The 144,179-nt window shown below is 45.8% G+C and overlaps 2 protein-coding genes across 2 annotated transcripts; both read left to right on the top strand.

Annotated features, from left to right (window-relative positions):
• The first annotated feature begins 54,315 nt into the window (after window positions 1-54,315).
• On the top strand, window positions 54,316-89,378 carry ISY1 (ISY1 splicing factor homolog). The gene is made up of 11 exons (XM_040407503.1): window positions 54,316-54,392; window positions 57,211-57,233; window positions 60,975-61,026; window positions 62,692-62,757; window positions 64,801-64,843; window positions 66,106-66,218; window positions 69,354-69,471; window positions 82,494-82,616; window positions 84,139-84,257; window positions 86,991-87,077; window positions 89,160-89,378. The coding sequence occupies exons 1-11, from the start codon at window positions 54,390-54,392 to the stop codon at window positions 89,265-89,267; spliced, it is 855 nt and encodes a 284-aa protein (XP_040263437.1). The 5' UTR covers window positions 54,316-54,389; the 3' UTR covers window positions 89,268-89,378.
• Window positions 89,379-101,842: 12,464 nt separating this feature from the next.
• Window positions 101,843-139,834, top strand: LOC120979005 (haloacid dehalogenase-like hydrolase domain-containing 5). Its single transcript, XM_040407495.1, has 8 exons — window positions 101,843-102,123; window positions 117,848-118,057; window positions 120,474-120,586; window positions 123,427-123,520; window positions 124,275-124,308; window positions 131,799-131,973; window positions 138,224-138,412; window positions 138,964-139,834. Exons 1-8 carry the CDS (start codon window positions 102,016-102,018, stop codon window positions 139,367-139,369), a joined length of 1,329 nt encoding a protein of 442 aa, XP_040263429.1. The 5' UTR covers window positions 101,843-102,015; the 3' UTR covers window positions 139,370-139,834.
• The last annotated feature ends 4,345 nt before the right edge of the window (window positions 139,835-144,179 follow it).

Genomic DNA, 144,179 nt, shown 5'->3' with positions numbered 1-144,179 from the left:
GCACATCTATGGCTAACTTAGTATGGAAGTAAAAGAAATGTAAAAAAAAGTAACCTCAGATGGCTAATATACAAATTATTGATGGCTACTGCGCAGCACATACATTTGCGAGAATGCAAAGCATGAGCAGCAGGTGAACGTCTATTATGTATATGTGCAGAATCTAAGTGAAGACCCACAACTTGTCTGGTTTTCAACCCATAAAATATATTTATTATATTTTCCTTGTCAAACAATTCCTAGGAAGCATACTATGAACCAAGGATGTACCTTATATGCAGAGGTGTAAATATAATTTCCTTCAGAAAAGAAGCAGTTAATGGTTGCTGTATTACGCTGTGCACGTCTCAGTTTCACAGCTTAGAAAGTGTAACCCCATCTGTTACATGAGAGGGTCCGTTGTCCAGCATCTCTACAGCAGAAGCCAAAGCCTCAGTAACAGGTTCTTATACAGCAGAAGCAGAGCATCCAACGTCAGGTAAGTCTCATTATAGTTTAGGAGTAAGTACTGTGGGATGTAATCCAGTGAGACTTTAGTAATAGTAACTGTCTGTTCAATGGGTTCTACAGTCCGTGGTCCACAGGACGTTTTCGATCTTTTTGCAGAATGGACATCCGGATGCAGAAAGCACACGTATCATCTCTGTGCTTTCTGCATCCGGATGCCTTTACCAGAAAACAATAGACTATGGGGCACATTTATTAAGATCAGAGTTTTAGACGCCGATCTTAATAAGCCCCTGCGCTGGCAGTGGATCGCCAACGTTATGTAGAGGCACCGACCTCTGCATAACTTTGGAATATCCACCGCCGATTCTAAATGCAGGACAGCTTTCTTGCTGTCTTACATTTAGACCATTTTCTACCCCTAAACCAGGTGTAGAAAATGATGAAAGAGACGGGTCTGCCGGCCCACGCCATGTCCAGTTTTTTAGACCTGGCGTGAACGGGGAAGAAGTTGCAGATTCTGCTGCAACATGGTGTGCAACAGAATCTGCGCCAGATATACTCCACTAAAGTGGCGTATATCTGTTGGTAAATGACCCCCTATGTCTACAAAATGCAGACAAAGGATCCATTGAAAACAATGGGTGCTAAAAAAAAAATGTGGACCGCATCTGTATTTTGCGGATCTCTTTTTTTTGTACTGCAAAACGGATACGGTCTTGTGCCTGAGGCCTTATCCATTGACTGTGCAAATGTATATAAAATAAATAAATTCTTTATATTTTTCTGAAACCAGTCTGAAGTAAAAGGGAACATTATTCTACATACTCAACTATCTGGGATGTTCGTATCCCAGATAGTGGAGTGCCCTCCACCCTGATTTAGCTTTGCCATACCAATTATATTCTGCGACATCGGGGCGAGTTGCAAGGAGTGAGCACCACACCATTGTTCTCCTAGCAGGTGCAGCCACTTTTCCCTACACATTTTGTATTATTCTGCATACTGTCTATCATGAGTGAAATTTTCCTATCGTTTTATATTATACGATTTATAAAACAACCAGTTTGCACCCTTCCCCAATTCTTAAAGGTGGATATTAATCTCTAAGGGCATGCTCTGGCATTGTTTTTAACTGCATTCATTTATTTTTTGCTCACAGCAGCCAGATGGTACATGGCTGTGAACTCATCCACACTATGCAACATAAAACTGCATGATTTATAGGGCATGTTGCTGTTTTATTCAGATTACATTGTCTCTAATCCTGGAGTTCATATGGGTAAAGTGCAGTCAGGGACAACCAAATGTAAAAAGCTCAGCCAGTATCTGGAGACAATGGTAATGAAGCTCAAATGCCCCTATAATAAACAGAGATAGTGTATTTGAAAATGGGCTGAATTTTTGGTTCTGGTTAGCTTGTTTCAAAAAAAATATAAAAAAATATTTTTACTTATTATTACTTTGGAAGTCTCAACTTTTATTTCCATTCGGTTGTGTGAACATTTAGGCTACATGCACACGACAGTGAAAAACGGACATGTGATGTACATTTTTTTTAACGCCCATTACACGTCTGTTTTAAGACCAATGGTAGTCTACGGAGTTATTTACACAGCAGTTTTTTTGACTGTCAGTTAAAAAACGGACGTAAAAAATTTGAACATGTTCTATCTTGTCTGTTTTTCACTAACAGACTGCCCCATACAATTGAATGGGTCCATTTTTAACGTCCGTCTCTCAGAAAGGCATCAGTGAAATAAATGTCCGTTAAAAATGTCAGTTTCACTGTCGTGTGCATGTAGCCTTAATATCCCACTGTCTGGGGCGGACATGGGCACAGCATCTCTCACCCTCCTCCTGCTGCTGCCGCTGGGGTCCCGAGGCTCTGGACCGGCCATTCCAATGTGTCTTCTTTCTGCAGGCCGCAGCCTGCTCCTGCCGGCAGAGTCCCTTCCTATTCTGTCCTTAGTTTGTGTGTGCTTTTGCCAGCGTGCACATGCCCTGATTTGTTCTAACCTGGCAGAATTTGATGCGAATCCATGAAGCAATCCAAAGGTCATGGCTAGCGGCACAGGATCGGTACGATGAACAGGCACAGGTCAGGCATCAGGCAGACAAATGGATAATAGCTCTAATACAGACTCTCGTAAACTAGAGAGATGTAACAAGACCTTTAAAGACCAATTGCCATGCAAGGACTGAAGGAAATGGCCAGAGATATATAGAAGCAGCTGATTAGCCATTGGATTCAGCCATTCAGCAGCTCGCAGAGCAGGAGATTAACCCTAGCAGTGCTGTAGAGATGGGTACAATGAATGCAAGCCCTAATTTGCACAAAGCCAGCACCTGTGCGTACAGGTCCGCAGCGGCCATGAGCCGCCTTTGTAACACCAAGTTTACATATTGTGGCCCCAGTGCGTTTTTTGCCCTGGTTTGTGGAAAAGCACAGCATTTTACTTCTACTATGGAATATACAGGGAGTGCAGAATTATTAGGCAAGTTGTATTTTTGAGGATTAATTTTATTATTGAACAACAACCATGTTCTCAATGAACCCAAAAAACTCATTAATATCAAAGCTGAATATTTTTGGAAGTAGTTTTTAGTTTTAGCTATTTTAGGGGGATATCTGTGTGTGCAGGTGACTATTACTGTGCATAATTATTAGGCAACTTAACAAAAAACAAATATATACCCATTTCAATTATTTATTTTTACCAGTGAAACCAATATAACATCTCAACATTCACAAATATACATTTCTGACATTCAAAAACAAAACAAAAACAAATCAGTGACCAATATAGCCACCTTTCTTTGCAAGGACACTCAAAAGCCTGCCATCCATGGATTCTGTCAGTGTTTTGATCTGTTCACCATCAACATTGCGTGCAGCAGCAACCACAGCCTCCCAGACACTGTTCAGAGAGGTGTACTGTTTTCCCTCCTTGTAAATCTCACATTTGATGATGGACCACAGGTTCTCAATGGGGTTCAGATCAGGTGAACAAGGAGGCCATGTCATTAGATTTTCTTCTTTTATACCCTTTCTTGCCAGCCACGCTGTGGAGTACTTGGACGTGTGTGATGGAGCATTGTCCTGCATGAAAATCATGTTTTTCTTGAAGGATGCAGACTTCTTCCTGTACCACTGCTTGAAGAAGGTGTCTTCCAGAAACTGGCAGTAGGACTGGGAGTTGAGCTTGACTCCATCCTCAACCCGAAAAGGCCCCACAAGCTCATCTTTGATGATACCAGCCCAAACCAGTACTCCACCTCCACCTTGCTGGCGTCTGAGTCGGACTGGAGCTCTCTGCCCTTTACCAATCCAGCCACGGGCCCATCCATCTGGCCCATCAAGACTCACTCTCATTTCATCAGTCCATAAAACCTTAGAAAAATCTGTCTTGAGATATTTCTTGGCCCAGTCTTGACGTTTCAGCTTGTGTGTCTTGTTCAGTGGTGGTCGTCTTTCAGCCTTTCTTACCTTGGCCATGTCTCTGAGTATTGCACACCTTGTGCTTTTTGGCACTCCAGTGATGTTGCAGCTCTGAAATATGGCCAAACTGGTGGCAAGTGGCATCTTGGCAGCTGCACGCTTGACTTTTCTCAGTTCATGGGCAGTTATTTTGCGCCTTGGTTTTTCCACACGCTTCTTGCGACCCTGTTGACTATTTTGAATGAAACGCTTGATTGTTCGATGATCACGCTTCAGAAGCTTTGCAATTTTAAGAGTGCTGCATCCCTCTGCAAGATATCTCACTATTTTTGACTTTTCTGAGCCTGTCAAGTCCTTCTTTTACCCATTTTGCCAAAGGAAAGGAAGTTGCCTAATAATTATGCACACCTAATATAGGGTGTTGATGTCATTAGACCACACCCCTTCTCATTACAGAGATGCACATCACCTAATATGCTTAATTGGTAGTAGGCTTTTGAGCCTATACAGCTTGGAGTAAGACAACATGCATAAAGAGGATGATGTGGTCAAAATACTCATTTGCCTAATAATTCTGCACTCCCTGTAATAAACATGATATACAGCTAAACATGTCACATACACAGGTATTGTGGAATTATCTTCTATATAAAATTAATCTTCATATAAAAGAGAAGATCTTGAGGGCGCATGCGCGAGGCTCGCATGGCGGACGTGTTCCCCTGAGCTCCACTCCTCGTGCCGAACTTTCCCCGCATTTAGCGCTGATTACTCGGCTTCACGGGCTCGAACCTTCATGCAAGGGACTCCTATGATGACCCGCAACAAAGAGAGGACAAAATCGATGGGGACACCCGTGCCTTCACAGACCCTGCTGGAGCTCTTCAGGAATTCGGGCCGAAGCAATATGGCGGACCCGGCCCTTGCATCCCGGAGCCCAGCGTCCTCGGAAGCCAGCAACACCTCGCTGCCTCCGGACATCCAAGACCCAGGTCAGGCTGAACTTTATAAAAATATCGCCTCCCTATTCCGCTCTGAGCTGTCCCAAGCAGTGGACGAGTTTTCCCGCCAGATCCATGACCTGGGCACCCGGGTCTCTGACTTGGAGATGCGTACTGATGACCTATCGGACGCCTTACACTCAGACAAGGCGGACATTCTATCCCAAGCTGCCCAGATCGCAGCAATGGAACTCAAACTAGAGGACCTGGAGAATAGAACCAGGAGGGGTAACCTCCGGATCAAGGGTCTGCCCGAAATCTTTACAGACCTTTCGACCACTCTGTCTGCGTTGTTCCAGGCCCTGCTGCCGCAGGCAGATCCAGCAAAACTCCTGATGGATAGGGTCCACAGAGCCCTAGGGAGACCTCGCTCAGATGCCTTGCCTAGGGACGTTATTCTCAATTTCATCACTCGGGCACACGGGATCAAATTCTGGCTGCCGCCCGCAACCTCACTGAACTTCCCGGTCTCCCCCCTTCAGTACATCTCTATGCCGACTTGGCTCCTTCCACCCTCCGCAGACGCAGGGACATGAGGCCGGTAACCTCGGCACTGCAAAACACCCAGATGCGGTACAAATGGGGATTCCCTTTTTCCCTATCTTTCCGACTTAACTCTCGGGAACATGTGATCCACTCACCCAGAGAGGGAATCGAGATCCTACGGAAGGCAGGAGTTCCATGTGACCAAGACCCAGCTCCAGAAGCCGCTCCAGAAGCCGCTCCAGAACCGCAACGGCCAGCTAGGATCTGGACAACGGTACCCTCAACTTCGCGGAGACCGACTTCATCACCACCTGCTTAAGATCGGGACTTCTGCTCGTGTTCCCCTGGCCTGCCATGGCATCAGGATTATTGTTATTCTATCCTACGGTTCCACTCCATACCCCTTTTCTCACTTTCTTGTATTACAAGACACTAGCTCTCACTTTGTAGTCCCTTCACTAGTAGCTGCTATTTTCCCGATGCTCAACATCTACTGGGGACTCGGCGTGAAGGACTGTCATGTTTGCCCCCATGTTTGGGCTCTTTAGGCTGGGTTGGGAGACTTCGTTTGAGTCCACACCCCACCCTATTGCACCCACCTATTTTTCTCAGGCCTACTTAGGCTTAGTTCTATACTGTTTTGTATGTTCTCAACTTATTGTTTTTTTTCCTTTTTTTGTCTTTGTCTATGTCAGGGGAATTGCTCATATTGCTTTGTTGTATAGGTGGCGGCTTGAGGTGGCGCTCCTGAGGCGGATCGCATGGGCTCACTCCGCCCTTCCTACATACTCCTTGTCATCCTACCATGTGTAAGTTACTATCACACAACGTAAGGGGACTTAACTCCCCCAGAAAGCGTAAGTCTGCTTTTTCTACGTAAATCAAACATACACCCGATGTGATCTGCCTACAGGAGTCCCACTTCACGCCCACTTCTCACCCTAAATACTTCCATCCACAATACACACGTTTCTATTCCTCTACTTATGTTTCTAAAAGCAGGGGGGCTATCATCCTACTGCGTAACTCCTTCCCTTTTACACTCCTACGCTCCATAATAGACCCTAACAGGAGATATGTAATTCTCCTGGGCACTTACAGGGAAGAAACCCTATGTATTGTAAACGTGTACGCACCCACTGAGGATCCTATTGCCTTTTTTGTTTCTATGCATTCCATTATTGCACCCCTCACCTACCACAAACTACTGTGGTGTGGTGACTTTAATTTTGTACCCAACCCAGTGCTTGATCGTTCCACCCCCCGGCTCAAACGCGCCCATCGTCCCACAACGTCAAAGTTAAACAAGTGATGGAATCCCTGTCCTTGGCGGATACCTGGAGGGAGCACAATGGCCCCCAGAGGGAATATACTTACTATTCCCCTTCCCATCAACTATACACCCGAATTGATCTAATCTTAGCTTCCTCCTCTTGCCTTCCCTCCCTAGCCTACTCCAGACATGTTGTGTCCTCTTTATCGGACCATGACATGGTCATAGCTGATTTCGTACTAGTCAGTAGCTCTAATGTCCCTTTTACTTGGCGCCTGAACGAATCATTGCTGACCCGACCGGTTGTGTTTAATACGCTACTAGACGAACTTAAACATTTTTTTTTGTTGAATAACACTCCGGACACTGATCCTATGAGCCTGTGGTTGACTCACAAGGCTTTCATGCGGGGCAAACTCATCCAGGTGGCCTCAAGATTCAAAAAAGATAGATCTTTAGCTCAGGTTACACTAGAGTCTAAATTGGCTAAATTGGTGAGAGCCCATCAGCAAACCCTGACCCTATACTTATTGAAGGAAATAAAAGACACCAAAACTCAATTGAATGCCCTACTCTCAAACAATACAGAAAAAGCCCTCCGCTGGATGTCCTCTTACTATTACAAATACGCCAATAAACCAGATAAGATGTTGGCTCGCCAACTCAAGGCCACACAGAGACTTAATCAAGTCTATCAAATCCGTACATGATCCGGTAGAACCACCACTCACCCAGACACCATATACACCACCTTCCAATCCTTCTACAAACATCTATACTCGGTACAAAATGGCGACCCCAGCATTAAGGCAGATGACTTCCTATCCTCTGCTTCCCTCCCAGGGGTCTCATCTGCAGCACTAGAAGAAACTCAACAGTCCTATCACGGCAGAAGAGGTGACTTACTCAATCAAAGCCCTGAAACTAGGAAAGGCCCCAGGCCTGGATGGCTATACAGCACTTTACTTTAAGAAATTTGCCGGCCAGCTAACCCCTTCATTACCCAATACTGTAATCATTTGCTACAAGGCTCCACACCCCCACCCGAGTTTTTAGCGGCCAAAATCACAGTGATCCCCAAACCACATAAAGACCCTATCCTGCCCTCCAACTATAGACCCATCTCACTCCTGAACCTAGATAATAAGTTATTCACCTCCATCCTGGCGCGTAGACTTAATAGAATTCTCCCTGACCTGATACACAAAGATCAGGTTGGCTTTATACCCAGCAGGGAAGCCCCGGATAACATACGGAAGGTCTTGGGCCTAGTTCATGAGGCGAACAGGACTGCAACTCCAGTAGCTTTATTAGCGCTGGATATAGAGAAGGCCTTCGACACAGTCTCCTGGGCCTATCTCTGGCGGACTCTCTCTCATTTCAACATTAGAGGCCCTTTCCTCTCCACTATTCAAGCTCTGTACTCTTCGCCTCAAGCTAGCCTCAAATTACCTTCCTCGCATCCTTCGTCTCTACCAATTTTTAGAGGAACACGCCAAAGTTGCCCTCTCTCCCCAGCCCTTTTTGCTTTAGCTATGGAACCATTAGCGATAAAGATTAGATCCCATCCAGATATAACAGGATTCTCGGCTGGGGGTGTGGAGTATAAATTGAGCCTTTTTGCTGATGACCTTTTGCTAACACTCACCAACCCTATCATTTCATTCCCCTCCCTTTTGTCCCTTCTCAAGTCTTTCTCAGCTGCGTCAGGCCTACAAGTTAACCAATCCAAATCTGAGCTTTTGTTGAGTAATGTCACTTCTCGGATCTGTGAGACCCTTTGGGACGGGTTCCCATTTCAACACAACGCGCACTTCTTACCATACTTGGGTATATCGCTAACCAAGACACTCAACACCCTGTATAAATATAATTATCCCCCCATGTTCACTCAGATACGGAAAGACCTGCAGGCATGGGAATCTCTCCCGGTGTCCTGGGTGGGTAAGATATACATAGTGAGGATGGTGGTTCTTCTGCGGCTACTATACCTATTTCGCACCCTACCGATCCCAGTCCCAGCATCTGACCTAAGGGCTCTCCAGGCTGACATCCTTAAATTTATTTGGGCTCATAAACTATCTCGCATTTCTAAACTTGTTATGTGTCGCCACAAGGCTCATGGAGGCCTTTCAGTGCCGGACTTAGCACATTTATTACAGGGCAGCCAGATTGGCCCAACTGTTTCTGACGCATCTCTCTGCACGAGCTCAACCTATATGGGTTACCCTTGAGCAATCATTGTTAAAACCGTACTCCTGGAGAGCCCTTATTTGGACCACCTCCTCGTTACCCTCTTCACTCCGTACCAAATCCCTGCTCTCCTATTACGCTTTGCTCCTATGGAGATCCATTAGGTTCAAGCGCTCTCTCCAATCTAAACCGTCCCCCTTAGAATACCTTCTGGGTAATCCGGCTTTCTCCCCTGGACTTCAGTCTGGGGCCTTTTCGTGGTGGGTTTAAAAAAAATTGTGCTCCCTCCGGGCTTTCCTAGTGCGGGGTAAAATCCTAACTAAGCCAGATTTTATTGAGAAATTCACTCCACCAGTTCGTGAGCAGTTTAATGTCCGGAGAGTTTTCTCCTTTCTCCACTCCCTAAAGAATGGTTCCCATAAAATTGACTATACCCCTTTTAAAAGGCTAATGTCTTTCTCTCTATATAAGCAGGGTCTACTGTCCCGGATTTATTCTACACTCTATGTCCGCTATAAACATTTTACCCAAACTAAACTCAGCATGAACTCATCTCGGCCTATTTCAATCCTACAGAAAGATTTTAGACTCTGGTTCAGTCTGACTTTACACTTAAAGAGGACCTTTCACTACAATAAAAAATCTAAACCAGGTATACAGACATGGAGAGCGGCGCCCACAGGGCTCCAGATGGCGACCAAAATGGTCGCCAATGCGACTTAGAATTTACAAATGGCGACAAGACTTTTTAGTCTTGTCGCCATTTGCGACTAGACCCGCCGCCGCAGCTCTGCTCCATACAGCGGCGGGGCACAGGAGCTGATCGTTCTCAGCAGCGCAGGAGGAGTCTCTCCCTCCCCCCTGTGCTGCTGCTGTCCCCGCCGCTGCCAATAAGAAGAGGCAGGAGGAGGAGGGGAGGGGCTGTGGCCACTGCGCCACCAATGAAGAAAACTGACCTGTAATACAAATACAGGAGGCGGGTGCCGGAATCAAATAGCCGGCACCCGACCTCTGTGACAGGGAGCTGCGATCAGCTGCAGTTGAGTTAACCCTTCAGGTGCGGTACCTGAGGGGTTAATTGTAGCTGATCGCAGCCCCCTGTCACAAAGGTCGGGTGCCGGCTATTTGATTCCGGCACCCGCCTCCTGTATTTGTATAGGAAACGTTGGTGGCACAGTGCGCGCCCCCCCCCCCCCCCCCCCAGTATAATAAACATTGGTGGCTCAGTGGGAAGTGCCAATGAGGGTTAAAAATAATAAAAGAAAATTAACTCACCTCCTCCAGTTGATCGCATAGCTGCCGGTCTCCTGTACTTACTTCTTTCTTCAGGACCTGTGGTGACGTCACTGAGCTCATCACCATGGTAATGGATCATGTGATGAGCACAGTGACGTCACCACAGGTCCTGAAGAAAGAAGTAAGTACAGGAGACCGGCAGCTATGCGATCAACTGGAGGAGGTGAGTTAATTTTCTTTTATTATTTTTAACCCTCATTGGCACTTCCCACTGAGCCACCAATGTTTATTATACTTGGGGGGGGGGGGGGGGCGCGCACTGTGCCACCAACGTTTCTTATACAAATACAGGAGGCGGGTTAGGGTTGAGTAAATTATTTTTTTATTTTTTAACCCTCATTGGCACTGCCCACTGCGCCACCGATGTTTATTATTTTGAGGGGGGGCACACTGCGCCACCAATGTTTATTATACTGGGGTGATGGGGAGCGCACTGCGCCACCAATGTTTATTATACTGGGGTGATGGGGGGCGCACTGCGCCACCAATGTTTATTGTATTGGGGTGATGGGGGGGCGCACTGCGCCACCAATGTTTATTATACTGGGGTGATGGGGAGCGCACTGCGCCACCAATGTTTATTATACTGGGGTGATGGGGGGCGCACTGCGCCACCAATGTTTATTGTATTGGGCTGATGGGGGGGCGCACTGCGCCACCAATGTTTATTATACTGGGGTGATGGGGGGCGCACTGCGCCACCAATGTTTATTATATTGGGGTGATGGGGGGGCGCACTGCGCCACCAATGTTTATTGTATTGGGGTGATGGGGGGGCGCACTGCGCCACCAATGTTTATTATACTGGGGTGATGGGGGGCGCACTGCGCCACCAATGTTTATTGTATTGGGGTGATGGGGGGGCGCACTGCGCCACCAATGTTTATTATACTGGGGTGATGGGGGGCGCACTGCGCCACCAATGTTTATTATATTGGGGTGATGGGGGGGCGCACTGCGCCACCAATGTTTATTATATTGGGGTGATGGGGGGGCACACTGCGCCACCAATGTTTATTATACTGGGGTGATGGGGGGCTCACTGCGCCACCAATGTTTATTATATTGACCTTCTACTATGTATTCTGTATTCAGAATGCTATTATTTTCCCTTATAACCATGTTATAAAGGGAAAATAATACAGTGAATAGACTTTCATCCTAGGAACCATGCGTGAAAATCGCGCCGCATCCGCACTTGCTTGCGATTTTCACGCAGCCCCATTAACTTCTATGGGGCCTGCGTTGCGTGAAAAACGCACAACAGAGCATGCTGCAATTTTCACGCAACGCACAAGTGATGTGTGAAAATCACCGCTCGTGTGCACAGCCCCATAGAAGTGAATGGGTCCGGATTTAGTGCGGGTGCATTCCGGTATTTTGAATGCCGGATCTGGCACTAATACATTTCTATGGGGAAAAATGCTGGATCCGGCATTCAGGCAAATCTTCATTTTTTTTTCGCCGGAGATAAAACGGTAGCATGCTGCGGTTTTCTCTTTTGCCTGATCAGTCAAAATGACTGAACTGAAGACATCCTGATGCATCCTGAACAGATTACTCTCCATTCAGAATGCATGGGGATAAAACTGATCAGTTCTTTTCCGGTATAGAGCCCCTAGGACGGAACTCTATGCCGGAAAAGAATAACGCTAGTGTGAAAGTACCCTAAAATATTAAGTTTAAATCCCCCCTTTCCCAATTTTACATATAAAATATATAAACAATAAATAAATAAACATATTACCTAGCGCTGTCCAAACTATTAAATTATTCAAAAATATCTCCTATGCGGTGAGCATTCGCCATTTTTTTGTCAACTTGTCACCCCAAAAAATAGGATAGGACGGTTCTATTATGGGCCGATTGTTTCATAAAATGCGAAATGCACGCGGCTTTTTTTTGTTTTTGTTTTTTTTGCGCGGTATTGAGTATCGCAATACTTTTTTATGGTGACGAAAGCGAATCAAAATTTTGGTTTCAAAACAACCCTACGCCGATCTGATCGGCATAGCGTTGTCACGATACCAAAATTTTGATTCAGTTTCGATTTGGCGACTAAAAATTTGATTTGGCTCCTAAATTTTTCAGTTCAGGAGCCAATGGCTACTAGGTATTTTTTTTAGGCTGGAGCACTGGCCCAGGGATCTCCCTGCACTTACTATTATCCCTGGGCGCCGCTCCGTTCTCCTGGTATAGGCTCCGGTATCTTCAGATTTTCGGCTCAACTGGGAGGAGCCTGCCGGCGTCTCCTTCTCCCAGGCTGTAGCGCTGGCCAATTGCAGCGCTCAGCTCATAAAAAGACAAAGTATAAAGCAATGGATGATAAATACTGGCGCTCCCACTGGCAGTTTTGAAAATAACAGAAGTAATGAGGGAGCTTAAAATATAACTTTTACTAACATAAAAAAAATTGTGCTCCCTCCGGGCTTTCCTAGTGCGGGGTAAAATCCTAACTATGCCAGATTTCATTGAGAAATTCACTCCACCAGTTCGTGAGCAGTTTAATGTCCGGAGAGTTTTCTCCTTTCTCCACTCCCTAAAGAATGGTTCCCATAAAATTGACTATACTCCTTTTGAAAGGCTAATGTCTTTCTCTCTATATAAGCAGGGTCTACTGTCCAGGATTTATTCTACCCTCACTCCACCCCCAGAGGACTCTAAGCTTCGTTATATGTTGGAGTGGGAAGCTGATCTATTAGAGGAATCCAGTGTATCTAGATGGCACCAACGCTCCCAGACACTCTCCAGGGGGTCGTGGCAAACCACACTGGCGGAAACCTCAATTAAGATCCTTCACCGGACATATCTGGTGCCGGCCAAACTACATCACTTCTACCCAGAGGTCCCTTCTACTTGTTTCCGGGGTTGTGGAGAGGAGGGCACGATGTTTTATACCTGGTGGACATGTCCCATAGCCTCTAGGTTGTGGGGTCGCATTGGCGATCTGCTCTCATCCTTGTTGGGGCACACCCTCCCCCCTACACCCTCGGTCTTTCTTCTTGGTGACAAGCCATCAAAATTAACAAACGCTAAATTTCAATTGGCCCAATTTATCTTGTTTGCTGCTAGGATCCATATTGCTTCCAAGTGGCGTTCCCTATCACTGAACTACCAAGCGGTGATTGATAGGATCAACAAGATTTACCAATCTGAACGGTTGTCAGCTATCCGTTCGGATACATTTACCTTATTTGAAGGAGTCTGGGAGTCTTGGTCGTCCTCCCCCCATTCTGCCAATCTTTCTCTCTACCCTGAACTTTGATAGGATACGGTATATTTTATACGCAACTAGGAGATGGATGAGATTGTGGGTCTTCACTTCATTGTTCGCCACCTGAGATTAAGCCCAATAGATGCAGAACTGCATGATTGCTACCCCTGACTTTATGCTATTCTTTTTATTTTTGTATAATTTGTTTTCTGTATTTATGTCTTTATTTTATTTGTCTGGATTGCCTATTTGACTGGACAATTTGTCCTTTATTTTATGCACAATGTGATCTGTATCTTATTATTGTGTAAAACTTTAATAAATACCTTTGAAACATAAAAGAGAAGATCTTAGAAAAATAAAATATAAAAATGATCGGATCCTCTAGGCTGACATATCACCTCTAAGTTCTTTGATAAGAAATCTTAATTCGTTTTGTGCAATCAGTGAAACAAGGGACAGATATTTATGTAAAAATATATGTAATAATTTATTTATAAAAGAGTATAATCCAATACAAAACAGACATAAGATAAATGGATAGACAAATTGACGCAGTACCAACAAACCACCACTAGATGGTGGTGTAACCCACTATTGCTTTCTCACCAGCATAAAATTGTCCGAAGACCAATGAAATATATATCATACAAAATTGAATTTAAAAAGGATAAACATGGATTAATACTGAAAGCATAACTGATCTACTGTCTCCTTATGACCAATCAAAAATATATATATGATATTAATATGATATTATACCCCACTCGGCAATCATACTATGGAAATATAATTTCCCAAGGGTTTTTCCTCTACTCAGATAATGTCCAATCTCCCATTAGCAATATGCATCTTTGCTAAGAGGACAACTAGCATTAGGGAGGTGTTTAGCACTATATGTTCCCTCAGTCAGGGACTCCTGACTATATGCCGAAAGGAATATCTTATTATTACCACAATCGGTGGGTACAAATATACGTTACTGGGTCAAGGATGAACAGGGTTTCGGGTGTGATCAGTTCTCAAAAACTCTTCCAGTAGACAAAAATTAATCCAAGTTTCTTTGTGATGAATCCTTCTTATGGGCAATTTTCTCTGTGCCAATGTTTCTTTGTAGCAAGATTTTCTTGGGTTGTAGTTGTATTTTAGTTGTTGAAGTAAGTTGTTAGTTGAAGTTCTGTCAGTTGAAAAGTCCTGTCTAACCTTTTACATGCATACTTTATACCCCATGTTATCTAAGACATGTTGGAGTCACTATCCTCTATTGTCTTTTTAAATTCATGATATTGGACAACGGGACAATGGGCCTTCTTATTTGGCATCCGGGTTCATATATTTAACTTGTCCACATGGATGACTAATAACATTCAGCTCTCCTCATGAAATCCAATTAGTAGGAAAACAACCTCAATACTTTCTAGACCTTCTAAGGCTATATTCAGTCAGTGAGATACACACGGCATAAAATATATATTCTAAATGATACATACATGGTACAATATAGATATATATGTATATATATATATATATCGACCCACTGTTATACATAAATGTCACATTATATAAATCATTGGTTAAGATATGTTGCAAATCTAAATATACCACACAGAAATATATAGAATATAATTATGAATACATGAATGGGACATTCACACACCAAATGTTTTCCATAAGGCATGACTTCCTTAATGACCTTGTAATGAAGTAAAATAATACATTGCTATTTAAATGGTTATCTCTCACAGACACATGTCTGTAGGACGCATTATAGTATTAACAGATACACCACATCTGCTCACAATAATTTTTAAGAGACAATACACTCTATGTCCGCTATAAACATTTTACCCAAACTAAACTCAGCATGAACTCATCTCGGCCTATTTCAATCCTACAGAAAGATTTTAGACTCTGGTTCAGTCTGACTTTACACTTAAAGAGGACCTTTCACTACAATAAAAAATCTAAACGAAGTATACAGACATGGAGAGCGGCGCCCAGGGATCTCCCTGCACTTACTATTATCCCTGGGCGCCGCTCCGTTCTCCCGGTATAGGCTCCGGTATCTTCAGATTTTCGGCTCAACTGGCGTCTCCTTCTCCCAGGCTGCAGCACTGGCCAATTGCTCAGCTCATAAAAAGACAAAGTATATAGCAATGGATGATAAATACTGGCGCTCCCACTGGCAGTTTTGAAAATAACAGAAGTAATGAGGGAGCTTAAAATATAACTTTTACTAATATAGTTAAAACATAGCGCCACACACAAATGGTGATAATGATAAATATGGCTTAAGAGATAAGGAACAGTCTTACCGTTCGGATGCAACCCTGGTTAGGATCAACCGAGCGTGGTAAAGAGGATGCACCACGTCCAGGCTGTTATTTAGGTATGGTCGTTGGTAATTGTTAGGTGTAGACAGTGCGGGGAACCGATGTCCCTAGAAATCCCTGGTTGGGGATGAGGCCATTGCTGATGCAGCCCTGCCTGTCTATACAAAGTTCCTACCCCGCAAAGGGGCGGCCCTGTCTGGATACCTTACCCTAAGATAGGGAGGTGTCCCTAGTAAGCCCTATTAAATAGTTCCCGACGTGTCACGTTTCAAGTGGTCTATCATCAGGGGAATTGATCCGGAATAGGTGCAAAAAGATAGTCCTACAAAGAGAATATAATCAACATAAGACTATAGACAACATAAAAGATGGTTCACAGAAAAAGAGAACTATATGAAGACTAAACTGGGACATACCTTGGATCAGTGGATCATTAGGATGTTAGAACAGAACAACAATGGTCCCTTGTAAACTGGTAGACCCCACAAGTTGCTGGAGGGCACCACTGGGGCAGCTGAAATAATTCCTTCAGCTGCACGCCAATTACCATGCGAAGCGCCATGTTTATAGGTTCAATGCACGGCCTGTAACTCCCAGCCCCGCCTCCCGGAATCACGTGGTCTGCTCACCTGACCATGACGTCATGCTCCACTATCAGGCGCGCTCGCGGGTGAAGCGCAGCTAGCCGGCCGGTGGAACACAGTGCCCGGTCACGTGGGGCAGGTGAGAGACAGGCAAGAACTATGCGTGCGTTGCTAGGCAGCAAAAATACGCCGGTGAGTGCACTGAGGTCTGATGCATGCTGCGACAGAGCGGACAAAATAGTCAAGGCTTGTACAACAAATTGGAAAGCATTTCATGCAGGAATTCAGGCAACTTGGCATATATGCTCGTATATAAGCAAAAACAGAGAGCAATATACTATTGAACAAAAGAGAAAGATGGGAAAATAATGAAAGAGAATGGCTAAAAAGTGGGGAAGAACTAGGGGAAGAGGGACTATACAACAGTAAGTCCCTCAATAGGGGACAGTAGGTGTCATAGTTCTGAAATACCCAGGACAAGTTATGATAAATAGGGGGGAGGAAGGGGGGCATGGAATGGCACGAAATGTCCCCTTGTTAGTTGTGGATGGACTAACCTCTCCCTGGCATGCTAGTTAATAAGGTGATGGGTCAATAGAGTAGATGCGCTGGCCGCCAAGTGGTTGCCCATACATGATTATAGGAAGCAACCAAAGTTTATTGCTCATTGAGGCCTGAGGGGGCCATGGTCTTAAGGTCATAGATCCATTTGGCCTCCCTCTGCAATATCATCTTGTCCCAATCACCACCCCTGATTGGTGGGTGTACTTTGTCAATGGCCATGAACGAAAGACGTGCACAGCCATTATGGAAATTGTGGACGTGTTTTGCCACAGGAGTGTCCTTGTGTTTGGCAATATCATTGAGGTGTTCACCTACTCTCCTGCGAAATTCCCGGATTGTCTTGCCAATGTACTCTTTTCCACACTGGCAGACAAGCCGGTAAATAACCTCTCGACTGCGGCAATTGATGTAGTCACGGATGGTGAATTCCCTGCCTGTGACATTACTTTTAAAAGATTTGCCAGTCTTAATATGCTGGCACACGATGCATCCGCTGCACCTAAAATAGCCCCGGTTCGGGTTATGGAGCCAGGCGCATCCCAGCGACGGTTTAGGAGTGTATTGGCTTTGTACCAATCTGTCGCGTAGGCTCCTACCTCGTCTGTAGGTTATATGGGGAAAATCTCCCAACACCTCCCTCAGGTCTGGGTCCATCAATAGAACCGATAAACAAGAACACACATGTAAATAAATAGCTAAATGTTTTATTAATTAGTCACATGAAGGACAATAAATAAAATAACAGCAGTAATGTGGCAACACTGCGGATCAGCGCCCCACCAAGGTATCACAACAATCAATATATCCCCTGAGTGCACCTCTCGTGATGGCCTGTGTGAGCTAAGTAGCTAGAACGAGATGGGCTCTCACCCACAGGCCAGAAGAAGATGTGAACTCAAATAATAATGCAGGTACTTGCAAGCCAGCTGAACCATAAGAATCAATTAATAATCAATAAATTATCCACAGCACCAGACATACTATGATGTCACATGCATCCAGCACATAAAAAGTAACAACTGGCATATACAACACATATATATAAAGGGGAACCGACCTTGGGACCTTGGTGTGCGCACCCCTGACGCGCGTTTCGCTCAGCTTCTTCAAAAGGGTCCATCAGCAGAATGTGCCAGTTCTTATTAATTATACCTCTGATAGACTTGGCTTCGCCATCGTAGGAAGTTATTAGGCGAATGTTTTTTTTTTTGTTGATACCGATTTGTGTCTAGGAGTGAGTAGAGTGTTCCTCTGTCAAGGCTGATCTAGAAGCTGATTTAAGAACGCGATCAGGGTATCCCCTTGCCAAGAACCTCTGGCGAAGGTCAGCAGCTTGGTGTAGAAACTCTTTCTTTGTGGAACAGTTTCATCTTAGGCGTAAATACTGGCCCTTAGGGATCCCACGCTTTAAGGGGAGCGGATGTTCGCTTTCCCAACGAAGTAGTGAGTTAGTCGAGTTGGGTTTTCTATACACCGAAGTGTCTAGCTCACCCTTCTGGCTCTTGGCAATCAGGACATCCAAGAAGGGGAGGGCCCGTTCATCTGATTCACAGGTGAATCGAAGCTCTACCTCATTCTTATTATGGTCATTGACGAAGGACTCAAAGGACATCTTAGTGTCGTGCCATAAGACAAAGATGTCATCAATGTACCATGCCCACAGTCCTATGGGCTCGGTATGTAGGGCGTTGTCTTCGGTGAATACCAAGGTTGCTTCCCACCAGCCCAGGTTGGCATACGATGGGGCACACGGGCTCTCCATCGCAGTGCCCCTGAGCTGGTAGTATATCCGCCCATTGAATGAAAAAACGTTTCTGGTCAAGGTGAATTCAAGTAACTGAAGGATCAGGTGACTGTGGGCACGGTACTGACAACCTCTAGTTTGAAGGAAATATTGTACTGCTTTAAGACCCAATTCATGCCTGAGAGGAAAAAAAACTCTCAGGCTATGAGCTGAGCGCTGCGATTGTCCAGCGCTACAGCCTGGGAGAAGGAGACGCCGGCAGGCTCCTCCCAGTTGAGCCGAAAATCTGAAGATACCTTTGCCTATACCGGGAGAATGGAGCGGCGCCCAGGGATAATAGTAAGTGCAGGGAGATCCCTGGGCGCCGCTCTCCATGTCTGTATGCTTAGTTTAGATTTTTTATTGTAGTGAAAGGTCCTCTTTAAAGGCAATGAGCATTGATATTTAGACTATAATATCTTCAGATAAGACTGTACACTTATGAAAATGCATGACAGTATGCATACATATTTCTATAACATAAGCTTTCACTGTTTTCTGCCCCACATATTTCCAGGCTGTACAAAGTGACAAGACATGGAAAGCTCATTTGCACCATGGAAAACAGATATCCTTTTCGATACTGAACCTATTACTACACCTATAAATGATGACACAGTAATTGATCAAGAAGCTGAGTGTCCCACATCCCTGACTGAGGACACAAGACAACTTTCTGAAAATTCACTGGAAATAAAGATGAGGGACATGATGAATCTGGACACAACTGGCCAAGACTTTGTGATTCTTCAACATTCTTGCATGGAAGCAGACGGGAGAGAAGAGGAGCTTAAATATTTAGAGGAAGAACCCAAAATGTGCAATGAAAAAACGGCCACATACTGGACTGGTGGCGGAGCTGAGAAACTAAATGAGGAAGATTTTCCAACATTTGTAGATGACTCAAAGTACGATGTTGACGAGACAGATCCCCACCTCACGGTAGAAATGGAACCAATGCAAAACAATGCTAAAATCTACCTTCCACTTAAGAAAACACTGAGAAACCTTAGACTCCTTGACCTGAAGCTGAAATACAATAGTCAACAGTTAGCACATCCAGAACATCCCATATCAGAATGCAATAATGACTCCTCTTCAAGCTCAGACGAAAGTGATTCAAAGTTTCCAGAGCCGAGAGAACAAGATGAAAATCCTCAGGAAAGTGATGGAGAAGCAGAGAACTCATATTTAATTGATCTACTTTCCCAGTGTCACTTCAAACTAGAACAAATGGAGGAGTTAAAACATTACTGCAGGAAAGTCATGTGTACTGTAAGTTTGATTTAAAAAAATAAAAACCACAACCCCTCCTATGGTCATATATCATTATAGTAGCTACTTATTTCTTAAAACGCATCTGTCAGCAACTTTGTACCTATGACTGACTGACCTGTTACATGTGCGCTTGGCAGCTGAAGGCATCTGTGTTGGTCCCATGTTCATATGTGTCCGCATTAATGAGAAAAATGATGTTTTAATATATGCAAAGGAGCCTCTAGGAGCAACAGGGGCGTTGCTGTTACACCTAGAGGCTCTGCTCTCTCCGTAACTGCCTCTCTCTCTGCACTTTGATAGGATCAGGCAGTGAAAACATCACACCTGGTCCTGTCAATCAAAGTGCAGAGAGAGCTGAGCCTCTAAGAGTAATGGCAACGCCCCCGTTGCTCCTAGAGGCTCATTTGCATACATTAAAACATCATTTTTCTCAGCAATGCAGGCACATGTGGGACCAACATAGATGCCAGACACACATGCTACAGGTCAGTCAGTTTCATGTATACAAATCTAACAGATGCCCTTTAAGATAAATAAGATACTGCTCAACCTCCTCAGCTCAGCTGAGTGTGCAAGGTTATTTCAATGGGGAGAATGAAATGAGCCATGGCATGATACCTCTGTCAACAGCTTACCTCTTGTAGGAAGAAAGGATATGACATGCTGAAATCCAACCCTCCTAAACCTTCTCCCCCCCGCCCCCCCCCCCCAACATCTAAAATTGAGGGACTGTTGGGCCTTCATGCACATTACATTGTTGGCCAGTCCTACAGTATGTGTACAGTACAACCAGCTTATTACTTTAGATTTCTTTACAGCACTATATGTAATTTGAAAATAGTCAAAAAGGCTCACCAGAAGGAGATATTATTGAGAATATCAGAAAAATTATTGTACATCTGAAGGTTTCGATGCCCTTGTGGCTGGCCAACAGCATTGTTATAAAAAGTAAAATATCGCTATAGTTGCTAGATCATTTTCGTCTTTTCCTCGCTGCCTCTCAAGAGCCAAGAACTTCTTCTGTTTACAGTCATATGATGACTTGTTTTTTTGTTGGACAAGTTGCACTAATGGCCCCAACATGGGCGGACTGGGAACTTAAAATGGAAAAAACTTAGGTGGACTGGGAACTGAAAAAAACTAAAAGTGGCCCAATGTTGTAGGCAGGTCCAAATTGACAGAAGGAGGGCCAAAACAAGTAGGCAGAGACAACAGAAGTAGGCAGGGCCTGCGATACTGTAGTGCAGCACAAAATGCCACCCCAGTAGAAACAAATACCACAGTGCAGCACAAAATACTGCCGCTCTAGTCACAGTATTCAACTGTATCACTGTACTGAGGATGGTGATACAGTTGAGTCCAGAGGGGTACTTGCAAACGTTGGCCAGGTGCATAAGTGCCTGATGGTCCTAGCATTAATTGGTTCTAGCATTAGAGCATCAGATCATTATGTTCCTGGCTGGCGGTGGTGAAGAGGGCTCTGGCATCAGCCTATCAGGAAATTTCCCTGTAGGGTCTATGGCCAATCCGCCCCTGGGCATCAGTCAATATTCCATACAATGTATTGGAAAGCTGGGAAAAAAATAAAACACTCAATCCACAATTTTTACAGGTTTCTCATTTATAACATTCCCTGGGCGATAAAGATGACATGTTACCTTTATTATGAAGGTCAGTACAATTTTAGCAATACCAAATTCATATAGTATCTGTTATGTTTTAATATTCTTAAAACTGACACCCATAACTTTTTTAGGCCTAATGCACACTTTAATGGGGCTGCAAAAGATGCGGACAGCACTCCGTGTGCTGTCCGCATCCGTTGCTCCGTTCCATGGCCCCGCAAAAAAAAACAAAAAACCTGTCCTATTCTTGTCCGCGCTTTGCGGACAAGAATAGGCAGTTATTTTAAAGGCTGTCCATGCCGTTCCGCAAATTGCGGAACGCACAAGGACGCCATCCATGATTTGCGGACCGCAAAACACACAACGGTCGTGTGCATGTAGCCTTATATTTATGTCTATGGAGCTCTATGAATGCTCTGTATTTGGGGTTTATTTTTTGGGGGGGAAAGCTGTTCACCAGATGAAATAAATACTTTTCGATTTTCAGATGCAGTGATGCCAATTATGTTTATATATTTTATTATTTTTATTTGTAAAAGATAAATGGGGTGATTTTACTTTTTATTTTTTTGTTTATTTTTGTATTTAGATTATTTTTTTTTTACTTTAATTTAGGTCTTCAAAGGGGACTTGAATGCACTATTGCAGTCTATGGTAAAATTACTGTTTTCCTATTAAACCATGCCACAGGGAGGGCATAATAGGTATATTGCTGTGTCAGGCCTGGGAGCCTTTAGAAGACACTTGGCTGCTATAGCAACCAGGCCGCTCATATAATCTTGTCAGAGCAGGCTCTTAAAAATATAACCCCTCAGATGCTGTGGCATCTGAGGGATTAAATGTCCATGACCAAAGTTATCTCTGATTTCTGACACTCTGCTTTCTGCTGTATAATAGAGTCTGCTGAGTGGGCGCCATTTTTAAAGACCCGACTTCCACCGTACATGTACAGTGGATGCCATGAACGGGTTAAACCCTAGATAACAGAAACCTCTAGGATTATACCAAGTACTGCAGTGGTAAATTCCCCAGCATCAGGAAAATTTGAATTTGTGATTCCAAAATCCTATAGCATTTGTGGTGGTGGACCAAGTGTTTGTCATCCAGCTTCCCCACAAACATTTATAAGGAAGAATTACCAGAACAGAATTTTAACAATTTAGCAGAAAATAAAAACTTAAAGGTTTATTTTACTGATTATTTGTTATACTTTCGTACTGCAAATTATTATTTTAGAATGCAAAATGTATGTACTTTGACTATTTTTGTTGATTTAAAGCAAAGCTTTATCAGATGAAATTAGGATTAGAAAATTACATATTTACCAGCTATATACCTCTTAATTGGTAACTGTCAAGTATCACGGTAGATTCCTATATTGGGCGTGCGTACCGCCCTAAAAAAAAACACAAGCATAAGGGTGGTTTACAGGCCTGATTCAAGGACATAACGAGCACAGTTTAATGATAAAACAAGGCAATCAGTACCCTAAGTGTCGGACTGGGATGCCTAGGACACACCAGTAACATTTAATTTGGGGGCCCACCGTTACAGTACATTCATATGTTACCTGCTCACACAACAGCAAGATGCTACCAAATGATTGATTATGGGGGTCCCTGCAGCTACTTTGAGAAGGTGAGTTCCTAGGAAAAGAGGATACTTGCTGTCCTGCCTCTGTACCTATAAGTCATCCCAACCACCTCATTGACTATATAAGAATAAACTGGGTAGTTTCTTAAATAATCTACGCAGTTTTTTATTTGATTATAGGCTGGTTGAGGTGCTCAACATTGCCTATTTCTATGTAGTGCAGTACGTCTACTGTGTTATGTGCCATTTGTGCAAGCGGTGGGAGACTAGGGGCCCACCGGGTGATTCACATGTACCCCTGTGGGCAAGTCTGAGCCTGAGTGCTAATTTAAAGATCCTGCACACCAGCCAATGGAAACTGGATGGGAGACGATCGATTGTTACTGAGATTGTTCATCCCCCATACACTGTACATTGCTCCAGTGGCACTTCCTGTTTACATGGGGAGAAGGGCTGTTGATAAGTGAGTATTTGGGCCGGTACTATTGTCACGGACGCTCCCGTGACAGGTGGCAGGAGATCGGTAAGACTGGCAACACGTTGTTTGATCTGACATGTTTTCTGTTTGGATCAAATGATGTCTGTGTTGTTTCTGGTGCTTGCCACCCCCTTCTTTCCCCAGGTGTGGCTATTATGGTCTTTTAACCTTCTCTATTTATGGTTGTTTCTGCCACTATGCTATGCGGTTTATAGCTTCTGTTTGAGTTGTGGATCTCGGCTGAGTTCCTGGTTGTCATGGTCTTACCTTCTTGCTGTTCTCCTTCGTTTGACATGTGCTGGCGGCCATCTTGGTTTCTGGGTTTCTTGTAGCCTCCCACCCTGCGGCTCCTCCTTCCCACTGGGAGGAGCTGGATGCCCAGCTCATATATATAGGAGGTCTGTGGCTTCAGTTCCTTGCTTGGTCCTCCTGTGTTCACATGCTTCTAGACTGCTGCTGCTTCTGGTTCCTGATCCTGGTTTCGTCCGACTACCCTGCTGGTTCCTGATCCTGGCTTCGTCTGACTACCCTGCTGGTTCCTGATCCTGGCTTCGTCTGACTACCCTGCTGGTTCCTGATCCTGGCTTCGTCTGACTACCCTTCTGGTTCCTGACCTCTGGCTTCGCAAAGACTCTGCTTCGGTTTCGCCATCTGTTTGGACTTTTGCTTTACAGCTTTATTTTCAATAAAGCCTTCTTATTTTCACTTATCCCTTGTTGTACGTCTGGTTCATGGTTCCGTGACATTAGGACCAAGCCATGAATTCTGACGGTACAGGGCCATCCTCGCTACCCACGCTGGTTGCCAGACTTGATCAGCAGGATCACGTGTTGGGTCGGTTCGCTGTGGCGTTGTAAACCCTGCTTGAACGCACGGCTCATTTCGCTCCCGTTGCCGATGGGTCGGTTGTCGCTCCTACTGCCGCTCCGGTTGTTGCGCCAGAGTCTACCCCGACACCTGTTGTTGCACCTGCGGTGTTTCGGGGTATGACCGGTTCTGCCCCTCTTCCACAGCGCTTTGGGGGAGAGCCAACTCAGTGCCGAGGTTTCCTTAACCAGGTGGGCATTTATTTCGAGTTGCTGCCACATGCCTTTCCCACTGAGAGATCAAAGGTGGGCTTCTTGATCTCGCTGCTCTCGGACAAGGCCTTGGCCTGGGCCAGCCCTTTATGGGAGAACAACAATCCGGTGGTTGCCGAGTTTTCCGGTTTTGTTGCTTCTCTTTGGAAGGTATTCGATGTGCCGGCTCGTGCTGCCTCTGCTGCGAAGCTCCTTATGTCCATCAGACAGGGTTCACGATCCGTAGCTGAATACGCCATTGAGTTTCGTACCCTGGCAGCAGAGGTGGGCTGGAATAATGAGGCTCTGGTCGCTGCTTTCTCTCATGGTCTCTCGGATGCCTTGAAGGATGAGGTTGCAGCTAAGGACCTACCAGTGGAGCTCGAGTCTCTTATTTCTTTCCTGATTTTGATTGACACCAGACTCAGGGAGAGACCTTCCTTTAAGGAGAGCCTGCGGAGGTTTTCTAACAGATTGGCGCCTACGTTTGCTGTCCCACCCGTGCCTCCCTCTCCTCCCACGCCTCCTGGGGATGACTTGTCTGGGGGTGAACCCATGCAGCTGGGGTTTGCTCGCCTGTCCGAGGGGGAGAGGGTACTCCGGAGACGCGAGGGCCGATGCATGTACTGTGGTCTCGGTGGGCATTTTCGGTTGGCATGTCCGAACCGTCCGGGAAACGCTCGCACCTGAGATCCTGTCGGGGGCAGATCTTGGGTGGAGTCTCCTCGTCCCCGGTTTCCCGTGTTGACAAACCACTGATCACTGTTGTCCTCTCCTGGGTCGGGGGCTCGGTGACGACCCAGGCGTTGGTGGACTCTGGTGCTGGTGGTTTGTTCATTGATAATGTGTTCGCTGCCGCCAATTCCATTCCTCTGCAGGCTCGAGGTTCCCCACTGGCTCTTGAGGCGATAGACGGCAGACCCCTTCTGCCGCCACACGTGACTCATGAGACCCTTCCAGTGGGGATAGCCATTGGTGCCGTTCACAGAGAGTCGGTCTGCCTCCAGGTTATTTCGTCTTCACACTACTCGGTGGTCTTGGGGTACCCCTGGCTACGGAAGCATAATCCGACTTTCGATTGGAGATCGGCCGAGATCCTCTCGTGGTCACCGCAGTGTGGGGCTAGTTGCATCCATGGGTCTGTCAAGTTGCTGTGTACTTCCTCGGACTCTCTGTTGCCTCCTGAATACGAGGAGTACCGGGATGTATTCGATAAGGTGCGCGCGGTTGCCCTACCTCCGCACCGCCCATACGATTGTGCCATAGAGTTACAATCTGGTGCCGTTCCTCCTCGTGGCAAAGTCTATCCACTGTCGGTAGCGGAGAATGAGGCCATGGAGGAGTACGTGAGGGAGGCGCTTTCACGCGGACACATTCGCAAATCCTCGTCCCCGGCAGGGGCTGGATTTTTCTTTGTGAAAAAGAAGGGCGGTGAGTTGAGGCCTTGCATCGATTACAGGGGTCTCAATCGCATCACGATCAAGAACGCTTACCCGATACCCTTGATTTCCGAGCTGTTCGATCGCCTTAAAGGGGCCACGGTCTTTACCAAACTCGACCTGAGGGCGGCATATGGAAGACCGCGTTTAACACCAGGACCGGTCATTATGAATCCTTGGTTATGCCCTTTGGGTTGTGCAATGCGCCCGCAGTCTTTCAGGAATTCATCAACGATGTTTTCCGTGACCTGTTGCAGCAGTGTGTGGTGGTCTATTTGGATGACATCTTGGTATATTCTGAATCCATGGAGGCCCACATTCTGGATGTCAGACGAGTGTTGCAACGGTTACGAGAGAACAAGCTGTTCGGTAAGCTTGAGAAATGCGAATTTCACCGATCCCAGGTAACCTTCTTAGGTTACATCATTTCCGCTGAGGGGTTCTCCATGGATCCTGGGAAGGTTTCGGATGTCTTACAGTGGCCCCAGCCCAGTGGTCTTCGTTCCCTGCAGCGCTTTTTGGGCTTCGCCAATTATTATCGGAAGTTCATCAGGGACTTTTCCATGCTAGCCAAGCCTCTCACGGATCTGACCAGGAAGGGCAGTAATTCCCAGGTCTGGCCGCTCGAGGCCATCCGAGCTTTTGAGGCTCTAAAGTCCGCCTTTGTGTCGGCTCCGATTCTGTCGCATCCCAACCCTGGGTTGCCCTTTGTCCTCGAGGTGGACGCGTCTGAGACGGGAGTAGGCGCCCTTCTGTCTCAGCGTAGAACACCAAAGGGTCCTCTGCTTCCTTGTGGGTTTTACTCCCGGAAACTGTCTTCCGCGGAGTGCAACTATCAGATTGGTGACAGGGAGTTATTGGCCATCGTGCAGGCCCTTAAAGAATGGAGGCACTTGCTCGAGGGTTCGGTGGTTCTGGTCCTCATCCTGACGGACCACAAGAATCTGACCTACCTTTCTGAGGCCAAGAGATTGACACCACGTCAGGCCAGATGGGCTCTGTTCTTGTCACGTTTTAATTACGTGGTCTCCTACCTACCCGGTTCCAAGAACATCAGGGCGGATGCCTTATCACGGCAGTACTCCAAGCTGTCCAGGGAGGAGTCGATTCCGACTTCGGTCATACCTCCGAATCAGATCTTGGCCGCCATTCGCACCAGCCTGACCTCTCCCCTGGGTGAGCAGATTTTGGCGGCTCAATCTGGTGCTCCCTCTGGGAGACCCAACGGCAGATGTTTTGTGCCTGAGGAGTTGCGCACTCGGTTGTTGCGAACCTACCATAACTCCAAGACCGCGGGGCATCCTGGAAAGAATCAGCTGTCTTAGGCTGTTTCACGTCTGTTCTGGTGGCCTTCCCTACGTTCCGACATCGCCGCATATGTAGCGGCATGCTCCGTTTGTGCCCAGAGTAAGTCCCCTCGGCACCTTCCGTTGGGCCTTCTGCAACCCATAGCCACCGGGGAGCGCCCATGGTCACACCTGGGGATGGATTTCATTGTGGACCTCCCTGCATCCCGAGGCCATACGGTCATTCTCATGATTGTGGATCGGTTTTCCAAAATGTGCCACTGTGTTCCTCTCAAGAAGTTACCCTCTGCACAAGAGTTGGCCACGATTTTTGCCAGGGAGGTCTTCCGGTTGCACGGTTTGCCCAAGGAGATTGTGTCGGATCGGGGGAGTCAGTTTGTGTCCAGGTTCTGGCGCGCCTTTTTCTCCCAGTTGGGGATTCATCTCTCCTTCTCCTCGGCCTACCACCCTCAGTCCAATGGGGCCGCAGAACGATCCAATCAGGCCTTGGAGCAATTCCTTCGTTGCTATGTCTCCGATCACCAAGACAATTGGGTTGACCTCCTGCCTTGGGCTGAGTTTGCCAGAAACACGGCGGTGAACTCTTCCTCTGGGACGTCTCCCTTCATGGCCAATTATGGGTTCCAACCTGCCGTGTTACCGGAGGTATTCTCTCCCCAGGATATTCCGGCTGTGGAGGATCACCTTTCCGTCCTACGTGCTTCTTGGGTACTGATCCAGAAGTCCCTTGAGGTCTCTGCGCAGCGCCAGAGACTCCAGGCTGATCGCAGACGAGCGCCTGCTCCTTCCTACCAGGTCGGAGACCGTGTATGGTTGTCCACCCGCAACCTCAACCTTCGAGTGCCCACTCCCAAGCTGGCGCCTCGCTTTGTTGTGTCCCTTCCGAGTGCTTCGCAGGGTAAACCCGGTAGCCTATGCCCTTGCGCTTCCTCCTGGCATGCGGATCTCCAACGTGTTTCATGTCTCCCTGTTGAAGCCACTGGTGTGTAATCGTTTCACTTCCTCGGTTCCTCGGCCTCGTCCGGTCCAAGTGGGTAATCGTGAGGAGTATGAGGTAAGCAATATCCTGGACTCACGCCTGGTCCGCGGTCGGGTGCAGTTTTTGGTCCATTGGCGTGGTTATGGTCCAGAGGAGCGTTCCTGGGTTCCCTCCGCAGATATCCATGCTCCTGCCTTGCTCCGAGCCTTCCACGCACGCTTCCCTCAGAAACCGTTCTTTACTCCGCGGAGGAGGGGCCCTTGAGGGGGAGGTACTGTCATGGTCTTACCTTCTTGCTGTTCTCCTTCGTTTGACATGTGCTGGCGGCCATCTTGGTTTCTGGGTTTCTTGTAGCCTCCCACCCTGCGGCTCCTCCTTCCCACTGGGAGGAGCTGGATGCCCAGCTCATATATATAGGAGGTCTGTGGCTTCAGTTCCTTGCTTGGTCCTCCTGTGTTCACATGCTTCTAGACTGCTGCTGCTTCTGGTTCCTGATCCTGGTTTCGTCCAACTACCCTGCTGGTTCCTGATCCTGGCTTCGTCTGACTACCCTGCTGGTTCCTGATCCTGGCTTCGTCTGACTACCCTGCTGGTTCCTGATCCTGGCTTCGTCTGACTACCCTTCTGGTTCCTGACCTCTGGCTTCGCAAAGACTCTGCTTCGGTTTCGCCATCTGTTTGGACTTTTGCTTTACAGCTTTATTTTCAATAAAGCCTTCTTATTTTCACTTATCCCTTGTTGTACGTCTGGTTCATGGTTCCGTGACATTAGGACCAAGCCATGAATTCTGACGGTACAGGGCCATCCTCGCTACCCACGCTGGTTGCCAGACTTGATCAGCAGGATCACGTGTTGGGTCGGTTCGCTGTGGCGTTGTAAACCCTGCTTGAACGCACGGCTCATTTCGCTCCCGTTGCCGATGGGTCGGTTGTCGCTCCTACTGCCGCTCCGGTTGTTGCGCCAGAGTCTACCCCGACACCTGTTGTTGCACCTGCGGTGTTTCGGGGTATGACCGGTTCTGCCCCTCTTCCACAGCGCTTTGGGGGAGAGCCAACTCAGTGCCGAGGTTTCCTTAACCAGGTGGGCATTTATTTCGAGTTGCTGCCACATGCCTTTCCCACTGAGAGATCAAAGGTGGGCTTCTTGATCTCGCTGCTCTCGGACAAGGCCTTGGCCTGGGCCAGCCCTTTATGGGAGAACAACAATCCGGTGGTTGCCGAGTTTTCCGGTTTTGTTGCTTCTCTTTGGAAGGTATTCGATGTGCCGGCTCGTGCTGCCTCTGCTGCGAAGCTCCTTATGTCCATCAGACAGGGTTCACGATCCGTAGCTGAATACGCCATTGAGTTTCGTACCCTGGCAGCAGAGGTGGGCTGGAATAATGAGGCTCTGGTCGCTGCTTTCTCTCATGGTCTCTCGGATGCCTTGAAGGATGAGGTTGCAGCTAAGGACCTACCAGTGGAGCTCGAGTCTCTTATTTCTTTCCTGATTTTGATTGACACCAGACTCAGGGAGAGACCTTCCTTTAAGGAGAGCCTGCGGAGGTTTTCTAACAGATTGGCGCCTACGTTTGCTGTCCCACCCGTGCCTCCCTCTCCTCCCACGCCTCCTGGGGATGACTTGTCTGGGGGTGAACCCATGCAGCTGGGGTTTGCTCGCCTGTCCGAGGGGGAGAGGGTACTCCGGAGACGCGAGGGCCGATGCATGTACTGTGGTCTCGGTGGGCATTTTCGGTTGGCATGTCCGAACCGTCCGGGAAACGCTCGCACCTGAGATCCTGTCGGGGGCAGATCTTGGGTGGAGTCTCCTCGTCCCCGGTTTCCCGTGTTGACAAACCACTGATCACTGTTGTCCTCTCCTGGGTCGGGGGCTCGGTGACGACCCAGGCGTTGGTGGACTCTGGTGCTGGTGGTTTGTTCATTGATAATGTGTTCGCTGCCGCCAATTCCATTCCTCTGCAGGCTCGAGGTTCCCCACTGGCTCTTGAGGCGATAGACGGCAGACCCCTTCTGCCGCCACACGTGACTCATGAGACCCTTCCAGTGGGGATAGCCATTGGTGCCGTTCACAGAGAGTCGGTCTGCCTCCAGGTTATTTCGTCTTCACACTACTCGGTGGTCTTGGGGTACCCCTGGCTACGGAAGCATAATCCGACTTTCGATTGGAGATCGGCCGAGATCCTCTCGTGGTCACCGCAGTGTGGGGCTAGTTGCATCCATGGGTCTGTCAAGTTGCTGTGTACTTCCTCGGACTCTCTGTTGCCTCCTGAATACGAGGAGTACCGGGATGTATTCGATAAGGTGCGCGCGGTTGCCCTACCTCCGCACCGCCCATACGATTGTGCCATAGAGTTACAATCTGGTGCCGTTCCTCCTCGTGGCAAAGTCTATCCACTGTCGGTAGCGGAGAATGAGGCCATGGAGGAGTACGTGAGGGAGGCGCTTTCACGCGGACACATTCGCAAATCCTCGTCCCCGGCAGGGGCTGGATTTTTCTTTGTGAAAAAGAAGGGCGGTGAGTTGAGGCCTTGCATCGATTACAGGGGTCTCAATCGCATCACGATCAAGAACGCTTACCCGATACCCTTGATTTCCGAGCTGTTCGATCGCCTTAAAGGGGCCACGGTCTTTACCAAACTCGACCTGAGGGCGGCATATGGAAGACCGCGTTTAACACCAGGACCGGTCATTATGAATCCTTGGTTATGCCCTTTGGGTTGTGCAATGCGCCCGCAGTCTTTCAGGAATTCATCAACGATGTTTTCCGTGACCTGTTGCAGCAGTGTGTGGTGGTCTATTTGGATGACATCTTGGTATATTCTGAATCCATGGAGGCCCACATTCTGGATGTCAGACGAGTGTTGCAACGGTTACGAGAGAACAAGCTGTTCGGTAAGCTTGAGAAATGCGAATTTCACCGATCCCAGGTAACCTTCTTAGGTTACATCATTTCCGCTGAGGGGTTCTCCATGGATCCTGGGAAGGTTTCGGATGTCTTACAGTGGCCCCAGCCCAGTGGTCTTCGTTCCCTGCAGCGCTTTTTGGGCTTCGCCAATTATTATCGGAAGTTCATCAGGGACTTTTCCATGCTAGCCAAGCCTCTCACGGATCTGACCAGGAAGGGCAGTAATTCCCAGGTCTGGCCGCTCGAGGCCATCCGAGCTTTTGAGGCTCTAAAGTCCGCCTTTGTGTCGGCTCCGATTCTGTCGCATCCCAACCCTGGGTTGCCCTTTGTCCTCGAGGTGGACGCGTCTGAGACGGGAGTAGGCGCCCTTCTGTCTCAGCGTAGAACACCAAAGGGTCCTCTGCTTCCTTGTGGGTTTTACTCCCGGAAACTGTCTTCCGCGGAGTGCAACTATCAGATTGGTGACAGGGAGTTATTGGCCATCGTGCAGGCCCTTAAAGAATGGAGGCACTTGCTCGAGGGTTCGGTGGTTCCGGTCCTCATCCTGACGGACCACAAGAATCTGACCTACCTTTCTGAGGCCAAGAGATTGACACCACGTCAGGCCAGATGGGCTCTGTTCTTGTCACGTTTTAATTACGTGGTCTCCTACCTACCCGGTTCCAAGAACATCAGGGCGGATGCCTTATCACGGCAGTACTCCAAGCTGTCCAGGGAGGAGTCGATTCCGACTTCGGTCATACCTCCGAATCAGATCTTGGCCGCCATTCGCACCAGCCTGACCTCTCCCCTGGGTGAGCAGATTTTGGCGGCTCAATCTGGTGCTCCCTCTGGGAGACCCAACGGCAGATGTTTTGTGCCTGAGGAGTTGCGCACTCGGTTGTTGCGAACCTACCATAACTCCAAGACCGCGGGGCATCCTGGAAAGAATCAGCTGTCTTAGGCTGTTTCACGTCTGTTCTGGTGGCCTTCCCTACGTTCCGACATCGCCGCATATGTAGCGGCATGCTCCGTTTGTGCCCAGAGTAAGTCCCCTCGGCACCTTCCGTTGGGCCTTCTGCAACCCATAGCCACCGGGGAGCGCCCATGGTCACACCTGGGGATGGATTTCATTGTGGACCTCCCTGCATCCCGAGGCCATACGGTCATTCTCATGATTGTGGATCGGTTTTCCAAAATGTGCCACTGTGTTCCTCTCAAGAAGTTACCCTCTGCACAAGAGTTGGCCACGATTTTTGCCAGGGAGGTCTTCCGGTTGCACGGTTTGCCCAAGGAGATTGTGTCGGATCGGGGGAGTCAGTTTGTGTCCAGGTTCTGGCGCGCCTTTTTCTCCCAGTTGGGGATTCATCTCTCCTTCTCCTCGGCCTACCACCCTCAGTCCAATGGGGCCGCAGAACGATCCAATCAGGCCTTGGAGCAATTCCTTCGTTGCTATGTCTCCGATCACCAAGACAATTGGGTTGACCTCCTGCCTTGGGCTGAGTTTGCCAGGAACACGGCGGTGAACTCTTCCTCTGGGACGTCTCCCTTCATGGCCAATTATGGGTTCCAACCTGCCGTGTTACCGGAGGTATTCTCTCCCCAGGATATTCCGGCTGTGGAGGATCACCTTTCCGTCCTACGTGCTTCTTGGGTACTGATCCAGAAGTCCCTTGAGGTCTCTGCGCAGCGCCAGAGACTCCAGGCTGATCGCAGACGAGCGCCTGCTCCTTCCTACCAGGTCGGAGACCGTGTATGGTTGTCCACCCGCAACCTCAACCTTCGAGTGCCCACTCCCAAGCTGGCGCCTCGCTTTGTTGTGTCCCTTCCGAGTGCTTCGCAGGGTAAACCCGGTAGCCTATGCCCTTGCGCTTCCTCCTGGCATGCGGATCTCCAACGTGTTTCATGTCTCCCTGTTGAAGCCACTGGTGTGTAATCGTTTCACTTCCTCGGTTCCTCGGCCTCGTCCGGTCCAAGTGGGTAATCGTGAGGAGTATGAGGTAAGCAATATCCTGGACTCACGCCTGGTCCGCGGTCGGGTGCAGTTTTTGGTCCATTGGCGTGGTTATGGTCCAGAGGAGCGTTCCTGGGTTCCCTCCGCAGATATCCATGCTCCTGCCTTGCTCCGAGCCTTCCACGCACGCTTCCCTCAGAAACCGTTCTTTACTCCGCGGAGGAGGGGCCCTTGAGGGGGAGGTACTGTCATGGTCTTACCTTCTTGCTGTTCTCCTTCGTTTGACATGTGCTGGCGGCCATCTTGGTTTCTGGGTTTCTTGTAGCCTCCCACCCTGCGGCTCCTCCTTCCCACTGGGAGGAGCTGGATGCCCAGCTCATATATATAGGAGGTCTGTGGCTTCAGTTCCTTGCTTGGTCCTCCTGTGTTCACATGCTTCTAGACTGCTGCTGCTTCTGGTTCCTGATCCTGGTTTCGTCCAACTACCCTGCTGGTTCCTGATCCTGGCTTCGTCTGACTACCCTGCTGGTTCCTGATCCTGGCTTCGTCTGACTACCCTGCTGGTTCCTGATCCTGGCTTCGTCTGACTACCCTTCTGGTTCCTGACCTCTGGCTTCGCAAAGACTCTGCTTCGGTTTCGCCATCTGTTTGGACTTTTGCTTTACAGCTTTATTTTCAATAAAGCCTTCTTATTTTCACTTATCCCTTGTTGTACGTCTGGTTCATGGTTCCGTGACACTGGTGCTGCCATAGCCACTTGAAGTTAAGTGTTTTCTTTCCCTTTTGTATTTTGTTTGGGTTATTTTGTGTGTTACCTTTCCCTGTCATTTGTATTAAGGCCTGAGGGAGACTTCTGTTCGCCCTTCCTTTTGGATGAACAGGTTGTCTCAGTCCTGACATTAGTACCAGGATCCTATAGGGTGAGTTAGGACACTAGATATTCCTGTGTATGAACTCACCTACCTCTGGGGTCTCTGTTTATACTGGTAGTTAGTCAGGACTTTGATTAGGGTTTTACTTGGAGGTGCCCATCTCCTTTCCCTAGTTTCCAGGCCTTATTCCCTCACCCTTTTCCCTCCTATTTTCGGTATGGTGTTTCCCTCCCACACTCGAACGTGACAACTATATCTCCTTGGGGAGAGAGCGCCTTAATCAACGTGACGAAACATTTAGGCCACACATGCTCCTTTGGAATTCTGGGAAGAAAGGCCAGTACTCTCTGCTCTGCACTGATGAGGGGCAATCACCCCGAAGCAGATGTCTGCAGATGAGGTGCAGCTTATTTATTATCAGAGTCATGTCTTAAACATTGACTTATAGGATAGCGACCTTACATCTTGTGGCATCAGAGGCAGAGCTTGTTAAAAGCTGATTTACATCCGTTTCTAAGCAAGTATTTGCACAATTGTAAGCTGATCACTACCCTGTTTCTACAGGGTAAGGGTCTTGTTGGCAACCATGTTGAACCTATTGGAAAAATGTTGTAACAAAAAGTGCCAGTGTTCATTTTTCCTGACCAGGTACGGTTGTGTTTATGGGTGCATTAACACGACAGTGTCCTATCTTTTACCGCAGCCTGTGAAACTTAGACCCATTGAAGTCAATAGGTCCACAATCCCCATCACGATGTGGGATGCACATGGCTGGTGTCCTTGTTTTGTACCTTATCAGTGAGGCCCCTTCTACATTAGCAGAATACAGACCATAGTAAATTTTAGTCTGTATTCTGACAACAGATAACAGCAACACATTATAAGGAAGCCATTCCAATGTTAGATATAAGAGAGATTTTATGTACAGGGAATAGGTCACCATGAAATGCAGTTCAGTCTGCTGGCAGCATGTTATAGAGCGGGAGGAGCTGAGCAGATGGATATATACAGTTTTATAAGAAAAGGTTTCTGTGTAACTTACATTTAAACCTCAGGCCTCTATACTGAGGAGTCATGTGGGTGCTCCTTCTTACTGACTGACAGCTCTGTAGGCTTAGCCATGCATAGTTAGCTGTCAGTCTCTGAGTAGGATTGCCCACATGACTCCTAAGCACACAGTGAGCAGAGGTACCAAATACTGAATCCATTCAAATCTGCTCTGCTCCTCCCGCTCTATAACATGATGCCGGTAGATCGCACTGCATTTTCATGCTGACAGTTTCCCTTTAATTCCTACCACATCAGATTACATATGGTTTAGTTGTCTGTTTTTTTTTATTGCAGCTATGGGAATCTCAGCAAACCATTGAGTATTTAAAAGAAAAAGTAGCTGAGCTTCACAGAGAAAATGTACGAAAAGAAGAGGACATCTTCCTGCTGACAGAAGAAGTTATAAAATGCCGCAGCCTTTTATGCCTGAAATCTGAGAAAACCACAGATGTGAAAACAAAGATCACTCAGACTGGTGCCCATGGGGAGACCCGACAGACGCTACAGGAGTTTGCCTCTATCTGCAGTATGAATGACCAGTTAGCAGAAAAGACTGAACCTACAGAACAAAACACTTCTAAGCTCTGTGTTATTTTGTAAATTATTAGTCAGAAATGATAAAAAATGCAGTCCAGTCTGCAGGCAGTGTCGGACTGGGGTACCTAGGGCCCACCAGTAAAATTTATTTAGGGGGCCCACCGTACGGATACATTCAAATATAATAAATAATTTAACAAGTTTTTTTATATGAACATAGGCTGGTTGAGGTGCTGTACATTCAATATATGTATGTAGTGCAGTAAGTCTACTGTGTTATGTGCCACTTGTTCAGGGGGTGGGAGACTAGGGGCCCACCTTGCTCAGGGGCCCACCGGGGGATTCCCCTGTACCCCTGTGGGCCAGTCCGAGCCTGTCTGCAGGCACCATGTTATAGAGCAGGAGGAGCTGAGCGGATTGATCTATAGTTTTGTGCGAAAAGATTCAGTAACACCTGTAATTTATACATTTATATCTTTGCTTTTTCCACCTCCTGTGAACAGCTATCGGTACAGGAGGGAGGTGTTACCAGTGACTGACCGCTATGTCTTATGTACACTTATACACACAATGCTGTCAGTCACTGATAACGCCTCCCTCCTGTACCGATAGCTGTTCACAGGAGTCGGAAAAGGCAAAAATAAAAATTTAGAAATTACAGGTTTTACAGAATCTTTTTTCCACAAAATATATATCTGCTCAGCTCCTCCTGCTGTATAACATGCTGTTATCATATTACATAGGATTTTTTGGTGACAGGTCCTCTTTAAGGCTACTTTCACACTCGCGTTTTGGGCAGATCCGTCATGGATCTGCAGAAAACGGATCCGTTACAATAATACAACCGCATGCATCCGTCATGAACGGATCCGTTTGTTTTATCTGTAACATTGCCAAGACGGATCCGTCATGAACTCCATTGAAAGTCAATGGGAGACGGATCCGTTTTCTATTGTGTCAGAGAAAACGGATCCGTCCCCATTGACTTACATTGTGTGCCAGGACGGATCCGTTTGGCTCAGTTTCGTCAAGCGGACAGCAAAACGCTGCAAGCAGTGTTTCGGTGTCCGCCTCCAGAGCAGAATGGAGACTGATCGGAGGCAAACTGATGCATTCTGAGCGGATCCTTATCCATTCAGAATGCACGAGGGCAAAACTGATCCGTTTTGGACCGCTTGTGAGAGCCCATGACAGATCTCAGAAACGGAAAGCCAAAACGCCAGTGTGAAAGTAGCCTAAGATTAATACATTGATTTTTATCAATTTATTTAGTGGCTAGAGTGAAGACCAATAACTTAAATGGCTACATTCACACGATAGTGAACATTTTCCTATTTCCACAATGATTTTAATGGCCTTTTCTCAGAAAGGCATCAGTGGGAAAAAAAACGCTGTTGAAACAGACCGCTTTGCCGGTTTTAATAGCCATTTTTTTCACTGTCATGTGAATGTAGCCTATAGGAGTCCTGAATATAACTGAGCACGCTTACACAGCTATTTTTTTTGGAACTTCAATAGAAGTGAATGGAGAGAGCCATGCATGCCTTTCTTGAGATAGCTATGGGTTCTGGAGGTGGATACGCCTTTGGATAGGCTAGAAATGTGTAAATTTACAGGGGTTGTGCCATCTTTAAAAGTTATCCTCTGTCCACAGGATAGGGGATAACTATTCAACTAGTCTGACTGCTGGGACCCCCACTGATTCTGAGAATGGGGATCCAGTTGGGGACAGCCAAGCACATAGGATATGGGATAAGTTTTAAAGATGGTACCAAGTATTTAATGTATCCCCTATTCTGTGAACATAACATCTGGTGGAATCCGACAACTGTGACTGATCACAATAATGGAGGCCGTTACCAAAATCAATGGAGAGGCAGGTTGCTGCTACATTCCTTCATGCCGGAAGTAGCTGAGTGCAGCGCTCGGTTATCTCCTGCAGAAACCCACCCAAACATTGGGAGAACATACAAACTCTACGCAGACATGGAAAATCAAACCCAGTACTAACCACTGAGCCACACTGGTGCGTCATTGTTATGTAAGCATTACAAGTTTTGAAAAATAAAGCAAAAAAATTTCTCTTTTTAACATTTATTTCTCTTTTTTTATTTTAACATTACAATGTGGAAATAAAAAAAAATATATTTTTAAAGTTGTCCCCCCTTCCCATTAGTGTAATTGTAAACTTTGCATACTCTTCAACATTCTGGAGGAAAAATGTGGAAAATATATATTGAATTATTCCATAAATATAAAAAAATATGTATTAAATTATTACATAAATAGACAGTTGCAAGAAAAAGTATGTGGAATGATATGGATTTCTGCACAAATTGGTAATAAAATGTGATCTGATCTTCATCTAAGCCACAACAATAGACAATCAGTCTGCCTAAACTAATAGCACACAAAGAATTAAATGTTACCATGTTTTTATTGAACACACCATGTAAACATTCACAGTGCAGGTGGAAAAAGTATGTGAACCCCTAGACTAATGACATCTCCAAGAGCTAATTGGAGTGAGGTGTCAGCCAACTGGAGTCCAATCAATGAGATGAGATTGGAGGTGTTGGTTACAGCTGCCCTGCCCTATAAAAAAACACACACCAGTTCTGGGTTTGCTTTTCACAAGAAGCATTTCCTGATGTGAATGATGCCTCGCACAAAAGAGCTCTCAGAAGACCTATGATTAAGAATTGTTGACTTGCATGAAGTTGGAAAGAGTTATAAAAGTATCTCCAAAAGCCTTGCTGTTCATCAGTCCATGGTAAGACAAATTGTCTATAAATGGAGAAAGTTCAGCACTGCAGCTACTCTCCCTAGGAGTGGCCGTCCTGTAAAGATGACTGCAAGAGCACAGCGCAGACTGCTCAATGAGGTGAAGAAGAATCCTAGAGTGTCAGCTAAAGACTTACAAAAGTCTCTGGCATATGCTAACATCCCTGTTAGCGAATCTACGATACTTAAAACACTAAACAAGAATGGATTTCATGGGAGGATACCACAGAGGAAGCCACTGCTGTCCAAAAAAAACATTGCTGCACATTTACAGTTTGCACAAGAGCACCTGGATGTTCCACAGCAGTACTGGCAAAATATTCTGTGGACAGATGACACACAACACTATGTGTGGAGAAAAAGAGACACAGCACACCAACATCAAAACCTCATCCCAACTGTGAAGTATGGTGGTGGGGGCATCATGGTTTGGGGCTGCTTTGCTGCGTCAGGGCCTGGACGGATTGCTATCATCGAAGGAAAAGTGAATTCCCAAGTTTATAAAGACATTTTGCAAGAGAACTTAAGGCCATCTGTCCACCAGCTGAAGCTCAACAGAAGATGGGTGCTGCAACAGGACAACGACCCAAAGCATAGAAATAAATCAACAACAGAATGGCTTAAACAGAAGAAAATACGCCTTCTGGAGTGGCCCAGTCAGAGTCCTGACCTCAACCCGATTGAGATGCTGTGGCATGACCTCAAGAAAGCGATTCACACCAGACATCCCAAGAATATTGCTGAACTGAAACAGTTCTGTAAAGAGCAATGGTCAAGAAATACTCCCGACCGTTGTGCACGTCTGATCTGCAACTACAGGAAACGTTTAGTTGAAGTTATTGCTGCCAAAGGAGGTTCAACCAGTTATTAAATCCAAGGGTTCACATACTTTTTCCACCTGCACTGTGAATGTTTACATGGTGTGTTCAATAAAAACATGGTAACATTTAATTCTTTGTGTGTTATTAGTTTAAGCAGACTGTGATTGTCTATTGTTGTGACTTAGATGAAGATCAGATCACATTTTATTACCAATTTGTGCAGAAATCCATATCATTCCAAATTGTTCACATACTTTTTCTTGCAACTGTAGCTGTGTGAATGCACCACTATTCACTGCCCCACAGTAAGACCCCTTTCACATGGGCGGGTTTTCCACGCGGGTGCAATGTGTGAGTTGAACGCATTGCACCCGCACTGAATCAGGACCCATTGATTTCTATGGGGCTGTTCACATGAGCGGTGATTTTCACGCATCACTTGTGCCCTGCGTGAAAATCGCAGCAAGCTCTATTTTGTGCGTTTTTCACGCAACACAGGCCCCATAGATGTGAATGGGGCTGCGTGAAAATCGCAAGCATCCGCAAAAAAAAGGGCGGATGCGGTGCGATTTTCACGCACGGTTGCTAGGAGACGATCGGGATGGGGACCCGATCTTTATTATTTTCCCTTAAAACATGGTTATAAGGGAAAATAATAGCATTCTGAATACAGAATGCATAGTACAATAGGGCTGGAGGGGTTAAAAAAAATAAAAAAAGATTTAACTCACCTTAATCCACTTGTTCGTGCAGCCGACATCTCTTCTGTCTTGTTCTGTGAGGAATAGGACCTTTGATGACGTCACTACGTTCATCACATGGTCCGTCACATGATCTTTTACCATGGTGATGGATCATGTGACGGACCATGTGATGAGCGTAGTGACGTCATCAAAGGTCCTATTCCTCACAGAACAAGACAGATTGCCTCTGCATCCAGCGCCCAGGAATACCTCTACCCATTATACAGATAACATGACCGCTGATGAAGGTCCACCGTGACCGAAACGTCCGGTCAGAAATAGTCTGTCATTTCTAAATATACCACGGGCAAATGGATGATACAGAAAAATGAAATAAAAATATATTTGAATTGCAAGACTTCCTGACTGAGTGCCTCAATATTTTATTACTTGGATACGGCCTAACAGCCCTTGATCGGCACCGGTGATACTCCTTGAACAGAGTGCGGTTCCTCACTTTTCTACATAATACATTGTATAGTGGCTTTGACTGATCTGTGCCTAGGCCATGTGACCAATGAGGGCTGCAGCCTCTTCAAACAGCTGTTTGAAGTGGATGTGGCAGGAGTCAAATCCCCACAGATCAGATATTAATGACCTATCCTCAGGATAGGCCATCGATATTAAAATCTCAGACAACCCCTTTATTCTTTTTTGTTTTAACAAGATTTTATTGAGTGTCTTTTTCCCCATTTTTTCCCTTTATTCTTTGAAAGCGTCACTGGAAAAAATGTCATGTCATAGCGATATTTCAAAGGTTTTGATCGGTGGGGGTCTGAATGATGAGACCTCCACCAACTGCTAGAACGAGGAGAGAGAAGCACTCACATTTGAGTAAATATCTTGCAGCTAGAAAAGAGAGCGTGATTGGTGGAGGTCCAACCGTTGGGGCCCCACCGATCATGGGGATCCTATGTCTCGCCAAATGAATGGAGTGGAGGGGCTAAACATGCACTTTGCTGCACCATTTATCTCTATGGGACTCCATAGAAGAGAAGCCAAGTACATAAGTATAATACTATCATTTCCCTTGATGTCTCTAGTCTGCTTTTATTTCCTTAGACTGCCTTCTAGTCAGTGTTTGATCAATGATTTTCATCTGTGACCTTTAGTTAAAACCATGAGTACTGGGACTTTGACCTTGTCGGTCATGAAAGATGGCTGCGTGAAGCGAGAGCTTCCAGCGAACCTCCAGCCACAGCGGGACTGAACACCCCATAGCCACTCGTCCAACATACACAGACAGAGACCAAACAGGCCCGATGATGACCAGAGGCAAAAGGTCAGCTAAGAGGCAAGGGAAGCTAGACTTTTATCTTGAAAAGTGTCATGGACAAAATGGCGCCGCTTCCCCATCCCTACCTCAAATATCAGGACCGGGGTGCCCGGAATGATCGGATGGAGACCTCTCTGAGATTGCCGCTGAGTCAGCCGCTGCACGAGACGCCCCGATCCCTCGTCACCGCAAAGCACGCTCGGGGGGGATCTAGCCCCCCCGACAACGAGCTCAGAGCAGCGCACCTCCGTACCCGCGCCATCTTTTTCATCGAACACGGAGCGGCAGGCGGCTGTAATCACAAACGAGGTGAGCAATCATACTATACTCACCCATTCAGGCGATCCCCATAAATGACCAGCCGGCGTCTGGCAATCTGCTGAAGGATATGCTAGTCATCTTCAGTCAATCTATTCAGAAGGACTTAACCTCCCTGGTTCTCCCACTCCAATCTGCAGTGGAGGCCACAGACAGCAGAGTCAGCCATGTAGAGTCTAAAATGGGGAACTTTGCCGCCTCACATAATCAGCTCATAGACGCGCATAATGAGCTATCAGAGGAGCTGGACCTTCTCAGAGCCAAAGTGGTGGACCTTGAAGATAGGTCCCACCGAAACAACCTCAAATTTTGAGGTATCTCTGAGGACATTGTCTCTAAAGACCTGGCTTCTTATCTTCAAGGCCTCATGAAAACCCTGATCCTAGCTCTTTCCACTCATGATTTAACCCTAGATAGAGCACACAGAGTAATGAGACCAAAGCATCCCTCAGACTCCTCTCCAAGAGACGTGCTGGTGAGGGTACACTTCTTCCATATTAAAGAAGCATTAATGGCGACAGCAAGGAAATTGGGAACTTTACCTGCTCCATACCACCAAATTAAAATGTTTGCAGACCTGTCGGCGGTCACCCTCCAGCAACGGCGGTCACTAAGCGCCTTCACCGCTGCACTGAGGAAAAACAAGATCCCATATAGATAGGGATTCCCGACAAAGGTTTTGATTCATCACCAGGGGACTCTACACATGATAAGCTCACTGGAGTCCGGAAAAAAACTCCTGGACTCTTGGAACATCTCAATGGAGGACCCTAACCTAGGATCAAGCTCACCCACTCACCTAACTTCTGAGTGGCAACTAGTATCCCAGAAAAGAAGGCCTAATCGCTGATCTGGGGACATGCGGCCTTACTATCGCAGTTAGGGTGGCGCTGTGTGGCCTCTTCCCGGCCATGAGCCGAGAGTTTTCGCCCAATAGGCTGATCATCGACATATTATGTCGATCTGTTAAGCCAGGGCTTGACAAATTTCCTTGGAATCTAGGAGCCAGCTAAAAAAGTTAGGAGCCAGGCAGAGCCGCGTCATAAAGCCCCTAGTAGGTGCCCCCATAGTGCCCCCCCCCCCACTTCTCCATAGAGCCCCCCCAATAATGCTGTATACCATGTTACATATACCGCCGCTCCGTCCCCGGACCCTATTGACTATAATGGGGACGGAGGCGGAGCTCCGGCGCAGCATGGCAGTTCGCGGTGAGAGGCCGCCGGACTAAAAAGTTGGACATGCAGGACTTTTAGTCCAGCGGCCTTTCACCATGCACTGCCGTGCTGCGCCAGAGCTCTGCCCCCATTATAGTCAATGGGGACGGAGCGGTGGTCCGGCGAAACAGCGGAAGGACGGATCCGACAGGGTGAACAGCCTGCCGGATCCATCCTGCCGCAAGTGTGAAAGTAGCCTTAGTTATATAGCTACTGAATGAGACAGAAGAATGGATGCCTTTAACATATAGATCTCCTTGAGAAGCCAATTTGATCCTAAAGGGTTAATTCAAACTGTAATCTAAAGTTTCTGTCCTGTCACTTCTCTTATCTCTCTGCTCCTGTCCCTTAATCTTATCACTGCTGCAAAAGCATCAGCGACAGCCTCAGTGTAACCTGTTCTAGTGACTGACTGTTCTTTTAACTCAAAGAATCGAATGAGTCTCTAACTAAGTCGGATCTTTAGATTCTTTTAACCTGAGACTCATTCGATTCTTTCTTAGGCCTCTTTCACACTTGCGTTGTCCGGATCCGGCGTGTACTCCACTTGCCGGAATTACACGCCGGATCCGGAAAAACTCAAGTGTACTGAAAGCATTTGAAGACGGAACCGTCTTCCAAATGCGTTCAGTGTTACTATGGCACCCAGGACGCTATTAAAGTCCTGGTTGCCATAGTAGGAGCGGGGAGCGGGGGAGCAGTATACTTACAGTCCGTGCGGCTCCCGGGGCGCTCCAGAGTGACGTCAGAGCGCCCCATGCGCATGGATGACGTGATCCATGTGATCACATGATCCATGCGCTTGGGGCGCCCTGACGTCACTCTGAAGCGCCCCGGGAGCAGCACAGACGGTAAGTACACTGCTCCCCCGCTCCCCACTAGACTTTACCATGGCTGCCAGGACTTTAGCGTCCCGGCAGCCATGGTAACCACTCTGAAAAAGCTAAATGTCGGCTCCGGCAATGCGCCGAAACGACGTTTAGCTTAAGGCCGGATCCGGATCAATGCCTTTCAATGGGCATTAATTCCGGATCCGGCATTGCGGCAAGTGTTCCGGATTTTTGGCCGGAGCAAAAAGCGCAGCATGCTGCGGTATTTTCTCCGGCCAAAAAACGTTCCGTTCCGGAACTGAAGACATCCTGATGCATCCTGAACGGATTTCTCTCCATTCAGAATGCATTAGGATAATCCTGATCAGGATTCTTCCGGCATAGAGCCCCGACGACGGAACTCTATGCCGGAAGACAAGAACGCAAGTGTGAAAGAGCCCTTACTTAGACTCCCTGTACTTGTGTCAGTGACTCGGACTCAGAGCTGCTAGTGCTTGCCTTGCCTCAGCTCTGATTGGTTGGTGGGCGGGGAGGGGAGGGGCTGGCAGAAGCAGCTTCCACTCTAGGATCAGATTACACTCCTCCCGAGCCCCTCCCCTCCCTGCTGCCAGCGTCTCTGCTATTGTGTGCTGTGACGGAGCTGTTTCACACGGTGCTGCCTCCAGACAGAACGGCAGCTCCGCACCCATCGCCCGGGCACCTTTGAAAACGGGCTGACAAATACCCAATCGCCAGGACTAAATTCCTGGTCGCCATGGCGACCTGGCGCCTGGGATTTGTCGAGCCCTGTGTTAAGCCTTCTTTATACAGTTTTGTTGTATTGTTTAACTCCTTTATTTTTATTCCCCATGATGTACATCTGAGCGATGAATGTATCACAAGTAATTACCCTAACACATCCCCAATCATACTCCTGGGCTTGCCGCTCACTAGTATATCTCCATATGGTATTCCCATACACCTGTGGTTCTGCTTTTACAGCATGTGCCAGTTCATAAATGGTTCTCAAAGTAGTTGCCCTTAACACTAAGGGCTTAAACAGCCCATTTAAAAGATCCATGCTGTGGAAGGAGGCGAGAACCCTGGGGTGTGATATTCTGTGTGCCACCGAAACGCACTTAGAAAAAAGAAGACGCCCATAGATTGAAGAATATACATTTCCCCCATATTTTCCATTCCCATTACTCTAAGAAACAGAGGGGGGTAGTGGTAGCAGTAAAAGATTCTGTAGCTTTTCTGCTGAGTAAGTTCGTTATAGATCAGAATGGCAGGTATATTATCCTGGTGGCCTCCATAAATAATGTGACATACACCCTGGTTTTTCTATATGCTCCAAATAAGCATCAGACATCCTTTTTTAGGAGATTAATGACCAAGGTGAATGCAATAAAACAGGGCCTGGTTCTGTGGGGAGGGGATTTCAATGTTGTGCTGGATCCTCTCTTAGATTCTACAACTCAACATAGAGGTTATTCCCCTGATATGAATTCCCAACTATTGAGAGAAGACCTATATGATGTCTGGAGGATCCACCATGACAGAGAAAGAGACTACTCGTTTTTCTCAAATGCCCACAATTCATACTCCAGAATAGATTTCTTCCTAACTGACAGATCCCTCCTACGTAACGTAACCCACTCCTCTGTTGAATTGATAACATGGTCCGACCACGCGCCAGTCACTCTAACCATAAGTGAAAACAATATCAGACCTCCTTACTCTCCGTGGCGAAATAACACCTATCTAATGGAACATCCTAAGTATAAGGGCTCACTCTTGGATAAACTAAAGGAATTCCTTAAAATAAATGTAGGTTCTGTAACAAACCCCTTTTCCTTATGGAATGCCCACAAAGCATTCATGCGAGGAATATTCATTAAAATTGGCTTCACAGCCAAGAAAGAAAGAGGGGAACGCACCTCCAAATTATTGAGCCAGATCCAGTCCCTAGAGTCACAAAATAAGGCCAAACCCTCAACCCATACTGCAAACCAACTGCAAGATCTAAGACTTCAACTAAAAGACTGCCTGCTATATAGACATGGAAAAAGGATGAAAACCCTAAACGCTTCTTATTATTCCCAAGATAATAAGTCGGGGAAACTCCTAGCCCACAGATTAAAAGAAAGGGCCTTTAAAGCTAAAATCCTATTTCTTACATCACCGAATTCAGGATGGAAAATCGCAGAACCCTATGGAATAGCAAACTCCTTTAAAGGATTCTATAATGCTTTATATAACATCTCACCATTAACAGATTCCTCCCCCCGGATAAAAGAGGCTATTGACAAATTCCTGCTTTCTCTAAACCTTCCCTGTCTTACTAGCACCCAGCTGGAAGATCTTAACTCCCCTGTCTTGGAGGAAGAAATTTTGGGTATTATTAAAAAACTACCCCACAACAAGGCGCCCGGCCCAGATGGGTTCTCAAACACGTATTATAAAACGTTCCAGAAAGAACTCTCCCCTCACTTGCGACAGATATTTCAACAAACTATGGACACCGGGGCCCTCCCAAAAGAAATGTTAGAAGCAATTATAGTCACCATCCCTAAAACAGATCCCCCCTCGGATGATACAAAAAAAAACGATCTCGCTCCTCAATACTGACACAAAAATGTATGCAAAAATACTGGCGAACCGCCTAGCCCCTATAGTCCCCAATCTTATCTATGTGGACCAAGTCGGTTTTGTAAAGAGCAGGCAAATTCAAGAAAATTCGAAAACGCATCCTGAATATAGTGGATTATGCTCAGAAATCCAAAACCCTGACGTTACTAGTCACACTTGATGCGGAAAAGGCGTTTGACCATATGAATTGGTCGTTCACTTTTGCAGTCCTGTCAAGGCTGGGCTACTCGGGGGCAATCCTGTCGGCTATCACTGCACTTTACACCCAGCCTAGTGCTAAGGTCTGGGTCAATTGTGCTCTCTCAGACCCCTTTGACATCACTAATGGTACCCGACAGGGTTGCCCCTTATCGCCTCTGATGTTTATACTTTCAATAGAGCCACTAGCCCAAGCAATTAGACAGAACTCAGGAATCACAGGAGTGGAGATAGGTTCTAGGGAACATACCATTAGCTTGTATGCTGATGACATTATCCTATCTTTGACAAACCCAGAAACATCCCTCCAATCTGCTATGGATATCATATCCCATTTCAGAGACTTGTCGTTCTATAAACTTAATGCCACTAAGTCACAAGCTTTACCCCTTCACATGTCCCCCAAACTGGTAAGCATGTTAAAGGAGTCCTTCATATTGGACTGGCAAAAAGACCAGATAGTATACTTAGGGATAAAACTAACACCTTCTCTTTCTCATCTCTATAAGGCGAATCATCTCCCATTCCTGGCCACTATGGAAAAGGAATTACTTAACCGAATGAGATATGAAATATCATGGGTAGGCCGAATAGCGTCTTTCCAGATGTTTACTCTCCCTAAGCTATTATACCTATTCAAGACGTTACCTATTACTCCACCTAAATCCTTTTTCAATAAATGCACCAAACATTTGAATGCCTTTGTATGGAATCGAAACAAACCCAGAATAGCCACAAAAATTATACAAAAAGTCAAATCAGGAGGGGGCCTAGGCCTCCCTAACATTTTTGATTACTTCCTAGCCTCACAAATAACCCAATTGAGAGATTGGTGGCTAGAAGACTACTCCAAAAACTGGGTCCAAATTAAAGCCGCCCTATCCCCATCGCATAACCTCAAATCCCTCTTGTTGGCGTCACTCCATCCTTCATTTACCCGCCCACCTATCCATGGCACTAACAAACTGGTCTCATTTTCACAAATTAAGCCAGAGCTCGTCTGGCCCCCTGACCCTTTCCGTCCCTATCACGGTGCTCAACTACCTCATCCCTAACTTGTCAGTGTCCTCTTGGGAGACCCGAGAATTAGATTCAGTGTCAGAACTATATGAAACAGATAGCCTCCACACATTTGAATGCCTACACCATACTTATCAGATACCAAACGCTGACTTCTATAAGTACCTATGTATAAGGCACTTTCTTAAATCCAACTCCCCTCTATTGATGGATATAAATTCAGAACTTCTCAGGATTTGGAAGCTTCCACCCCCACTCAGCACCTGTCACGGCCATGGCTATGACCGTGACTCCTGAACCGCATGCGGTTGTCAGCGGTTTTCATTGGTGTTCAATCACAGGTGAGGGCTGTGGTATTGGCCTCACCTGTGGTTGCCGCTGGCAACAGTATGTATGTGGCAGCGTAGCAGGCTGAGCTGTGCCATGCAGCTCGCTACCCTGCGCATGCGGTTTTGTGTGTGATGTGTGGATGTGTGCACTGTGTTTTATGTTATTGTGTGCACGTTCCCTTTAAGTGGTGTTTTCCCTTCCCTGGTGTTGGAAGGGTTAATCCCCTTCCTAGTGTGTGTGATCACTGGGTGTGTCCGACTGTGGGGTGTGGCTTCTTGGCCTATAAAGCCTCACTGCTTTTGCAGGCCTTCAGGTTGCTTCAGCCATGCTTTGCTGAGAGCAGCCTCATGTATTTATTACCTGCCAGTAAGAGCCACCCCTGTGGTCATAAACCTTAATGTCATAACCATATTGTGCTTTAGTTATTTCCAGTTATGTGTGATGTCCGTGTGATGTTTTATATGTGATTTTGTGCAGCTGTGGATCTGGGTCCCTGTGTAGGGATGCGCTTGTGATCTGCACCCTGCTAACACAGGGATCCAGTCAGCAAGGCTGTGGCAGGTAGGTGGAACTCCTTGTTCACCTGCCATATCCATAGAGCTGTTTATGTCTCCCCTTTTCCTGCAGCTTGGCCGTTGAGACTCCTGCTCCTCCGTGTCTAGGAGGAGTGGGCTTGTCTTACTTAGCTCCTAGGTGAGGGTCATCTTGAGGGCTAGCAGGGACTTTTAGGTTCCGGAGCATGGGCCCTCCTACCATCAAGGTTGGCCCATGCAGCTAGGAGCTAGGGTCAGGTTAGGGATGCCTTAGGAGGTGACCTGCTCCCTAATCCTGTCTTCATGGCCAAGCAGCCGTAACATCACCGGGCTCCACACGGCTGAGGATTTCCCCCATCCTCAGCCGTGACAGTATGACCACAGTCGCTTCTTACGTGGCGCTCCCTCGAAAGAGGGTAAAGCATGCACTGCTGTCTACGGATGGGGTGCATGCGCGTTCTCCGGAGGGAGAGCGTTATGGGGCTTTCACCATTTACGGCGCGGTGAGTGGCATTCCCAGCTCACCGTTGTCCGTGTCCCCTTGTTTGTCTTTCCCCTCCCCCCCTCCCATTGTTTCTTATGCCTCACCAACTTTCCCCTTTTGTTGTTGGGAGGGGCTTTGAGGGGTGGGAGTATGCATCCCTCGAAAGAGGGTGAAGCATGTACCGCCGTCTGCGGAAGGGGTACATGCGCGCTCTTCGGAGGGAGAGCGTTCTGGGGGTTTCGCCTCTGATGGCGCGGTGAGTGGCGTTTCCCCGCCATCCCTTCACCGTTGCCTCGTTTGGCGTTCCCCCTGATTTTAGTTACACGTGGTGTGTGTCTGGTATGCGGTATGCATACCTTCGAAAGAGGGTGCAGCATGCAGTGCCATATCCTTGTGGCCTGCATGCGCGTTCTCCGGAGGGAGAGCGTTCCTGGGGGTTCTCTGTTAACGGCACGGTTGGTGGCTTATTCCCCGCCACCTTACCTTCCGTGTCCGTGTTGGGGATCCCTCGTCCCTCTCCATGTTCCCATCTCTGGTCGTTTGCTGGCAGCACTCCGTAGGTGGTCCGGCTGCTTGCTGGTTAGGAGTGTCTGCTGGCAGCGACTGGAGTGGGGACGTGAGTGGAGAGTCCCCTCGTCCATCTCTCAGTGGTTCTTTTCTCTTTGTTGCTGATGCGGGCTGCAGTCCTCGTCGGACTGGCTAGTGTGAGCCGGGAGAGGATGCAGCTGACAGCGACCCCTTTTTAGAACCGGCACTGAGAGTGGACGTCCCCTTCTCCTATCCCCTTGTCCGAGTCCCTCACGTGTCTTTTTTTGGTGGGGGGGCTTTGAGGGGTGGGAGTGTCACGGCCATGGCTATGACCGTGACTCCTGAACCGCATGCGGTTGTCAGCGGTTTTCATTGGTGTTCAATCACAGGTGAGGGCTGTGGTATTGGCCTCACCTGTGGTTGCCGCTGGCAACAGTATGTATGTGGCAGCGTAGCAGGCTGAGCTGTGCCATGCAGCTCGCTACCCTGCGCATGCGGTTTTGTGTGTGATGTGTGGATGTGTGCACTGTGTTTTATGTTATTGTGTGCACGTTCCCTTTAAGTGGTGTTTTCCCTTCCCTGGTGTTGGAAGGGTTAATCCCCTTCCTAGTGTGTGTGATCACTGGGTGTGTCCGACTGTGGGGTGTGGCTTCTTGGCCTATAAAGCCTCACTGCTTTTGCAGGCCTTCAGGTTGCTTCAGCCATGCTTTGCTGAGAGCAGCCTCATGTATTTATTACCTGCCAGTAAGAGCCACCCCTGTGGTCATAAACCTTAATGTCATAACCATATTGTGCTTTAGTTATTTCCAGTTATGTGTGATGTCCGTGTGATGTTTTATATGTGATTTTGTGCAGCTGTGGATCTGGGTCCCTGTGTAGGGATGCGCTTGTGATCTGCACCCTGCTAACACAGGGATCCAGTCAGCAAGGCTGTGGCAGGTAGGTGGAACTCCTTGTTCACCTGCCATATCCATAGAGCTGTTTATGTCTCCCCTTTTCCTGCAGCTTGGCCGTTGAGACTCCTGCTCCTCCGTGTCTAGGAGGAGTGGGCTTGTCTTACTTAGCTCCTAGGTGAGGGTCATCTTGAGGGCTAGCAGGGACTTTTAGGTTCCGGAGCATGGGCCCTCCTACCATCAAGGTTGGCCCATGCAGCTAGGAGCTAGGGTCAGGTTAGGGATGCCTTAGGAGGTGACCTGCTCCCTAATCCTGTCTTCATGGCCAAGCAGCCGTAACATCACCGGGCTCCACACGGCTGAGGATTTCCCCCATCCTCAGCCGTGACAGCACCCGTCTTCGTCCCATATACATCTTGTTGAGGGATAAGGAGTTATTTACGAAGACAGCTCCATTATGCTCCTGGGAAAGTGAGCTAGGCTCAACCTTCACAGATAAACAATGGAAATCAGCCTTAACCTTCATTTCGAAGAGTTTCAAATGTGCATTACATTATGAATCCCTTATGAAAACCGTACTGAGGTGGTACTACACACCAGATCGCCTGGGCTATATTTTCCCAGGAGCATCACACCTATGTTGGAGGGGCTGCGGTCAAAGGGGCACATTGTACCACATACTTTGGTCATGCCCTCTTTTAGAGCACATATGGAGAGAGACCTTTTCTCTGGCCTCTGATCTGCTAGGGTGCCAGATGACCCCTTCACCTTCATTGGCTTTACTAATGATTGATATGGACGATATCCCCCTAAATTTCTGTGTGGTTTTGGGAAACCTCTTCTTGTCAACCAAATTGGCGATCACCCAGAAATGGAAATCGCCAGACACCCCACACCTAGCGGAAATTCTTCATAAATTAAACTCCACCTATATACATGAAAAAACTTTAGCGAAAGCTGGGCATTCCTTCTCTAAGTTCGCAGGGGCGTGGAGTTCCTGGAGTAAATCTAAGTATGTAACTCATTCCTTAGACTAAACTTTTTCAGGTACAGGAGTGAATTATTATTGTATGGAAAAAGATAACCCTACCTTCAGAATGTACACCCCCCCCTTTACCTGTTATGTTCTGTACGTAGGTTTGTTGTACATGTCTAATAACCATATGCTACGAACCAATGTCGGTGCTGCCAATGTGGCTCTGTGAACGCACTGATAAGTTTTTAAAACGTATGCTTTTAATCGAAATACAAATAAAAACTATTGATTTAAAATTAAAACCATGAGTACTGCCTCCACAGAGAAAAGGTATAATGGAAAGATCTGCACCTGCTCTGTGTTATTGACCCGCACCTGGTTTTGGCTTACAATTACAGTCTATAAAAATAGGCAACTTTTTTTTCTGTATCCGTGAAAAAAATAATAATAATAGATGTTTCCGTGATATTTTAGAGGCTGGTGGTAGTTGACTAGATTATTTTGGTGGTAATTATCACCATTTTACAGCTCACAGTAAATGCTGGTAATGAGATTTTACCAGTATATTGAGCTATAGACATGGATTACTTATATTCTTTATCTTAATTTTTTGCTTGGCACCCGGGGCGGGTCTTTTCTCTGGCAAAGATACTTGACCACATACCTCTTACATCCAGGGACATCTCCTGTCATGTAGACCTTCTGTTTCCTCTTCATCTCCGTTAGACCGCCATGACAAATTCTTTCGTCTCTACAGAGTTTGTAACACAGACATGTTAGATTTCTCAATTTTTCCACCAACCTCCCCATCCTGGTGTCCCTACAGTGTCATCCTGCTGCCACCCCCAATACTGTGCCTGTTGTGCCCCCCAATGCCCCAGGTACTATCCTGCTGAAAAATAATGACATAATTGGGGTCATTTATCAAACTGGTGTAACGTAGAACTGGATTTCCAAAAGAGCTGTCAAATATGAAAGGTGAGATCTGATTGGCTGCTATGGGCAACTAAGCCAGTCCTACTTTACACCAGTTTATTAAATTACCCCAAATGTCCCTATAGTGTCTACAGCAATTATAATGTCCCCTAGAGTGCCCCCAGTAATAATAATAACACCCTATATTGTGCTCCAGGCAATAATCCCTCTATAGTGTCCCCAGAAATAATAGAATTACCCCTACAGTGCCTCCCCAATAACAACGCCCCCACGCTGCCCCCATATAGTAATTTGCCCCCCATATTAATTTGCCCCCCCCACATTGCCCCATAAAGTAATTTGCCCCCCACATAGTAATCCCTCCCATAATTATTTGCCCCCACATAGTAATCCCTCCCATAATTATTTTCCCCCACATAGTAATCCCTCCCATAATTATTTTCCCCCCACATAGTAATCCCTCCCATAATTGTTTTCCCCCACATAGTAATCCCTCCCATAATAATTTCCCCCCCCCACAGTATCCCACCATAATATTTTTCCCCCACATGTCCTCCTGTGTGCCCCCAATGTCGTCCCCCAAAGTTGGCACATAAAATAAAATAAAAGCTTGCAGAAGAGAGGAAGGTGCGCACACTTCACTGTGCTGCTGCGTCCCGGCAAAGGTGCGCGCGATGATGTCATCACGCACACCTGCGCCAGGATTTCACTACTGCATAGGCTTCAGGCCTACTAGGGAACTATACGCTCCTGTGCTCCGCCGCAGTATGTGGGCGTCAGCGTTCCAGCAATAAGCGCTTCCATCTGTATTGATGGAAGCGCTCATTGCTTCTGGCACCCCCCTGAGAGTCGGCATCCGGGGCAGACCGCACACCTTTCATTATGGTTTTCCAATTTGTCCATAAATAATGTTGGATGTCTGTGATTTTGGGATAAGTTGTCCAGAAAAAAGAAAAATTCTGGTTGGCAACCCTGACCCCGAATGAAAACACCCACTTATAGGCGGGGTTTGTGTTAGCCCCCTCCATTTTTTGTCCCATTTGCTGACACTATCTCTGAAAATCAGGGACAGTCCTGGCAAACTTGGGACAGTTGGTGGCTGTGTGAAAGTGGCCTCAAAGGGGTTGTTCCATCACAACATTTATGACATATCGCCAGGGGTCAAGACCTGGGAAAAAAAGTGTGGGAACTCACCCAAGATCCACAGCAACCCCCCCCCCCCAAAAAAAAATATATATGTCGCTGAAAATTCAGTGCAACATTTATTGGCCCCCCAGTGCCTCTCATCAGCCCCCCAGTGCCTCTCATCAGCCCCCCAGTGCCTCTCATCAGCCCCCCAGTGCCTCTCATCAGCCCTCCAGTGACTCTCATCAGCCCCCCAGTGCCTCTCATCAGCCACCCAGTGCCTCTCATCAGCCACCCAGTGCCTCTCATCAGCCCCCCAGTGCCTCTCATCAGCCCCCCAGTGCCTCTCATCAGCCCCCCAGTCCTCTATATCAGCCCCCAGAGTCTCTCCATTAGCCGCCCAGTGCCACTTACCAGCCCCCAGGGCCCCATTCACTAGCGCCCAGTGCTGCCCCATCCACCAGCCCCGAGTTCCCCCTCCACCAGCCCCGAGTGCCCCCTCCACCAGCCCCGAGTGCCCCCTCCACCAGCCTCCAGTCAGTGCCTTTCCATTCAGTCTATACGCCTTTAGTATAAAATAAAATAAAAAAAATAAACTTACCTCTCCTGCTCCTGGACGCAGACGCTCCTCTTCTACTGCTGTAGGCTGCGCACGGAGTGACGATATGATATCGCTAGGATATGCCACAAATGTCAGACACGTTCCACCTCTAGGACCCACTCCTATCTCTGTGACTGGACCCACAAAGTGAAGAGATAGCACTCTTGCACATAGCAACCCTTGCATGCATGGCCACCCTCCATTCTACTATGGGAGTTCTGAAAATAATAGAGCAGGCCCCCTCTGCTATTTTAGGAATAGACGCAGCTCATGTGCAATTTAGTATAAAAAGTATAATAATCATTTACATGGCTGTAATATGACTTCCTGACAGCAGGTGGCGCTGAGCTCAAGATTAGAACGGAGATGCAGCGCAGAGAACGGTATTACGTTTAGTATATGCGCCGCTTTGGTGTCGTCATTTCCGGTGCGCCGGTTGTGTGCAGTGAGCCTCACGCAGTGGTGCTGTCAGTGTTCCGACAATGGTGAGATGTGATTTATTGTATGACGGAGCAGTTGTGTGTGTGACCTGCGGCTCTGCTTCTGTCGCGGGACTATAATTCTCAGCAACGCAGGTTGTCCTAGCTTGCTGGGGGTTGTAGTTCCACAATAGCTTGAACGACATGCATTGCTGCCCCATCTCCGTTCTCAACCTGCAGTCTCTGCGCTTCTGTGTGTGGAGAGATGCGTTTCTCCAGTCAGTCCGTGTAGTCTAGCTGATAAATGGGGGGCAGAGCATGTGGCTGCAGGGTCCCCCTAGTGGTGGGCCATTGTGTCTGTGTATAGCGCCATCTAATGTCTCAGTGCTGCACTCCTCCCTGGTGTATTGCACTTTATGGTGTTGTGTGTCAGCAATCTCAGGCACTCCAGAGGTTGTAAAACTACAACTCCCAGCATGCACACTAGCTCAGGTGTTCTTGAAACGAACAGCAGTGAATGGAGCATGCCGAGAGTTATGATTTCACAACAGTTGTAGTGCCAAAGACTGCCTGCCCCTGTTAGGCCTCTTTCACACGGGCGAGATTTCTGCGCGGGTGCAATGCGTGAGGTGAACGCATTGCACCCGCACTGAATCCGGACCTGTTCGCTTCTATGGGGCTGTGCACACGAGCGGTGATTTTTCACGCATTACTTGTGCGTTGAGTGAAAATCGCAGTATGCTCTACTTTGTGCGTTTTTCACGCAACGCCGGCCCCATAGAAGTGAATGGTGCTGCGTGAAAATCGCAAGCAAGTGCGATTTTCACGCATGGTTGCTAGGAGATGATCGGGATGGGGACCCGTATTATTTTCTCTTATAACATATTTATAAGGGATAATAATAGCATTCTTAATACAGAATGCATAGTACAATGGGGCTGGAGGGGTTAAAAAATAATAATTTAACTCACCTTAATCCATTTGTTCGCGCAGCCCGGCTTCTCTTCTGTCATCATCTGTGAGGAAAAGGACCTGTGGTGACGTCACTGCGCTCATCACATGGTCCATCACATGATCCTTCACCATGGTGATGGAATGGATCATGTGATGAGCGCAGTGACGTCACCACAGGTCTTTTTCCTCACAGATGATGACAGAAGAGAAGGACCTGTGGTGACGTCACTGCGCTCATTACATGGTCCATCACATGATCCTTCACCATGGTGATGGAATGGATCATGTGATGAGCGCAGTGACGTCACCACAGGTCCTTTACCCAGTTGCGCGAACAAGTGGAATTATTTTTTTATTTTTTTAACCCCTCCAGCCCTATTGTACTATGCATTCTGTTTTAAGAATGCTATTATTTTCCCTTATAACTATTTTATAAGGGAAAATAATACAATCTACACTACAACTAACCCAAACCCGAACTACTTCAATAAAGTTCGGGTCTGGTTACCACATTCAGTTTTTTTCTCACGCGCGTGCAAAACGCATTGCACTCGCGCGGAAAAAACTGAACCACTCAACGCAATCTCAGTCAAAACTGACTGCAATTGTGTGCTCACTTGCACGATTTCCCCGCCACGCACCCTATCCGGCCCCAATCCGTAACGCCCGTGTGAAAGAGACCTTAGGGAAGCTTCTCTGTGGGGGCTGCTGTTGCTCAAATAAATTTTTATTTTTTTTGCTAGTACAGAGTTAGGGACTAGTTGTTTTTTTAATAGTAAAAATATAATGAAAAAAATAAATATAGTAATTTTAGTAGTAATTTTGTAAAAGAAAAGTCCTTTTTCTTTTTTTGACCGGCTGTGCAACAAATTTAGATGCACGGCCGGTATGCACGCACTGTTGAGCAGGATGGGGGCGCAAGCCTCTTTATAAATGAGCCGAATCTTATGGCAGTGTAGGGAAGAATCTCAGACCGGTGTAAAAAGCCAATCTTAGTAAATAACCCCACCACCACCCACCCCAGTGTCTCTTACCACTAGCATTTTCTTCATGGCTGTTTCTCCAATTGAGAAGATGGAAAACCAACAAAAGCCGCTGCATCTTTGTAAAGACAAAAAAACACCACTTAATAAACAAATTTTAGAAGCAAAGATACTCTTGTGTGTCCTACGTTTCCTATTTCCCATAGTCCAGGAGGCGGTCCTATCGGTGATTGACAGCTATCTGTGCATGTACAGTCATGGAGGGAAGGCTGTCAATCACCGATAGGACCGCCTCCTCTGCTTCAAAGCCCAGAATGTGCAGTATGTTAAATGTATAAATTACAACTTTTACTGAATCTTTTCCCATAAAGCTATATCAATCTACTTGGCTCCTCCTGCTCTATAATATGCTGCCTGCAGAAAAATTAGCATTTTCATGATGACCGGTTCCCTTTAAATAGGGCAAGGCTACTTTCAGATATAGTTTTTTTTTTCTGTCGTTTGACACCAGTGTTTTTCACAGCATTGTTTCCTACAAAAACACGAACGCCAGACACCATGTCCAACGTGACGGGTTGCTTTTAAATGAATGATGGTCCTTGTAATAGAGGATGCGGGGGTCCACCCTCTATTACATCCTTTTATGTCATGTGGACTGAGGTTGTCTTCATAGCAAGCCGTCCCTAAGTACCAATCCAGTGGGTGGATTGGGGAGCAGCGTTTGTACTTCTGTTTTCAGGCACGTGAGATTGTTGCCCTTGGATGAATTTGTAAACCAGAACTTATCACGAGGCCCACAGTGAGGAATCGGGGCTCAGGGAACAAATGGTGTCATGCAGAGTTCCATCACCGAGGAGCATGTGTAATTAGATGAATATTTATGTCATAACTGAAATTATGGCTGATTTTCTGTTAATATTCTAATATTTTCTATTTCTCAATCACAGGCTCGTAATGCAGAGAAAGCCATGTAAGTATCTCTTTACTTTCTACACGCATCTTTAGCTATTTAGATATCGGCCTTTATTCTGAGGTCCAGTCCTCCATAACCAGTTGACAATATCAATGTTGTATTTTTCGTAAGATTTCATACATTAGGAAATGCTGATGCCGCTTTAAAAAGTCAGTAGGTAAAGTTGCACAGTTGCTATGCTGGAAACGGAAGCAGGACCTCCGTGTTGGCGACATTACCATGAACAGTGGCGCAGACACAAGGTTGGCACGGCCAGGCGAGAAGTCTGGCCCTGTCAGTCATGGCAGAGGGAGCTTGTTCAGCAACAGGAATGGCATGTCATAGGTGAAGAACGTTTGTTGATGAGACAAATCGATTTGCTCATGTCTAGTAAATACCACACAAAACAAAATGAGCACCTAAATGGTCATTAACTTTTAAACAAACTTTACCTACATCAGTAGTACAGGTGAATATAAGAAGCTTTGTAATATATCTTATCAGAGGAAAATGTCTATTTCATCTCTCTCCCCTCCTTCTAAACTAACATTCCCTGCTAAATCCATTTTGAGAGATGTGATGGACTGTCAGCTGACTTAAAGGGAACCTGTCACCTCTACTATGCTACCCTCACTGAGCGTTTCTAAATGTTCATATGTATCAAATCGTTTTTTTTTACACAATAAAAGCACACAGAGCTATGGGAACTGGGTATTGCGGATGTTCTAGCGGCCATCTAGCAACCCATACAGACAGACAGACATTCTGCCCATAGAAGTCAATGGAGAGGGAAGTAGAAGGGAGGAAGTGCAGAAGGCACACATAGATATGCTGCCCAGAAGTCTATGGAGAAGGGAGGGGTGAGCTGCTAAAGGGGGAAAGAGCTGTTTGTCTCTGATAAAATATATTAGAAAAGTTTCTAATATTCACTTGTACTATTGATTGAAGTTTGATATTCTAAATCTGATGACCTGCTCCCGGTTTAACTTTCTTGATCATTTTCCGCACGTAACTAATGTCTATGGTAACCCTGGCGTTCACAGCAAGCGTTCAGCCTTTCAGTTCTTGTGCTCCGTTATAGGAGTAGAAGAATGGATTCTAATTTCAAATGACCCACTAACCCAGGAGTTCAAATAGAATATTTCAATAGTCAGATGACTATAATTCCTGTTTCTGGTATTGTGATTAAAATATCCCTTTTATTTCTATTTTTAATAAACAATATACCACAAAAAACATAAATGTGTTATTAAAAATACATATAGAGGGCTGGTCTTTGAGAGGCAGTTCTTCTGATTAGGGAAAAAGGAAACTATGTTTCACTAGAAGCCAGGTGCAGGCTATTTGTATCCATCTATATTGATAGACTTGTGTCTACCCTGTGTTAATACACCTTTAGTCCCTAGTGTCAGCCGACACTGGACCTTATTCGTCTAAGCCGCACCTTTGTTGGCTAATCGTTTTCCTAGAAATTCCCTAAATAATATATATATATCTTTGGTAGTGATCTCTCTATCTTGGTCCTACCAGTACTCTCCTATTTAACTAACACTCAGTGGGTTCGGCGCCTGCAGGTCACCTGTCCCTAGACCTTTTTAGCCCTTCCATATTTGTTAAAAAGAAGATGTTAGAAACACAGCTCCCCCAACATGTTTCACCGCTACGCGGCTTCTTCAGGGGAATGGAGCTACTGTCAACACAACTGAGCCGAACGGAGCACGACTTTTGTCTCCACTTAAAAAATCTTCTTCTGAGCGGAAACCTAACGACCCCATTATAGTCTACTGGGTTCGTAGGCTCCGTTGGGCTCAGTTATGTGCCAATCCGTCCTTTCTGTTCTTTTGCTCCTATAACGGAGCAGAAGAACAGAAAGGCTGAACACTGCGGTGAACTCACCCTTATAAAGAAAAAAATAATAATAATATATATATATATATATATATATATATATAATTACACTGCTCAAAAAAATAAAGGGAACACAAAAATAACACATCCTAAATCTGAATTATTTAAATATTCTTCTGAAATACTTTGTTCTTTACATAGTTGAATGTGCTGACAACAAAATCTCACAAAAATTTTAAAATGGAAATCAAATTTTTTAACCCATGGAGGTCTGGATTTGGAGTCACACTCAAAATTAAAGTGGAAAAACACACTACAGGCTGATCCAACTTTGATGTAATGTCCATAAAACAAGTCAAAATGAGGCTCAGTAGTGTGTGTGGCCTCCACGTGCCTGTATGACCTCCCTACAACCCCTGTGCATGCTCCTGATGAGGTGGCGGACGGTCTCCTGAGGGATCTCCTCCCAGACCTGGACTAAAGCATCTGCCAACTCCTGGACAGTCTGTGGTGCAACGTGACGTTGGTGGATAGAGCGAGACATGATGTCCCAGATGTGCTCAATTGGATTCAGGTCTGGGGAACGGGCGGGCCAGTCCATAGCATCAATGCCTTCGTCTTGCAGGAACTGCTGACACACTCCAGCCACATGAGGTCTAGCATTGTCTTGCATTAGGAGGAACCCAGGGCCAACCGCACCAGCATATGGTCTCACAAGGGGTCCGAGGATCTCATCTCGGTACCTAATGGCAGTCAGGCTACCTCTGGCGAGCACATGGAGGGCTGTGCGGCCCTCCAAAGAAATGCCACCCCACACCATTACTGACCCAATGCCAAACCGGTCATGCTGGAGGATGTTGCAGGCAGCAGAACGTTCTCCACGCGTCTCCAGACTCTGTCACGTCTGTTACATGTGCTCAGTGTGAACCTGCTTTCATCTGTGAAGAGCACAGGGCGCCAGTGGAGAATTTGCCAATCTTGGTGTTCTCTGGCAAATGCCAAACGTCCTGCACGGTGTTGGGCTGTAAGCACAACCCCCACCTGTGGACGTCGGGCCCTCATATCACCCTCATGGAGTCTGTTTCTGACCGTTTGAGCAGACACATGCACATTTGTGGCCTGCTGGAGGTCATTTTGCAGGGCTATGGCAGTGCTCCTCCTGTTCCTCCTTGCACAAAGGCGGAGGTAGCGGTCCTGCTGCTGGGTTGTTGCCCTCCTACAGCCTCCTCCACGTCTCCTGATGTACTGGCCTGTCTCCTGGTAGCGCCTCCATGCTCTGGACACTACGCTGACAGACACAGCAAACCTTCTTGCCACAGCTCGCATTGATGTGCCATCCTGGATAAGCTGCACTACCTGAGCCACTTGTGTGGGTTGTAGACTCCGTCTCATGCTACCACTAGAGTGAAAGCACCACCAGCATTCAAAAGTGACCAAAACATCAGCCAGGAAGCATAGGAACTGAGAAGTGGTCTGTGGTCACCACCTGCAGAACCACTCCTTTATTGGGGGTGTCTTGCTAATTGCCTATAATTTCCACCTGTTGTCTATCCCATTTGCACAACAGCATGTAAAATTGATTGTCACTCAGTGTTGCTTCCTAAGCGGACAGTTTGATTTCACAGAAGTGTGATTGACTTGGAGTTACATTGTGTTGTTTAAGTGTTCCCTTCATTTTTTTAAACGGTGTGTGTGTGTATATGTATATATATATATATATATATATATATATATATATATATATATATATATATATATATATATATAAATAATTTTACACACAATCTATCATATTTGAGTGATTTATTAAAACACGGATGCAACAACATTTCTGGTTCAGAATGAAAGCTTTGTTTATTTATTTGTAATTCTGATATTATTGGTATAATAATTAAATGTTCTTTTTTCTAGGACGGCTTTGGCGAGGTTTCGCCAAGCACAACTTGAAGAAGGGAAAGTTAAGGTAATATGTGAAAAGGATCTGTAGCTATTATTAGACAAGACACATTTACACTGTACCAATGAGCAGAAAATGGCTCGTTAGTGGAGGTGAAGCACTGCATTTACATGCAGCAATCACCTCCACTGTTTCAGGATGCCTACCGCCGTTGCTCGTCCACATACACATTCATTGCTTCTGGGCAGCAGAGTGCTTTTCCCACAGCACAATCTGCTGCACAGAAATGGTGATTGAGGTGGCCGCACCAAAGATCATTTCAACAGATGAGCGAGCGTTTTGCCTGTTCATTAGGTGATTTAAGGCATCTTTACACAGTCAGATCGTTCGTTCCTAATAATCTGCCCAACAATTGGTCAGTGCTGCCATTGCACAGTCTGACAATGGTAGCACTGATTGGATAGAGTGAGTCTCTGTACCCTTACTGCGGACTGCTAGCAATTCATTCATAACTTCTAGCAGGAGTAATAAAAGAATGGCACAACATAGAGCCATAAGATTAGATGTTCCAGAATTGTTATTACATGGGCAATGCATGAAGCTATTAAACCAGGCATATGAGAAGTGATGACAGGTCCTCTTCAAAGAGGACCCATCACCACTACTAACATGACTGTTTTAGTAAATAATTTTACTCCACATAAAATGACAATTCTGGAGCATACGTTCTTGTGACTGTTTTCCATTCTTCTGCTATTCTTGCTAGAAGTTTATGGATAAAGGTACAGATGGGAGTTACTAGCTGAGGGGGTGTCCCTGCACAGTGCGACACTCTCCAGTCAATGCTGCCAGTAACAGACTATGCAGGGACACACCTCCAGCTAGTACCACCCATCAGTACCTTTTATCCATAAACTTCAAGTAGCAGTAGGAGATGAAGGGCATAGCATAGAATCATAAGAAATGATTCCCAGAATTTACTGCATGGGTAACATAAGCAGCTACTAACAGACATGCCAGGAGCGGTGAAACCTCCTCTTTAAAGGGTTTGTATTAATGGCTTATCCTCAGGATGGACCATCCGTATCAGATCGGCGGGGGTCTTACACTCTGCACTCTCCCCCTTGCCAATCAGCTGTTATCTTGTGACTCTGGTGCCAGAAATATACACTGGAACTACACAGCGCTGTCCATTGTATTGTCCATTGATGTCATGTCAGACCCCCACCTATCTGATATGGATGCCCGACCTAAGGCTAGACCGTCAATATGAAAATCCTGGACTGCATAAAAAGTCATAATTTTATTACGGATGTGGTGATGTCAATTATGTGCGTTTTATAAGAAAACATTTTTTTCTATGTAAATATATCTTTTTCCAAACTCGCTTTTTTTTTTTTTTTTTCTTCTGTATATCACTAGGGGACTTGAGCATGTGATCCATTGATTTTTATTTTTCGTTTATTTTTTTTCATATAATACTCTGCAATAACTGTGTGTTGAATAGGCATCTGTACAAGGCAGGCCAAGGTGCCATTATTGGGCCCCTGGCTGCCATAGGAATCCCTCTTCACCCCAAGTGGGACCCACACCTGTCTGACATTGATGGCATATCCTAGCAATGGCCCCCATTGCAGATTGCGTCAGAATGCTGGACACCATAATGGAAACCTCAAGGAGACGTTGGTTAAAACTAGTTATACGGTAATTATTTTAATTTTCTCCAAACAGGAACGGCGGCCATTTCTTGCCTCTGAATGTAATGAGTTGCCAAAAGCGGAGAAATGGAGAAGACAGGTATGTGATCTGTCTTGTTTGATGGTTAAAAATCCCAGAATGAGGCTACTTTCACACTAGCGTTCGGAGCGGGTCCGTCTGATGTTTCATCAGACGGATCCGCTCCTATAATGCAGACGTTTGTATCCGTTCAGAACGGATCCGTCCAGACTTTACATTGAAAGTCAATGGGGGACGGATCCGTTTGAAGATTGAGCCATACTGTGTCATCTTCAAACGGATCCGTCCCTATTGACTTACATTGTAAGTCTGGACGGATCCGCTTGCCTCCGCACGGCCAGGCGGACACCCGAACGCTGCAAGCAGCGTTCAGGTGTCCGCCTGCTGAGCGGAGCGGAGGCTGAACGCTGCCAGACTGATGCATTCTCAGCGGATCCGCATCCACTGAGAATGCATTAGGGCTGAACGGTTGCGTTCGGGGCCGCTTGTGAGTCCCTTCAAACGGAGCTCACGAGCGGACACCCGAACGCAGGTGTGAAAGTAGCCTGAGTCTTTGAAGGGAGGAACTTCTAAATTTCAGTCTCAAAAGGATATTAAGTGTGTTATGATGGGAAGACATTAAAGAGGACCTGTCGCCACTCAGATATGTCTTTAAAAATAAAAAAAAAAGAGATAATTGCATTCCACATGAAGCTACAATTCTGGAGCATTTATTCTTATAACTGTGTTTTGCCATTCCGCTGTTGTTCCTATTAGAAGTTTATGAATGTATTTACAACTGAGTGTTAACAGCTGGAGGTGTGTTCCTTCACTATCTGACTCTGCCCAATCACTGCTGACAATTGGGCTTGAGTGAATCGAGCTTTGGATCATAGATCCGAAGTAGATTCGTTCAAAACCTTTTGTTTTTAATGTTGGAAACAGCATTAAAAACGAAGGTTTTGAACGAATCGACTTCGGATCTATGATCCGAAACGCGATTTGCTCAAGCCTACTGACAATATTAGACTTATCCTTTGGGAATGGTAACACCCTGTTGCCAATTTGTTTGTATATTTATATTATGAATAATAGAGGAATGGCACAATATACATTTATGATAATTACATGTGGAATGCAAGTATTTACTAAAAGAGATATTTCAGGAGAGGAGACGTGTCCGCTTTATTGAGAACATCTTGCAGGGTCTTTAGTTTATTTCTCAGCCATGAATGTGGGTTAAATGCCCAAAACCAGATCTTGTCAGCAACAGTATTTTAAGCCAGGCATGGCAGATCATTTAACAGTGGATGGCCGGGATGGCGCCATGCAGGTAACAATAGTGAACGGGCCACAATGCTGGATCATCTCTGTGGCCCCTTCATCTTCAGGATTGGTGAGGGCCCCGGAGGGCAGTGTGCCAGAACTGTGTTTGGTGGGAATACCCCTTTAAATTCCCCCTTGACCCACCTTAAAGGGGTTGTCCACCCTTATGGCTGTTTTTTTTTTTTTTTTGTGGCTACAGCCGATTGTTGTACCTAGTGAAGAAGTCATGTGTGTTGCTGCAGCCAATGACTGGCCTCAGCCGTGATGTGTCCCCAAGCAGCACCAATGCTGAGGCCAGTCATTGGCTGCAGCGATGCACGTGACGCCGTCTGGAATTTACTGGTTGCGAGCCAGAAGATGGCAAAATGGAGTCAAGGCACTAGAATGGAGCTGTTACTTAGGAACAACCATACAGCTGGACAGCCCCTTTAAGCTACAGTCCAGTTTACCGAACACCACAATGTTAAGTAAGGTTAATCTTGATGACGTAGGGGTAGCGGCTGCGCAGCTTTACACAGCCGCCCATGAAACTTTTCCTATAGAAGATTGGACTTGTAGGCGAGCTGTACACATTTCTTAATCCCTTATGTCAGTCCACATCCCAGTGCAGCGTGGCATGTAAATTCTAAATAAATTACACTCTGTGGCCTGTTTCTCAGCAGTTTATGGGACGTGGGAGGAAGAGGTTCCTGCTGGACAGTTATATATTCTGTCTGTTATCCACCTCGGTCCTATTCAGTGTCAGATGTTGCGTTTTCTCTCCTAGTTTGACTAATTCATTTATTTGTCTTTTAATAGATCATTGGTGAAATCTCAAAGAAAGTGGCACAGATTCAAAATGGTAAGACAGTATGTAACATGGGCCTTAAAAAGAACCAGTCACCTCTCTTGACCTCTATTTTAGTAACTACTTGCATTCTACATGTAATAATTCTGCAGCTTGTCTTATGACTGTATGATTTGCCATTCCTCTATTATTTCTACTAGAAGTTTATGAATGAATTGCCAGCACTCTGCACTAAAGGTACAGCTGGATGTTACTATTTGGGGGGGGCTGTACCTGCACAGTCTGACACAGGCAGTACTCATCAGTCTGACTCTGCAAGGACTCCCTCCCCCCCTCATCTGAACCTTCTTTGCAAACTGCTAGGATTAACTTCTAGTAGAAATCATGAAGATAAAGGAGAGTCGTAAGAATAGAATAGATGCTCCAGAATGGGGAATGCAAGTAGTTACTAAGGCAGACATATCATGACAGTTGACAGGTCCTCTATAACCACATAACTGTTTTGCCCGAGCCCAGCTTGGGCTCTGTAAAAGTACTTAAAGGGGTTGTGGCACTTCAGCAAGTGGCATTTATCATGTAGAGAAAGTTACAACAAGCCACTTTCTAATGTATTGTTATCCATATTGCCTCCTTTGCTGGCTGGATTCATTTTTCTATCACATTATACACCGCTCGTTTCCATGGTTACGACCACCCTGTAATCCAGCAGCGGTGGCCGTGCTTGCACACTATAGTAAAAAGTGCCAGCCTCTCCAGCTGGCACTTTTTCCTATAGTGTGCAAGAACGACCATCGATGAAGGATTGCATGGTGGTCGTAATTTACAGCTACATTTAATATAAGTTCTGGTGGGTTCTTCCTCTCTTTAAAGGGGTTGTCTCATCTCAGACAATGGGGGGCATATCACTATGGGGCCGCCGAAAATAGCCGAGCGCTATTTCCGTTGCGCCCATAGAAGTGAATGGGAGCAGTGGCCGGTCATGCGCGGTGCACTCCCATTCACTTCTTTGGGGAGAGTTCTTGGTGGTGGCCAGACCTGAGTCCTCCAGTCGCCACCATCTGGGGCTCGGTTCCCGATATAGGTGCGGTCCCAGCGGGATCTGCACCTATCATACAATGGGGGCATATCCTAGCAATATGCCCCCATTGTCTGAGATGAGACAACCCCTTTAACTAAATCTTTGCCAACAATCCTGTTATATTCCTTCCATGAAATCTGTCCTGTATGTGGCTTCCAGGGTTTGACGATGGAGATTACACAGTAGTGAAGGTCATGCGTTCTGCGTTCATATTAAAAATCTGTCACTTTCTGTTCAGCTGGTCTTGGCGAATTCAGGATCCGTGACTTAAATGATGAAATTAACAAGCTAATCCGAGAAAAGGGGCACTGGGAATACCGAATTAAAGAGCTGGGTGGTCCTGATTATGGGGTAAGTAAGACTATGAAACACAAGAAGATTTTCTCCAAAGAACAGAGGAGACTAAGAGCAAATGGTTGTCTGCACAGTGTGACACTATCCAATCAGTGCTGCTAGTATCAGACTGTGGAAGGAAACACCCCAACTGGTAACACCCAGCTTGACCTTTATTTCAGACTGCTAGCAATTCATTTATAAACTTCCAATAGGAATGATAAAAGAACAGCACAGTCATAAGAATAGATGCTCCTGAATTTTTATATTACGAGGGGGGATTCAAGTTAAACAGACATGTCAGGAGAGGCGAGAGGTCTTCTTTAATACAGCCCTGATCAAAAGTTTAAGGCTGAGTTCACACGGGCGAGAATCTGGACCCATTCATTTCTATGGAACTGTGCACATGAGCTGTGATTTTCACGCATCACTTATGGGGCTGAGTGAAAATCGCAAGCATCCGCAATCAAGTGCGGATGCGGTGCGATTTTCACGCATGGTTGCTAAGATGACAGTCTATCCACTATATTATTTTCCCTTATAACATGGTTATATGGGAAAATAATAGCATTCTTTAATACAGAATGCTTAGTAGGTGGTCAATTGAGGGTTAAAAAATATAATTAACTCACCTTCTCCTCTTGATCGCGTAGCTGCCGGTCTCTTCTTACTTCTTTAATCATGTGCTGCCGGCTAAAGGACCTGTGGTGACGTCATATCACATGGTCCATCACCGCGGTGATGGACCATGTGATCTGACGTCACCACAGGTCCTTTAGGAGGAGAAGGTGAGTTAATTATTTTTTAACCCTCAATTGACCACCTACTAAGCATTCTGTATTAAATAATGCTATTATTTTCCCTTATAACCATGTTATAAGGGAAAATAATAACATCTGCACAACACTGAACCCAAACCTGAACTTCTGTAAAAAAGTTCGGGTCTGGGTACCACAGTCGGTTTTTTTATCACGCGCGTGCAAAACGCATTGCACCCGCGGGATAAAAACTGAACAACGGAACGCAATCGCAGTCAAAACTGACTGCAATTGGGTACCTACTCACGCGGGTTTTCCGCAATGCATCCGGACCTTATCCGGACACGCTCGTGTGAACTCAGCCTAAGACCACTATAAATCATATTTAGCATGGCTGGATCAATAAATCATATTTAGCATGGCTGGATCTTAACAAGGTTCCAAGTAGAGCTTCAACATGCAACAAGAAGAAATGGGAGTGAGACAAAACATTTTTTGAGCATTCAATTTAATGAAAACAACGAATAAACTGAAACAGGCTGTTTTTCAGCTGGTCAAAGGTTTAGGACCACACCTCCAAAAAAAAAAAAAAAACCCCCTCCCCCAAAACAGAAATCCAACTTCCAAACATGAACTCAGTAATGAGTAGCTCCGCCGTTATTGTTTATCACTTCAAAAATTTGTTTCGGCATGCTTGATGCAAGCGTTTCCATGAGGTGAGTGGGAACATTTCTCCAAGTGGTGAAGACGGCCGCACGAAGGCCATCTACTGTCTGGAACTGTTGTCCATTTTTGTAAACTTGGCTTGCCATCCATCCCCAAAGGTTCTCAATTGGATTTAGATCAGGGGAACATGCAGGATGGGCCAAAAGAGTGATGTTATTCTCCTGGAAGAAGTCCCTTGTCCTGCGGGCATTGTGTACTGTAGCGTTGTCCTGTTGAAAAACCCAGTCGTTACCACACAGACGAGGGCACTCAGTCATGAGGAATGCTCTCTGCCACATCTGGACATAGCCAGCGGCCGTTTGACGCCCCTGCACTTCCTGAAGTTCCATTGTTCCACTGAAGGAAAAATCACCCCAGACCATTATGGCGCCCCCTCCACTGTGGCGCATAGAAAACATCTCAGGTGGGATCTGCTTGTCATGGCAGTAACGTTGGAAACCATCAGGACCATCAAGGTTAAAAAAAATTCTCATCAGAGAATAAAACTTTCTTCCACCTTTTGAATGTCCCATGTTTGGTGCTCTATTGCAAAGTCCAAACGAGCAGTTCTGTGGCGTTCAAGGAGACGAGGTCTTTGAAGACGTTTTTTGTTTTTGAAGCCCTTCAGTCTCAGATGCCGTCTGATTGTTATGGGGCTGCAGTCAGCACCAGTAAGGGCCTTAATTTGGGTCGAGGATCGTCTAGTGTCTTGACGGACAGCCAATTGGATCCTCCGGGTCAGTGCTGATGACATTTTTTTGGGTCTTCCACTTGACTTTTTTGTTCCATAACCCTCAGGATCATTTAGGAAATTCCAAATGACTGTCTTACTGCGTCCCACCTCAGCAGCGATGGCGCGCTGTGAGACCCTGCTTATGCAGTTCAACAACCCGACCACGTTCAAAAAGGGAGAGTTTTTTTGCCTTTGCCATCACAACGTGTGACTACCTGACAGAAAATGACAATCCACATCTTTGCACAGATTTGGCCTTTAAAAGGCATGTGGTCCTAAACTTTTGATCAGCTGAAAAACAGCCTGTTTCAGTTTATTCGTTGTTTTCATTAAATTGAATGCTCAAATTTTTTTTTGTCGCACTCCCATTTCTTCTTGTTGCATGTTGAAGCTCTACTTGGAACCTTGTTAAGATCCAGCCATGCTAAATATGATTTTTTTTGCCATTTTTCAAGTGGTCTTAAACTTTTGATCAGGACTGTATGACCCCACCAAGCTTTGGTGTAAGTTGTTGCCCTGTAGATCAAAGCTTAGATATTGAATTGTGATGCTCATCGAGTTTACCCCCCCTTTGACTGCTTCAATAAACGTCACTTACATTGAATTTTAGAACACCTTTAAAAACGTATTTAGTAGCCCATTTGTTTTTATTATTTAGTATGGCCACTTACTTTATTACATGCAATGTACCTGTTTAACTATTTTACTTCTTGTCTAGCTTTGCTCACTTAATAGAACACTCTATGCATATTTTATTCTATTCATTATATTTTACACAATATGGGAGATTTACTTATCTACGTGCTCTAAAATTGTGGCTTAATTTAAACTAAAAATAAAATTTTTGCACCTTGCTTGCCTGTTTACACATTTTCAATATTAGACAGGCTTAGTAAATCTGCCCCGTCATGCTCAATCATTTAGCATTTGTCTTTAAAATTTATTTTTTATTATTAGCGCATCGGGCCCAAGATGCTTGATCATGAAGGCAAGGAAGTGCCAGGAAACAGGGGTTACAAGTACTTTGGAGCAGCCAAAGATCTGCCAGGCGTTCGGGAGCTGTTTGAAAAAGAGCGTAAGTGCTTTGTCCCTTAGAATTTCATGGTGTCACTAAAAAGGTAAAAACATCTTGAGCAGATTTGTTACTACCTTAGACCTCATGTTCCGTGCATTGGCATCCATGCGGCTGCCGCAGACGGCAAGGGTAGTCAATAGTGTCTGGCAGACACACGGCATTGTCTGGCTATGCCAGATTCAGAGAACTTCAGCAGGCTGTTCTCTGCCAGAACAGCCTGACACATTTTTTATTTTTCTTTATTCTTTTTTTACGTGAAACTAGCCTCAAGGTGGCAGATATTTAGGCAGATTATCAGGAAAGAACCTTCCTGACAATCTGTTTGTCTAAATGTGCCACGTATCACCCGATGAACGAGCAAAACGCTTGTTCATCGGGTGATCCTGTTGTTCCTGCAAGCAGATCAATTATCGTTTCTGGGCAGCAGATGGTGCTGTCGAAACGGCGATCTGCTGCCCAGAAACAATGTAGCTGTATGAGGTCAACCGATCGCAATAGCAATCCCTTGTCCCCATACTGTGAAGGAGATCGCTGCATGCAGGGCTGTGGAGTCGGTAGATAAATACTCCGACTCCTCAGTTTTTGGTACTTCCGCCAACAGTCTACTGTATTGAACAGTTTAAGCAAAAGACAAACACAATGAAAACAACAAAGTTTTATTTCGTTTTTTTTATCAAGTGGCTGGATAGTAGCAGCAGGCATAAACATCAGGAACAGGAACTTTACCAGTTCAAAAAAGATGCTGCTGCCTTCTCCTTTGTGTGCCGATCTTCTGCTGAAGATCGGGCAGTGGGGGGATCCAGGAAGGGGCAGGGGAAGGGGCATTTATTGTAAAACATGATTTCCCTAATAGAATCCCATAGTCATGTTTAAAGTTTAAGCTAACAATCTGAGTTTACAAGTTTTTATAGCCTTAGCTGAATGACAGCAGTTTTTCAAATGGTTTACAGCTTCAGTCTTGAACTATTGACCACCCATTCCCGTCACTTATACAAGTGTCTCTAGTCCTGCAAAAAACATATTTACTTAATCAGTTATCAGTGAGAGGCGAGGTTAACCATGGGCGATGCGTTCCCTGTAACAGCGGAACACAACACAATGGAAAGTATAAGTATTGCCACTCCTTAACTGTGCGTTGCGTGCCATATAGTGAAGCATATGAAAAGCATGCTTCTTCATGGTCACTTAACGTGTTCGTTTTGCGGTAACGTGATGCACTGCATGCATTGGCCTTTATTCTTACAGTAGAGAAGTAATTATTTATAACTTTTAGTGAATTGGGACATTTAAATTGTGTTTTTTTATTTTTTATTCTAATTTAGTAGGAGTCGGTTCATTGTTGCCGACTCCGACTCCAGGTACCCAAAATTGCCTCCGACTCTGACTCCAAAGCCCTGGCTGCATGTAAATGCAAGCAAAGTGGCTGAGATTTTAAGAAATCTCATATACATGCTGCAGAAAAAAAATCTGCAGTATAAACTAACCCGTGGTGGGTTAGCTCTGAACCTGGACATCCCCTTTCACATATCCTCTGCTTCAGTTTTATGTTTACAAATGTACACTTCTTTTTTTGAATCAGATAATTTTTATTAACAATTTTTTTCCCCCCAAATGTACATAAACAAAATAAAAGAAAAAAACATCCCATCAAAGAATACATGAATGGGTACATACTTTTCTAAATGTCCAATAGGATTGTATCGAGACACTTTCATATATCACATCCAACTTTCGATACACAGAGTACATGATACAAGAAAATACCCCTTCATCTGCAGTACATAATAACATTGCATAAACCACCCCCCCAACCAGCGATGAGACGGGCACCACCCCACCAAGTCTGGTATAATATGACAGAGCACCGAGAAGAATATTGCCAACTCTCTATCCATAAGTTCCACACCCAACCTGTCTAAGATAACCCATGCACTAAGCACCTTTTCTCCGGGTCGCCTATCCCACTACAAACTTGCACTTCTAGGCGGAAGCCTCCACCTAGCATAGACCCGATACGTCACCGGATCTAATGAAAAAGCCCTTTGCAGTCATGGGAGCGCATCGGAGCATGACGCTCATCTCAGAGGGGCTGTCTGGGTGAAAAAAGAGTATATGTCCGGTAGGGCTCAAACGATTACTCGATTAAATCGAGTAATTCGACACAAAAAAAATCCTCTATGCAAATTTTGGCACTGGGGTGGGGGAGTGGGGCTGATCGCACGGGTGGGGGGGGGGGGACAAAGGGTGTTTGGGACTAATGGCAGGGGGGGGGGGTTTACGAGTTTTTATAAAGGAAAATTCTATTTATTTATTTTTACTTATTAGATTACTCTATTAATCGTAAAAAAATAATTGACAGAATACTCGATTACTAAAATAATCGTTTACTGCAGCCCTAATGTCCGGGTTCAGCTCTGAACCCTGACAACCCCTTTAAATCCACACCATGCCATATTTGTCCTGGAGATTTTCACCACGGATCTCACTCTTTGTAATTCATATGGTGAAATTTGTGACAAATCTGCATGTAAGCAGATTTTGCTACCACAAATAACATTACGTGTAGGCATACCCTTATGGTCCACAGCTTGCACTCACATCGCGTATTTATAGAATGCACATCTGTTTTTGGACTTTTTTTTTTTTTCTTCTTCTCCCTTTAACCGCCTCCGGACCGCCTAACGCAGGATCGCGTTCCGGAGGCGGCAGCTGCAGGCAGAGTCACGCATCTATGCGTCATCACGCGAGATTTCCTGTGAACGCGTTCACAGGATCGGAAGGTGAGCGAGTGGATCTACAGCCTGCCAGCGGCGATCGTTCGCTGGCAGGCTGTAGATACGATTTTTTTTTTAACCCCAACAGGTATATTAGACGCTGTTTTGATAACAGCGTCTAATATACCTGCTACCTGGTCCTCTGGTGGTCCCTTTTGCTTGGATCAACCACCAGAGGACACAGGTAGCTCAGTAATAAGTAGCACCAAACACCACTAGACTACACTACACCCCCCCCCCCGTCACTTATTAACCCTTTATTAACCCCTGATCACCCCATATAGACTCCCTGATCACCCCCCTGTCATTGATCACCCCCCTGTCATTGATTACCCTCCTGTAAGGCTCCATTCAGACGTCCGTATGTTTTTTACTGATGCACGGATACATGGATCGGATCCGCAAAACACATACGGACGTCTAAATGGAGCCTTACAGGGGGGTGATCAATGACAGGGAGGTGATCACCCCATATAGACTCCCTGATAACCCCCCTGTCATTGATCACCCCCCTGTAAGGCTCCATTCAGACATTTTTTTGGCCCAAGTTAGCAGAAATTGTTTTTTTTTTTGTTTTTTTTCTTACAAAGTCTCATATTCCACTAACTTGTGTCAAAAAATAAAATCTCACATGAACTCACCATACCCCTCACGGAATCCAAATGCGTAATTTTTTTTTAGACATTTATATTCCAGACTTCTTCTCACGCTTTAGGGCCCCTAATATGCCAGGGCAGTATAAATACCCCACATGTGACCCCATTTCGGAAAGACACCCCAAGGTATTCCGTGAGGGGCATATTGAGTCCATGAAAGATTGAAATTTTTGTCCCAAGTTAGCGGAAAGGGAGACTTTGTGAGAAAAAAATAAAATAAATCAATTTCCGCTAACTTGTGCCAAAAAAAAAATAATTCTACGAACTCGCCATGCCGCTCAAATGTCTAAAAATGCCCTCATAAAAGGAATTTGGGCCCCTTTGCGCATCTAGGCTACAAAAAAGTGTCTCCGTACTCAGGAGAAGTTGGGCAATGTGTTTTGGGCTCTCATTTTACATATACCCATGCTGGGTGAGATAAATATCTTGGTCAAATGCCAACTTTGTATAAAAAAATGGGAAAATTTGTCTTTTGCCGAGATATTTCTCTCACCCAGCATGGGTATATGTAAAAAGACACCCCAAAACACATTGCCCAACTTCTCCTGAGTACGGCGATACCAGATGTGTGACACTTTTTTGCAGCCTAGGTGGGCAAAGGGGCCCACATTCCAAAGAGCACCTTTAGGATTTCACAGGGCATTTTTTATACATTTTGATTTCAAACTACTTCCCACACATTAGGGCCCCTAAATTGCCAGGGCAGAATAACTACCCCACAAGTGACCCCATTTTGGAAAGAAGACACCCCAAGGTATTTCGTGATGGGCATAGTGAGTTCATGGAAGTTTTTTTATTTTTTGTCACAAGTTAGTGGAATATGAGACTTTGTGAGAAAAAAAAAAAAAAATCATAATTTTCCGCTAACTTGTGACAAAAAATAAAAAGTTCTATGAACTCACTATGCCCATCAGCGAATACCTTAGGGTGTCTACTTTCCGAAATGGGGTCATTTGTGGGGTGTTTGTACTGTCTGGCCATTGTAGAACCTCAGGAAACATGACAGGTGCTCAGAAAGTCAGAGCTGCTTCAAAAAGCAGAAATTCACATTTTTGTACCATAGTTTGTAAACGCTATAGCTTTTACCCAAACCATTTTTTTTTTTTACCAAAACATTTTTTTTTAATCAAAGACATGTAGAACAATAAATTTAGAGAGAAATTTATATATGGATGTCGATTAATAACAAAAAAAGTAAAAATGTCAGCAGCAATGAAATACCACCAAATGAAAGCTCTATTAGTGAGAAGAAAAGGAGGTAAAATTTAATTTGGGTGGTAAGTTGCATGACCGAGCAATAAACCATGAAAGTAGTGTAGTGCAGAAGTGTAAGGGCTCTTTCACACTTGCGTTATTGTCTTCCGGCATAGAGTTTCGTCGTCGGGGCTCTATGCCGGAAGAATCCTGATCAGGATTATCCTAATGCATTCTGAATGGAGAGAAATCCGTTCAGGATGCATCAGGATGTCTTCAGTTCCGGAACGGAACGTTTTTTGGCCGGAGAAAATACCGCAGCATGCTGCGCTTTTTGCTCCGGCCAAAAATCCGGAACACTTGCCGCATCGACGGATCCGGAATTAATGCCCATTGAAAGGCATTGATCCGGCCTTAAGCTAAACGTCGTTTCGGCGCATTGCCGGACCCGACGTTTAGCTTTTTTTGAATGGTTACCATGGCTGCTGGGACGCTAAAGTCCTGGCAGCCATGGTAAAGTGTAGCGGGGAGCGGGGGAGCAGTGTACTTACCGTCCGTGCGGCTCCCCGGGCGCTCCAGAGTGACGTCAGGGCGCCCCAAGCGCATGGATCATGTGATCACATGGATCACGTCATCCATGCGCATGGGGCGCTCTGACGTCATTCTGGAGCGCCCCGGGAGCCGCACGGACTGTAAGTATACTGCTCCCCCGCTCCCCGCTCCTACTATGGCAACCAGGACTTTAATAGCGTCCTGGGTGCCATAGTAACACTGAACGCATTTGGAAGACGGTTCCGTCTTCAAATGCTTTCAGTACACTTGCGTTTTTCCGGATCCGGCGTGTAATTCCGGCAAGTGGAGTACACGCCGGATCCGGACAACGCAAGTGTGAAAGAGGCCTAAGGCTACTTTCACACTTGCGTTGTTCTTTTCCGGCACTGAGTTCCGTCCTAGGGGCTCTATACCGGAAAAGAACTGATCAGTTTTATCCCCATGCATCCTGAATGGAGAGTAATCCATTCAGTTTGCATCAGGATGTCTTCAGTTCAGTCGTTTTGACTGATCAGGCAAAAGAGAAAACCGCAGCATGCTACGGTTTTATCTCCGGCTAAAAAAAACTGAAGACTTGCCTGAATGCCGGATCCGGCATTTTTTCCCATAGGAATGTATTAGTGCCGGATCCGGCATTCAGAATACCGGAATGCCGGATCCGTCCTTCCGGTATGCGCATGCGCAGACTGAAAAAATAAATGCTGGATCCGTTTTTGCCGGTTGACACCGGAAAGACGGATCCGGCATTTCAATGCATTTTTTTGACTGATCAGGCATTTTTAAGACTGATCAGGATCCTGATCAGTCTTACTTATGCCATCAGTTAGCATACATTTTGCCTGATTCGGCAGGCAGTTCCGGCGACGGAACTGCTTGCCGGATCTCTCTGCCGCAAGTGTGAAAGTAGCCTAAAAAGTGGCCTGGTCATTAAGGGTGTTTAAGCTAGGGGAGCTGAGGTGGTTAAATGTTCCTCGTTAGAGTCTGTATGGTATTTTTTTTTAACCCTTAGGCTACCAGCGCCAGACATGTACGGCGCTGGTATGATGTGTAAACATGACGCCTGCTCGTGCGTGCAGCGGGCGTCATGGCTGCGAAATCTCTGCTGTTTCATACAGCAGAGATCTACTGCTAATTACCGTGACCAGCAATAATGCAGATCGCGGTAATATAATGCTTTTAGATGCCGTGATCAAGTGAGATCACGGCACCTAAATGCGCAAAAACCTATGCCCCGTGTGTCCAATCCCGCCATAGATAGTTACGCTGAATACTGGTAGCTTTACTGAGTAAGCTAGCAGTATTCAAACTGCAATTCTTATTTTGGCCACTAGATGGCAGGCCAGGATAAAATAATTAGCCAAATCAGCTAATAATAAATTCCTGATTAAACCAAAATTAAAAATTAAAAAAAAAATTAAAAATGTAATAAGCTCATATATGAGGCACATAATGAACACAAAAATATAAAAAAAATGTTAAATATATAAAAAAATATATAAAAGTTTAAATCACCATTTTGGAGTGTGCATGACTTTTTAATCACATTTTATTACATATTTTTGGGTAAGAGAAGCAATGTAAATATTGCAAATTAGCCATCTTGACCCTTTTTTCCATTACGCCATTTGCCGTATTGGAATTATTATTTTTTTCTATTTTAATAGTATCAGCATTTTCAGTCGCGGTGATACCCAGGATGTTTATACTTATTGTTATTTAGTTATTTATTTTTTAATTATACCCCCCGTATAATTAAAAAAATAAATAACTAAATAACTAAGTATAAACATCCTGGGTATCACTGCGACTGAAAATGCCGATACTATTAAAATAGAAAAAAAAAATAATTCCAATACGGCGAATGGTGTAATGGAAAAAAGGGTCAAGATGGCTAATTTGCAATTTTTTCAAACGGATCCGTCCCCCATTGACTTTCAATGTAAAGTCAAAACGGATCCGTTTGCATTATCATGAACAAAAAAAAATATATATATTATTTTTTTTTATTTTTTTTTTATGGTTATGCAAACGGATCCGTTCTGAACGGATGCAAGCGTTTGCATTATAGGAGCGGATCCGTCTGTGCAGACACCAGACGGATCCGCTCCTAACGCAAGTGTGAAAGTAGCCTTAGACATAAAGAACCTATACATATGGGGTATCGGTTTAATCGTACTGACCCAGAGAATGAAGGGCATGGGTCAGTTTTGCCATAAACAAAACCCGTAAAACGGTGGAGGGATTGTGTTTTTTTTCCAATTCCACCCCATTTGACTTTTTTTTTTTTTTTTTTTTTTTTTACCGCTTCCCACAACATTTTATGCCATAATTAATGGTGGCATTAGAAAGTACAACTTGTCCCGCAAAAAATAAGCCCTCCATACAGCTATGTGACCGGAAAAAAAAAAAAGTTATGGGTCACGGAAAATAGTGAAGAAAAATTAAAACTCCAAAAACGAAAAAAAATAATCCGGTATCCAAAGGGTTAAACAAAATTTGAATGTTAAGTTAATGTCCACCTAAGATAAATTCCAGCATTTTACTAAAATGTATAGTGTTTTAATTAAATAAGTTATATGTGATTAAAATTGACCTAATTTAAAATCAAACGGCTTCATTTTTCCACTAGGAGGTTTATAATTGAAGTTGGGTGAGTCTGCGAGAGATGATGGATGAACTCCTCGCTCATTGGGAAGATGCTGCATCACGAGCTCATTCAGTTTAATTTGCTGCTCAAGCTCAGTCATATGAAACGAGATCTGGAGCTAAAACGCTTTTTCATTATGTTCCCTCCACTAATTGAACTAGTCGTGCAGTTGTCTTTTTTTTTTCTTTTAATAGTTGTTGTAAGCCAGAGCGGCTAGGGCATTATTGGGACACATGTACATGCATATGCCAGTATTTGGAGGGTGTGACGTTTATGCCACCATCTGAATAGCAGGCATATAATACTACATTTTTCCTGTGGTGACTGCTTCTTTGGATTGCAGCTGATCGGTGGGGGGGGGGGGGATTTATGATGCTGGACATTTGGCGAGAAGCTGCTCTAATGGTATTGGGGCACCGTTCTTAGGCCTCTTTCACACTTGCGTTGTCCGGATCCGGCGTGCACTCCACTTGCCGGAATTACACTCCGGATCCGGAAAAACGCAAGTGTACTGAAAGCATTTGAAGACGGAACCGTCTTCAAAATGCGTTCAGTGTTACTATGGCACCCAGGACGCTATTAAAGTCCTGGTTGCCATAGTAGGAGCGGGGGAGCGGTATACTTACAGTCCGTGCGGCTCCCGGGGCGCTCCAGAGTGACGTCAGAGTGCCCCATGCGCATGAATGACGTGATCCATGCGATCACGTGATCCATGCGCTTGGGGCGCCCTGACGTCACTCTGGAGCGCCCCGGGAGCCGCACGGACGGTAAGTATACTGCTCCCCCGCTCCCCGCTACACTTTACCATGGCTGCCAGGACTTTAGCGTCCCGGCAGCCATGGTAACCATTCAGAAAAAGCTAAATGTCGGCTCCGGCAATGCGCCGAAACGACGTTTAGCTTAAGGCCGGATCCGGATCAATGCCTTTCAATGGGCATTAATTCCGGATCCGGCCTTGCGGCAAGTGTTCCGGATTTTTGGCCGGAGCAAAAAGCGCAGCATGCTGCGGTATTTTCTCCGGCCAAAAAACGTTCCGTTCCGGAACTGAAGACATCCTGATGCATCCTGAACGGATTTCACTCCATTCAGAATGCACGGGGATAATCCTGATCAGGATTCTTCCGGCATAGAGCCCCGACGACGGAACTCTATGCCGGAAGACAAGAACGCAGGTGTGAAAGAGCCCTTAGTTTTGTCCCCTTGAGCTGCCATTAGAGTCGTCTAATTTATGACGAGGCATGTGCCTCGTCTTAAATTAAGCGCATCTATGGCAGTTATTGCGCCTAGCGGGAAAATGCCTGTCTGGCGTCGTTCTTCAGTAACATTTTTCTGCCTGTTCCTAGGCGTAAATGTTAGTAAGTTTGCCAGGGCTGGAGTTGCGGCCCTCGACACGCCCCCACTCCTGCCCAGCTGACAAACAAAGCGTGAAACCAGCTGTGCGATTAAATATTGTTGCGCGACCGGTTAAAAAAAACTATTTTTTCGACTAAAGTAGTCGCAAGTGCCTCAATAAATGACCCCCATTGTCTTATTTAAAGGGTTGAACCAAGATTTAACCCCTTAAGGACATAGGACGTACCGGTACGCCCTATTTTCCGAGTCCTTAAGGACCAAGGACGTACCGGTACGTCCTGACTTAAAATCTGTATTCCGGCGCCCCAGGGGTTAATCGGAACGGGATTTCGGCTGAAATCATTCAGCCGGCATCCCGTAACAATGCAGGGGGGGGGGGGGGTCATTTGACCCCCCCGTATCGGCGATCGCAGCAAACCGCAGGTCAATTCAGACCTGCGGTTTGCTGCGCTTTTTGCAGTTTCTGATCAGAAACTTTAGAGTGGCTAAAATCAATATTTTTCACCCCCCCCCCCTGCACCCCTGCACGATTTTATGCCGGCGGGTGGTGCGGGGGGGGTGTCGCAGGCGGTGGGGGCGTTGCGGGAGGCGGGCGGTGCGGCAGGCGGGATCGCGATCCCCCGCCCGCCTCCCCATGAACGATCGTTGGCTTCTAGTGGGTATACCAGGGTGCCAGCACATTGCTGGCACCCTGGTATAAACGGCTGACATCTGTGCAGATGTCAGCCGTTTAACCCTTTCCATACCGCGGTCCGTACGGACCGCTGTATGGAAAAAGTTAACTGTCATCGGTCAGGGAGCTCCCTCCCTCTCCATCGGGGGGCTGCTGTGCCTTTGCAGCCCCCCGATGGAGAGAGCCCCCCGACAGCCCCCAGAGAGCCCCCCTCAGCCCTGTGCTTACCCTTCCCCGTCTGCGAAGTTCTGAGCAGACGGGGAAGGTTCCCATGGCAACAGGACGCCTGCTCAGGCGTCCTGCTGTCCATGGTGCTGAACAGATCTGTGCTAAAAGCATAGATCTGTTCAGTGTAAGTAAAATACAGTACAGAACAATATATATTGTACTGTACTGTATTATACAGACATCAGACCCACTGGATCTTCAAGAACCAAGTGGGTCTGGGTCACAAAAATGTAAAAAAAAGTGAAAAAAGTTAAGATAAAAAAAAAAAACATTTATCACTGAATAAAAATTAAAAAAATAAAATTCCCTACACATATTAGGTATTGCCGCGTCCGTAACGACCTGATCTATAAAACGGTCATGTCACTTTCCCCGCACGGTGAACGCCATAAAAATAAAAAAATACAAAACTATGAGAAAATTGAAATTTTGCCCACCTTACTTCCCAAAAAAGGTAATAAAAGTGATCAAAAAAGTTGCATGTACGCCAAAATAGTACCAATCAAACCGTCATCTCATCCCGCAAAAAATGAGACCCTACTCAAGATAATCGCCCAAAAACTGAAAAAACTATGGCTCTTAGACTATGGAAACACTAAAACATGATTTTTTTTTGTTTCAAAATTGAAATCATTGTGTAAAACTTACATAAATAAAAAAAAAGTATACATATTAGGTATCGCCGCGTCCGTATCGACCGGCTCTATAAAAATATCACATGACCTAACCCCTCAGGTGACCACCGTAAAAAAATAAAAACAAAAACGGTGTAAAAAAAAGCAATTTTTTGCCATCTTACGTCACAAAAAGTGTAATAGCTACGATCAAAAATTCATATGCACCCCAAAATAGTGCCAATCAAACCGTCATCTCATCCTGCAAAAAATGAGACCCTACTCAAGATAATCGCCCAAAAACTGAAAAAACTATGGCTCTTAGACTATGGAGACACTAGAACATTTTTGGGGTTTTAAAAATGAAGTTATTGTATAAAACTTACATAAATAAAAAAAAATAGTATACATATCAGGTATCGCCGCGTCCGTGATAACCTGCTCTATAAAATTACCACATGATAAAACCTGTCAGATGAATGTTGTAAATAACAAAAAAAAAAAACGTGCCAAAAAAGCTATTTCTTGTTACCTTGCTGCACAAAAAGTGTAATATAGAGCAACCAAAAATCATATGTACCCTAAACTAGTACCAACAAAACTGCCACCCTATCCCGTAGTTTCTAAAATGGAGTCACTTTTTTGGAGTTTCTTCTCTAGGGGTGCATCAGGGGGGCTTCAAATGGGACATGGTGTCAAAAAACCAGTCCAGCAAAATCTGCCTTCCAAAAACCGTATGGCATTCCTTTCCTTCTGCGCCCTGCCGTGTGCCCGTACAGCAGTTTACAACCACATATGGGGTGTTTCTGTAAACTACAGAATCAGGGCCATAAATATTGAGTTTTGTTTGGCTGTTAACCCTTGCTTTGTAACTGGAAAAAAAATATTAAAATGGAAAATCTGCCAAAAATGTAAAATTTTGAAATTGTGTCTCTATTTTCCATTAAATCTTGTGCAATACCTAAAGGGTTAACAAAGTTTGTAAAATCAGTTTTGAATAGCTTGAGGGGTGTAGTTTCTTAGATGGGGTCACTTTTATGGAATTTCTAATCTAGGGGTGCATCAGGGGGCTTCAAATGGGACATGGTGTCAAAAAACCAGTCCAGCAAAACCTGCCTTCCAAAAACCAAACCGCGCACCTTTCACTCTACGCCCTACTGTGTGGCCGTACAGTAGTTTACGGCCACATATTGGGTGTTTCTGTAAACGGCAGAGTCAGGGCAATAAAGATACAATCTTGTTTGGCTGTTAACCCTTGCTTTGTTAGTGGAAAAAAATGGATTAAAATTAAAAATTAGACAAAAAAATGAAATTCTCAAATTTCATCCCCATTTGCCAATAACTCTTGTGCAACACCTAAAGGGTTAACAATGTATGCAAAATCAGTTTTGAATACCTTGAGGGGTGTAGTTTCTTAGATGGGGTCATTTTTGGGTGGTTTATATTATGTAAGCCTCACAAAGTGACTTCAGACCTGAACTGGTCCCTAAAAATTGAGTTTTTGTAAATTTCTGAAAAATTTCAAGATTTGCTTCTAAACTTCTGAGCCTTGTAACATCCCCAAAAAATAAAATATCATTCCCAAAACAATTCAAACATGAAGTAGACATATGGGGAATGTAAAGTCATCACAATTTTTGGGGGTATTACTATGTATTACAGAAGTAGAGAAACTGAAACTTTGAAATTTGCAATTTTTCCAAATTTTTGGTAAATTAGGTATTTTTTTGTGCAAAGAAAATAATTTTTTTGACTTCATTTTACCAGTGTCATGAAGTACAATATGTGACGAAAAAAACATCTCAGAACGGCCTGGATAAGTCAAAGCGTTTTAAAGTTATGAGCACTTAAAGTGACACTGGTCAGATTTGCAAAAAATGGCCTGGTCCTTAAGGTGAAAATGAGCCCGGTCCTTAAGGGGTTAAATGTATCCCCTATTCACAGCACAAGACATAAATGTCTGGTTGGTGGGGGGCCCCTCCTTTAATCTCTATGGGACTGTTGAACAGAAACAGACGGCTATCTCTTGCCGTCCCATAGAGATGAATAGATTGGCAGCAGACATGATTGACTGCCACTCCATTCATACAAGGAATGCAGTGCCCCCACCAGTCAGACATTTATTTCACGTGGATACTTTAGAATTTTGGCACAGTCCTTTAAATAAGACCTGATTGTTGTCATATGTAATGCACCCCAGGCCCTCTCATAGTAGTAAGGTTTTTATCTTTAAAAATAAGATCTTCAGAACTGGTTTTTCTCTTCCTCTTGGCAATGGTTTCTTTAGTTTTATTATTTATTATATATGTTATTTTTATTTTATTTTTTTAGCTGCTCCTCCACCCAGGAAAGCACGTGCTGAGCTGATGAAAGATATTGATGCAGAGTATTATGGGTACAGGGATGAAGATGATGGTGTGTTAGTCCCTCTGGAGATAGAGCAAGAGAAGAAAGGTAATGGTTTTTATGTGATAATTTTCATGGGAATATTTTGTCTTTCTCCATTCCTACAGCTTCACAATATCTTTAAAGGGTTTCATTAAGCTGGCTGACATTAGAGATGTGCTAATGTCAGCTGCACATAACTATATTAGTGCCATCTCACTGCCTGGAGCCTTTACTGAGAAAAACAAACTTTTATAATATGCTAATTAGCTTCCAGGAGCAGGGGGGGGGGGCGTTGCACCTGCTCCTAGAGGCTCCGTTCTCCCACCTCTTTTCACGCCCCTTCTTCTCCTGATTGACAGGGCCAGGGCAGCGCTGCTTTCCTCGCGCCTGCGCCGTCCCGTTCAGTATTCGGCGCAGGCGCAGTGAGAGAAGGACGTTCTCCGGCAGCCGGCTTCCTCACTGTGACGTATACTAAATGGGACGGCGCAGGCGCAAGATTTTCTTAGTGGACACGGCCAGCGGGAGGAGAGCAGCGCTGCCCTGGCCCTTTCAATCAGGAGAAGAAGGGAGTGAAAAGAGGTGGGCAAACGGAGCCTCTAGGAGCAGCCCGCTCCTGGAAGCTAATTAGCATATTATAAAAGTTTTGTTTTTCTCAATAACGGCGGCAGGCAGTGAGATGGCACTAATATAGTTATGTTCAGCTGATGTCAGCCGGCTTAATACCCATTTTTCAGGTGACAGAAGCCCTTTAATGTAGAAGCCTAAGACTTCATATTCTTATTGACGACAAACTGTGAAAGAAAAAAAATATAATTGCTCGGTCAGCATGACACTGTGACAATTTTCCTTAAAGGAACTGAACATTATGGGGACAATTTATCAAGCCTGCACTCCAGAATTCTGTCTTCAAAAAGTCACAAAATAGGGCTTTTGCGACTTTTTGAACGAGTCTGCGCAAAATTTTTGTAATTTGGAGGAGGCCGCAGATGGACGGGACTGGTTATATGACCCTCCATAAGTGACCATAGATGTGTGTGTGGTGCACGGAAGGCCAGCAATGTGCCTGGTAATAGATTAGGTGCATCGCACTTTAGCACACAGGAGATCATGAATGACATACTAACCTAAACTACAGTACTAATGTATCTCCCTCTTAGTGGTCAATTCCTTGAAAGTTTTGTGTTCTGGTACTTTATGTAGTAATACCAGCTGGCTGTTATTCCTATGATGCCAGCATTTTCTGACCATGGAGTGCATCAGCAGTATGTCAGCTACATCTCTGTAGCCGGTTGTCTGTTCCTCCTAGGATGGCAAAAACCTTATATATTTGGTAAGGATGTGTCATAGGCCCAAGGAGAAAACAAATTCTACATTACTTCCTGAGTCCTTTAAACATTAGTGTCCTTTTAGTACCCTGCACCGTTATAAAATTAAGTGATGACTGTATTGGTCCAAATTTGGTCATGTAATAATCTTGTGTCAGTTTTCACTGCTCCCATATGAGACTGAAGAGTTCTATGAATGCGTTTCTCTAGTTATGCCAATGGTTCTAAAACATTATCCTATTCTGGTTTGATTTTTTCTTCAGCCATTGCTCAGGCTATAGAGAAATGGAGAATAGAGAAGGAAGCCCGTCTGGCGCCAGGGGAGAAGAATGAGGAGGAGGAGGAGGAAGAAGTTAATATATATGCAGTGACTGCTGATGAGGTAGGTGCACTTTTCCGTCACATCTTACGCATGGGAAATTAAATTTTTAGGCCTCAATTAGGTAATATTAATGTGGACGTATAGGAATCTTTGATGTTGATGTCAGTTCTAGTCATTATCCCCACAGTTGGGCCAGGATCTGCAGCTGCTTTACGGCTGTCTGAGTGAGGCCTTAGGGCTGCCTTAATCATTCAGCAGACAGCTAAGTTTCCCGACTTTCTCATCCACATTCCGTTCAGCCAAACATATATGTGTATTCCGTGGGCAGAAAGCCACAGTCAGAGGTGTCTCCTGGGTGTATCCCTTGACTAATGTAAAAAATGAAAATCAGACCTCATATAGTACATGACAATCTCTATCTAACAAAGCTAGAACCAGCCCTGTACCTCACATGGATCCAGTGATCTCCACATTCATTGCTCTGCTAGATTTATATCAAGCTGACAGCTCAGGGGAGTGTCTTTTCTGCTGCAGCTCGGGGGGCGTGTCTCAGCTCTCCCTATCACAGCTCAGGAGGCAGTTGAAGGATGAAACTGAGCATGTGCGGCCTTCTCAGTGAGCAGGACAAAGAGATAAGGAAAAGAAAAAACAGCAGGTGGCGCTATACAAATGTATTGTATTGAATAACTCCATAGCTATTCTAAAATTTTAATTACATGCAATTACAAAAGTATTCAGATCCAGGTAATGGTTTGAAGACTAGATTCATTTTTATGGGACAACCCCCTTTAAGTGAAAATATTCACTTTGCCCGATCTTTCTCTCCCCGACCTCTTCTATCAGGGGCTCTCCACACACATTAGTCTGTTGGCCAAACCCATCATTCTTGGTGGGTTTGGCTGTCAGTACACTAATGAGTATGGTGGCTTTTCGTATCAATCTCTGCTCTTGGTAATGGGTTTGGAAGCAGCAGTAATTCAGAACCCCTCGATGGAACATTCTATAGGATTTTGGGTTAATTAGGTTACATTTTCTTAATTTCCAGAAGATGAGGAGATTGTATGCCTTCAATTATTTCATTAAGCATTTAAGGGCTAGTTATGAAGTCTGAAGCGGATTTAGGGATAGTAATATAATCACATGCAGCACATGACAAGGAGATGAGGCTTATTTGCTGGTTTCTTCCTTTCATTCATTGATGGTAATTGATGTGATCTCAGACTCACACTGATGAGATGTATCATTAAAACCACTGACAGGTGAAGTGAATAACGCTGATTATCTTGTGACTAGGGCATAAGGGGAACGATATATTAGGCAACAAGTGGTCAGTCAGTTCTTAAAGTGGTTTTCCTGCAGTAGAATTTTAATGACCCATCCTCAGGATAGGTCATTAATATCTGTTTAGTGGGGGTCCTACCCTCAGAACCCCCACTGATCAGCTGTTTGAAGAGGCTCCGGCCTCCACAGCATACCAAGCATAGCGCCAGTAGTTGGACTCGCTGATCAGATATTGATGACATTTTCCTAAGGATAGGTTGTCTATATTCTACTCCTGGAAAACCCCTTTAAAGTTGAAGTTTTGAAGCAGGAAAAATGAGCAAGTGAAGGCTTGGACTGACCCCAGGGGAACAGGTGAATCCCCCGGAGGGCCGTTGAGGCAGGAGTGTCTAGGGTCTAGAGCATTAGTGGCCAAATGGTAAGATGAAGGTCAATAGATCTTGATGTTTGGCCACATAATATGTTCCTGTTTGCATCCTCACAGGACCATGAATCGCTGTGCCTGTCACTACCTTTTCCTAGTGTAATACCTTTATAGGGAATTGTGAGGTTTGACCAGTACTATATGTTGTGGGTTTCACATAGGGTAGAGGGGAAAAGGTGGTGTATTGAATGCATCATGGCTGTGCAGGTGCAGTGAGTGCTATTGCTATTTTGGATGCAAGGGACATAAGAAAAACAGCATTTAAATATTTGTCAGAATTGTTCACCATTTAACAAACCCACCTTTCCCTGCTTCCCAGGTAGATCTTCTAACTAGAGTTACAGAAAAAATGTATGAAAAGGTTTGACCACTCCTGACAAAAACTGATCAAAATGAGTCTAAACAAACCCTTTAACCTTTTTAGGAACCTTTTTTTTTGCACAGGTTACCGAGTGTTCATGTGTCTGGAGCGTGATTCTGGACATATGACAAGGGCACTGTCTGACACGGGTCATATGGTTGGGACAGAACGTGACTAGAACCTGTGGCCGGAACAAAGCTTCATAAGGCAGATTGACACAATGGTCATGAAAATGCTGCATGTCCAGGGGTTACTCAATGTTTGTTTATTGAGCAGAGTCCTAGCGCTTGGGCAATGTTTATACCATTTTATGGGCACAGTTTAGCCTTTTCTCTTTTTATTTGTGTACCCTAGAGTACAGATTTATGTTTACTGCAGCTCGCTTGAGCAAAACTAAATGACTCGGTCTTGTATATAGACACGTTGGCATGGGTATGAACTATCCTGTAGAAGTATCATAGGTAACTCTTGGCCTTGTCAGCAGAAGCAGTTAAAGATGTGAAACCACTTTGAAGGTGCCCCTAAAATATTCTAAAGTTACAGAAAGAACCTAATGGAGGATGTCACCACTAATCTAGGAGTTATTTTTATTGCAAAGGCCCAAAGTGATCTGTAGTATTTTTTTTTTGTAAGTGGAAATATTTGTCCAGCGGTGTACAGGGGACACCCATGTGCTGCTTGTTTTATTGTCTTCTTACTGACCATTGTAATATCGGTTTTGTTTCAGTCTGGAGAAGACAGCAACGATGAGAATGAAAGAGAGGAGGGACAGCAGAAGTTTATTGCACATGTTCCAGTACCATCTCAGAAAGAGGTAATGTACAGCTCACAATCTAACTTCGCAGTATGTCTTTGGAGTGTGGGAGGAAAGGGAGTACTTGGAGGAAGCCCACACAACACAGGGACAACATACAAACTCTATGCAGATGTTGTCCTTGGTCGGAATCAAACCTAGGACCCCAGCGCTGTGCTGTCATGTCTTAAGGCCCCTTTACATGGCCCAATTTAGCAAGCGATTGTTGGGAAGGAAGCGTTCCTTGCTGACCATCACCTGCTCGTCAGTGAAGGAGAAGGCTGCATTTACATGCAGCCATCTCCTCCACAGTATGGGGATGAGTGATCACTAATGCCATCGCTCATCCCAGTACAGAATGATTATTTGCCAGAAGAGCACTGTTTAGATGGCACGTCCTGCTGCCGGCAAATGATGATATAGGTGACTGCACCAGCGATTCAGTTCCGCTCATTCAATGGGTGATCGATGGCACCTTTACACAGGCAGAGCGTCCATACGCATGCTTGTTAACGATATTCTACCTGAACATCAGGCTGTGTAATGGGCACTTTATTTTATACACCCCTCAATACAAAAAAGTGCCATCAAATATGATGCCCATGAGAATTATTGCCCTTCCCTTTTTATGACTCATTATCATGACATTTAGATGAAAAGCAGAACAAATTGGCTCCCCTCATGGCAGATGTCAAAGGAGATAAAGAGCAGTTAGAATCCACCTACCCAATCCTTGTCTCCCGTGAATCTGCTGATCCTTTTGTTCTCGGGGAGATAAGCCCCTGCTTCCTCCCCCTTCTTAAGGGCCCTTTACATAGGCCAAGAATCCACAAGATAATCGCTAATGAGCAATCATAGGATTGCTCGTTGGTGATTATCTGGCGGTGTAAAGGTGCTGCCGATTTTACCTGATGAACGAGCAAAACGCTCATTCGTCGGGTAATTGGCTAGTTTGTGGAGGCACCTAAATCATTGTTTGCCGGCAGCAGATCGTACTGTATAAATAGCCTCTGCTGCCGGCAAACAAGTCTTTATGGGGACAAGAAGAGATTGCTGCATGTAAATGCAGTGGCCTATTTCACTGATGAGCAGGCGATTGCCAGGAAGGGACCTTTACTGAGAACACGTGCTTGCTTGGTCGAGCAGGCATGTGTATGAGGGCATCAGGAAGGACAACTATCTTATGTATATGGCCGGCCTTTGTATTTATACTGTATCTACTGCTGGTAATTTTTATTTGTGTTTCATTCATTCATCATATTTCACCATTTTGTCATTCACTTGCATGTTTTCCAGGTAAATATTTGCTTTCAGACTACTGTGCTTTAATTACGATTCAACTTGGAACTCGAAATTGAATTTACTAATGATTAAAAGGGTTCTCTCCGAGATCAGCAAAAATGTGGCCAAGTGGGGGAAATACCATAATAATAAATGACCCATTACGCCACTGGTCTTTATTTACTGTTACAGTGGTGACATGCCAGTAAGCCCACGTGACCACTACTGCCAAGTGTACGGCACAAGACCCCTGGGGCCAATGATTGGCTACACTAGTCCTGTGGGTAATTTGAGGTTAGGGGGAATATGGAACTTGTGACTTTTTTTGCTCTTAACATTTTAAAAAAAATGTCAAATGTATTCTTATTTATTTTAGAACCTGGCCTAGATTTGCTTTTCTGGCATGTGGACTGCCAGTAATGTACTTGGAGACCTTCCTTACTCTAGCGAACTACTGATTTAAGGCTGAGTTCACATCACCGTTTAGCTTTCCGTTCTTCTAATCCGTCAGAAGAACAGGAAAAAGTACTGCATGGAGGACAAAAAGCTAAATGGTGATGTGAACTCAGCCTTAGAACGGTACATGAAACTCCAGTCTTAATTAACTCCCCTTCCCCCCCATAGATTTCTCCGAACTTTCAGCCATTCCGAGCATTTTGTATGCTCCTGGGCTTTGGACAGCTTTAGACTACTGCTATATGGGCAATAACTGGAGCTGCAGTGATTTCTTAAAGGAGATGTCCAGGCAATAAAAAAAAGCAGCTATATAAAACTCCAGATTCATGTGTTTCAGAAAGTTACCTCTCCTTATTACATTTACAGATTGAAGAAGCCCTGATACGACGAAAGAAAATGGAACTTCTCCAGAAATACGCAAGCGAGGCTCTCATGGCTCAAAGTGAAGACGCCAAGCGGCTTTTAGGCGTATAATATTGTAAATGCATGCAGCAACCCTCCAGGTCCTTGTAAATTATCCTGTTTTTTCACTTTTTGTACAGAAAATATAAAATATAGACTGATTTTGTACAAAAACAATTGGGTCATATGGATGATTATTAATGTCTGTGTAAACAAAGAAGGGGGCATGGCACTGGCAGGAGTGCAGCCAAACTACATAGTACTGATCGGTGGGTCCAGGGATGTAGCTAAACGCTCATGGAACCTGGTGCAAGAGTTCAGATTGGGCCCCCCTTCCCTCAGTGCTTTGTGGCCAGGGGCCGGGGAGCACAATAGCCTTCATGCTGCCCGAGGAAAAAATTGAAATGGCACCCCCCCCCCAATGCCACATTCTTGACCTAACGTCTTCCCTCCAGCCAGAAATGTAACTTGAAGATACTGGGCCCCAGTGCAAAATCTGACAGAGCCCTCCCAGTGTGCACTTTCTACAATACCGATGTCTTATATGGCACAAGGGTCTTTGGGCCCCCTCAGGCTCTTGGGCCCGGTAGCGACTGCTACCTCTGGACCCCCTATAGCTACACCGCTGGGTGTTTAAGGTCCTTATATACATTAGTGTGGGTAGTAAGATTTAAAGGCAATGTTTCAACTGAAATTGAACCAATGGCCAGTGCTAAAACTGCAGGATTTTTTAAAATGTATATAGGGACATATTTTTTTTTAAATTGCCAAAATTCTAAAAAACACTCTTAACATAAAAAACGTAATTTAAACAATTGGTCTTTTTCTGATGCCACATTTCCCTTATGTTTCCTCCTGCTGGAAAAGTGCAAGAGGTTCACCCATCTAGGCCTTATAGAAATACCATGAACATTTGGAATGGTGTGCTGTGTGTAGATGAAAGTTGCCTGAACCCTTAGATTTTGTGCGATCGCTCCACCATCTGATGTGTATAGACTGGTTCCTACTTTCCCACAATGAATAAATTACATTGAATGCCGAGTCTCTTCTCATAAAACCTTAAATAAATCTGTTCAGCTCCTCCTGCTCTAAAGCATGCAGCCTGAAGATTGCACTGCATGCTCATGAAGACGGGTTCCATTTATGACACGGATCAGCAACCTTCAGCACTCCAGCTTCTGTGAAACTACAACTCCCAGCATGCAAACTTTCTGGGCTGTTCTTGTAACTCCCACAGTAGTAAAAGGAGGATTCTAGGAGTTGTAGTTTCAGAATAGCTGGAGTGCCGGAGGTTGCTGATCCCTGCTGTATATGATATGTTTTACATGCTACAGTCATTGTGATAAATCAGATCATTTGGTCATTTACATACACTAATTTGCACAGAAATTGGTCAGATATCTGTACATGTAAGAGCACATTGTGCATGATAAATATGGCCACCTTTTCTTTCTTCAGGATTTTGACAGTTTTTCATTGTAACCACAGACCTGTTAAGAAGCCTTGGATATATTATAGGAGTCTGACCTGGAATGTAAGGCTGAGTTCACACGGGCGTGACGGATTTGTTCAGGATGCGTCCCGGGTGTACTGCGGCAAACCCGCGCGAGTAGGTACCCAATTGAAGTCAGTTTTGACTGCGATTGCGTTCCGTGCAATGCGTTTTGCATGCGCGTGATAAAAAACTGACTGTGGTACCCAGACCCGAACCTCTTCACTGAAGTTCAGGTTTGGGTTAGGTGGTGTGTAGATGTTATTATTTTCCCTTATAACATGGTTATAAGGGAAAATAATAGCATTCTTTAATACAGAATGCTTAGTAGGTGGTCAATTGAGGGTTAAAAAATAATTAACTCACCTTCTCCTCTTAATCACGTAGCTGCCAGTCTCTTCTTACTACTTTAATCATAAGCTGCCGGCTAAAGGACCTGTGGTGACATCACATCACATGGTCCAATCACATGGTCTATCACCGTGGTGAGGGACCATGTGATTGGACCATGTGATCTGACATCACCACAGGTCCTTTAGCCGGCAGCTTATGATTAAAGTAGTAAGAAGAGACTGGCAGCTACGTGATTAAGAGGAGAAGGTGAGTTAATTATTTTTTAACCCTCAATTGACCACCTACTAAGCATTCTGTATTAAAGAATGCTATTATTTTCCCTTATAAGCATGTTATAAGGGAAAATAATACAGTGAATAGACTGTCATCTTAGCAACCATGCGTGAAAATCGCACCGCATCCGCACTTGCTTGCGGATGCTTGCGATTTTCACTCGGCCCCATTCACTTCTATGGGGCCTGCGTTGCGTGATAAACGCACAATATAGAGCATGCTGCGATTTTCACACAACGCATAAGTGATCCGTGAAAATCACAGCTCATGTGCACAGACCCATAGAAGTGAATGGGTCCGGATTCAGTGCGGGTGCAATGCATTCACCTCCCGCATTGCACCCGCGCGAAAATCTCGCCCGTGTGAACTCAGCCTAGGGGTCCTATTAGACAGCCTGATATTCAGGCAGGAAAGAGCGCCAGTGAATGGTAAACACACCCGCTGGCGTCTGTTTGTTACCGCAGTGATCACTCCCTCATTCAGTTCTACTGATTTTCGGATTACACAGGGAGATGTGCTGCCGATAATCGTGCATTATTTATCCTGATAAAAGATGCAAATCAGCTGACAAATGAGTTTATTGGTTGACTTGTGGCATGGTAATATAGGGCCGTTATCGGGAACGGTATTTCCTATGAACATTATTTCCCAATAATTGACTGGAACGTTGCGCAGGCTAAAAAGGTTCTAAAGAAGCTTGATGCTGATTAATACATGAGGCAATTACATGCTGAACTCTCTCTAGGTACATAAACATTAAGAGCTCATTACACAAGACTGTGATCGGCCAAGGAAACACTGTCCATAGCGGCTGCTATGGGGCCCCATCTCAGAAGGGGCCCTCCTGGGAGGAAGACTAAGATTTTATTGTCAGGGCCCCTTCAACAGTATTATACAATAACATTATATACAGTAAAGGGTTGCATGGGGCCTAGTCGGTTCTAGTTACGCCACTGACTGTGATACCGTCCGTTTAGTTCAGGGGAGCCACGGTCGGCCTGGGAGAACAGGCAGACACGGACCATGTTTCCTGGGTCATATGCATGAGCCCTTAGGCCTCTTTCACATGAGCGTGACGGATTGGCTCCGGATGCGTTCAGTGAAACTCGCACCGTTTTTGCAAGCATGTTCAGTCAGTTTTGTCTGCGATTGCGTTCAGTTTTTTCCGCGCGGGTGCAATGCGTTTTGATGCGTTTTTCACGCGCGTGATAAAAAACTGAAGGTTTACAAACAACATCTCCTAGCAACAATCAGTGAAAAACGCATTGCATCCACACTTGCTTCCGGATGCAATGCGGAAGCAAGGGCTGCGTGAAAAACGCTGAATATAAAACATGCTGCATTTTTCACGCAACGCAGAACTGATGTGTGAAAAAAAATGCTCATGTACACAGACCTATTGAAATGAATGGGTCCGGAGTCAGTGCGGGTGCTATGTGTTCACGTCACGCATTGCACTCGTGCGGAAAACTCGCTCGTGTAAAAGGGGCGTTAATGAACTCAAGCTTTGTTATAAAGTCCAGTTTTCTCACCTTCCCTTTCATCCCCTGCAGGTATATAGAGTTGGGTGTGGCGGGGCCAATCTTTGTGAACTGGGCTGCACAGTTGAGTATTGTGTCTGGTCATTAACATGATAAAGGTGGAAGGGTAAAATATATAGAGAGACCTGAAACCTCTCCTGAAAGGTCTGTTGTAGTAACTGCTTGCATCCCTCTTATAACAACAATTCTGGAGCATCTATTCTTATGACCCTATGTCGTGCCATTCCTTTATTATTCCTGCTAGATGATTTATGAATGAATTGCCAGCAGTCTGCAGTAAAGTTTACCCCCGCACAGTCTGACCCTGGCAGCACTGATTGAATATTGTCAGACTGTGTGGGGACACCCTCCCAACTAGTAAAGCCCATCCGGACCTTCATTACAGACTGCTAGTAATTCATTCATAACTTTTAGCAGGCAGCACTGATTGAATATTGTCAGACTGTGTGGGGACACCCTCCCAACTAGTAAAGCCCATCCGGACCTTCATTACAGACTGCTAGTAATTCATTCATAACTTTTAGCAGGAATAATAAGGGAATGCGCAGCCGCTCTCCATTCATTTTCTATGGGGCGAAAATAGACGAGCGCTGGCTGGGCTATTTCCGTCGGCCCCATAGAAATGAATGGGAGCGGTGGCCGGTCATGCGCGGTATGCTCTCATTCACTTCTATGGGGAGCCGGCTTGGTGGTGGCTGGACCGGCATCCTCCAGCCACCACCTTGCGGGGCTCCGTTCTCGATATAGGTGCGGGTCCCAGCGGAGGGACCCGCACCTATAAGACAATGGGGGGCATATCCTAGCTATATGCCCCCATTCTCTATGGGCTATGAGACAACCCCTTTTAAAGTCAGGGCTCATGCACACGACCATAGCTTCTGTCCGCATTCGGATTGGATGCGGACCCATTCACTTCAGAAAGGACAGAACATGTCCTATTGTCCGTTTTGCAGAAAGAGAGGACATTTCTACAGAAGTAAAAAAAAAAAAAACATGATTTCGTCAGGATCCGTGTTTTACTGATCCGCTATTTGCTGACCGCAAATCACTAACAGCCGTGTGCATGATGCCTAATGGTCATGGAATTGTCACAGTAAAATTACTTCTTCTCTTACAATGTATAGAAGCATTTCCTTCTTCTTGCTGTCTGTGTTGTAAATGGGGAGATTTATTAAGACGGACTCTTCATGCGCCATTCCTAATCTGAGGTGTACTGGAGTACAGTGCGCCAAATTTATAAAGACGGTAATTTATTGTAAGCTTATTAGCCCTACCGCACACACTTCAACACTTTTTTCAAGAATGGTGTGGCTTACATCTACTGTTATGTATACGAGGCATTGACTGGTACTCTGGTTCACACACTGATTTCCATAGCCTGGTGAAAGGAGGTGCTGCACTGATGAACTGTCAGGCAGTGACATGCAATTTGGCAAACCTACTTTCCAGTATGGAATTGTATGGTCGTTCAGTTCCCAACCAGTAGTTTCGCAAAATAGAATGTCACACCGTAACTATGGATTATCACGCAGGTAAGAAATGATGTAGCACTGTACGGTATAATGGCTTCAGTGGAATATTTGGGTAACACTAATTTTTCTGAATGGTTATTTTTCTTGGTTATATTTTAATTTGTACCATAACACACCAACCCCCTCCCCTAGCATTTTTCCTGTGGTTAGAGGACATAATTTATCCCATTAAGTATTAAGGGAGTTTTCTGGTATTTGGAGATCGATGGCTTATCCTCAGGATAGCTCACAAAATATCAGATCGTTGGAGTATGACACCCGGCACCCCCCACCAATTAGCTGTATCTGGCCAGCCAGCGATTGGCTGCAGTGGTCACGAGGCGCCCATCAATAGGATGGTAATGCCAGTGCATCACAGAGCTGCAGAGACAGTCAGGGAGCAATGGAGCCGGAAGCCAGCGACGAGGACCAGGTAAGTATGAACCCCACTGCGGGTCAGCCGCTCTCTGAAGTCTCTAAGTTCTTGATAACCTCTTTAACTTCCAGGGAACTGTCAGAGTCCCATGAAAGTGAATGAAAGAATGGTCACACGGGCACACCACCGCTACATTCACGTAGGGAATTTGAGGTTACCCGCTCTCATGATGGATGGGTGATGAATGTTGTTTATGGCGAAATTAACTGTTTGCCAAATGGCTACTTCTGATTGTCCCATACATACATGTTCTGATGAGCATGCATGTTTATTTTAAGGGGAGTGGGGTAAGCAGACCCCTCTTTCAGCCGTGGGGACAAACAATCATGCATGTTAATATTCAATCTGCCCAATCCTTCTTTCCCCTAACACCTACTGTTGGGGGAGACTTAGAAGGCCCTATACATGTTAGATCTTCACCTCAGTTTTGTCTAATGTGTAATGAGTGGGTCATTCATTTGTGAGACGCTGACAACCAATATGGCCGCATTTTCTGTTGTCACTTTTGCAAAAATTGCTGTCACCACAAAGTATCTTCTGTAAGGGAAACTTTTTATCATTAGAATTTCTAATTTACTAATGCTTGGACGTGTATTTTTTTATGTCCTACTAGTTCCTACATGTTCCTGTGTTATTTACCTTCCCTGAACTCTGCGACTTTGATGATACTTTTCATGTGCAAAAGATATCATTAAAAATTACCTAACTGGGCATGATCAAGCAGCTGCTTCTGTCGTCTTGGCCAGATGTATAGGACCATTCATAATCATTAAAAGTCCTCACCTTCTTTGTCCTTCCAGCCTGGGGATGAATGGACTGGCAACAGATCAAATGGATGAACTTGGTGTCCTGGCCACTGACCGTTCAGGACACTTCACCAAAGTGCCAGGTGATACAGGTGACTTTTTCAAAGTGCAAAATGGAGCAAAATGCACCTTAGGCCTCATGCACACGACCGTTTTTTTTTGCGGTCCGCAAAACGGATTTCCGTTGTTCCATGATCCGTGACCGTTTTTTCTTCCGTGTGTCTTCCTTGATTTTTGAAGGATCCACGGACATGAAAAGTGAAAAAAAAACTAAGTCAAGTTTCCATTGAAAATGATAGGAAAAACGGACACGGATCATGGACGCGGATGACTATCTTGTGTGCATCCGTGATTTTTCACGGACCCATTGACTTGAATGGGTCCGTGAATCGTTGTCAGTGAAAAAAATAGGACAGGTCATATTTTTTTCACGGACTGGAAAAACGGATCACGGACGCGGAAGCCAAACGGTGCACTTTCCGATTTTTCCACGGACCCATTGAAAGTCAATGGGTCCGCGAAAAAAAACTGAAAACGGAACAACGGCCGTGGATGCACACAACGGTCATGTGCATGAGGCCTTAAGTAGAGCCACATGTCCCGCCATGTCGTGTTCCTGTAAATTGGTGCGGTTTTCAAATTGATTGTTAGCTGCTACCGTTTACCTGCAAAATCAGCAGCCATTAACAATCAGCTTGCGGTAAAACCACGTCTTGGTGCACTTTTCTGCCACTTGTTTGTAGTAAGGCTGAATTGTTTTATGTAGCATTTTGATTGACTTTTGCAGTAAAAAAACTGTGGCCGGATTTTACTTTAAAGTCTGTAATGAAATATAGAAACTACTACATACAAAGCACATTGGTTTTGTTGCTGTTGTGTGGCCTTTTTGGGATCAGTGGTGTTGGGTATGGTGGACTTGAATGTTCATTTAAAGAGGCTGGTCTCCATTCAAACGAGGACACCAGACCCCCGTTCTCATCGTTGGTGGGGGTCCCATCAGTCAGACTCCCACCGTTCAGACACTTGTGACCTATCCTCTGGGGGTGATAAGAGGCAACCATGGGCCAACCTCTTCGACATGCAATTTTTTTTTCATATTAATCATTGCTCAAAAATCTATCAAAACAATCACTAGCCACTGTCTTGACATTAGCAATTTTAAAGGGAATGTGTCAGCACCAAAACGCCCCCCTAAATTAGAGTAAGCGGTGTATAGTGTACGTGGCGCTGAGTCCATTTATGTAATTTATATCTTTATACTCGCTTGAATTACGACGCTATGCTCCTACAAACCAGCAGTAAAATGCATTTGAGTCCTCTCCATGTGAGCACTGGAGTCCTCTCAGCCGATATGTCAGAGCACAGCATTGGAATGCAAGCGAGTGTGAAGGGAAAAAGGCCAAAACCGGAATCGGCATCACTTACATTATTCACCGCTTGCTCTAGCTTAGGCCAGTTTCACACTTGCGTTGTTGTTCTCTGGTATTGAGATTCGGCAAAGGATCTCAGAACCCGAAAACGAAAGAAATCCGTTCAGGATGTCTTCCGTTCTGTCAGTATTCAGCGCCCCCCCCCTTGCTCCTAGAGGCTGATTTGCATCTTATAAAAGTTATAATTGCACAAAAAAGTGGTCACACTGAAAAGAAAAGAATAGTTAAATTCAGGTGACATTTGCACATGTTTAATATCAGCCTGTTTAATAGCGAAAACTGTGGTGACAGTAACCCTTTAAGCACATCCTCTGGCAGTGCAGGGGGGGATGTCATAGATCCTTCATAAAACGCTGCTGGTCTATGATGAATTTTTCCCCTTTAAGTTCTTAAGGCTCCATATCCGCTTCATTAACGGCAGCGCGCCGCTCAGACGCTGTAAGGAGTCAGGATACAGCTTTGTGCACTGATCTGCTTATGTTATTACAGGAAAGCTACTAGATTATACCGAGGCCTTTTTCACACTTGCATTGTGACTTTCCGGCAGAGGATCTCAAAACCGGAATTAAACGGATGCGTGCCGTTTAATACATCCGGATGCATCCGTTTCGGCTAGATCTGGTTGTATTTAATCTAAACTGAACAAACCGGATCTCAACACAGATCTTGTTAGGTCCAGATGTTTGATATTGATGACCTATCCTCAGAATAGGTGATCGGTGGGTGATCAGCTGGTGTGGGCAGGCAGTGAAAACTAAACCGCGGATGGAGCTGGAAGCAGGCGGCTCCTTTCATTGTGCGGAGAGGCTGTGCCGATCCCAATCACTTGAATAGGAGCGGAGCTGCAGTACGCCAGCGCGGCCGCGACACACTGGATGGTACCTTCTGCTTCCTCTGATATTGATTAAAGGGGTTCTCCTATATTGATGACCTATCCTCAGTGCTGCTGTCTGTAGCAAAGCGGTGGTGAGCAGGAAGAGAGACAGGAGACGGCGCGTGCGCACTGCGTCTCCTCTTACGGCTGATTGTGGGACCACCACCGATCTGAGGATAGGTCATCAATATTAAGAGCCCGGAGAACCCCTTTAACCTAACCAGAGGATAAGTCATGAATATCAGAAAGCTGGAATGCCATTTTAAGGGCGTGTTCACAGGGGCAATCCCATCTTATAAAGTGATGGCGCATCACTAGGATATTCCATTCTTTATGATTAGTGAGGGTCTGACTGCTGGGACCCCCCACCGATCCTGAGAATGATGTGGCTGCAGTGAAGGCATGGCGCTGCAACGCCTTGTAGCGTAATGAATAGGACTGTTCAGCAGTTCCCTGCACAGCGGGTGGCTGAAGCGTTGTTGTGAAGGGGCCACGGCTTTGCGGTATTTTCTTTCCCGGATCACCAAGGGTCCATAGGTCAGACCTCCACGATCAAAAACCAGCACTGATCAATGATAAAGCATGTCTGTCGGCAGTCGCTTAGCACATTTACAGGGGTTGTCCGGGTTCAGAGCTGAACACGGACATATCCCCGTTTTTCACCCAGGCAGCTCCTCTGAGATAAGCATCTGAGCATTTCATGTTCCAATGCTCTCCTTTGCCCCAAGGGCTTTTTATGGAGGTCCGGTGACGTACCGGGCTCTCCATAGGGTTAAGCTAGGTGAAGGCTTCTGTCCAGCAGTGAGCCCGCTGACGTCATCGGCACTGATGGGCATGCTTTAGCGGTGCCCTAGCTTTCAAAACGGTTAAGGCAACACTGCTAAGCGGAAGCAGCCCTTACCCTGCGCGATCTCACGCTATAGGGGCCCGAGGGGTGAAAATGGGGATCGGTCCGGGTTCAGCTCTGAACCCGGACAGCCCCTTTTAAATGGCCCGATCATTGTACTCTGTATGGGAACGAACAATCATCAGTACGATCGTTCATCCCCCATATAGTTTGCATATTGTCAGCAGCACATCCCAGGTTTAACAAAGGGGATGTGGTGGCAAAAAACGATGGTTTTAATTGCCCTCATAACAGGAGAATCAACAGTAAAAGAGCGCTCATTTGTCGGCGCGTTGCTGGGCATGTGTACACGCGGCAGTGATCAGGCATCAACATTTGTACAACTGGCCTGTGTGAATGCGCCTCCAGCTCAAAAATTAAAGGGGATGTCCATGTCGGATAAACATTTGATAAAACCCTCAGTCAGTTTAACCAGATCAAGTGAAGATCATGTGGCCCTGGATTATTCATATCACAAAATTTCTGGATGAAATATAAAACAAGCAGTAAGGGTACTTTCACACTTGCGTTTTTCTTTTCCGGCACTGAGTTCCGTTCTAGGGGCTCTATACTGGAAAAGAACTGATCAGTTTTATCCCCATGCATTCTGAATGGAGAGCAATCTGTTCAGGATGCATCAGGATGTCTTCAGTTCAGTCTTTTTGATCGATCAGGACGGAGATAATACCGCAGCATGCTGTGGTTTTATCTCCGGCGAAAAAAACTGAAGACTTGCCTGAACGCCCGATCTGGCATTTTTTTCCCATTGGAATGTATTAGTGCCGGATTCGGCATTCAAAATACTGCAATGCCGGATCCGCATGCACAGACCGGTAAAAATTTGAAAAATATATATAACAGATCCCTTTCTACGGATGAGAGACGGATCCGTTCTTGCAATGCATTTGTAAGACGGATCCGCATCCGTCTACAAATGCTTTCTGTTTGCATGCAGATTGCCGGATCACTCTGCCGCAAGTGTGAAAGTAGTCTAAACGATGGGGATCAGTTATTAATTGATTATCACTAAAAATATTGGCAGGAAATAAAATACAATAAATAATCCAGGGGACATGATCTTCACTTGATCTCTCTAACCCGATGGTAATTAGTAGTACTACCAATATGTGTATATATACAAAAAATAGAGATATAGTTAGATAGATATATGTATGTCCGTGCAGATAATATACTGCTCAAAAAAATAAAGGGAACACTTAAACAACACAATGTAACTCCAAGTCAATCACACTTCTGTGAAATCAAACTGTCCACTTAGGAAGCAACACTGAGTGACAATCAATTTCACATGCTGTTGTGCAAATGGGATAGACAACAGGTGGAAATTATAGGCAATTAGCAAGACACCCCCAATAAAGGAGTGGTTCTGCAGGTGGTGACCACAGACCACTTCTCAGTTCCTATGCTTCCTGGCTGATGTTTTGGTCACTTTTGAATGCTGGCGGTGCTTTCACTCTAGTGGTAGCATGAGACGGAGTCTACAACCCACACAAGTGGCTCAGGTAGTGCAGCTTATCCAGGATGGCACATCAATGCGAGCTGTGGCAAGAAGGTTTGCTGTGTTTGTCAGCGTAGTGTCCAGAGCATGGAGGAGCTACCAGGAGACAGGCCAGTACATCAGGAGATGTGGAGGAGGCCGTAGGAGGGCAACAACCCAGCAGCAGGACCGCTACCTCCGCCTTTGTGCAAGGAGGAACAGGAGGAGCACTGCCAGAGCCCTGCAAAATGACCTCCAGCAGGCCACAAATGTGCATGTGTCTGCTCAAATGGTCAGAAACAGACTCCATGAGGGTGATATGAGGGCCCGACGTCCACAGGTGGGGGTTGTGCTTACAGCCCAACACCGTGCAGGACGTTTGGCATTTGCCAGAGAACACCAAGATTGGCAAATTCGCCACTGGCGCCCTGTGCTCTTCACAGATGAAAGCAGGTTCACACTGAGCACATGTGACAGACGTGACAGAGTCTGGAGACGCCGTGGAGAACGTTCTGCTGCCTGCAACATCCTCCAGCATGACCGGTTTGGCATCGGGTCAGTAATGGTGTGGGGTGGCATTTCTTTGGAGGGCCGCACAGCCCTCCATGTGCTCGCCAGACGTAGCCTGACTGCCATTAGGTACCGAGATGAGATCCTCAGACCCCTTGTGAGACCATATGCTGGTGCGGTTGGCCCTGGGTTCCTCCTAATGCAAGACAATGCTAGACCTCATGTGGCTGGAGTGTGTCAGCAGTTCCTGCAAGACGAAGGCATTGATGCTATGGACTGGCCCACCCGTTCCCCAGACCTGAATCCAATTGAGCACATCTGGGACACCATGTCTCGCTCTATCCACCAACGTCATGTTTCACCACAGACTGTCCAGGAGTTGGCAGATGCTTTAGTCCAGGTCTAGGAGGAGATCCCTCAGGAGACCGTCCGCCACCTCATCAGGAGCATGCACAGGCGTTGTAGGGAGGTCATACAGACACGTGGAGGCCACACACACTACTGAGCCTCATTTTGACTTGTTTTAAGGACATTACATCAAAGTTGGATCAGCCTGTAGTGTGTTTTTCCACTTTAATTTTGAGGGTGACTCCAAATCCAGACCTCCATGGGTTGAAAAATTAGATTTCCATTTTTGTGTGATTTTGTTGTCAGCACATTCAACTATGTAAAGAACAAAGTATTTCAGAAGAAGATTTAATTAACTCAGATCTAGGATGTGTTATTTTTGTGTTCCCTTTATTTTTTTGAGCAGTGTATACTATTATCAGTCTGCACGGATGTTAGGCTCTGGGGCTCCTAACGATCGTTCGCTCCCATACAGGGTACAATGATTGCGGACGTACTAGCCGATCGCCGTGCGTTACCGCTGCCGGGCGCTGGCTTTGTAATTGGTAGCGGGGGCTGGGGCTCCGCCGGCGGAAGTGTCCCTGTCCCCCAGTATAGGGGATGGTTGGGGAGGGACATCTGAGCGTCCCCTGATTGGTCGCTTCTACTCGTGCGGCTGCTCGCTGATTGGTTCACGGTCTCCGCACAGCTGAGATATATCCCAGGAGTCGTTTATACATCGCCGCCAGTGCAGAGACCCCCGGACAAAGCCGGACCCCGCACCTCCCGCAAAGGCCGCACTGATAACGGAGGATTCCAGTGTCTCCTGCCGAGACGCGACAGCGCTGTACAGCCAGAAGCTTCGAAGGGGTCCCGGGCAGGATGAAGGGGCTATGGCCGCTCTGTCGGGGGCTCCGGCTGCTGAGGACACGTGGATCCATCCGGAGGCTCCACCAGAGCGGGATGTGCATGGCCGCCGACGAGCCGCAGGTAACGCCCGGGTGCGGGAGCTCCATTCAGCCGCTACATACCTCAGGTGTATGAGGAGGGGGAGGTGTGCGTCTTCCAGTCACCGCATAGAAAGCGCACGGTCTCATGCGATTTTTATTGACTTGTGCGGCTTTCACATTACTGAAGTTTTTTTGGGGTTGTCAGAGCTACACACCTCGTATCATAGACTGTCCTGTCTGAATGGGGGTCTATATGGAGGTAGCAGGGGGCCCTGGGAGAGAGGTCACTGCGGCCCTTTACAGAGCTGTGTGCTCAGGTCCAGTCTAGCCCCATCTATGTACATTGTATCCCTCAGTTGTCGGTTATCTCTCCACCCGGGACTGTTTGGCTGAGTGTGCAGGTTTCATGCTGGGTGGGCACAAATCTGCCATGGGGGTCTGTCATTATGTCCTGGGCGGTGTGCTCCTCTCGCAGACCATCTAAGGCTCCGTTCACATTGGCATTATTCATTTCCCTCCTGTTCTCTGTCACAGAAGCAGGACAATGAAAATGACAGCGGTGGCAGATGTCGCCTACGGACACCGCAGACCCGTTGGCTATAATAAGAGGCGTCATGTCGCTGGATGGGATAGCGCTGCGCTATTTGCCCAGCATTACATGACGGAATCTGCGACCGAGGCTGTGTTGACATTCCAAGCCTACTTCTGAGGTATGCACTGGGAGGGTCTCCCAGCCCGTGTCTCCACACGCACACAGCGGGGTAGGTCACCTGTGCACTGGGAGGGTCTCCACAGGCACACAGCGGGGTAGGTCACCTGTGCACTGGGAGGGTCTCCACAGGCACACAGCGGGGTAGGTCACCTGTGCACTGGGAGGGTCTCCACAGGCACACAGCGGGGTAGGTCACCTGTGCACTGGGAGGGTCTCCACAGGCACACAGCGGGGTAGGTCACCTGTGCACTGGGAGGGTCTCCACAGGCACACAGCGGGGTAGGTCACCTGTGCACTGGGAGGGTCTCCACAGGCACACAGCGGGGTAGGTCACCTGTGCACTGGGAGGGTCTCCACAGGCACACAGCGGGGTAGGTCACCTGTGCACTGGGAGGGTCTCCCAGCCCGTGTCTCCACAGGTACACAGCAGGGTAGGTCGCCCTTTGGCTCCCATGTCACATACGCTTTTTTAACTGTGTCTGTCTGCATGGGAATGAATAGCAGGCTATAGCATGAAAAGTAATAAGGAACTCCAACACATGCTGACCCGGTGTACATCAGGGAATACTCCCACCGTATACAAACAAGGTGTGAACGGAGCCTTAGCTGCTGATAACGTGGGCATTACCAGTGGTGTGTTGGATTTTAGTGTGTCCAGTTTTATAATAGATATATACGGTGTATATGTGTATATATATATTCTATAACACCTTGATAAATTAGGCTACGTGCACATCTGCGGTGGAGGATCCGTCCAAAGCCTCTATCGCAGATTGCGGCACAAATATAAGGAGCATGCAGCGGTATTTCATCCGGTAAAATGCTGGCACTCACGCTGGTACCCGACAGACCCCATTATAGGGAATGGGATCCGGCGGTGTATGGTATATGCTGGATCCAGCGTTTTTAAAAAATCACTTAAAAAGATACAAAACATCCTGCACAATGTAATAAATGAATATGTGCATGGCTACATATATAAAAGAAAAATCACTGAAAATAATGCACAATAGATGCAAACCTTATATATGATCTAAGCTGTCACTCGGATATGATAAAATCTGGGACTCTCGGCCAATATATTTTGATCAAAACACATCTGTGCCCGCCTACTAGTGCCAAGGTGATCTCAGTCAGACTGGGTAGTGACTAGGAGCAGTACACTACATGTGCAGGGTCTGCTCTCCTGAATGTAGATGCCCAACGGCATAGGTAGGTTTAGAGTAGGACCTGCCTGATGAGACCACCTCGGTGCTGGCAGGCGGGCACAGATGTGTTTTGGTCAAAATATATTGGCTAAGGCCTCTTTCACACTTGCGTTGTCCGGATCCGTCGTGCACTCCATTTGCCGGAATTACACGCCGGATCTGGAAAAACTCAAGTGAACTGAAAGCATTTGAAGACTGATCCGTCTTCAAAATGTGTTCAGTGTTACTATGGCAGCCAGGACGCTATTAAAGTCCTGGTTGCCATAGTAGTAGTGGGGAGCGGTATACTTACAGTCCGTGCGGCTCCCGGGGCGCTCCAGAATAACGTCAGAGCGCCCCATGCGCATGGATGACGTGTCCATGTGATCACGTCATCCATGCGCGTGGGGCGCCCTGACGTCACTCTGGAGCGCCCTGGGAGCCGCACGGACGGTAAGTACACTGCTCCCCCGCTCCCCACTACACTTTACCATGGCAAACAGGACTTTAGCGTCCTGGGAGCCATGGTAACCATTCAGAAAAAGCTAAACGTCGGATCCGGTAATGCGCCGAAACGACGTTTAGCTTAAGGCCGGATCCGGATCAATGCCTTTCAATGGGCATTAATTCTGGATCCGGCCTTGCGGCAAGTGTTCAGGATTTTTGGCCGGAGCAAAAAGCGCAGCATGCTGCAGTATTTTCTCCGGCCAAAAAACGTTCCTGTCCAGAACTGAAGACATCCTGATGCATCCTGAACGGATTTCTCTCCATTCAGAATGCATTAGGATAAAACTGATCAGGATTCTTCCGGCATAGAGCCCCGACGACGGAACTCTATGCCGGAAGAAAAGAATGCAGGTGTGAAAGAGCCCTAAGAGTCTCAGATTTTATCAGAGTGATGGCTTAGTCTATATATAATGTTTGCATCCATTGTGTTGGTGCATTATTATCTGTGATGGATCCAGCATTTTCTTTCTAGGCTGGAACAGAATATCGGAATCTAGGGGCCAGGGTGCATCCAACCTAAGCCGCTGTCTGACTGGTTCTGCCTTGAGCATTTGTAAACCATAGTAATCGATCACATGACTGAGACTGACGGCCGCTCTATAGGTCCTAGCTTTCCACTTCCCGCGCACGTAGTATCCTAATGCACAAGGACCGAGATCCTTTTTACATTTGAATGAGCTATGATGTTTCTTAGCTGAGCTCTCTTCCTCACCCCCGCAGAACTCTGCTCATGTAATCCATGCAACCCAGACAGCCTATCGCCTCTGCTCACTTTCATATTCTGTGCGTGTTTGAGGTACCTGTGGGTGCCCCCCCCCTTCCATGTGGGTACTAGTGCCCCCTCGCAGTTCCTATATTTGTGCAGCACATGGATCACCCGCTGGGTAGGAGCAGAAGAGCTGAATTTTCATGAACTGTATGTAAATCATAAGTCCTGCGTCTGTCTAGCTAATTCATGAACTGGGGACTACCCCCACCCTCGAGGGATTCACATTTTTCTCAGTATACTATTCCTCAATAGGGGGCGCACTTTGTGTTACAAGGAAATGGAATCAAAATGACAAAGCGTTTAGTTTTTCAAATCATTTTTATGATCTGCTAATGAGCCCTCACAGGGGTGGAGAGTTTGCTGCAAGTGCCCAGGTCAGGTTGGTGACGGACTCCCTTTAACCACCTCAGCCCCCCTAGCTTAAACCCCCTTAATGACCAGACCACTTTTTACAATTCTGCACTACACTACTTTCACGGTTTATTGCTCGGTCATACAACTTGCCACCCAAATGAATTTTACCTCCTTTTCTTCTCACTAATAGAGCTTTCATTTGGTGGTATTTCATTGCTGCTGACATTTTTACTTTTCTTGTTATTAATCGAAATTGACCGAAATTTTTGCAAAAAAATGACATTTTTAAAATAAAACTACATTTCTATACAAATTTTTCTCTAAATTTATTGTTCTACATGCAATAAGTGTATATTTATTGGTTTGCGCAAAAGTTATAGCGTTTACAAACTATGGTACAAAAATGTGAATTTCCGCATTTTGAAGCAGCTCTGACTTTCTGAGCACCTGTCATGTTTCCTAAAGGTTCTACAATGCCCAGACAGTACAAACACCCCACAAATGACCCCATTTCGGAAAGTAGACACCCTAAGGTATTCGCTGATGGGTATAGTGAGTTCATGGAAGTTTTAATTTTTTGTCACAAGTTAGCGAAAAATGATTTATTTATTTATTTTTCTTACAAAGTCTCATATTCCACTAACTTGTGACAAAAAATATAATTTTACATGAACTCGCCATGCCCCTCACGAAATACCTTGGGGTGTCTTCTTTCCAAAATGGGGTCACTTGTGCGGTAGTTATACTGCCCTGGCATTTTAGGGGACCTAAAGCGTGAGAAGTAGTATGGAATCCAAATGCATAAAAAATGCCCTGTGAAATCTGAAAGATACTCATTGGAATTTGGGCCCCTTTGCGCACCTAGGCTGCAAAAAAGTCACACATTTGGTATCGCCATACTCAGGAGAAGTAGGGCAATGTGTTTTGGGGTGTATTTTTACATATACCCATGCTGGGTGAGAAAAATCTCTGTAAAAGACAACTTTTCCAATTTTTTTTTATACAAAGTTGTCATTTTACAGCGATATTTATCTCACCCAGCATGGGTATATGTAAAAATACACCCCAAAACACATTGCCCAACTTCTCCTGAGTACGGCGATACCACATGTGTCACTTTTTTGCAGCCTAGGTGCGCAAAGGGGCCCAAATTCCAATGAGTACCTTTTTAGGAGGGCGTTTTTAGACATTTGGATTCCAGACTACTTCTCACGCTTTAGGGCCCCTAAAATGCCAGGGCAGTATAAATACCCCACATATGACCCTATTTTGGAAAGAAGACACCCCAAGGTATTCCGTGAGGGGCATGGCGAGTTCATAGAAGATTTTTTATTTTTTTTGTTTTGTCTCACAGAGTCTCCTTTTCCGCTAACTTGGGACAAAAAGTTCAATCTTTCATGGACTCAATATGCCCCTCAGCGAATACCTTGGGGTCATTTGTGGGGTGTTTGTACTGCCCTGGCATTTGAGGGTCTCCGCAATCATTACATGTATGGCCAGCATTAGGAGTTTCGGGTAATGAGATTTTTTTTTTTCGTTCAGCCTCTGGGCTGAAAGAAAAAATGAACGGCACAGATTTCTTCATTCGCATCAATCAATGTGGATGAAAAAATCTCTGCCAAAAAAAAAAAAGGAGGGGAAAGGCGTCTGCCAGGACATAGGAGCTCCGCCCAACATCCAAACCCACTTAGCCCGTATGCCCTGGCAAACCCGATTTATCCATTCACATCAATCGATGTGGATAAATAAATCATTGCTGGAATTTTTTTTTTTTAATAAAAAATGTTTGCCAAAGCATATGAACACCGCCCCTCAGATCATAAGCCTCGGCAAACGTATCTTTTTTTTACTGCAGAGGAGAAATCTCGTCTTGCAGCGCCGCATACACCGACTTGTGTAATCTGACAGCAGCGCAATGCTTCTGTCCGAATGCACATCAGTGCTGCAGCTAGTTCATCAGTTGGTCCACCTGGAAAGTAAAAAAAAAAACAAAAAAAAAAACAGGCTGCAACGCAATAAATTTATTAACATTAACTTTATATAACATTTGAAACAGAACATTTTTTTTTTTTTACCTTTTTATAGGACAAATCTCTCCTTCCCCATGGGACAATGCGCAAATCGCCCAGAGATGTGGCAAAGTACATTATGCACTTTGTCCCAGGTGAAAGGAGAGGTTTGCAGCAGCTCTGTGTGAAAGGGCCCTAAGACCCCTGTGTGCCTGTCCTGTGTCACGCAATCCCTATACTAAGTGTACCTGTGTGTGGTACTTCCGGAAACACTCCCCTAAGCATAGGGCAGGGTGGTCAGGGCAGTCGGGACAGAAATAGCAGGTGTTACGCCTTAATTGGGGAAATGTCGCTCGTGTAGACGGCTCACTACACTGGTGGTTGGGGCCACGGAACCTCCTGGGTACAGGAGGTTCTCGATGATCTCTTCCTGAAATTTGAGGAAGGATCTTGTTCTCCCAGCCTTACTGTAGAGAACAAAACTATTGTACATAGCCAATTGAATTAGGTATACAGACACTTTCTTATACCAGCGTCTGGTCCTGCGGGAGAGTAAATAAGGAGCCAACATCTGGTCATTGAAGTCCACCCCTCCCATGAGCGAATTATAGTTGTGGACCGAGAGGGGCTTTTCAATGACACTGGTTGCCCGTTCTATTTGTATTGTCGTGTCTGCGTGAATGGAGGAGAGCATGTAAACGTCACGCTTGTCTCTCCATTTCACCGCGAGCAGTTCTTCGTTACACAAGGCAGCCCTCTCCCCCTTGCAAGACAGGTGGTAACGAGCCGTTGGGGGAAGCCCCGGCGACTAGGTCGCGCGGTGCCACAGCAGCCAATCTGTTCTAGGAACAAATGCCTGAAGAGGGGCACACTTGTGTAGAAATTGTCCACATAAAGGTGGTACCCCTTGCCAAATAAGGGTGACACCAAGTCCTAGACTGTCTTCCCACTGCTCTCCAGGGTCTGATCTTTACCCTCATAGACACAAAATTTGTGCGTATAGCCTGTGGCCCTTTCACAGAGCTTATACAATTTGACCCCATACCGGGTGCGCTTGCTTGGGATGTATTGTTTGAAGCCAAGGCGCCCGGTAAAATGTATAAGGGACTCGTCTATGCAGATGTTTTGCTCAGGGGTATACAAATCTGCAAATTTGGTGTTAAGGTGGTCTATGAGGGGCCGAATTTTGTGGAGACGGTCAAAAGCTGGATGGCCTCCTGGGATGAGAGGTGCTATTATCACTAAAATGCAGGATGGTCGCAGAGAACATGGGCATGTGATGAATTGGGTTCGTGGACCAATATGACTGCAATTCATGCTTTTTTGTCAGGCCCATGTCGAGGAGAAGGCCCAGAAAAGTTTTAAATTCGGAAACTTGGACGGGTTTCCACCGGAAAGACTGGGCATAAAAGCTTCCCGGGTTGGCGGCTATAAATTCAGTAGCATACCAGTTTGTTTCTGCCACGACTAAGTCAAAGAGCTCCGCAGTGAAGAACAGCTCAAAAAACCCCAGTGCCGATCCGATCTGAGCTGTCTCAACCCGAACTCCAGACTGGGCGGTGAAAGGGGGAACTACTGGTGCGGCTGAAGTTGGTGACTGCCAATCAGGGTTTGGCAGCACCTCAGGGACTCTAGGGGCTCTACGGGCCTGTCTGTGCGGTGGCTGCGATGGGGGAACTACTGCACGTGCCACTGTACCAGCTTCAACTGCCCTTCTGGTGCTCGCTACTTCACCAGGTTGTACGGCAGTGCTGGTACTAGGTCCAGGAAGGGCTGCGCTGCTGGTGTATGCCTCATCGTGTAATCAGACAGCGCCAGCCCCACTCTGCTGCCCTCGAAGCGGATCCTGCGCAACCTGTGGTCTAGCGACACAGGGCCGGGTACACCTGGTGCTATCGGGGACCTCAGCCTCCTCGTCCGAACTTTGGGTCAGAGAGCCACTGCTTTCTACAGGTTCGTATTCTGACCCGCTGGATTCGTCAGATGAGGGTTCCCATTCCTCATCCGACTGGGTCAGAATCCTGTAGGCCTCTTCAGAAGAATACCCCTTACTTGCCATTTGGTCAACTAAATTTAGGGGGTATTCCCTGAGAGTACCCAAGAAAAAAAGCAAGCCTGTCTTACAAATGGAAGGCTAGCGAAGTACAGGAAGCCGCTGTGATTGATAAAAAATATCAAAACTGATTTTTTTTTTTTTATCGCCGCAGAGCTTGTGTAGTGATTGTGCAGTGATAAAAAATAAAAATAAAATTTTGTCACTGGGGCGGGCGTGGGTGAACGCACGTGTGGGCGACCGATCAGGCCTGATCGGGCAAACACTGCGTTTTGGGTGGAGGGCGAACTAAGGTGACACTAATACTATTATAGATCTGACTGTGATCAGTTCTGATCACTTACAGATACTATAAAAGTACCAATGCTGATTAGCGATACGCTAATCAGCGAATTGGTGACTGCGGTGGGCTGGGCGCTAACTGAAGCTAACTACCAAAGGGGCCTAAACTATCCTAAACCTAACAGTCAATACTGGTGAAAAAAAAAGTGACAGTTTACACTGATCACTTTTTTCCCTTTTAACTAGTGTTTGACAGGGGTGATCAAGGGGTTAATTGGGGTGATCTGGGGCTAAATGTGTTGTGCTTGGTATACTCACAGTGATGTGTGGTCTCTGCTGGGACCAACCGACGAAAAGGACCAGCAGAGAGCACAGAAGCCATTTAACACATTATATTTATAAATATAATGTGTTAAATGGCTTGTAATTCGATTTTTAAGTCAGCAACCTGCCAGCGATGATCATTGGCTGGCAGGCTGGTGACGAACATCTCCTCTAACGTTTCCCGGCCCGCACTGCGCATGCGCGGGTCGGCTATGCTCGTAATCTCGCGTCTCGCCGATGCGTCCAGGAGGAATATCCCGGCAGGACGCATTCCTGCGTTAGACGGTCGGGAGGTGGTTAAAGTGTAACTGTCTGTCTTTTTTTAATTTTATTTCTGTAATGAATAGGGGCAGTGATACTGACCATTTTTGTAATATACTTTAATTACTGAAATCGTCCATTTGTATTAGAAAAATAGCTGTAAAGTGGTCCATTTTGAGCCTTAGCAACGCTCCTCTGTCTTCTGTTTACATAACAGTCAGTGTTAGCAAGTCTCCACTGTTATGTAAACAGAAGACAGAGGAGCGTTGCTAAGGCTCAAAATGGCCCACTTTACAGCTATTTTTCTAATAGAAATGCACAATTTCAGTAATTAAAGTATATTACAAACAATGGTCAGTATCGCTGCCCCTATTCATTACAGAAATATAAAAAGCCTGACAGTTACACTTTAAGCTCAGCAGATTCACATCAATGGATGGTGTGGGGCTGTTTTTTTGGAATAAAGTAGCCATGTTTTTTCATTCCTGGACAACCCCTTTTAATTGTCTTTTCAGTGCGGATCTAACCTCCAGGACCCCCAATAATTCAGAGACCCTGCCCTGTATTTTGTGTCTGGTGAAGACTTGGTCATGAAAGGCCAGGTTCCGGTGAATTATACAGGACGGCCTTAGTATTTTCCTGTTCTTTTTTGGGGGGGATCTCAGGGAATTGTCAGGTTTCCTCCTGAAACTGGACAGTCCCTTTAGGGTCCATTCACAGGTCCGTAGCTCCGGGTCCGCATCCGTTCTGCAATTTTTGCGGAACGGGTGTGACCATTCATTTCAATGGGGCCACAAAAGATGCGGACAGTACACTGTGTGCTGTCTGCGTCCGTAGTTCCGTGGCCATGCAAAAAATATAGAGCATGTCCTATTCTAGTCCACAATCGCAGACAAGAATAGGCATTTCTATCATAGGGCCGGCCATGTGCGCTATGATAGACACTTGCGGACGTGTGAAAGGACCCTTAACTATAAGAGTGTATTAGACATTCCGATCTCCTCCGCAACATAGGGAGGAACGATCGCCTATGCCATCGCTCGTCCCCCTGCTATACCGTGGTTTGCCGACGGCAGATTCTGATCTTTCAGCATTCTGAAGGATCTGGATTGCCTGATAAACTAGTGTTTGCTCGTTCATCGTGCAGTGGGCGGCAGTATTACACTGCAAAATGACCGCTAACGAGCGTTACTACGAACGCTTGTTAGCGATCATCGGGCAGAGAATCTGCCCATCCAATATACCCTTTACACCCACTGACTCTTTCCTGGGTGTGTCATGGTTCTCTTCTCTGCTGTCCTGTCATTACCTGGGATTCTACTAATCACCATGTGATCCTCTTCTGTAATTGGGTTCCAGTAAGTCGTCTCATTGTCCTGATGATCCTTCCTGTAGTGATTAAGAGATCACAGCAGATCAGGGATTGTAACTGCTCCCGAGCAAATGCCTGCTGCTAACGGGGCGTGAAAATGGAAAGATGAATCGCCCCCTCTTAGTGACGTCATTCTTTACCAAGAGTGATGCCCGTCTGCCTATGTGAGTGTGTGAGAAACGTTGGGTAAGGATGATGGGGGTGCTTTGGTTCTAGTTGGGAGGTGGATTTCAGCAGCAGAAACGGCCCCCAGGTCTGTTCTCCGCTGGTCACACATGTGGAAGCTGTTGGACATAAACATGGAGGGTCTCCAGGGGATTGTTGCAATCCCAACATGCTGATCTGTTCCCCCCCCCCCCCCGGTGTTTATGTCCCCATACACATTGAGCTGTGTCTGGATCTTGGTGATATGTGTGTGTGATTGGATGACTTTTATGTAAGTCCTCATGCACACGACTGTATCAGTTTTGCAGTTTGCAAATTGTGGATCGCAAAACAAATGCTGGCCACGTGCATCCTGCGTTATTACGTTAAAAATGCCTGTTGTCTGCAAAACGGACGAGAATAGGACATGTTCTATCTGTTTTGCCGAACAGGCAACCGGTGTGCCGTCCGCTTTTTTTCGTGGCCCCATTGAAATAAATGGGTCAAAAATGACCAAAAATACGCTATTGTGGATGGCGCATAATGGGGTGTTCTGTGTTTAATTCACAGGTTTAGGACTCATGCACATGACCGTTGTTGTATTGCGGTCCGTTTTTCACGGATCCTTTTGTCCGTATCTGAGTTTTTTTTCTTCTCTGTTTTAAGTCCTCTTCCGTTCTGTTATTCCACAAAACATCCGTATGGTTTCCGTATTTGATCTGTTTTTTGCGGATCGGAAACAGTAACTTATTAATCACCAAACACATGAGCGATATGGGCTGGGCATAGCATTTCTACAGTATGGTTCCGCAAAATACGGATGACATACGGATATGTTCCGTGTGCGTTTTGTATTTTTTTTTTTTTTTGCAGACCCATTGACTTGAATGGGGCCTCGGACCGTGATTTCCGGACAATAATAGGACATTCACTACTTTTTTGCGGAACGGCCATGCGGATAAACGGAATGCTAACGGAGTAACTTCTGTATTTTCTACAACCTCATTGAAGTGAATGGTTCCGCATACGTTCATGTGCATGAGCCCCTAGGCTCATTTTATATGAGCATGTTCAGGCCGTGAAACCATCACTGCGTGACGGGCTGCATTTCTCAGACCGAACGCTGCTCCTCTGATACGAGCTCTCAGCCTGACTGCAGATCTACTGTCCTGTACTCGCATAGTGCCATGAGTTTATTACAGCAGGAATTCACAGCATCCTAAGTCATGATGGTGCGGAGGGAAATGCAGCCATGACGCAGGTTTCCTGGACTGAACACGCTTGTGCAAGAAAAGCCGACGCAGATTTCACCACGGTCTGACGTGCTGATGCTGAACGACATCTGATACGATTAGGCTCTTTCCCCACTGTTGCATAGTAATCATCCAGGGTGGACATCCTGTATGTGTGCTTTTCGACCCGTAGGCATCTGGGTAAAAGAAAAAAGCATTCCATGAGTTCTATTCTCTTCGCATGGAATAGTGCAATCTGCTGTACCATTCCATACAGTGAAAAAAACGTGATCCCTAATGGATACCAGCTCCAGGAGGGTGAGTGGGGACCTATGGGTCTGTTTTATATTACTATAGTTTTCGGACACACCTAGGATTTGGAGGAGGAAAATAAGAATTATTTATATATTTTTTTTTTTTCCATCAGACCAAACCCCTGTCAGTCTCAAATCAGAAGTAAAAAAATAAAATAATAAACTTGCTCAGGATGGCACTGATGCTCACCGCTCCCTGGTCGTCTTCTGGCCTGACGTCACACAGCGTCGGGTCATAGTGTGTCCCTTAGGCTACTTTCACACCTGCGTTAGGTGCGGATCCGTCTGGTATCTGCACAGACAGATCCGCACCTATAATGCAAACGCTTAGATCCGTTCAGAACGGATCCGTTTGCATTACCAATGGGGGACGGATCCGTTTGAAAATTGAGCCATATTGTGTCAACTTCAAACGGATCCGTCCCCATTGACTTACATTGTAAGTCTGGACGGATCCGTTTGCCTCCGCACGGCCAGGCGGACACCCGAACGCTGCAAGCTGCGTTCAGGGGTCCGCCTGCTGAGCGGAGCGGAGGACAAACGGAGCCAGACTGATGCATTCTGAGCGGATCCGCATCCACTCAGAATGCATTAGGGCTGGACGGATCCGTTCGGGAACTCACAAGCGGAGCCCCGAACGCTAGTGTGAAAGTAGCCTAAAACAGTGCAGAGCGGGGCCTGGAAGAAGACCAGGGAGGGTGAGTACTGCACAGCGATTCCCTCACCGCTCTCTGTGCCTCCCGCGTGCTGATGAAGCATACGTGAAAGTCACGCTACAACCCCATTCTTTTCTACCGCTACAATTTGTTCCTTGGGCACCGCAACCAAGATCGCAGTGTAGCCGGACCCCTATAGTGTTGCTGGATCTGCTGTGCAACGGATTCCACCTGCATCCAGTAGACCCCAGTAACTTTACAGTGGGGTCTGTAGGGTTTAAACTTTTTGAAAGGAAGGCTACCGCTACATGGAGCCTCTTTCTTCCTGTCAGATCTGCCAGCAAGTCTCTGATGGCGGTGTAAACCATCGATGTTCTGTCTCTTTATCATCTTCCTGTTGGTTACATGGACATCTTCTTCTACAGCTCGATCCTCAGCCTTTGCGTCTCACAGGAGCACGACTTGTTTCCCATCTATTTATACCCTCTGTCTCTATATATACATACTGGATATAAACCCTCCAAGGCTGCGACCTCCTCCCATGACATGACCTTTGCCTCAGAGCTGTTTTAGGGCCTGAGGGCCTGCTCTGGACACTGAGCATGGAGAACATGTGTGACCTTGGGGGCCACATGCTTGTTTCCAGCCCCTTCCTTGTTCCCACAGGGTCATGGTTCACAGGTGGAAGCGTTGTCATAATGTGGCTGTCTACAAATTACGTGACAAGCTAACTCGCCTATTTCCTCTCAGACGCGTCCTGGTTCTTTCCATAGGACAAAAGTACATGGTGTTTGTGGGCGTTGTCCCTGTCTATGCACATAGGCAGCATGTAGTAAAACTCCTTTGGTCTAGAAATTCTGCTAACTCAGCACTTGTGTTAAAGGGGTTGTCCGAAATCGGAAAAAACATTCCCCCACCCCCCTCCCAGAGAAACTGCGCCACATTTCTTCGTGGACTGTGTCTGGTATTACAGCTCCACCTGATGCACTTGAATAGGGTTGAATTGTAATACCCGGCACAGCCTATGGACAGCGGTGGCACTGTGTGTGTTTCCTTTAACTCTTAAATGGTCAGGCCTGTTTGGGCCTTAAAGGGCTTGTGTCAAGATAGAAACTCCTCTATCCACTGGGTAGGGGATAACTATCTGATCACTGGGATCTGTCCACTGGAACACATACCTGTCATGAAAACGGGGGGTCCTGTACACCCCATATGGTTGGGGTGGTGGGCTCACATGTCCACCGTCGCTTCATTCTTTTTCTGTGGCGAATGACCATGACCGAAAATACCACTTTGCCGTAAAGCGATATGCATTTTTGCCACCTTTTTGTTGGCTGTGCTTCGCAAGCCGCTACGTGTATGAACACCCTTTGGAGTAATGACCTGGTTTTTCTTTGAACCAGGCCGATACGTAGAAGTTTCTAGATTGGCTGAGCTTGCTCTGCTGTGGTGGGAATTTCTGGGGCTGGTGGCTGTGGCACTTAGGACCTGGGTTCTCAGCCTATGGTTACAGGCCTGCCAGGTTGTAGGGGTTAACATCACGGTGCTAATGCAGGCAGCGCAATGTATAGGTGGCCATACACATTAGGTAGGGTTCACATCACGTTTTATGCCTCAGTTTGATGTATATGTTAAAAAAATATATATACAAAATCGCAGCACACCACGTTCTAAACTTTTTTTTTTTACAATGGAACTCTGGTGGACGGACATATAAGTTTTTTTGTGTACGTTAAATGGATGATTTTTTTGAACGTTTTAGTTTGTTTGCTTGTTAGTCATTCAGAAGGGTCATATGTGTTCAATAAAAATGGGCAATGAAAGAATGTTCTATGAAAGAAAGACCTTTGGTGTTTCAGACAAAAAAATTTAAAAGTTGCAACCACTGCCTCTGAGCAATTATTTTTGCAGAATGACCAAATGGCTCCGCCACGCTGAGATCGAGGGAGCTGTTCAGTCACTATGGCAGACTCTGACCTTCTATAATGAAATACCCCCCCAATGCCCAGGCCCCTCATATAGATTATACTTGCCCTGCTCCCCGTATGGCCACTGCTGCATCTGCCCGTCGACTGGGGGTCAGCCAATATCAGGCAACGATGGGGGACGAGCCTCCTACCAGGGAGGAGATGCGGCTGTGCGGGGATCAGGAGCGACCCTGGTGCCCGGTACTGGGGTAAGGATAATCCATATAAGGGGGTCATTATAGGGGTTGGATAACCCCTTTAAAGCTTCAAGGCCTGTTATAGAGAAGTTCCCATCAAGCCTGGCCTGTGGCAATTCCACCATAAAGCCATGGTGTCCCATAAATAAAAAGCGCTCATATGGCTATGTGAATGGAAAACTAAAAAGGTTATGGCTCTGGGAATAAGTCCAAACCCAGAACAATGGCACTATCTGGGACACCCTGATAATGTACATAGTAATTGTGGGATATCTTGATGACTGGTTCCCTTAAAGTTACATGGAGAATACCTGTCTTAGTGTGGGAGAGGGAGGAACTACAGTAATTATCTGTGTGGGAGCAGCAGATGGCGAACTATTCTTTTTGAGGAAATCAATCACAAAATGCCAATATTTGTCGATCCCAAGTTCTGTCTGCCAAAAATGTGAGGTTTCAGGTAGGAAAATCTTGTCCTTGTGTTCTTTTTAACTGAATCACTGGTTGACTAGTTTTGTCTGTCCAGCTTCTAGTGGGATCGTACATACCAATTTAGATGACTGACTGACCACATTGGTGATGACCAATATCCTGTGTTTGGCCGACTTTAGAGACACACTACCTGGCTACCCCATACTAGTTGTTAGGCAGTGTATCACTGTTAACCAGTCTGCCTCACATGAGTTTTAGGTTAAATGCTATGGACACCTTTGCCAGGGAAAGAAAGATTTCTGCATAATGTTAATGGTTACCATGTATAAAAAGTTTCTCACTGCGGTCGTCATTCATTTTTGGACTCTTATTCAGTTCCTCCTCCTAGTTTCAGACTTTTCTCATTTGGATGTGTGCCTCCCAGTAAAACATGCTGAATGTGAGGTCTGTGTGTTCAGGATGATTTTCTTTCTATTTATGGCCTGTGTGAGCTGCCCTCCTTGGATTCTTACTCCCCTCTCCACAATCTGATCTGTCCAGTACAACCTGCTGCTAGAAGGAAGGGAGAATGAAAAGAAACCTGACAAACAGGAACAGTCCTCTGACTGATTTATGTTCTGTGTAGTCAAGGGGACTTTGTGCAACCAACAGTGTCCCAGACCACCCCTTGATTGGTATTGAATTGACGGAAAAGGGGAAAAGCAGGTTATTTTTTTCAAGGGGTTGTCTCGACCATAATTGCCTATTTGTGTTTGACCAGTCACAGGTCGTAGACGGACAACTCTCAATTTACTAGAGCAGTGAACTACTGCCAAAGAGGTTCTTGTAAATCTGGTGGAGCTGACTTGGCATAATGCTGGGTTTGAGTGGCTGGCATCTAGTACGACATTTTAGTTTGGCCAGAAACTGCTTTTCCAAGCAGTGACCATAAATCTGACATTTATATTTAGATGGGCATCCTCTTCAGTGTGTAATTTTGTTGTGTTCCTTTTCAGTCAAGCTTCCAGCCATCGTTTGGCCTGCTCTTCGACATTGATGGAGTACTTGTCCGAGGAAAGACCCCGATCCCTGCTGCTAAAAAAGCCTTTCAGAAGTTGGTGAACAGCCAAGGCCAATTCTTGGTGCCTGTCGTATTTGTCACCAATGCTGGAAACTGCCTCCGTCAGACCAAAGCTGATCAGCTGTCAGACATACTCGGCGTGCCGGTAAGTTTTGTTGTATTTCCTTCATTGTGTCGTCGTCGTCCCCCCCCCCCCCGCCCCAGCATACGTGGCGACCAAAGCTCAGACGTATGCAGCTGTATACCATACGGCTGCATATGTCGTCCATAGGTTTACAAAAATGTATGCTGTGCAACGGGGGCAAACCGGGAAGTTAAAGTGGCCCTGGGAAAAAAAATAAAAAATAGTGGTCCCCATATTGTAGACAGGTCTAAATTGACAGAATACAGGGGGCAACACAAGTAGGCGAGGTCAGCAATACCACGTTTTCAGCACTGCCCACCAATGCAAACATTGTAGAAACATTCCCGGCACCCGACCTCTGACGGGGAGCTGCTGCCCGCGCAATTAACCCCTCAGGTGCCGCGGATGGGAACGCCTCGGGTTTAGAATATACCATCTGATCAGAGTTTTCTCCAATCCGATGGTATATTTTAACTTTAAGCGTCCCCATCACCATGGGAACACCACTGTGTTAGAATATACCATCGGATCTGAGTTTTCACGATTGTGAAAACTCAGGTCTGAAAAAGCTAATAGTGTTATAACGAAAAATGATAAAGTGAAGTTCGGGCCTCCATTGACTTTTTAATGGAGTCAAGTTCAGGTTCGCTCAACACTAGCAGTGACGCAGCCGCGGTGACAGAGTGGGGGGGGGGGGGGGAGTGACAGCGTGGGGAAGAAGAAATGACAGAGCTGGAGGGGTGGAGCAATGAAAGGTTCTGTCACGTCTCCGGCTCGGGGAGGGGGGGGGGGGGGAGCGGTGACAGAGCCAGGGGCATTGATAGAACTCTCACCTCTGCCATCACCCCTCAGGTGTTGTCAAACTGGGAAGGTGAGGGGGGTCCTTTGCATGCCACATCAGCATCTAATTTGCCTAAACCACCTAGAGGTACGGGTAGTAATGTGCTAAGAGCAAGAGTGTGCACTAAACTAATTGCTGTGATCACATTAAGGCCTCGTTCACACCAGGCAGTGCGCTCCGGCCTGATTCTGTCCAGAATGCACTGCACCGCATTGCAGCCGGCTAACTATATTGTGGGGCAGGAAGGGGCGTAGTGGTCTGTTCAAGTGATTGGCATCATAACCATGCCCAACGGCTGCAATGCGATCGGCTGCACAGGATTGCAAGGCACATTATGCCTGCGGTCCAGTCCAAACAAAATGCCTCAGGCATAATTGTGCCTTGCGATCCCGTGCATCCGATCGGCTGTGGCTACAGCGCCATTCACTTCAATGGATCGTCACGCCCCTTCTGCCCCACAACATAGTGAGCCGGCCGCGATGTAGTGCATTCTGGACAGAATCCTCTGGTGTGAACGAGGACTAAATTTGGAGTCATTTCACACCACAAAGACTGGAGCGCAAGCCAGCCACCTCCCTGCATAAGGAAGCGTGGCGGTGCATTGAAATATGGTTTCGATTTAAAATGATTTTTTGGATCAGGACAAGTAGATGGAGCCCCCGCTTTAGTCCTTCGACAAGTAGTTTTTTTATTTCCGCACCCCTGTAATAAAATCTACAGACCACCTAACCCAAACTCGAACTTCTGTGAAGAAGTTCGGGTCTAGGTACCAAACATGCTGATTTTTCTCACGAGCGTGCAAAACGCTTTAAAACGTTTTGCACTCGCGCTGAAAAATCATACATTTCCCGTGACGCACCCGCATCCTATTCGGCCCTCACACGCGACGCCCGTGTGAAAGAGGCCTAAGGGTTACATAGCATCATAAATCGATACTATGCGACCACCAGCAGTGCTGGGAGGACAGGACGGGAGAGTAGTCTTATACTCTCGCTGCAAGTCTGGAGTGTGGAACTCGCTTGTCTGAAAGGGGTCTTACGATTTAAATTCAGGAGGACTCCTGTAGCCCCCAGCCAGATGTAAAAGTACTGATGCTCCCAGCATTAATTACCACTGAGAGCATCAGATCATTATGCACCTGGCTAGTGGCAATGAGAAGAGCTCGGCCGGCCCCGAGGGAATTTTCCCTGCAGGGTCTAAGGCCAGTCCGCCTCTGCTGTGCAATATATGATTTTTGAGGTTGACAACCATGTAGGAAAGTGCAGTGTTTGCCTGTTAGATGCCAAAAGGAGTGTCTGGTGTTTCTGGAGCACATGCCAAAGTTACAAGACAAATGCCACAGTCACATTCTGAATGGATTATTAAAGTGTAATGTAATCTGAATTTTTGACAACTATTGCATGGACTAGAGAGGAGCAAATTGATTGTATGCTGGATCTAATTGGAGAAACTGGAACCATGCAGACAGTGTATTCTTGGTCACAGTCCATCGGTTGGGTCCCTTCTGTTTTATATTCTGCATCATTCTAAATATGATAAAGTTTTATTCCTGATATAATTTATAATAAAGCTTTCCTTTTCTCTCCCATTTGACAGATTTCTCAGGATCAAGTGATGATGTCGCACAGTCCTCTGCGCATTTTCAGGCAGTATCACAATAAGTGTGTCTTGGTGTCTGGACAAGGACCTACTCTCGATATTGCAAAATAGTATCCTTTCTACATGAGAAAATGGTCTTAAGCTGGCCGTGTACATACATATGAAACATGTGGCCAAACATGTCAATTTTTGCAGGACCGGCCGACCATCTGATGTGTATGGGGGAGCTCCCAACTCTCTTTCAACAGGAGATGTCGGGGAGAGAAGGGTCGGATTTCAACCTGTCCGATCCTTTTGTTCTCGTGCAGATAATCCACCAGCCACAGATGTCTGGAAGCAACTTTCACCCCTCTCTCATTTAAAATGGATGAATGCTCTGCCGAACCAAGTGTGCGTGTGTGGGGGGATTGTATTGGCATACAATAAAGTGTTAAAGCAAGGATATTTTACAATTTTGATGCCCCCCACTTCCCACCAAAGTTTGTCTTGGGGTACGTTCGCAGTTCAGATCTGGCAGATCTGGGGAGGGGGGGGGGGGGGGACGACGCCGCCGAGTTCGTGCACTTGTGGAGAGCTGACCGCTATTGTTTGGTTTATGTGTCTTCTGGTAGTCTGTTCCGGCATAAATTCTAGCTTTTGGGCGGACAAATCCCATGCATGCAACGGTATTTGTCCCTCCTAATCCTGGCATTCATGCCGTAAAGTGGCCAGATCCCATTATAGTCCATAGGGATCCAGCGGTGTATGGTAGAATATGTCCGATCCAGTAAGCTCCGGTAGGCAGATTCCCTGCTCTATTTGGCATCCGCTACTGTGAGCGTACCCTTATCTGAGAAATGCCGATCCAGAGAAGCCTAAAATCGGTGTTCCCCAGCGGTCCGAAGCATTGACATCATGAGCCGATGGACAGCATGTATAGGTAATACGCCCCCTCCTGGTTAGCCTGCAGAGTTTGTATGCTGTGATATAATAGTGACATTTTGTACTGATGGTAGACCGGGCCTCAGTTACGGGTTGGGGTCCATGATGCTTTTAAAACTTAAAGGGGTTGTTCAGCCACATACATTTTTTTTTTTTTATATATATTTTTTTTAATGAAAGAAGTCCTACCTTACCAATCCCCTGTCGCTCCTGTTCCAGAGCTTCCCAGTTACCCTGTCGGTCTCTTTTCTTCCTGTTCCAGCAAAGATGTGTCGACGGGAACATTTGATAATGGTAGAGGTGAAGTGTCAAGAGGTTTACCACTGTGGTCAGTGCTTGGCTGCAGCGGTCACACATTCGGGTTGGCATATCGTAGCTGTAAAAGGAAAGGCAGAGGCTCCCAGGAGGCATGGGAATGGGATCTGCGAGTTTAATATTCCCACTTTACAGCATTCATCTGTGTACGGCCACCTCTGTCTGGTGGGTCCACTAGCCCAGCATCATACCAGTTCAGAGTGTGTGCGCGCCTGGTTAATTGGAGTGAAAAAGCAGGAGGAGAGAGAAACTATGAGAGAAGATGGTAGAGATATAGTCTAAGTGAACCATAACCGAGCTGATGACCTGTGTCCTGCTCTCACTGGCGTGCTGCCCTGGAGTGGTTCTTGACACTGGAAGTAGTCGCCCTCGTCAGTACTGCCAGCAGAAAGTCCTCTTTATTGGAATGCAAGGACATCTGCAAGTCAGAGCTGGGAGGCAGCAGTTGTATGGAGCCGCGGCTTCTGCCAGGTCTGTGCTGAGCTTCCGATGCAGGAGAAGTGTGCCGCTAGTTAATTCAGATGTGAAGTCAGTGGAGGAGGATTTTCTCTGTGGTTCAGCGGAGCATTTTATTAACCACAGTGATTTTCCAGGCAAACACTACTTGGTAGTAGCTTCCCATTATTTTTAGCACCATACTACAGGAAATTGTGCCAGCAGGAAAACCCATAACAGCGAAGGTATTGAGGCTAGTTACCGCCCGCTTGTTTAAAGGGGTTGGCTAGTATCTATTACGTGTGTGCAGCTAGTTATAAACATGTTTAAACTATTGTCACATCTGATAGTTTTACTATGAATAATTCATGTTCACATGCAGGTCCGACACCGGCTTGCCAGTGCTGCACTCTGAAAGTGGCTGCTGGTGGAGGGTCCTAGCCATCAGCGGCCTCCATTCATTTACACTGCGAGTGGACAGTACACTTGGGAGCCCCCCGTCCTATGCCAGTTTCTTAACCTAACCTCTTTACCACGATGAAAGTGCTCATTCCCCATGGCCCTTCCACTACCCCGCCCTCTTGCCCCTACCTGGTCTCATTGGTGGTGCACCCCTGAGTATACTCCCACTGTAAATGAATGGAGGCTGCTGATGGACGGGACCATTTTTGGAGCCCAGCGCCAGAGAGCAGGTGAGCGGACCTGCATATAAACATGTTTATCACTAGCCGCATGCATGTACTGTTCCCAGCACATGTGCCGCTAGTAATAGATACTGGCCAGCCCCTGCAACTTGAAACACTTAGCCCATACCTGTGAATAATCGGACACGGATGACCTGTCCGCCCTCCTGACCTGCCAGTTTTAATTAATACACCACCATGAAATAGCCATTCTGGAGCATCTTTTCTTAGAAATCTGCATTTTGCTGTTCCTTAGTTATTCCTACTGGACCTGTATACATAATTTGGCCAATCAGTGCTGACTGTGTCCGACTGTAGAGGTCATACCCTACAAATGGGGAGTGGTAATGACCATTTGTCAATATATTTTACATTGCCGGGAGGAATAATAAGAGGCATGGCACAATGCAGACTTTTAAAAACAGATGTTCCAGAATTATTTCATGAGGGAAACAAGTATTTACTAGGATAGATGTTTCAGGACTTAGAGGCCTTAAGTAAAATTCTCCATGATGACTGGTCTTCCCAGCCTAATGGAGAACAAATATGTCATGTTCTGTTTTCCCTACATCCGTTTTCCTTAATTGATCATTCAGTTTAGGATTTTCGAATCCTATCACAATAGACTCTGTGCTGGAGTCATACCCTTTCCTGGATATGGTGGATCATAGTAGAAGACCTAAAATTCTGGTGAGTGCTGTATATTCCTTTTTTTTTTTTTTTGGGGGCCATTTTCATATAGTATATTTAGGGATGAGTGAATCAACTTCGGATGAAACATCCAAAGTCGATTTGCATAATACTTCGATTAAATACTGTGGAGCGAGCGCTCAGTACAGTATTAGAATTTATTTGCTCCAATGAGCCAAAGTTATTACTTTCATAAATTCATTTCTACTATAAAAAATGTTTTTCCCGAACTCCTGGAACCAAACCAGAGTTCATGAAATGGTTTTTTTATAGTAGAAATTAATTTATGAAGTTATTATGCAAAGTCTCGCGAGACTAAACTTTAATACTGTACAGAGCGCTCGCTCTGCAGTATTTAAACAAAGTATTATGCGAATCGATTTCGGATGTTTCATCCGAAGTCGATCCGCTCATCCCTAAGTATAATGATTAGGGCCCAGGGATGGAAACTTCTCAATTGATTAGAAGCTCCCCAACATATGTCTGTCTATAAAATATCTACTGTAGATGTGTTTTGGGGACGGGATCCTCCTTATCTTAGCCCTGTGTTTATGTATTGACGCTCTTACAATGCCATTTTGTTCCCTGTGTCACTGTGACCTACTGATCGTGCCAGCTGGCGTCTCAGTCCTGTACATAATTTCAGTCTTCGTCAGGCTGTGACCTTTACTTTAGCTGTGAAACCGGTTTTGTTTTATGTGCGGAAAAGTTTAAGAACTTGAATAAAATGGGATTTCTTTTATGTCATTGACAGCCATCTGCAGCCGTGAATCTTCCCAAAATAGAAGGTACACTGTTTTCTTCATTTTTATTTCCCTCCACATTAGCTGATCGTTCTTCCAGGGGTTATTCAGTTTACAAACCCCATTGTCATGTACCCTATTAGAGAAATCTTATTTAAATGGAAGGGGGGTGGGGGTCTTCTGTTCAGGACCCTCATCTCTTGGCCTCTGTGGAGAGCAGTTATAGAGAGCTTCTCTCGCACCGTAGGACCAGTCCTGACCTGCATGTCACAAAATGTAATGCTTAATTTCCCCTGTGTTGGTGCCCACCTCTGAGAGCACTTTTCTCCTGGGCGAACAAGACATCGGCAAGAAGTCCACTTAAAGGGCATCCTTCAGCAGATTTGTACCTATGACGCTGGCCAACCTGTTACATGTGCGCTTGGCAGCTGAAGGCATCTGTGTTGGTCCCATGTTCATATGTGCCCGCATTGCTGAGAAAAATTGTGTTTTAATATATGCAAATGAGCCTCTAGGAGCAACGGGGGCGTTGCCATTACACCTAGAGCCTCTGCTCTCTCTGCAACTGCAGCGTCCTCTACTTTGATTGGCAGGGCCAGGCAATGTAAACGTGATCATGCCTGTGTCTGTCAGTTTAAGTGGGGCGGGCTCGGCAGTTGGAGAGAGCTGAGCCTCTAGGTGTAACGGCAACGCCCCTGTTGCTCCAAGAGGCTCATTTGCATATATCAAAACATCATTTTTCTCAGCCATGCAGGCCCATATGCACATGGGACCAACAGCTTCAGCTGTGAAGCGCACATGCAACAGGTTGGCCAGTTTCATAGATACAAATCTACTGACGGTGCCCTTTAATGTCTATGGTTGTCCTCTGGGCTTATGCACACTGCTGTATTATGGCTGTACAGGGCATCAGATCCTGTCTTGTGCAAACCAGATCTACATAATACTCGTGTGTGCCGCTTGAGGTGAGCCCCATCTGTTAAGGCCCCTTTAAACTGAACAATTTAGCAGGCGATTGTCTGGAAGGAAGCATTCCTTCCCAACAATCGCCTGCTCGTCAGTGAAGGAGACTGCGGCAATTACATGCAGCGATCTCCACAGTATGGGGAGGAGTGATCACTATTGCCTTCACTCCTCCCCATACAGAATCATTGTTTGCCGGCAGGGGAGTGTGTTTGGACGGCACGATCTGCTGCCAGCAAATTATTTTGGTGTCCGCATAAATTATCATATTACCCGTTTCGCTTGTTCATCGGGTAATCAGCAGCACCTTTTACATGGGAAGATGATCGCTAACGAGCATTCTTACAAACGCTTGTTAGTGATTATCTGGCCTGTTCTTGGTCAGTGTAAGGGTCCATTCACACGTCCGCAAAATGGGCCCGCATCCGTTCTGCAATTTTGCGGAACGGGTGCGGACCCATTCATTTTCTATGGGGACGGAATGGATGCGGACAGCACACAGTGTGCTGTCAGCATCCGCATTTGCGGAGCGCGGCCCCAATCTTCAGGTCCGCAGCTCCGCAAAAGATAGAACATGTCCTATTCTTGTTCGCAGCTTGCGGACAAGAATAGGCATTTCTATAGGGGTGCCGGGCGAGTGTGTTGCGGGTCCGCAACACACCACGGACGTGTGAATGGAGCCTAAAGGGGCCTTTAGTTGCTGCCCTTTAATTGAGTTTACTAAAGGCCCTATTACACCGGCAGATTGTTAACATGATGGCTAATGAGCATTCTGACGAACGCTTGTTAGTGAGCATCTGGCAGTGTAATACTGCTGCCGATTACTCGTTCATCAGGTAATCTGGATCTTTGAACCCCTTAGTGAGCAGCCTGTTTGGGCTTTACTGACCAAGCGTTTTTCTTCCTTTTTTTCATCGTCTCGTTCCAAGAGCTATAACTTTTTTATTTTTATGTCTATATAGCTTTATTAGGGCTTGTTTTTTGCGGGACAAGTTGTAGTTTTTAATGGCTCCATTTTGGGGTACATATAACTTTCTGATTAACTTTTATTAACTTATTCTGGGAGGGAGATGAGATATATAGATATAGAGGACAGCACTCCAAGTAAAAAATAGTGGTGTTTATTCTAGATATTCTTGCGGTATGACTTGTATTTTTTTTATTGGTATAGTTTTCGAGTTAATGGGGCTTTTTGATCGCTTGTCATTACGTTTTTTTTTTTCGTGGCAACTAAGAATAAATTTGTTATATATAATTTTAATTTTTTTACGGCGTTCACCATAGTGGATAATTTGTGATATTTATGTAGTCCGGGTTGTTACGGATGCGGCAATACCAAACGTATAGGAAAAATAAAAATACATTTTGCAATTTATTTTTTTTTATTGAAAAGCGTATTTTCAATGGGAAAAAAGCTTTTTTTTTTTGGTTTTTATGGAATTTTTTTAATTTCATTTTTTTTTTTCCGTCTTCTTTTTTTACCACTTAATAGTCCCACAAGGGGACTATAACGGACAGTATTTTGATTGCTTTTAACCACCTCCGGACCGCCTAACGCAGATTCGCGTTCCGGAGGTGGCAGCGCTGCGCACAATCACGCATATACGCGTCATCTCGCGAGACGCGAGATTTCCTGTGAACGCGCGCACACAGGCGCGCGCGCGCTCACAGGAACGGAAGGTAAGAGAGTTGATCTCCAGCCTGCCAGCGGCGATTGTTCGCTGGCAGGCTGGAGATGTGTTGTTTTTTTAAACCCTAACAGGTATATTAGACGCTGTTTTGATAACAGCGTCTAATATACCTGCTACCTGGTCCTCTGGTGGTCCCTTTTGTTTGGATCGACCACCAGAGGACACAGGTAGCTCAGTAATATGTTGCACCAAGCACCACTACACTACACCCCCCCCCCCTGTCACTTATTAACCCCTTATTCACCCTTGATCACCCCTGATCACCCCATATAGACTCCCTGATCACCCCCCTGTCATTGATCACCCCCTGTAAGGCTCCATTCAGAGGTCCGTATGAATTTTACGGATCCACTGATAGATGGATCGGATCCGCAAAACACATACGGATGTCTGAATGCAGCCTTACAGGGGAATGATCAATGACTGAGGTGATCACCCCATATAGACTCCCTGATTACCCCCCTGTCATTGATCACCCCCCTGTAAAGCTCCATTCAGATGTCCGCATGATTTTTACGGATCCACGGATACATGGATCGGATCCGCAAAACACATACGGACATCTGAATGGAGCCTTCCAGGGGGGGTGATCACCCCATATAGACTCCCTGATCACCCCCCTGTCATTGATGACCCCCCCCCCCCCCCTCATTGATCACCCCCCTGTCAGACTGCATTCAGATGTCCGTATGATTTTTACGGATCCACGGATACATGGATCGGATCCGCAAAACACATACGGACATCTGAATGGAGCCTTACAGGGGGGTGATCAATGACAGGGGGGTGATCACCCCATATAGACTCTCTGATCACCCCCCTGCCATTGATCACCCCCCTGTCATTGATCACCCCCCTGTAAGGCTCCATTCAGACATTTTTTTGGCCCAAGTTAGCGGAATTTATTTATTGTTTCTTACAAAGTCTCATATTCCACTAACTTGTGTCAAAAAATTTAATCTCACATGAACTCACCAGACCCCTCACGGAATCCAAATGCGTAAAATTTTTTAGACATTTATATTCCAGACTTCTTCTCAAGCTTTAGGGCCCCTAGAATGCCAGGGCAGTATAAATACCCCACATGTGACCCCATTTCGGAAAGAAGACACCCCCAGGTATTCCGTGAGGGGCATATTGAGTCCATGAAAGATTGAAATTTTTGTCCCAAGTTAGCGGAAAGGGAGACTTTGTGAGAAAAAAATAAAAAATATCAATTTCCGCTAACTTGTGCCAAAAAAAAAAAATTTCTATGAACTCGCCATGCCCCTCATTGAATACCTTGGGGTGTCTTCTTTCCAAAATGGGGTCACATGTGGGGTATTTATACTGCCCTGGCATTCTAGGGGCCCTAAAGCGTGAGAAGAAGTCTGGAATATAAATGTCTAAAAATGCCCTCCTAAAAGGAATTTGGGCACCTTTGCGCATCTAGGCTGCAAAAAAGTGTCACACATCTGGTATCGCCGTACTCAGGAGAAGTTGGTTAATGTGTTTTGGGGTGTCATTTTACATATACCCATGCTGGGTGAGAGAAATATCTTGGTCAAATGCCAACTTTGTATAAAAAAAAATGGGGAAAGTTGTCTTTTGCCAAGATATTTCTCTCACCCAGCATGGGTATATGTAAAATGACACCCCAAAACACATTCCCCAACTTCTCCTGAATACGGCGATACCATATGTGTGACACTTTTTTGCAGCCTAGGTGGGCAAAGGGGCCCATATTCCAAAGAGCACCTTTAGGATTTCACAGGTCATTTACCTACTTACCACACATTAGGGCCCCTGGAAAATGCCAGGGCAGTATAACTACCCCACAAGTGACCCCATTTTGGAAAGAAGACACCCCAAGGTATTCCGTGAGGGGCATGGCGAGTTCCTAGAATTTTATTTTTTTTGTCACAAGTTAGTGGAAAATGATGATTTTTTTTTTTATTTATTTTTTTTCTTTTTTTTCTTACAAAGTCTCATATTCCACTAACTTGTGACAAAAAATAAAAACTTCCATGAACTCACTATGCCCATCAGCGAATACCTTGGGATGTCTTCTTTCCAAAATGGGGTCACTTGTGGGGTAGTTATACTGCCCTGGCATTCTAGGGGCCCAAATGTGTGGTAAGGAGTTTGAAATCAAATTCTGTAAAAAATGACCTGTGAAATCTGAAAGGTGCTCTTTGGAATATGGGCCCCTTTGCCCACCTAGGCTGCAAAAAAGTGTCACACATGTGGTATCTCCGTATTCAGGAGAAGTTGGGGAATGTGTTTTGGGGTGTCATTTTACATATACCCATGCTGGGTGAGATAAATATCTTGGCAAAAGACAACTTTTACCATTTTTTTTATACAAAGTTGTCTTTTGCCAAGATATTTCTCTCACCCAGCATGGGTATATGTAAAATGACACCCCAAAACACATTCCCCAACTTCTCCTGAATACGGAGATACCACATTTGTGACACTTTTTTGCAGCCTAGGTGGGCAAAGGGGCCCACATTCCAAAGAGCACCTTTCGGATTTCACCAGCCATTTTTTACAGAATTTGATTTCAAACTCCTTACCACACATTTGGGCCCCTAGAATGCCAGGGCAGTATAACTACCCCACAAGTGACCCCATTTTGGAAAGAAGACATCCCAAGGTATTCGCTGATGGGCATAGTGAGTTCATGGAAGTTTTTATTTTTTGTCACAAGTTAGTGGAATATAAGACTTTGTAAGAAAAAAAAAAAAATAATAAAAAATCATCATTTTCCGCTAACTTGTGACAAAAGATAAAAAGTTCTATGAACTCACTATGCCCATCAGCGAATACCTTAGGGTGTCTACTTTCCGAAATGGGGTCATTTGTGGGGTGTTTGTACTGTCTGGCCATTGTAGAACCTCAGGAAACATGACAGGTGCTCAGAAAGTCAGAGCTGCTTCAAAAAGCGGAAATTCACATTTTTGTACCATAGTTTGTAAACGCTATAACTTTTACCCAAACCATTTTTTTTTTTTTTACCCAAACATTATTATTTTTTTTTTTTATCAGACATGTAGAACAATAAATTTAGAGCAAAATTTATATATGGATCTCGTTTTTTTTGCAAAATTTTACAACTGAAAGTGAAAAATGGCATTTTTTTGCAAAAAAATCGTTAAATTTTGATTAATAACAAAAAAAGTAAAAATGTCAGCAGCAATGAAATACCACCAAATGAAAGCTCTATTAGTGAGAAGAAAAGGAGGTAAAATTCATTTGGGTGGTAAGTTGCATGACCGAGCAATAAATGGTGAAAGTAGTGTAGGTCAGAAGTGTAAAAAGTGGCCTGGTCTTTCAGGGTGTTTAAGCCATAGGGGCTGAGGTGGTTAAAATGCAGTGCATTATCCCTATAGTGCAGACATTGCCAACCTGCGGCTCTCCAGCTGTTGTAAAACTGCAACTCCCACCTTGCCCTGCTGTAGGCTGATAGCTGTAGACTGTCCGGGCATGATGGGAGTTGTAGTTTTGCAACAGCTCAAGAGCCTCAGGTTGGCCATCCCTGCTATAGTTCATTGCATTTTAATGGCAACGCTATTCTAACATTGACAAGCAGGCTGCGCCAGAGAGGCGCAGCCTGCTGGAAATTACTACAGCCGGGACCAGAGCCCACAACAGATGCCAGGCAGCCTTCAAACACATCGGCACCCCGCGATCGCCTTTGCGGGATGCCTATGGGAGACAGAGGGAGTCCGTTCCCTCTGTCAGCAATTTACAGTAGTATTAATGCATATTATGTAGGTATATAATCTGGAAATCACTGGAAATTTTGACCTACTTAAAACTCAACTTTTATATAGGATATTCAATAAAATAAATCCCACAAAACTAAATATATGTTTCAGATGACTGCAGATGGTTATCTAGCAGAGTTTGTTAGGGTATAAGGCACCTTAGAACATATAATAATGTTTGTTACACTAAATAGTTTACAACCACTCACGGTTTGATGTACAGTATCTTCAGGTGTCTGTGATGAATCCAGGGTCTCGGATTCCAAAACTGCTGATTCCTTTGTCAGGCTGTAGATGTGGCCCTTCCACTGTAGAGAATGGTCCAAAAGATCAACATGAAAAAAAAAGGAGAGATAGTATCCCTACAGTGCTATTAAGGCCCTGCCTAAAAGCGGAGAGGTCTCCCGCCTAAATGTGGGAGAATCACCCCCTAATAGAGTGACCCCACTTATCGGTGGCTGACCCTAGACTGAACTAACCCTATAAAAAATTCACTCCCAAACAAACAATTCCCGACGAGTTTCCTCTGTCACACGTATTGTGACAGAATCATCAGGGGATAAACAGATAAAGTAGATGAAGACGAAGAATAAATGGCCTAATAGCCACTAGCTAGATAGCTTTGCTGGTCCTCCCAAATGTTAGTATGCAGTCCCTCTGTCCGCACTTTAAATGCGGGCGCCATTACCCGCCGCATGTAAAATGTTAAACAGCACGGATCGGCACTCCTGCCGGTCCGGGCTGTTAGAACAGGGCCGCGGCTCTCATGTGAGAGCTGGGTCCCTGCACGGGGGACCCGTGCAGCGCTTAGACTGGGACGCCGTAATGTGTTAGCAATCACTCATCCCTTTACTGAGGAGGAGATTGCTGCATGTGATAGCAGATGTCTCCTCTAGTGAGCAGACGATTCCCTCCCGACAATCGTCTGCCCGTGTAATAGGGTCTTAAGACAATGGGGGGGGGGGGAAGGAGGGGGACTCCCAGACACCCTTCCATTTGTGTTTTTTTAACATAACATTTTTTTATGTGAAATCGCAAACTTTTATACTCTTTCCACCTTCAGGCTTTCTTTTGTAGACCCCCTTTTATTAAGAAATCATTCTTGTAATAAAGTGTCTTCTACTTTTAGCTGTGATCCTCTTTGGAGAACCTGTTCGATGGGAAACCAACCTTCAGATCATCATGGATGTTTTGCTGACTGACGGTCACCCTGCGAATCCCCATCAGCCTGCCAATTATCCACATATCCCAATTCTGGCCTGTAACATGGATCTGATGTGGATGGCTGAGGCTCACTCACCCAGGTAAGTGCTGTGCAATCGCTTGTTATGAATATTGCATCCAAGATGTCAATTTAAAAAGGGTTCTTTCATCTAGGGGTGGGCGATATAGGCGATCTAAATTTGTGCCACGATATGGATTTTGTGTATATTGCCGGACCGCGATATGATCGCGCTCTTGGCGCGCACCATGTTCTCCTGAGCCGGCACAGTGGAGAAGGAGGGAGGACTCCCTCCCCCACTGTGCGCGGCTGCCGCTGACCACCAATGAGAACAGAGTAGGAGGAGGAGGGGAGGGACTGTGGCCACTGCGCCACCAATGAATGTGCCGGCCATATCCCACAGGGTCCCCCCCCCCTTCATCATTGGTGGCAGTGGGCAGTTCCGATCGGAGTCCCAGCAGTGTAATGCTGGGGCTCCGATCGGTTACCATGGCAGTCAGGAGTCCCGCTACTGAAGTCCTGGCTGCCATGGTATGTTAGTGAGCAGCATTATATTCGCGTGCGCCGTGGCCACCGGTCGCTTCTTCTTCTGTCTGTGCGGCGCATTAGCAATGCGCCGCACAGACCTATGAGAAGGAGCGCCCGGTGGCCACGGCGCACGTGAGTATAATGCTGCTTACTAACATACCATGGCAGCCAGGACTTCAGTAGCGGGACTCCTGGCTGCCATGGTAACCTTACACTTTGGGTACATTACACCAGGGCTCGACAAATCCCAGGCGCCATGGCGACCAGGAATTTAGTCCTGGCGCTTGGGTATTTGTCAGCCCGTTTTCAAAGGTGCGATGGGTGCGGAGCTGCCGTTCTGTCCGGAGGCAGCACCGCGCGAAACAGCTCCGTCACTGCACACAATAGCAGAGACGCCGGCAGCAGGGAGGGGAGGGGCTCGGGAGGAGTGTAATCTGATCCTAGAGTGGAAGCTGCTTCTGCCAGCCCCTCCCCTCCCCGCCCACCAACCAATCAGAGCTGAGGCAAGGCAAGCACTGGCAGGTCTGAGTCTGAGTCACTGACACAAGTACAGGGAGTCTAAGTAAGAAAGAATCGAATGAGTCACAGGTTAAAAGAATCTAAAGATCCTACAGTTAGTGACTCATTCGATTCTTTGAGTTAAAAGAACAGTCAGTCAGACTGTAGAACAGGTTACACTGAGGCTGTGCTGATGCTTTTGCAGCAGTGATAAGATTAAGGGACAGGAGCAGAGAGATAAGAGAAGTGACAGGACAGTTTAGATTACAGTTTGAATTAACCCTTTAGGATCAAATTGGCTTCTCAAGGAGATATATATGTTAAAGGCATCCCTTCTTCTGTCTCATTCAGTAGCTATATAACTAAGGCCTTATTCACACGTCCGTTTCTTTCCTGATCTGTTCCGTTTTTTGCGGAACAGATCTGGACCCATTCATTTTCAATGGGTCCTGAAAAAAACCGGACAGCTCAATGTCAGATTTTTTTTTCAGGACCCATTGAAAATGAATGGGACCAGATCTGGTTCAGATCTGTTCCGCAAAAAACGGAACAGATCAGGAAAGAAACAACGGACGTGTGAATAAGGCCTAAGGCTACTTTCACACTTGCGGCAGGATGGATCCGGCAGGCTGTTCACCCTGTCGGATCCGTCCTTCCGCTGTTTCGCCGGACCACCGCTCCGTCCCCATTGACTATAATGGGGGCGGAGCTCCGGCGCAGCACGGCAGTGCATGGTGAAAGGCCGCCGGACTAAAAGTACTGCATGTCCAACTTTTTAGTCCGGCGGCCTCTCCGCGAACTGCCATGCTGCGCCGGAGCTCCACCCCCCATCCCCATTATAGTCAATAGGGTCCGGGGACGGAGCGGCGGTATATGTAACATGGTATACAGCATTATTGGGGGGGGCTCTATGGAGAAGGGGGGGGGGGCACCTACTAGGGGCTTTATGACGCGGCTCCGCCTGGCTCCTAACTTTTTTAGCTGGCTCCTAGATTCCAAGGAAATTTGTCAAGCCCTGCATTACACTGCTGGGACTCCGATCGGAACTGCCCACTGCCACCAATGATGGGGGGGAGGAGGGGGACCCTGTGGCCACTGCCACCAATGATTAATACTGGGGAGGGGGGGGGGGGGTTTGAGTTACCAGAGGGGGCATAAGAGGGAGAGGCTGGGGGGCGGATCAGGGGCTGGGGGCCACATGAGAGGCTGGCTGCCATGGTCAGCTCCCTGCTGTTGTGTGCACAAAGCACAGGGCAGCAGGGAGAGTGTAAAGTCCTATTCACCCTAATAGAGCTCTACTAGGGTGAATATGACAAGGGTTCTAGCCCTTAGGGAGGCTAATGGTTATTAAATAAAAAGTAAAAAAAAAAAAAGTTTAAACACCCCCCCCCCCCTCCCAAATATAGAAAACAATATATTGCGATATATGTTGCATATCACACATGCTTAAAATTATATCGCAATATAGATTTTAGGCCATATCGCCCACCCCTACTTTCATCCACACCTCCCCCACTTTTTTCTAGTTATGATGTAAATAACCTGACTCATTTGGTGTTAAGATTTTGGAACTTTCTAATATAGTGGGGGAAATTTACTACTCCTATAGATGGCTAAATACTTAGACAAGTAGTCTGGCTGCGCCGAATTTATCACAGTGTACAGCTAGAGACTTTGGGAGAGATTTACCATTCGGATTGCACAAGAAAAAAGGCGTTAAAAATTTCCAAACGTCTGTTTGTGACCTTTTTCTAGGCGACTTTAAAAAATTGTTGCAATTGGCTTTTTTACGCCATCCTCTCCACATTTCCAAAAGGGTGTGTGTAAAGAGGGTGTGACCCACCACCACCACAAGAAATGTATCTTAATTGACACCAGATTTCTGTTTAGGCGCACAGTCTGCCGGAGGATGCTCCAAATTTATGACGAGGCCTCTAGCAGCACAAGCGTTATCAAGACATTAACCGTTGACTGTTTCCCTAATTCCCATCGACTATGATTGAGAGAGTTGTGAACATGCAGTGCTGTGTACTCACTGCTTGTGTTCTACCATCCATTGGGGGTTGCAGGACCTCAAAAAATTGGGGGCCCCCACTTATTGGACAGTTATGGAATATTAAGTCAGTTTGCAATTGATGTCTTTGTTGTTCATGTATTTTCAGCTTAAAGAGGACCTTTCACCATAATAAAACCTCTAAACTAACTATACAGACATGTAGAGCGGCGCCCAGGGATCCCCCTGCACTTACTGTTATCCCCGGGCGCCGCTCCGTTCTCCGGTTATAGCTTCCGGTATCTTCACGTTAGGCTCCACCCAGGGGAACCTGACGCCGTCTTTCTCCTATGCTGTAGCGCTGGCCAATCGCAGCGCTCAGCTCATAGCCTGAGAGTTGTTTTTTTTTTTTTTGGGCTATGAGCTGAGTGCTGCGATTGGCCAGCGCTACAGCATGGAAGAATGAGACGCCGGCAGGTTCCACTGGGTGGAGCCTAACTATGAAGATACTGGAGGCTATACCGGGCGAACGGAGCGGCGCCCAGGTATAACAGTAAGTGCAGGGGGATCCCTGGGCACCGCTCTACGCGTCTGTATAGTTAGTTTAGAAGTTTTATTATGGTGAAAGGTCCTCTTTAAGGGCTCATGCACACGAATGTATTTTCTTTCCGTGTCCCTTTTCAGTTTTTTTTTTTTTTTTTTTTTTTGCGGGCCGTATGTTAAACCATTCATTTCAATAGGTCTGCAAAAAAAAACAGAAGTTGCTCTATGTGCGGAATGCAAAAATAATAGAACATGTCCTATTGTCTGCATAACGGACAAAAATAGTACTGTTCTATTAGGGGCCAGCTGTTCCGTTCCACAAAATACAGAATGCACACGAACGTCATCCGTATTTTTTGTGGACTGCAAAATACATACGGTCGTGTGCATGAGCCCTAAGACTGGGATACACGGAGACATAATGATTTGCATTGCAACATCGCATGTAATGTTTATGGGGTAGCGGTGTGACTTGCTACAATGCATGGGTCGCAAAAAATCCCAAACTGATACACCACCATGTAGTACCAGCCCTTAAAGGGGTTGTCTCATTGCAGCAAATGGCATTTATCATGTAGAGAAAGTTAATACAAGGCACTTAATAATGTATTGTGATTGTCCATATTGCCTCTTTTGCTGGCTGGATTAATTTTTTTTCATTTTTTTCCTTCATATTATACACTATCCAGGGGTTACAGCCACCCTGCAATCCAGCAGCAGTTGGCCGTGGTTGCACACTATAGGAAAAGGCATTTGTAAGAAATTATAGTGACTTTAAAGAGGACCTTTCACCGCTCCTAACACGCCTGTGTTAATAGCTCCATGCATTCCCCATGTGATAAGAATTCTGGAGCATCTATTCTTATGTCTGTATGTTGTGCCATTCAGTTATTTCTACTAGAAGTTATGAATGAAATGCTAGCAGTCTGCAGTAAGGGTACAGAGGGGAGGTAACCAGTTGGGGGGGTGTACCTGCACAGTCTGACTCTATCCAATCAGTGCTGCCATTGTCAGACTGTGCAGGTACACCCCCGACTGGTTACCAACCTTAGTACCCTTACTGCAGACTCCTAGCATTTCATTCATAAATTCTAGTAGAAATAATAACGGAATAGCACAACATAGAGCCATAAGAATAGAGGCTCCAGATTTGTTATCGCATGGAGCTATTAACACAGGCATGTCAGGAGCAGTGAAAGGTCCTCTTTAACATACCAGTGAAAATGAAGACTTTGTATGTATCGGCATCACTTAGTTCCTCTATAAAACACTCCACTGATACAAAGTCTTCATTTTCATTGATATTTAGTAACTTTTTGTAAGGTGGGGGAAGGGGGGTTGGATTTCCATTCAGGGCTGAGCTCTTCCCTCTTGTGTTAAAAGGGGACTTGTCATAACTCTGTTTTAGAATATACCTGTTTTCTCCTGTTCTGGAGCATCTTTTCTAATACCTCTGCGTTGTGCCGTTCCTCCTAGAAATGTATTAATAAATTGATAACTGGGTGTAGTCCAGTCAGTGCTGCCAGTATCGGGCTGTGTAGGGAAGCCCTCCTTTGACAAGGGTTATGGTAACACCCAGTTGGCAATTTCTGGATTAACAGAGAAACGACAGTATACAGAGCTATGAGAAGGAATGCGCCAGAGTTACATAGAAACATAGAAACATAGAATGTGTCGGCAGATAAGAACCATTTGGCCCATCTAGTCTGCCCAATATACTGAATACTATGAATAGCCCCTGGCCCTATCTTATATGAAGGATGGCCTTATGCCTATCCCATGCATGCTTAAACTCCTCCACTGTATTTGCAGCTACCACTTCTGCAGGAAGGCTATTCCATGCATCCACTACTCTCTCAGTAAAGTAATACTTCCTGATATTACTTTTAAACCTTTGCCCCTCTAATTTAAAACTATGTCCTCTTGTAGCAGTTTTTCTTCTTTTAAATATTCTCTCCTCTTTTAGCTTGTTGATTCCTTTTATGTATTTAAAAGTTTCTATCATATCTCCTCTGTCTCGTCTTTCTTCCAAGCTATACATGTTAAGGTCCTTTAACCTTTCCTGGTAAGTTTTATCCTGCAATCCATGTACTAGTTTAGTAGCTCTTCTCTGAACTCTCTCCAAAGTATCAATATCCTTCTGGAGATATGGTTTCCAGTACTGCGCACAATACTCCAAATGAGGTCTCACTAGTGCTCTGTAGAGCGGCATGAGCACCTCCCTCTTTCTACTAGTAATGCCTCTCCCTATACACCCAAGCATTCTGCTAGCATTTCCTGCTGCTCTGACATTATTCCCCTACCTTTAAGTCTTCTGAAATAATGACCCCTAAATCCCTTTCCTCAGATACTGAGGTTAGGACTGTATCACTGATTTTATATTCTGCTCTTGGGTTTTTACGCCCCAGGTGCATTATCTTGCACTTATCAACATTAAATTTTAGTTGCCAGATTTCTGAACATTCCTCTAGTTTTCCTAAATCCTTTTCCATTTGGTGTATCCCTCCAGGAACATCAACCCTGTTACATATCTTTGTGTCATCAGCAAAAAGACACACCTTACCATCGAGGCCTTCTGCAATTTCGCTGATAAAGATATTAAACAATATGAGTTCCGCCACGAGGGCGCATAGATTTACTAAAACAGACATGTCCGGTAGGGGACGGCTGCTCTGTTGAATATGAACATAAAAATGTACTCTGCAACCTATGCTGTTCCTTTTCTCCAGCTTTTAGTTTGATGCTGACTTTCCGCACCTTTTTCTTGCAGGTTCGGCCATGGCATCTTCATGGTTTGTTTAGAGAACATCTATAAGAAGATTACAGGGAAGGAGCTGAAATACGAAGCCTTGATGGGAAAACCCAGTGAGGTGACCTATCACTATGCAGAATACCTCATCCGGACCAAAGCAGCTGAGATGCAGTGGAAGAACCCCGTCCAAACACTTTATGCAATAGGGTAATTGACTATTGAAATGGTATCATGCCTCAGAACATCACCGTTTAGTCTATACCATGGGTGGGCAAATGGTCAATCGCCATTTACCGGTCTGTCACCGTGACCAGTAGATCGTGATAACTGACCGCTTTACTAGTTGTTTTCTTATAGCTGCCACTGCTTTCTGCAAGGTGCCACTGGCCTTTTTATGGGGACCTGGAGTGAATGGAGCTGCAGGAGATTTGTACTAGAAGGACAACCATTCATGTTCCCCAGTTCATTGGAGCGGCGGTCGATGCCAGACATAGCAAAGTGCTGTCCTTGGCAGAAGTCCCATGGGCTTTGAATAGAGTGGGGATGTGCATGCTTTCAAACGGGACCGCCGTTCTAATGAATGGTGAGGTCCCAGCAGTCAGAACCCCATCAGTTAGACACTTGGGAGGTTGTGGGGTCACCTTAGGGGGGCTTGCTTGGTACACTGTTGCGGTGGGCACAATGTTTTTTTTTTTTTTTTTTTTGCATGCCTCGTGCTTACTTGTAACATGATAATTTCCCTGTTTTACATCCTGCAGGGACAATTTAATGACTGATATTTATGGTGGTAACCTCTACAACCGCTACCTTGAGAAGGGGAACTCCAGAAAAGGCTCCACGGCATTGGTGCAAGCTGGCTCTGGAGCGCGAGTAACCACGGTGTCTCAGGAGGAGGAAGCGGCGTGGGAAAGTGAGCTCTCCTATCCCAGCGCGACTCAGTGCAAGTCCGTTCTCGTGTGCACTGGGATCTACAATCCTCATGCCGAAGTGCCTGCCGACCCTTCACAGTCTGTTACTGAAACCGTATTTCACGGCCATCGGGATTTCAGGATTGATCCAGCCTTGATTGAACCAGGGCACATTGTTCCTGATGTGAATGCCGCCGTCGACCTGATCTTCCAACTAGAAACCTTTGTGCCAAACAGTGATAAGAGGACTTTATAAAGATTTCTATATAGTTTTAAATAGATATATATACACTTACTATCAGGATATAACCCAGTTAACCTCAAAGTTCTGATGTTTGTCATTGTTGCTGCACTTTACCATTTCTCTGACTCTCGTCTCTCGTACTTTTAAATCTATTATCCCTAAATCTTTTAAAAATAATATATAGACACGTTTTAAGTATTTATATTGTTTTATGTGATAGGAATATTGCACAAAACAAGCAAATTACCAGGTAGCTAAATGGAAGAAAAAAAAAAAAGTGACCCCCTTCATTTGTGTCATGTATATGATTTGTGTTGTTATATCTCCTATATACTCTGACTTAGGGCTGGTTACATGGAAGAAATATCCGCTTGGCTCGTTGGCTGTGCTGGTTCCTGGCATGTATTGCCTGCCCGTGTGTGTATCTCTGCTTTTGGAGGTACCTGGGGTAAAATTTTGGAATTGTATCCCGTCTCTCCCTAAGGCTCCATTCACATGTCCGCATCCGTTCCGCAATTTTGCGGAACGGGTACGGACCCATTCATTCTCTATGGGGACGGAATGGATGCAGACAGCGCACAGTGTGCTGTCTGCATCCGTATTTGCGGAGCGCGGCCCTGATCTTGAGGTCCGCAGCTCCGCAAAAGATAGAACATGTCCTATTCTTGTCCGCAGCTTGCGGACAAGAATAGGCATTTCTATAGCGGTGCCGGGCGGGTGTGTTGTGGATCCGCAATTTGCGGGTCCGCAACACACCACGGACGTGTAAATGGAGCCTTAATCCCTGCTTCTGTAAGGAGGGCAGATTAGGAATATGATTTAAAACATCTTGCTGTAAATTTCACCCCTTTTTATTCGGTTACCAAGAGTGTATTAGGGAATTTCATAAAATAGAATTCTGTAATACGATGTAGGTATATATGCACAAGGTGGTTTATTGTTTTATTGCCCTTATGCATGGAACATACAAATGGAGCAACATTGTAGTCTTGATTTGAAATACTGTACGATGGAGTATACAGCTTTTATGCGGAACTGTGTCTCTCCTTTATCGACTACAATCTTTGCTGGAGTCTGAATCCTGCATGTCCTTTTACACAGGGCAATTATCAGGAACGAACCAAGCGTTCTTGATAATTGCCTAATCGCCAGTGGGGATGAAGCGGTGTTTTCATGCGGCAGTCATCTCTTCGTGATTGCTTGATCCCATCCAGAGGAGATGACTAAAGGCTTCTGGGCAGCAGATCCCTTTTTGCACAGGGCAATCTTCTGCTCAGGAGCCGCGATTTTTGGGTGCCAGAGCAAATATAGAACATGTCCTATTTTTGTCTGTTTTGCAGACGAGAACAGGCATTTCTATCAAATATCGGATCACCCAAGAGTTTACTCATTCATCAGGTGATTGGAGGCACCTTCAGGGGCCATTCACAGGCAGTGGCGTACATGCAGGGGTCGCAGTTGTGACTGGGCCCGGCCGCCTATGGACCCCCCTGTCCCCTGCAGTCAGTGTTCCCTCTAAGCTGCGCAGGTGGGCGGCCGCGCAGCAATTATTGTGGCCCCATGGATTGTGTGTACGCCACTGTTCACAGGACCTTATCCATTTTGCAGTCCGTGGCCGGTATCGGTCCTTTGCAGATCCGCCATTTGCAGGCCACAGAATGGATACGGTTGTGTGAATGCCCCTTTTAAGGTGCCGCTCATCACCTGAATGAGAAAACTCTCGGGTGATCAGATATTTGGTAGAAATTCCTGTTCTCATCTGCAAAACAGACAAGAATAGGACATGTTCCACCTTTTTTTTTTTTTTTTTTCTGGCTGCGGAATGGATATACGGATGGGGACAGCAGACAGAGTACAATCCATATCTTCTGCAGTCCTATTGAAATATACTGGTTTGCATTTTTTGCTGAAAATACGGTCGGCTGAATGCCCCCCAACATGGGCAATTATTATCCTAGAATTCTCATCTCGATAATTGCCCCCATCAGCGGTCCATATAAAAGATCTTAACTCTCCCCTACCGCCTGCTAACTGGCAGATGGAATAAAGTATTGTATGGCTGCATCATCAGACTACACGGAGATTCATAAACTTGCCTATGAGCGGTCTACACAAGACCTGTATGATCCTGTAATGGACTATTTGCTTCATTTTTAGTGTTGGATGCATTGGTACAGTAGCAAAAAATTTTGAAAAGGCACAAGGCAGACATACCCTCAGGAGCTCGGGAGAGATATCCTCTAGGAACAACGTAGCACATGGACTCGTCGCTTACTTGTACAAATATTTTAAGCGTATATACTCTGCATAGTAAGTATGCCAGGCGGGATAGTCAGACACGTAACGGAGGCCTAAGGATGTTTTATGCACAAACACACCAGTTGCCTACAACTATTACAGTCCATAGTCACCTGTGTAGAATAAACCAAGGTGCTGAATGTTTTTACTGTTTAGAAACAGCTGCTTCTGCTCGACAGCAGAATTTTAGGACTCGTCTTTGCAGCTAATGTTTCAGTGCAATATATAAAAGATCAGTTTTTTTCTAGGGCATTTCCACTATTTTTAAATGGGGCATTTTAAAGGATACTGAAACTCTTGTCATTTTTCTACGGTATTTTGACAGCGTAATGGGCGACACGTGCCCCAGGTTGTGACTTGAATTGGTTTTGTTGCCAGCCTTTGTTTTCTGCATGTTGATGTACACGGCATGGAGTTTGCATTTTATTCTTAATTTATGAGCCTGTTACACATTATTCTTTCCATACGGTTGTAATAAAATTGTCTGACAACACAATTAGTATGTGTATATTTTATTTTGTGTCCCAAGCCTGGAGACAGATCTTCTGTCAGGGCTGTGCAGTACTTAACACTGTAATTATCCATTGTGCAATCACGATAGATCGCCGTGCTTTATTGGGGGGGGGGGATGGAGAGAGAGACTATCCAAAATTGCAGGTGAATGAATTTGCATTTATAACAGTCATTTTCATGTATTCCCCTGTTAATATTGCCATCAATGTAATACAATTGTACAGTGCTATAATTGTGGTGTGTAATAAAACGCACAGACGGCTATAGTTACATGATAGAAACCCGCTGTTGAATAAATAGCCAATTTTTTATCCTATGATGTTGTTGGCACTCAGTGTGCTGTCCGCATCCGTTGCTCTGTTCCGTGGCCCCGCAAAAAAAATATATAACCTGTCCTATTCTTGTCCGTGCTTTGCGGACAAGAATAGGCAGTTATATTAAAGGCTGTCTGTGCCGTTCCGCAAATTGCGCCATCCGTGTTTTGCAGACCGCAAAACACACCACGGTCGTGTGCATGTAGCCTATGTCATACATTTTAAAAGGATTGTCTTGGGGTGTTCCTCACCATATATGTACTGTACAGACATATGGATGTCATAAAGGGTTTCCTTTACTCAAGACCACCCCTCTCCCCAAAAGTCTGGCGGCCCATGTCTTCCCCGTCTCGGTTACCCTTGGGATCTGGGAGCCATGATGCACCCCAGCCTTGCAATGCAAGTTTTGGGTACTGGAGCAGAGTCTAATTGTATGTGGCATCGGGATGCTGCTTCATCAAAAGGGTTTTACGAGATTTTCTTCCTGATGGCATATACTCAGGATACGTCGTCAGTATCTGGTAGGTGGGGGTCTGACACCCAGAACCCCCACCAATCAGCTGTTTAAGAAGGCACCAGAGCTCCTGCCTTCTCTCTGCTTTTCCTAGACCGAGTGCCAATACGTTCATGTGGCCTAGGAGCAGTTCAGCCACATTCAAGTGAATGGGGCTAAACACGATACCAAGCGCAGCCGCTATACAATGTCCTGCACTTGGTACACTGCGGCGTTCTCAGGAGTGCTTGTGATCGTCAGGGGACAGGTCATCAATAAAAAATATCCTGGAAAACCCTTTTAACGCTTCATTCACAGGTCCGCCATTTCGTTCCGCGTTTTGCAGAACAGAAATGCGGACCCATTAATTTCTATGGGGCCGCACAATATGTGGCCCGGATCTGGAAATGCGGACCCGCACTTCCGGGTCCGCATTTCCATTCCCAAAAAAAATAGAACATGTCCTATTCTTGTCCGCAATTGCGGACATGAATAGGCATATTCTATTAGTGCCGGCAATGTGCGGTCCGCAAAATACAGAACGCACATTGCTGGTGTCAGTGTTTTGCAGATCCTTGGATCCGCAAAACACACTACGGATGTGTGAATGGACCCTTTTTAAAGGGTTTTCCAAGACTTTTTCATAGTGATTATCTATCCTCTGGATAGGTAATCAATATCTAATTGGGGGGTCCAAAACCCAGGACCCCTGCTGATCAGCTGTTCAAAAAGGCACAAACACGCAGATTACCAAGCACAGCACTCTACATTGTACAGTCGTGGCCAAAAGTTTTGAGAATGACACAAATATTAGTTTTCACAAAGTTTGCTGCTAAACTGCTTTTAGATCTTTGTTTCAGTTGTTTCTGTGATGTAGTGAAATATAATTACACGCACTTCATACGTTTCAAAGGCTTTTATCGACAATTACATGACATTTATGCAAAGAGTCAGTATTTGCAGTGTTGGCCCTTCTTTTTCAGGACCTCTGCAATTCCACTGGGCATGCTCTCAATCAACTTCTGGGCCAATTCCTGACTGATAGCAACCCATTCTTTCATAATCACTTCTTGGAGTTTGTCAGAATTAGTGGGTTTTTGTTTGTCCACCCGCCTCTTGAGGATCGACCACAAGTTCTCAATGGGATTAAGATCTGGGGAGTTTCCAGGCCATGGACCCAAAATGTCAACGTTTTGGTCCCCGA

This window comes from Bufo bufo, chromosome 9 (genome assembly GCF_905171765.1).
Source record: "Bufo bufo chromosome 9, aBufBuf1.1, whole genome shotgun sequence".
Lineage (NCBI taxonomy): Eukaryota > Metazoa > Chordata > Amphibia > Anura > Bufonidae > Bufo > Bufo bufo.
Note: the sequence above shows the minus strand (reverse complement) of the source record. Positions and strands in the feature narration are given on the sequence as shown.

What these genes read in the sequence shown, in the direction of transcription:
- LOC120979005 (XM_040407495.1), top strand. Translation starts at nt 102,016, where the DNA reads ATGAAGGGGCTATGGCCGCTCTGTCGGGGGCTCCGGCTGCTGAGGACA. An exon ending in TGGCCGCCGACGAGCCGCAG is followed by an intron (nt 102,124 to 117,847) that starts GTAACGCCCGGG and finishes GTTCCTTTTCAG; the next exon opens with TCAAGCTTCCAGCCATCGTT. An exon ending in CAGACATACTCGGCGTGCCG is followed by an intron (nt 118,058 to 120,473) that starts GTAAGTTTTGTT and finishes CCCATTTGACAG; the next exon opens with ATTTCTCAGGATCAAGTGAT.
- ISY1 (XM_040407503.1), top strand. An exon ending in CGTAATGCAGAGAAAGCCAT is followed by an intron (nt 57,234 to 60,974) that starts GTAAGTATCTCT and finishes TCTTTTTTCTAG; the next exon opens with GACGGCTTTGGCGAGGTTTC. An exon ending in CGGAGAAATGGAGAAGACAG is followed by an intron (nt 62,758 to 64,800) that starts GTATGTGATCTG and finishes GTCTTTTAATAG; the next exon opens with ATCATTGGTGAAATCTCAAA.